Here is a 121,896-nt window from a genome sequence, read left to right on the forward strand (position 1 = left end):
ATATTAGTCGATCAGGCCTGAGTGGATTTCCTCAAGTTCTCATCAACGGTATCCCCATGGACAAGAAGTTCCTCACACAAGAAGCTTTTGAGGAGGGTGTCGTCATGGAAATCCTGAAGCAGACGCCAATCATCCAGAAAGCTGTCTACAATGTAAGTGTGCTAGTTTTCTTGTTGCTAGGGAGGCATTTTTTTCTGATCACTGTATGTTCTTATGGTATAGACATTTTCAGTGTGCACGCAGTCATGAATGCTGAAGAGTGAAAAGGAATGTATGAATGAGAAAGGTTCTATATTGCTGATGTTTCTCTCAAAAGAGATGTTGTGAATAGCAGAGGTATTTTCGTCAAATTATTGTTTCATGATCACTGTGCTTTGATTGAGAAAGGGTCCACATCTCTATGGTATTCTGAACAGCAGAGATTTGTCAGCCACAGCATTATTTCATGATCATTATGCATTGTAGGGAGAAGTGACAGACAGAGAAAGTGTGATAGACTGGCTGATGGAGCAGGACAGCGTCATGCCACGACTCAACTCCAGAGTTCTCTCCCCTGCTTCTGCCCACCTTGACCTCACAGATAATATGGGTCAGTATGAAGGTCCTGTGTGTCGACAGAGTGGTCAACTGATGGATTTTTGTCTTCTTTTTCATTGTTCTTATGTCATTTTGTGTGTATGGATACACTGTTTAGAGTAGAACTTGTGATGTAAGCAGAGAAAATGCATGGTGAATCCTGACTGACAGGCTTACCCTTACCCGGTTGCTTTCTTTGGCCTGGCAACGGTTGCAGTTAGCACCCAGCTACCAATAAGAATATCTTTGAACCTGCATGCACGCAAGCATGCACATTCACACTTAGTTACACGCACACACACACACACACACACACACACACACACACACACTGACACACACAAACACATACACGCACACACTTGCACACATTTGAGTGTGTTTAATTGAGTTCTTCTAGAATGACTCTCTCTCTGCTTTTTGTGTTTATCTCGTCTTGGTATTGGTTTAATCAGCATGATCTGGGTGTACATTTATACAAAACACTGACATTTGTGTGGGTTTCATTTGCTTCAGATGGCAGCTCAGTGGATGAACCAGAGACATTCACTCTTCTGAGCTCTTCCGAGATGTCAGCAGCTGTGGCAGACAGAATGAAATACATCACCAAGAGAGGTTTGTATTTCATGTAAAACTAATGATGAAATACATCACTAAGAACCAAACACACCTAATGCACACATGCACACATCCAGACATGAACATACTTGCACACACACACACACACACACACACACACACACACACACACACACACATACACATACACATGCGGACATGCACACACGTTCACATGTACACACTCACACATGCAGACATGCACACACATTAAATTACATATCTTATCCCAATTCACATATAGCAATTTACTTCAGTTTAGTGCTAGAACGCTGAAACTACGCTCCACCCTGGTAGGGGGGGAAGTAACCCTAAAAATAGAACGGCCTTGAACAGTCACATGACCATCTCTGACCAATGGTTACCTCCTACATGCATTGCGCATGCGTACTCTCGCCGCCATGTTATTCATTCTACTCTTCAGCGATAGCGTCTAAGGACGTGTTTGGATTACGCTCGGGCTATTTTGTTAGCCCTCTGCTTTTTTGGCAGACTACACCCTGGTTTCGTTTGTATCTTAGCTTTCTAGCTGAGATTGGGTGAGATTTTTCCATTTTCTTTCGTTGTATTTGCTTTCGTTTGCCACGAGTTAGTCTTTGTTTACTTTCGTCTGCAAGACTAACGCCAGTATGGCGGACAGTGGGAAGAAGAAACCCAGCTCTAGACAGGTAGCCAATGCAGAGTCTCCGTCTAAGAAAGCGGCTAAGAAGCCCAAGGGTTCTGAACCCACAGTTACGGTGTTCGAGCCAGTTTCTCAGACAATCCTAAGAGTCCGGTAATGCCGTCGCTGAAGCAAGAATGCAAGACGGCGCCGGTTAAGGCTAGCATAGCATCAGAGAAGGAAGATTTGTCAGCAATGTTTGCAACGTTTAGCGATCAAATGAGGTGCATGTTTTCATCAGAACTGCGCTCGGCGAGCAAACATTTGCTCTCTCTTCAGGCAAGAACGGTAGACGATCGCTCTCGGTCGAGGGTTAAGGCAGCACCGTCAGCCACTGTTACGTCGGCTGACGTTCACGCTGAACAACGTTCCGGTGAAGACGGAAAGAGTTTCCCTCACCATGCCTCCACTTCTGGATTCAGCAGTTACATTAAAGGTACTGTGACTGTCCCACAGGGAGATACGCACGGGCGTTCCCTACTTCCGCCCGGCGCCGGGCAGGAAGCCGTGATAAGACAGGAGACTTGCTCGCAGCATGACTTGCAGGCGCCTGTACTTAGATCGGAGGACACGCAAGTACCAGTTTGCTATACGGATACAACATCGGTACAGTGGTCCAAACTTCCACCACGGGAGTGCGAAGTTGTTAAGAGACAGGGGACTTGTTCGCATCACGACTTGCAATCGTCTGTACTCTTAACGGAAGACACGCGAATGCCGGTTTGCTTAGCATCCCTAGCACAGCGTTCTTCCCTTCCGCCCAGGGGGCAGGAAGTTGTTGTAAGGCAGGAGACTTGCGCGCATCACGACTTGCAGGGGCCTGTACTTACAACAGGAGACACGCAAGTGCCGGTTTGCTCAACGAAAGCATCCCTAGCACAGCTCTCCACACTTCCGCCCAGGGGGCAGGAAGTTCTCTCCAGAGAGGATACGAGTAGGGGACATACCTCATGCGGTACCTCTCTTCCGGATGACACTGCCTATGACTATGACAGTCAATATGGCGGCGAATTTCCGGCAGGCACTTCCGTGACGGAAGGAGAAGCGGAATACGGGGCTTCCTTTTCTGAGGAAGATCCTAATTTCCGGCTACCAGACAAGCTTCCCCATGCATTAGCTTTGGCAGCACAGGTAGCTTCAAGATACTTTGAGGAAGGAGTGGTGGCAACAACAAGCCTGTCTGCACCACCACCTTCTGCTGTCAGAGATTTTCGCTCAACACAGGGAGAAAAACAAACTTTTAGGTTTCGTGAATCTCCCTCAGTGGCCTATGAGATGTCTAAGATTCTGGCTACGAATTCCCGGTCGGAATATGTGCCTTTGGACACAGTGCCTCTGTTATCAGCGCACAGTCCGGCACCAGAGTTAGCACAGCCGTGGCTAGCCTCCGCACAGCCAACCCCTTATGTCGGGCAAGCTGCTGCCCGGAAGTTCTTTTTGAACTCTAAGCCACTCAATCTCTTAGACACTTTTTCTCTACCACGTGCTCCACTTCCGGTTACACCGGAGTTAGCGACACTCAGGGAGGATGGCTACAATAGGGACAGAGCTGTTCCTTATAGTTATACAGAGTCAGCTCTCGTAGCATTGGAGGAAATGGGGAGATACAACCTAGAGTTAGCTTCTCTTTCGGAAACGCTACTCAGGCCCCTCTCCCGTTCAATCACTACGTCCTTGGAACCGTTTGAGTTTCGACAGGACGCGAGTGAAAAGGATGTGACGACACTGCTCGCTACTTTGGCCAAAGTTTCAGCCGAACAAATGCGTCTTTCTGCGCAGCTTTATGCTCATGCCGTGCACACGCGCAGGTCAGCGTTTCTCTCGGGTTCCAGGATCCAAGATAAAGCCACGCTTGAGGCTCTCAAATTATCCCCTTTTACGGAGGGTGCCTTGTTGGGACAGCCGTCGCTCGACGTGCTCCACAAACAAACCCGCGACGATCGGGATTTGGCTATAGCCAAGATAGCGCAACACGGCTTTCCTAAGCATCAGAGCAAGAGCTACGGACCGCCTAAACCTTCCGCCTCTTCGGCGAATAGGGGCAGGTCAGCACAAGCCAGCTCTTCTTCACGAGGACGGGGAAGAGGCGCGCCTTACCCTAAGAAGAAGCCGTCTTTCGGCAATTCAAGGGGTCGGGACGCAAAGCACACCCCCAATGATGCGTCCCCGAACCACTAGCCCATGCATCCATCACGCCTTTGGTGGCAGGCGGCCTGTCAAGGGCCCTCCCACTTTGGTTGCTAAAAGTAAACAGTCAGTGGATAGTGGGTATAGTGCGTTCGGGGTTCAGGCTACTCTGGAAGGAGGGAAAAGCTCCCTTAACCAGAGTCCCACCGTTGTTCAAGTTTCCCGTCAAGCTGGAAGCAAAGACAGCGATACAAGCAGAAGTCTTGTCTCTGATACAGAAGGAGGCGATAGACGAAGTAACGGACTACAACTCCCCAGGTTTTTATGGGAGAATTTTCGTGGTACCGAAGGCTTCAGGGGGCTGGCGCCCGGTTTTAGACTTGTCTCCCCTGAACAGATTTCTGAGACAAATCAAGTTCACAATGGAGACACCAGCGTCAGTCAGAGACGCACTCAGGCCGGGAGACTGGGTGACGTCGATCGACCTAACAGACGCATACTTTCACATCCTCATTCACCCATCAGATCGGAAATGGCTGAGATTTCAGTGGGGAGAGAAAATGTACCAATTCAGGGCTCTTCCCTTCGGTCTATCTCTTACTCCTTGGATCTTCCCGATGGTGGTACGCCAGCTGTGCTCCCTAGTCAGGCAGCAAGGCGTACGACTCAGAGCTTACCTCGACGACTGGCTCATTCTTCATCAGGATCGAGAAGCGTGCAGCGCCCATACTCGGCTTGTTCTGTCTCAAGCCTACGAGTTGGGTTTCTCGGTAAACCAAACCAAGTCAGAACTCACACCATCCCAGACCTTTGTGTATATGGGAATGAGGTTCGATACGGTAGATTGGTCAGTTTGCCCCTCACAGAGGAGGATCGACAAACTGCAAAATTTGGTGAAATCTTTAGCGTCGCAGAAGCAAGCTCCGGCCAAGGCGCTGGCTTCAGTGCTCGGTCAAATGGAATCCATGGCCACGCTTGTCCCTTTGGGCAGAGTGTACAAGAGACCTTTTCAGGCAGCTTTGAATTCGATTTGGAACCCCTCCTCCCAGGGATGGCAGGTCTCGGTTCAATTAGAAAGCTGATTTCAGCAGACCACAGAGCAGTGGCTAAAACCATGGATCTCACAGGGAGTCCTCATCACTCCCCCTCCCCCAGAGGAGGATTTGTTCACAGACGCTTCTCTATCAGGCTGGGGGGCTCATCTTTCTCACCACACAGCCTCAGGCATGTGGATAACAGGTCAAGCCCTCTCACACATCAATGTGCTCGAGCTGGAGGCTGTAGCCCACGGTCTCCAGAGATTTCTATCGCTGGTGGCAGGCAAGCATGTTCGTCTTCATACAGACAATACAACAGTTGCAGCCTACTTAAACAGGCAGGGCGGTTCCCGCTCTCACACGCTTTCTCTCAAAGCATGCCAAATTCTGAAGACGGTCACCAGCATCAGATCAGCAAAACATCTGCCGGGGAAACTGAATGTTTTGGCAGACTCGCTCAGTCGATCCTCGAAAGTGCTTCACACAGAGTGGACGATCACCCACCACGCTCTCCATAGTCGATCTCTTCGCGACCCGGTTCTCAAGGAGGCTACCAGTATTCATAACCCCCTTTCCGGACCCGGAAGCTTGGAAAGTGAATGCACTGGAAGTCGATTGGACAGGACTCACGGCTTACGCTTTCCCACCATTCCAACTTCTTGGAAAAGTGCTGAGGAAGGCAGAGTTGGAACGACCATCCCTGATTCTAGTCGCTCCAATGTGGTCGAGTCAGCATTGGTTTCCGGATCTCCTCCGCTTAGCAGAAGGTCCTCCCATTCCTCTAAACCTGGAAAAGGGAGAATTACTGCAACCCCGCACCGGCATTCAGCACGAGAGCCCACAGTCCCTGCTCCTTCACGCATGGAGACTGTGAGAAGATCCCTGCGTCTGTCAGGTGCTTCAGATAGGACACTGGAATTGGTTCAAAAAGCGCACAGGAAGTCTACGAGCTCAGTGTACGCTTCACATTGGACAGCTTGGGTTAAATGGTGCGCCGAGAATCAGGTCAGTTCTGTCTCTCCGCGTTCTATGCAGGTAGCTAATCACTTGTCATGGTTAGCAACTCAGGGCAGCTCCCCATCGTCTCTTCGAGTTAGGCGTTCTGCTATATCGGCTACGCTGAGGCAGTTAGGTCATAACATTCACCTCAGCGGTGTTATCGCTAGTGTCCTAAAAGGTGCGTCGATAGGTTTTGCTAGAATTAGAGCCCCAGTTCCTGCTTGGGATCTCTTCCTTATTCTAGAATTCTTAAGATCGCAAGATTTTGAACCGTTGCAATCAGCAAGTCTGGTTAATCTTACTCGTAAGACACTTTTGCTTGTTCTTTTGGCCACTGCAAGAAGAGGCAGTGAAATTCATGCTATCTCAGGCTTAGCTAGAGATATATTTAGCTTTTGAAAACGATGGTTACGTTTTAGGCCAGATTTTCTAGCCAAAACCAGAAGCCTGATCAAGTTTCCCCCATAATCAGAATTCTTCCTCTTAGCAAAATTCTGGCACCAGGAGACCCTGATTTGTCTAACTGCCCAGTTTGAGCTCTTAATCAACTGTTACCTGCGCGACATTTCCAGTGTGCGGCAGGACAGTACCAAGGTGCTACCAGCGATGGTAGCAGCAGGGCAATTGTTTGCCTAGTTCATAGGTGAGCACCCCACCACCTTAATTAGCAATCTGCTATATGTGAATTGGGATAAGATATGTAATTTAATCACAAATTTTAAGAATAAATTTTCATTTGATTAATATACTTACCAATTCACATACTAAAGTCCCTCCCGCCTACCCCGCTTTAGATCCCCTAAAAATAAAAGATGCGCTTCGAGCGAATGAATAACATGGCGGCGAGAGTACGCATGCGCAAAGCATGTAGGAGGTAACCATTGGTCAGAGATGGTCATGTGACTGTTCAAGGCCGTTCTATTTTTAGGGTTACTTCCCCCCCTACCAGGGTGGAGCGTAGTTTCAGCGATCTAGCACTAAACTGAAGTAAATTGCTATATGTGAATTGGGTAAGTATATTAATCAAATGAAAATTTATTCTTAAAATTTTTGATTCACACGCACACACACTTTCACACAAACACACACACACACAAACATGCAGACATAAACACACATATGCACCGCATTCACACACACACACACACACACACACACACACACACACAATCACACACACACACACACACACACACACACACACACACACACACACACACACACACACACACACAATCACACAGTATCATTTACCCCCCAATATTTTTTTCAGATGAAGATTCAGTGCGACCTGTGTCCATTTGGGTGGTGTGTGACCTTGAAACAGCTGAAGGTCGTGACCTGATGTACAGTGCCATCAAACAGACAGTGAGTATGGTTCTCATATCAGTAATCGGTGCTAGAATTATCTGCACATTATCTCATCCGTCATTTGTCTTTGTGCACACATTTTTTTATTTTTTATAGACGTGCTAACTTCTGGTAATTTTCAGATTACAAGGCATTGCGAGTTATAGCGAGCACCCCCGCTCATTGTCAGAGCAAAAATAATTTCCAATGAGGTATAGGGCACACCTCCTCATTCTGAGAACAAAAATGATTTTTTTTTCCAATAAGTTATAGGGCACACCTCATTCTGAGAACAAAAATGATTTTGTCCGATAAGTTTAAAGGGCACACCTCCTTATTCTGTAGACAAAAATGATTTTGTCCAATAAGTTTAAAGGGCACACCTCCTCGTTCTGAGTTCAAAAATGATTTTGTTCACACAAAAGCGTGCAGCAAATGTAAGATGTGCCACAAAGTATAGTGGAAGTGATGCGAGTTTGAATAGGAAACAGATGAACATGTCAGTGTGTACCGTATTTGACGGATTACAAGACGCACCGTTTTATAAGCCGCACCCCCGACTTTAAAAAAAAAAATTGGGACGAGCCACGTATAGGCCGCGTCACTATATTAGCCGCCGTCAAAAAAAATATAATCAGATCGTGTCAATCAATCAAAACAACCAGGCAAACGAAAGTACGGTATTTGACGAAATCGGCTCCGAGAATAAACAAATGAAACAAAGAAGAAAAGTGAATAAGTTTGAAGAAAAATATCCCACACACAATTTGTAACCAACACACACATGTAGTCCCGCCCGGAATAAGCTTTTTTGGGATGATTTACGACTTTTGCGCACATTTCGAGCAGACGAAAACACAACATGGCGGCTCTCGCTCCTCCAACTATCGCGAAACACAAAAAAACGAGATACATCCGGTGTTTCTCTGTACGCTATCTTGTCACGACGACTTGTTGACAAACGAAGATTCGCGAAAGAAAGAGAAAAGCGCCGAGTCTTGAGTAGAGAGCTAATAAAGTACCGGTAATCGCTAATCGAGCGAAATGAAAATCCGCGGCTACTTCCATTAGGTGAATGCTATTCTAGTTTAGGTAACGTTTTAGCCGCATCTTTTTATAAGCCGCAATGTGATTTTTTAAAAAAAAATTTTTTATTTATTTTTTTTTTAAAGTCGCGGCTTGTAGTCCGTCAAATACGGTAGTGCATTTCTATCTTCATCCAGCCTGATTGAGGGAACAGGGATTGCACTAGGTGTTTTGTAAAGTGGCATCTCAGAAAACCACAAAAAGGATGCATCCTACAAAAACAAGTGACTTGGTCCCGAGTGTTGTTCAAAAGTTAGTGTAGTAACGCAGAAATAGTTGTAGTCTCAAAATCTAATGCAATCAGAAACCCATAACTGAATGGTTGATAATTTATTTTCTGGTACTTTCACATAAAAATCAGTCAAGCATCCGACCATTTTGGTTATTGCAAACACCAAGAGAAGCAAGTTAACTAGTCATGAATAAGACTGGGTTGAATATAGCGCTGGCTTGTCAGGATTGAGGACAAAACTATTGACTTGTTGTCGAAAACATTCTTTGATTTCATGTTGAATCTTCTCTGAGTGTTGTTAATAAATTGGTTTTCCATGTCATTTCAGTCATTTGCACATTCCGAATCATCTGTCGTAAGTTGTGTTCATTTTGTTTTGTACAGGTCATTTTCTTTTTGATTCCCTGCGGTTTAGTTTTTTACGTTGATTGGTTGACCAGTTAACTGTTCATTTGGTTGTTAGTCTGAAAAGGGGACTTACAGGTGATTTAGTAGCCTAGTCTGATGTTCATTTCAGATTTCCTAGGCTTCTGCGATAATGCTTGTCAAGACAGCTTCTTGATTTTGGATTTGTAGAGAATTAGATCCAAGCTTCAATTAAAGAAAATATAAGCACTTCTGTTCATCCCATAGATACTCCATAAACATCTTATTCAGTGAAAATGTAAACCTATGCTGTTCCGAGCAAAACACATAGTTCAGCTGGAATCAAATGGATCCTGATTAAAACGGATCCAGCATTTTTGAGAGGAATTTGTGGGTTCAAAAATAATATCAGCTTTTTGTAAATGGCAGGAAATTGTGATTTTTGAGGGAAAGCTGTCCAGTTCTTAAGCCATGCATAATAAGGAGACCAACAGCATTGTCTTTGAATACCAGGTCAAGACGAGATACAGCTTAGGTCAGGTCTGAGAATCTGTGCTGTACATACACCAGGCAAGTGCCTTGACTTGTAACTCTTCACAACTGTTAAACAGATACCATGCTTTCAGGCTTCATACAATTTCATGATCTAATCCTTCATTGCGATGGAGGCTTCTGCAAAGGCTTTCTGTAGGAAAATCATCAAAAACTGCCTTATTTGCCACTTGTTCCAACCTTTGTCATTTTCTCCATCAGGGATTTCCCAGCATCCTTGACCTCTGCTTTCTGTTTTGGCCTTCACCCTTGGCTCCCTTGTCCACCCGAATACCTGCCATTGCCACACTTTCTACCCTCATTACCACCCTGCTGTGTGTAACTTGGGTGTGTGTGTGTGTGTGTGTGTGTGTGTGTGTGTGTGTGTGTGTGTGTGTGTGTGTGTGTGTGTGTTAAATCTGCAAGAAAATGCACTTGAAACTCGTCTAGATTTTAAGTGTGTGTGTTTGTGTGTGTGTGTTTGTGAGAGAGACAAAGAGGGAGAAAGCGAGAGCACATTTGTACATTCATTTTCTTTAGTTTAACTCTTACCAGTTCGGGGGTTTTAGGGCATATTTTACAGTGCTGTTGGTGCCTACTTGCCGAGTGGCTATCTGGGGTCATATTCTAAATGAAATATAGAAAGTAATATATCAAATGAAAGGAAAATGAATAAGCTTTTCATATTTGCAAAGGTAAAAAAGGTTATGGGGGTGACAACATGATTTTTGTTGAAATTTGTACGCCCATTTTTTGGAACACGTGACAAACACAAAGAAGAAATTTTTTTTGTGTTCAGTTTATTTTAGATATGCTGCTAACTAGTCTGTTTTGGCATTCATTTTACATAACATAGCAAAGTTTTATTGAGTTTTGCTGACAAACAAAAAAGTTATTGTCACCTGAATACCCCCACCCAAATTTCAAGGTTGGACGTTTCATGACATACGCATACCTAAGGCAAAACAAAAAATAGTCTGTTTACGGTATCCCAACCAACCCTATTTTTTCGCGCGACCCTAGACTTTTATTTGGCATTTGGGGGGGAAAAAAAAAGTCTTTGTTTTTTTTGGCAAAATAACTTAAAAATAATTAATATGGGGTTTTTTTTGGGGAAAAAAAAAAGTCCCGACCTACCGACCCTATTTTTTGGGCCTATGTTACCGTTAACAGACTATTTATTTTTTTGGGCCTAATAATGCATTCCTATAACTAACTTATAACAAAAACCCAGCTTGTTTCTGTCATAAAGTGTGTCTAACATATGAGTTTATCCACTGTCCGACCCATCCAATGTAAAATAACCAATTTTTTTTCTCGATAATTAGATAATTGGTCAGTGGAAAACTACAGGGGGCGGGGCATCGTAAGCTTGCTTACGATGGGTAAGGGAGCGAACTGGTAAGAGTTAAGCAACATGTATTCAATCATCATTGCGATGCAATACAGCAACAGGCATGCAATTAACAGCAATGCAAGCAGTTGAAGCTTTTGCTGAAGCTAATTCACTGTATTTTCGTTTGATGTACATTGTACATAATCCATTTGTATTTGTTTCTTCTCAATATTCATTCACACATGATTTTTTTCACACCATTGAACTGTAAAAAACCCACCTTTTTTCATGTCAAATGAACAAAGAAACTTTCTTGTTTTTTGTGTCTTAGTTTGCTTGTTTTGAACGGAAGTCGTGCACATGCATCATTTTACAGCATTTAGACTAACAATCAGGAATCTGTGTCACCGACACCCTGGTGCAGTACTGCAGTGATTACCACACTGGGCTGTGTCAGCACTGAATAAGATTTGGGACAGCAACAAAAAAACAAAAAAAAAGGAATGTGTATCAAGACCAGGCTTGCATTTTTCTTTTTGTTCTTTTTGTTACATTTAGTCAAGTTTTGACTAAATGTTTTAACATAGAGGGGGGAATCGAGACGAGGGTCGTGGTGTATGTGTGTGTATGTGTGTGTGTGTCTGTGTGTGTGTCACTGTAGAGCGATTCAGACTAAACTACTGGGCCGATCTTTATGAAATTTGACAAGGAAGTTCCTGGTAATGATATCCCCGGACGTTTTTTTCTTTTTTTCGATAAATATCTTTGATGACGTCATATCCGGCTTTTTGTAAAAGTTGAGGCGGCACTGTCACACCCTCATTTTTCAATTAAATTGATTGAAATTTTGGCAAATCAATCTTCGACGAAGGTCGGGGTTTGGTATTGCATTTCAGCTTGGTGGCTTAAAAACTAATGAGTGAGTTTGGTCATTAAAAATCGGAAACTTGTAATTAAAATTATTTTTTTATTAAACGATCCAAAAACAATTTCATCTTATTCTTCGTCATTTTCTGATTCCAAAAACATATACATTATGTTATATTTGGATTAAAAACAAGCTCTGAAAATTAAAAATATAAAAATTATGATCAAAATTAAATTTCCAAAATCGATTCAAAAACTATTTCATCTTATTTCTTGTCGGTTCCTGATTCCAAAAACATATAGATATGATATGTTTGGATTAAAAACACGCTCAGAAAGTTAAAACAAAGAGATGTACAGTAAAGCGTGCTATGAAGCACAGCGCAACCTTCCGCTAAAGCGCCAAACAGGCTCGTCACTTTCACTGCCTTTTGCACTAGCGGCGGACTACGTTCAGTTTCATTCTGTGAGTTCCACAGCTTGACTAAATTTAGTAATTTCGCCTTTTGCGACTTGTTTCTTCTTCTTTTTGTTGTTGTTGCAAGTGTATGTTCTTTTATGTCACTAAAGTACATGCTAAACAAAAAAATCTCTTAGATATTTGAATTTAAAAACTACCTTGAAGTTAACATGTACCTCCTTCACAATTAATCTAGTTATACATAAATTATTTTCAAAATTACATATATATGTTTGTATTTCAGAAAGCTTCAAACGACCTTCGCCTTGGCATTGTGTTCAACTCGGCATCGCCAAGCAGCAAGGATCTGGTGAGCCGAGCAGTGCAGGTGGCCTTGAAGACGCTGTCCAACAACCTTGCCAAAAGCTACGTCACCAAACTGGTGAAGGAAGAGAACTATGCTGACCTTGTTGCCGGCACTAAGACTCTCAGAGACCTGGAAGTTAATGTAAGTGGTAGGAGTTTGAATGACCTGATGCTAGAAGGCAGTTAGATCTTTGTTTTTTTTAATCCCAATTCTGCTTAGATGCTTATCCCTGTCAAGCATCTGTGTGATACATTTGAGTGTGTGTGTGTGTGTGTGTGTGTGTGTGTGTGTGTGTCTGTGTGTGTGTGTGTGTGTCTGTGTGTGTGTGTGTGTGCGTGCCCCTTGTGGACCGAAAAATGCGGTAAGTGTTGTTTTATATGTGAACCTTGACTGACTATTAGGGTTTAACGTCCTCTTAGACCAACTGGTCTATATTGGGACAGGTATTGGTAATACGCTGAAGATATGGTGTGATACTTTGATTCGAACAAGCCCGCTGTGGCTATCTTCTTCGACACACCAGCAATGGGTTTGTCTCGTCAAAGTATCGAAATACGATCATGATAATCAGAGACGAGAGATGATGCATGCGTGTCTTCGTGTTTTCCAAGCCCTGAGACTTTCACTGTGAACGTGGGATCTTTTTCGTGCGCATGTGTGCACACGGGGGTGTTCGGACACCGAAGAGAGTCTGCACAAAGTTGACTCCGAGAAATAAATCTCTCACCGAACGTGGGGATCGAACCCACGCTGATAGCGACCAGCTGGCTACAAAGCCAGCGTGCTACCAACTGAGCTACGTCCCCGCCCCATGGGAACCTTCATTGTCATCTTGCGAAAGGTATCTGAGTCTCTTTCACAAAGCTGATCTCTTCACAGGGAATGGACATGGACAGCTATCTGCGTGATGTGGAAAAGGAAAAAGGAGCGTTCGTGCAGTCTCACACCATCTTTGTCTCCCGTGTCCTGGGCTTCACTGACACCCAGCGTGGCATTGTAGTCAATGGCAAGGTTAGTGAAAGTGAAACACGATTGCAGTGGTCCAACCCCCACTCCCCCCGTCCCACTCCCCCCCCCCCCCCCCCCCTCTTTCAAATATCTGAGAAAGCTGGGTCTATACAAATTAAAGGTGTTAAAAGATGAAAAGAGAGGTACATTTATCAATGCAATAAGAAAAAAATTTGAGGAAGCAGTACCCTGAGTCTTGAATTTTGAGTCTGGGGTTTCTTAGGTCAGAGGGGCACGTGTGGGTCTTTAAATTGTGGGTTTCACTGGCAACACAGTTTGTTCAAAATGAGTTGAAGCTCGCAGTGAGGGCAACCTTGCAAACAAAATGGCAACCTGACTATTTACCGTTTTTGTTTCCACTATTTTCTGATTCCAACCAGTAAAAAAATAAAAATTACCAGTTAAAACAATCCTTGGTTTTACTCTTTCGAAGAGTTCTTTGTGCTCACATTAATGTACATGTGTATTTGAATGACTGTTAATTACTTTTTAAAAAACCAAATAAAATGACCTGTGCCTTCTTACTTAAGTGTGCACATGATAACATCAGTGTACCAATTCATCTAGCTATGGAACTGATATGTATAACCCTTTTCTTTTTTCATACCAGGTGTTTGGCCCACTGGATGTAGGAGAGACGTTCACGCCTGATGATTTCAGCCTGCTTGAAAAACTGGTGTCAAAGCAGTCAGGCACGAAATTGAAGGAACAGGTGGAAGGCATCGGTATCACAGGCGACAAGTGAGTGACAGCTCAAATTCATTAATTGCCATCCTTATTTTTTCGGCTCACACTTTTACTTGTCTAGTCACTTTCTGGCTCCAACAGCCTTTCACACACCTATAAGGCTGACAGAGTCACTAGTCCAAGCGTTCACCGTTTCAACTACATCTTTTTTTTGTGTGGGCTTGTACGATATCAATAAAGCAAAAACAAGACCAAAATGAGTCATGGGATGCATTTTTAGCCATTTTCTATATTGTTATTTCTTTAGCAGTATGAATCCTTTGTCTCTCAAAAAGTGGTCAGCCATTCATGCAATGCGGTCAAAACGAGTTGAAGCTGGCAGTGAGGGCAACCTTGCAAACAAAATGGCAACCTGACTATTTACCGATTTTGTTTCCACTATTTTCTGATTCCAGTAAAAAAATAAAATTTTCAATTAAAACAATCCTTGGTTTTACTCTTTAGAAGAGTTCTTTGTGCTCACATTAATGTACATGCGTATTTGAATGCTGATGTTTCCCTGAATGTGTACATTTCATGGTATTTGTGTTTCAGGGGCAGTGACATGGTGATGAAAGTATCGGCCCTTTTGTCCACTCTTTCCACATCTGAGTCTCGCAACAAGGTCGTCTTCAAGGGCGATGAACACAGGTGAGTGTAAAATCTTGTGCTTTTCAGGATGCTGTGCGTTGAGAGGTTAAGCTGATGTGAGCCTCTGTTGATTTTGTGTAAGTTGGTGAAGCTTTTATCAGAAGATTAGGCAGACAGGTGTTCCTAAGTTGTTTGTTTTGTAACTCTTGTCCTGCATTTATACTGTGTTATACATATTTTGTGTGTGTTTTGCATGTGGACTAATTGCAGTGCATCTGCAACCACGAAAAAAGGCTTCTTAATCTGTACATAACTTAAGCTTCTCCTCAGTGAAAATGATTGTCGCTTCCAGTCTAATAAAGAATTTTCTTTCCCCTACCAAGCAGAGAAACTTTACCTCACTGAACTTGTTTTTGGTTTCTAGCGTGATCAAGATCCCGGCATCAGAAGACTCGCCAGCGTTCACGGTGGAGGCGATCGTGGACCCGGTGTCACGCGAGGCCCAGAAGATGGCCCCCATCCTGCAGATCCTGAAGGCCGTGGCCAACGTGGACATCCGTGTCTACATGAACTGCAGGGACCAGCTGTCTGAGATGCCTGTCACCAGGTCAGTGGTACAGAGAGCAGGTCTGGTCTGCTTGTCTTTCTGAAGCATTAAGTGTCAGATATGCACAGCGTTAACTTTAACTAACAAATATATATATCTTATTTTATTTTATATTATTTATAATTATTATCCCAATGCTAGGAGATTCGGGTCGCTTCCTCCAGTGGAGAGCTAGCAGCAACAAGAGTCGCGCTACCCAGGTGTCTGCGTGTTTAGGTGTCATCAGCCACCAGTGACCTGCACTTATGGCAGAATGACCGAAATCTTTTACGTGCCACTGTGGTGACACGGGGGAGGGACTGTGATTACTGTCTCTGAGTCTGCACATAAACTTGACCCATGTCCGTCCCTGCTGGGATTCGAACCTGTGACCATAGGATCACAAGTCCAGTGCTCTACCTGGCCCCCTGAATTCCTAGCCTTATGCTGCACCAAGTAGATGATGCACCTGTGTTTCCCAAACTCACGTGACCTCAAGTGAAACTCACAGGACCTCAAACAAAATACACATGACCTCAGGCAAAACACGTTGTCAACGATCACTGCCCGCCAGCGATCATTGCCGCAACAAAAACGTCCATTGAGATGTTACTAACAGGCTGAGAGAATGCTGGAGCCCAGTTGCAGCTGGTGATATGGATACACACTAACACAACACTTGCAAGTCTGGTTGCCATCATGGTGTGTGTGTGTGTCTGTGTGTGTGTGCGCGTGCGTGCATGCAAACGTGTGTGTGTGTGTGTGTGTGTGTGTGCGTCTGTGGGAGAGAGCGGTGAGGGCCAGTGGCACCTGGTGATATGAATACACACCGTCACAACATTTGCACATCCCTCTTAGACATACGTAAGCAGACACCAAAGTGATGAACGCAGACAGAAAGCCACGGAGCCCCAAACTCTTTTCTTTCCAATCAAAACCTTCTATCCTTTAGGTTCCTGTCTATCATCTTCTTGGCTTGTTTTCTTCTTTTTCTCATGCCATTCATTCTTTTTTTTGTAGCTGACTAATAGGGTTGAGTCGAAATCAACCCATACCATTGCACTAATTTGTTGGCCTACTTCTTTTTCTTCTTCTTCTGCGTTCGTGGGCTGAAACTCCCGCGTACACTCGTGTTTTTTGCACGAGTGGAATTTTACGTGTATGACCGTTTTTTACCCCGCCATTTAGGCAGCCATACGCCGTTTTCGGAGGAAGCATGCTGGGTATTTTCGTGTTTCTATAACCCACCAAACTCTGACATGGATTACAGGATCTTTTTCGTGCGCACTTGGTCTTGTGCTTGCGTGTACACACGGGGGTGTTCGGACACCGAGGAGAGTCTGCACAGAAAGTTGACTCTGAGAAATAAATCTCTCGCCGAACGTGGGGACGAACTCACGCTGACAGCGGCCAACTGGATACAAATCCAGCGCGCTACCGACTGAGCTACATCCCCGCCCTGTTGGCCTACATTCTAGTCAGTTTATCTTCATCACAGCTTGATTCTTTTCTGTCCAGGTTTTACCGGTATGTTCTGGACCCTGAGATCACGTTCCGCAGTGACGGCAGCATGACGGACGGTCCGTCGGCTCGATTCCTGGACCTGCCCCACAAGTCTCTGCTGACCCTGGCAATGGAGCCCCCTGAGTCCTGGCTCGTGGAGTCGGTGTCCTCCGTCTATGACCTTGACAACATCCTGCTGGAAGAGGTCATTTTTGTTTGTTTGCACTTTGTGTGTAGGGTCGTTCATGATGATGAGGGGGAGGGGGAGAGAGGGGATGATTGTGGTGGGGGTGCAGGTGATGCTTATTACGATTATCTCGAGGAAGGGCTAATGATGATGATGAGGATGATTTGATATAGTCTAGTCTAGTATAGTCTAATCGAGGGTGATCTGGTCTGGTGTAACCTAATCTAATTCTATTTGATTAACATAAGATAATCAAATTTCGCAAAATTATTACAATGCTTATGATCTGTTACAGGTTGACAAGGCTGTCAATGCTGGGTTTGAGCTGGAACATCTGCTATTGGAAGGTCAGTGCATGCTTCTTCTTCTTCTTTTCTTTCTTCTATATCTACAGTGGAGTCCGGTGTAGCAGCCTATTTTGAAGCAGCCCAGTTTGACCGGGAGGTCATTCTGGGCTAGCCCGGAATGACCTCCCGGTCATTCTAGGCTAGCCTATTTTGACCGGGAGGTCATTCTGGGCTAGTCAGTTTTGACCCCCCTCTAGTCAATTTTGACCCCCCCTGCAAACTTAAGGAATGAGTACATTAAGACGATTAGAAACAATATTTATGCATATATGTATATAACTACATATATCTAAGGTTTGAGGGGGGGGGTCATTCTGGGCTAGCCCAGAATGACCTCCCGGTCAAAATCAGCTAGCCCAGAATGACCCCCCCGGTCAAAACTGACTAGGCCAGTCAGTTTTGACCCTCCCCTTCAAACTTCAAGAATAAGTACTTTAAGACTTTTTAAACCGAAATGAATGTAAATGTGGACAATATTTGTTAGAAAAATGATATTACAACAAACAAAACAAAAACCCTCAACTTTTTTTCAACAACAACAAAAAAAAGTTTCGACGCTTCCCTTCAAACTTCAAGAATAAGTACACTAGGACCTCTTAAAACAAAACATACGCATGTATGTATGCATCTATGCATCTCCCCAGGTTGGGGGGGGGGGGGGTCAAAATCAGCTAGCCCAGAATGACCCCCCCCCCCCCCCGGTCAAAACTGACTAGGCCAGTCAGTCTTGACCTCCCTCTCAAACTTCAAGAATAAGTACTTTAGGACCTTTTAAAACGAAATATATGTAAATGTGCACGGTATATGTTGGAAAAATGATTTTTAACAAAATCGAAAAAAATCCAAAGAAATTACTTTAAAAAAATAAAAATAAATGATACAAAGTTTCAACACTTCCCTTCAAACTTCAAGAATAAATACACTAGGACCTTTTAAAACGAAATGTACACATATATGTATGCATCTATGCATCCCCACAATTTTTTTTTTTTTTGGGGGGGGGGGGGGTCAAAATCAGCTAGCCCAGAATGACCCCCCGGTCAAAACTGACTAGGCCAGTCAATGACTGCCCCCCCCCCCCCCCAAAAAAAAAAAAACCACTTGTGGGGATGCATAGATGCATACATATATGTGTACATTTCGTTTTAAAAGGTCCTAGTGTATTTATTCTTGGAGTTTGAAGGGAAGTGTCGAAACTTTTTATAATTTATTTTTATTTTTTTTTTCTCGATTTTATACTGTGCACATTTACATATATTTCGTTTTAAAAGGTCGTAAAGTACTTATTCTTGAAGTTTGAAGGGGAGGTCAAAAGTGACTGGCCTAGTATACCCCCCTCCCTAAACTTGTGGAGATGCATAGATGCATTTATTTATTTGTACATTTCGTTTTAAAAGGTCCTAGTGTACATATTCTTGAAGTTTAAAGGGAAGCGTCGACACTTTTCTATTTTTTTAATTTTTTTAAAGTAAGTATTTTTCGATTTGTTTTTTTCGATTTAAAAAAAATCATTTTTCCAACAAATACTGTGCACATATACATATATTTCATTTTAAAAGGTCCTAAAGTACTTATTCTTGAAGTTTGAAGGGGAGGTCAAAACTGACTGGCCTAGTCAGTTTTGACCGGGGGGTCATTCTGGGCTAGCTGATTTTGACCGGGAGGTCATTCTGGGCTAGCCCAGAATGACTGCCCCCCCAAAACAAACTTGTGGGGATGCATAGATGCATACCTATATGTGTACATTTCGTTTTAAAAGGTCCTAGTGTATTTATTCTTAAAGTTTGAAGGTAAGCGTCGAAACATTTTTTTTTGTTGTTGTTGAAAAAAAGTACGTTTTGCTCGATTTTTGTTGTTGATTTTTTTAAAAATCATTTTTCCAACAAATACTGTGCTCATATACATATATTTCGTTTTAAAAGGTCCTAAAGTACTTATTCTTAAAGGTTAAAGGGGAGGTCAAAACTGACTGGCCTAGTCAGTTTTGACCGGGGGGTCATTCTGGGCTAGCTGATTTTGACCCCCCCCCCCCCCAAACCTGGGGAGATGCATAGATGCATACATACATGCGTATGTTTTGTTTTAAGAGGTCCTAGTGTACTTATTCTTGAAGTTTGAAGGGAAGCGTCGAAACTTTTTTATTTATTTTTTTTTTATAATTAAGGGTTTTTGTTTTGTTTGTTGTAATATCAATTTTTTAACAAATATTGTCCACATTTACATTCATTTCGGTTTAAAAAGTCTTAAAGTACTTATTCTTGAAGTTTGAAGGGGGGGTCAAAACTGACTGGCCTAGTCAGTTTTGACCGGGGGGTCATTCTGGGCTAGCTGATTTTGACCGGGAGGTCATTCTGGGCTAGCCCAGAATGACTGCCCCCCCAAAAAAACTTGTGGGGATGCATAGATGCATACCTATATGTGTACATTTCGTTTTAAAAGGTCCAAGTGTACTTATTTTTGAAGTTTCAAAGGAAGCGTCGAAACTTTTTTTTTTTTTTTTTTTAAAGTACGTTTTGTTTGATTTTTGTTGTTGATTTTTTAAAAAATTATTTTTCCAACAAATACTGTGCTCATATACATATATTTCGTTTTAAAAGGTACTAAAGTACTTATTCTTAACGGTTGAAGGGGAGGTCAAAACTGACTGGCCTAGTCAGTTTTGACCGGGGGGTCATTCTGGGCTAGCTGATTTTGACCCCCCCCCCCCCCCGCCCAAACCTGGGGAGATGCATAGATGCATACATACATGCGTATGTTTTGTTTTAAGAGGTCCTAGTGTACTTATTCTTGAAGTTTGAAGGGAAGCGTCGAAACTTTTTATTTTTTATATTTATTTTAGAGTTAAGGGTTTTTGTTTTGTTTGTTGTAATATCAATTTTTTAACAAATATTGTCCACATTTACATTCATTTCGGTTTAAAAAGTCTTAAAGTACTTATTCTTGAAGTTTGAAGGGGGGGGTAAAAACTGACTGGCCTAGTCAGTTTTGACCGGGGGGTCATTCTGGGCTAGCTGATTTTGACCGGGAGGTCATTCTGGGCTAGCCCAGAATGACCCCCCCCCCCCAAACTTGTGGAGATGCATAGATGCATTCATTTATGCGTACATTTCGTTTTAAAAGGTCCTAAAGTACTTTTTTTTGAAGTTTCATTGGAAGCGTCAAAACTTTTTTTTAATTTTTTTTTAGAATTTTTTTTTTATTTTTTTATTTTTTAGATCATTTTTTCAACAGATTTTGTGCACACATACATATATTTCGTTTCAAATGGTCCTAACGTACTTATTCTTAACGTTTGAAGGGGGGGGGGGGTCAAAACTGACTGGGGGGGGTCAAAATTGGCTAGCCCAGAATGACCTCCCGGTCAAAATCAGCTAGCCCAGAATGACCTCCCGGTCAAAACTGACTATGTGTGAAAATGGCCTGTTACACCGGGTACAACGAATCTCAAGGGAGATACATTTTAGTTTGTTATACATGTTTCAGCAATTCGCTGTAGAGTTTTCAACCCTAAATGGCCTTGAGACAAGTTTTCCCACTCACCTTCAAATGATCGTCACATCGATCTTTCCTTGGAGAGTACAATCTCTGTATGTTTTCAACAGCTGCATAATATAATCCATAGAGAGAGGCATAGTTCTAATGTTTACTGTCACAATTTTGGAAGTAAAATTTAAAAAGTCGTGTAAAAGCTTGTACATACATACATTCTGATCAATCTCCGTGTCCGTCAAAAAAGACACTGCACACACTGACACTGCCGCGACACACGTACTAAGCTGTTTTGAAAAAGTCCAGAATGTTTGTCTGACGCTGCTCAGAACTGGCACACTTCTCCACTGTATACTCCAATTTGGAGATCATATCCAAGTCACAGACATCGCTGTACTTTGCCTGCAAGTAGCGACGTAGGGTATTGGCAGCAACACGCGCTTCTGTGGCAGTTGGTGTTGGGAGCGGTTCTGGGTCTGATTGGAATAGTGAAAACACAGCGGCGGTGGCTGTTCCGTGCACCTCCCGCTGTTTGTTCAGAGTTCGCTCATCACGCGATGTGCACTTGTGTTTGTGTATTTTTCTTCTTCTTCTTCTTCTGCGTTCGTGGGCTGAAACTTCCATGTACACTCGTGTTTTTTGCACGAGTGGAATTTTACGTGTATGACCGTTTTTTACCCCGCCATTTAGGCAGCCATACACCGTTTTCGGAGGAAGCATGCTGGGTAGTTTCGTGTTTCTATAACCCACCGAACTCTGACATGGATTACAGGATCTTTTTCATGCGCATTTGGTCTTGTGCTTGCGTGTACACACGAGGCTGTTCGGACACCGAGGAGAGTCTTCACACAAAGTTGATTCTGAGAAAAAAATCTCTCGCCGAACGTGGGGACGAACTCACGCTGACAGCGGCCAACTGGATACAAATCCAGCATGCTACCGACTGAGATACATCCCCGCCCTAGTGTATTTTTGTCTTTGGAGACAATTATTGACATCAGTTCGTTGTAGCCTTATGACTTTTAGAGACAAAACGGTTCTGGGGCGATGAAAACGTGTTTGTTAAAAGAGGGGTTCGTTATGCAAATGAGTTCAAAAGGTTCGATGTAGCCGGAAAGTAACAAGTAAGAAATAGAAGGCTGTCTGCCGGGAAATCAATGGTAGTTTGTTAAAAGAGGGATTTCTTTATAGCCAGGTTTGTTATAGCTGGATTCCACTGTACATCCCCCTTACTCATCAGTGAGTAAGATACAGAGACTTGATGGAATTTGTTGTCAGCAAATGATAGCTTTACACCTTTGTACTATATGTACACACATGCCAAAAGCCTTGATGGAGATTGAAATGGATGCAAAGGATGTACATTTATAATAATAATAATAATAATAACGGGCATTTATAAAGCGCCTTATCAGAAGTTCAAAGCGCGTGACAACAATACATGTATACAAAAATCATACAATCACTGTCAGATTCAAACAACACATCATGCACATCTCACATCCCCAGACTCTATACTAAGGAACTATCCGTAGTGTTGTTGGAACAAGTGAGTTTTCAAATTGGACTTAAAAGATGAAATGGATGGAGAGTGACGTAATTGAAAGGGGAGTGATTTAAAGATGAACACTGTTTCCTTTTGTTGGGTTCTCTTTGCTTGCTCTTTGATTGATGATTGGTCTGGGTGAGTGAGTGAATGAAGAAGTCAGTGAGTAAATCAGTGAGTGAGTGGGTATCTGTACATCTCTAACCTCAATTTCTTGTTTGCAAGTACAGTGGAACCTCCTTTTTAACACACACACACACACACACACACACACACACACACACACACACACACACACACACACACACACACACACACACGCTGGCACGCACACGCCTATTTGAGAGTCCCTCCCTTTGAAAACCTTGTTTTCTCAGATATTCTGTGTATAACCTCTATAAATGTACCACAATTTGAAACTTCCCTCATTTTTAAGGCCCATTTTAGCAGATTGTTTGAGGTCCTAAAAAAGGTGTTCCACGGTACTGTTCTTGTAAAGAAACTCTGATGGTATGATGTCCACCACAGGTCACTGCTACGACTCCAACACAATGCAGCCACCCAGAGGTCTGCAGTTTATCCTGGGAACAAAGGCACAGCCTGCTGTGGTGGACACCATTGTTATGGCTAACCTGGTTGGTATTTACCCCTTAGTTTATAACCTTGTATTCAGGTTTTACTGCTTGAATAAAAAGGCCAGCATCTGCTTTTCAAACTTGTTATGCCAAGCCTGGTTGGTATTTACCCTTTCCTGTTAGTTGTATTCAGCTGGGTGTAATTGACAAATACAATGTGTATGCATTTTTATGGAAGTTAAGTTGTTTGACTTTTCTTATCAGATATAATTGCCACTTTCATTGTGATTAATACTTTGCTTTGACCCGACAGCCAGTCTTTGTCTGTGTCAGTCTGTCTTTCTTTTTTCTTCTACATCACATCAGTTGTTTTTTTTCTTCTTTTTTTAAACAATAAACACACAGGCTTGTTGTTCTTTGTTAACCAAAGTCGATGTTTTCTGTGACAGGGTTACTTCCAGCTGAAGGCAAACCCAGGACTGTGGCAACTAAGACTGCGAGACGGACGCTCAGAAGAAATATACGACATTCAGAGGTCAGTGTTTTCATTGTTTTGGTCGCTTTTGTTGAGCATTAGGCAATGTTAAAAGGTGAAGTATTATCATGATTTCATTGACCAACCTTATTGCAAAGAAGAGAGAGATAGAAGTTGATTGTCACAGCTATGGACATTTTTTAAAAACTACAAAAAATCATGTCTTTTGTTTTGTGGGTCAGTGGATATCCCATTTCCTTGTATGTTTTAACCACAGTGCATCATTGTGGCTTTTTTCCCCCTTTAGTGACAGACAGACAGACACAGGTATACAACAAATAGTGAAATGAACAAATTTAAAATTTAAACATAGACAAAATAAAGTTGGACACAAAACTCAAAACAGCCAAACAGAGTAGAGTAAAATTAAATACAAATATATAACTGATATTTGGACAATATTTGTTGTTGTTGAGCATAGCTGTGCTTCACACTCTTAGGACCAACAGGTACAGAGAAGGACACTCTGTCATATCCAGATGGGAAGATTACAAATACAGTCGAACTTGCCTTGGCGACCACCTTTCCATTACAATCACCTGCCCACCTGACCATTCCGAGGGATCCGCGACAAGTTTTTTTTCTTGTATGATTTCCCTTTCAACAACTACCATGCACCTGTCTCATTATAGACAGGTTTGACTTTACCACCGCTTTCAGTCCCCCCTGTCAAATAGGCAGCCATACTCCGTCTTTGAAGGAGTTGAAGTATTTCTGAGTCTTTGTGTGAAATGTGTTTATGGTTTGTGTTGCAGCCATGAACACACAGACACTCCGGTCAACTCGAGTGAAGTGATTGTGGCCATGACCAGCTTCAAGAGCAAGATCGTCCGAGTTAAGGTCTGTACGCTGCTACTGACACGCTAACTCAACACACACATGTGCGCCCCAGCATATTCTCTGCACACAGAGATATTTTGTGTTCAGCGATTTTCACTGAAACTTTCAGCTTGTTGCCTTTTAAGCTTATATCATAGAACATTCCATTAAAATGTTAATGCATTACACCTTGATGTGACAGAAAAGCTGATCTGAAAGTAATGTGCATAAAAAAAGACTCAGGCTGTAGCTTTGTTGAAAAATTGTTGAGAATATGAAGGTGAACAAATGCTCTGCTGTAGAATTGGTGTCTTCTTTCACTAATTTTATTTCATTTTTCTGTAATTTTTTGTCTTCAATTTGTTGAGTTGTATGTGATGTTTGTTGTCTTTGTTGTTTGGTAGGTGGCTAAAAAGCCAGGTAAACAACAGGAGAACCTGCTGCAGGATGATGATGATGAGTCACATGGACTGTGGGACTCTATTTCTAAGTAAGTTTTGTTTGTTGGTCGTTCTGTTGGTCTGTCTGTCTGTCTGTCTGTCTGTCTGTCTGTCTGTCTCTGTCTGTCTGTCTGTCTCTGTCTGTCTCTGTCTGTCTGTCTGTCTGAATGCAATGGTAGCTTATTTTTGTATAACCTTGTGTGATATGGGGCAGTCGGTTTGTGTTTGTATGTGTCTCTGTCTGTTTGTTTTTCAGTTTGCTCCTGTGTGAATGTGCATACATGCTTGTGTTTGTGTTAGGTGTATGTGTGTCTGTGTCTGTGTCTGTCTGCCTCTCTGTCAGTCATTCTATTCTGCCTGTATCTGTGTGCTTGCTCATGCAAGCTTGTGTTTGTGTTAGGTGTATGTGTGTCTGTGCCTGTGTCTGTGTCTGTGTCTGTCTGCCTCTCTGTCAGTCATTCTCTTCTGCCTGTATCTGTGTGCTTGCTCATGCAAGCTTGTGTTTGTGTTAGGTTGGAGGCTTGTATGAGTGTTTATGTGTATTTTGAAATTACTTATGTTACTCATTTATAGATACATGCATTTAATGACTGTACAACATCTTTATATTGGAGGGCTGTTGGGATAAAACTACCAGTAATATCCAGATTTAGCCTCGATTTAGTCAGCTTCGTCGTCAATCTGAATGCATTAAATATCTTCTTCCAGTATGTGACGTCACATCCACAAGGTATATGGAGTATGCTAAACTACCTCATCCGCAAAGCATGTAGACATGATTGTCATGATGTTATTTATGCTGTTACAGCTCCTTATGTATAGACATGATTGTCATGATGTTATTTATGCTGTTACAGCTCCTTATGTATAGACATGATTGTCATGATGTTATTTATGCTGTTACAGCTCCTTCTCTGGCACGAAGGGGGAGGAGGATGCAGAGGACACAATCAACATTTTCTCTGTGGCTTCCGGACATCTGTATGAGAGATTCCTGAGGTAAAAAGGGATTATCATTAGCTTGTTATTTTCAGATTTAAAAAAAAGTAGTGTTATAGCCATAAGTGGTTTTCAAAAATATCATTATATATACATATGCCATATCCTATTACCATCAGCGTCTGAGATTAGAGATAGTGAGTTTGTGTGTGTGGTTGAATGTGTGTGTGCATGCGTGTGCATGATCACTTTTGTTCTTTTCTTTCTAAAAACCTGTTGCTTCAATTTTGCTCTTTGACGACTACGGTGTAATCCCTGAGCTAAAGTTATTTTAGCTGTAAAGCTTGGGTCCCTTTCTGTTATTTCCAACTGACAACATTTATTATGTTTGCGTTATTTTGTGTTTGCTATTGTGAGCAATGCACCTTATGAACAGAGTGATATATTTTCAGGATTATGATGTTGAGTGTGTTGAAGCACACACAGTCCAAAGTCAAGTTCTGGTTCCTGAAAAACTACCTTTCCCCTTCATTTAAGGTAGACTTTTTCAACTTAAATCTCTCTCTCTTCCTCTCTCTTTTTTTTATGTCTCTGTGCACCAAAAAAAAGTGGGTTTTATTTAGAGGAAATGTTGTAGCATAGTTAACAACTCTGACGTATTTTTTTCTACTGCAAGTATAGATCTGAAATTCTTCTTCGTGTCTTGTAATTCATATCCTTTTCTACTTACAGGATTTTATACCACACATGGCCAAGCACTATGGCTTTGAGTATGAACTGGTTCAGTACAAATGGCCGCGCTGGCTCAACCAACAGAAGGAGAAGCAGCGAATTATTTGGGGGTAGGTGGTGTTTCTCTGCTCATTTTGACAAGGATGTGTTTTGGATATAGTAAAGTGGGGTGTGTTTGTTTATGTGTACATGTGTTTGTGTATGTGTGTGCGTGTGCGTGTGTGTGCGTGTGTGTGTGTGTTGTGTTGTGTTGTGTTGTGTTGTGTTGTGTTGTGTGTGTGTGTGTGTGTATGTGCGTGTGGTGTGTGTGTGTGTGTGTGTGTGTGTGTGCGTGCGTGCATGCGTGCGTGCGCGTGTGTGTGTGTGCATGCGTGCATGCGTGCGTGCGTGTGCGTGTGTGTGTGTGTTGTGTGTGTGTGTGTGTGTGTGTGCATGCGTGCGTGTGGTGTGTGAGTGTTTGCATGTGTGTGGCTCTAAGTCTAAGCCAAGACATTTGTTTGGATGTGTTGCATATGTTGCATTAAGGCACTATATCTTGTCTCTTTTGTTCAGTTTGTTTCAATGGAATGTTTGTGTACGAGAACTGATCAGTGTTTGTTGCCTGCTGATGGTTTCAAGTGACGTTGTTTTTACATTTAGTCAAGTTTTGACTAAATGTTTTAACATAGAGGGGGAATCGAGACGAGGGGGTGTGTGTGTGTGTGTGACTGTGTCTGTGTCTGTGTCTGTGTCTGTGTAGAGCGATTCAGAGTAAACTACTGGACCGATCTTTATGACATTTTTCATGAGAGTTCCTGGGTATGATATCCCCAGACGTTTTTTTCATTTTTTCGATAAATGTCTTTGATGACGTCATATCCGGCATTTTGTAAAAGTTGAGGCGGCACTGTCACACCCTCATTTTTCAATCAAATTGATTGCAATTTTGGCCAAGCAATCTTCGACGAAGGCCGGACTTTGGTATTGCATTTCAGCTTGGAGGCTTAAAAATTAATTAATGACTTTGGTCATTAAAAATCTGAAAATTGTAATTAAAATAATGTTTTTATAAAACGATCCAAAATTACGTTTATCGTATTCTTCATCATTTTCTGATTCCAAAACCATATAAATATGTTATATTTGGATTAAAAACAAGCTCTAAAAATCAAAAAATATAAAAATTATGATTAAAATTAAATTTCCGAAATCGATTTAAAAACAATTTCATCGTATTCCTTGTCCGTTCCTGATTCCAAAAACATATAGATATGATATGTTTGGATTAAAAACACGTTCAGAAAGTTAAAAAGAATAGAGATATAGAAAAGCGTGCTATCCTCCTCAGCGCAACCGCTACCGCGCTTTTCTGGATTGTTAATTTCACTGCCTTTGCCACGAGCGGTGGACAGACGATGCTACGAGTGTACGGTCTTGCGGAAAAAATGCAATGCGTTCAGTTTCATTCTGTGAGTTCGACTGAGCTTGACTAAATGTTGTATTTTCGCCTTACGCGACTTGTTTAGTTGTTCATTTTTGACTCACATGCGAAGCAAAAGTGAGTCTATGTACTCACCCAAGTCGTCCGTCCGTCCGGAAAACTTTAACGTTGGATATTTCTTGGACACTATTCAGTCTATCAGTACCAAATTTGGCAAGATGGTGTATGATGACAAGGCCCCAAAAAACATACATAGCATCTTGACCTTGCTTCAAGGTCAAGGTCGCAGGGGCCATACATGTTGTCTAAAAAACAGCTATTTTTCACATTTTTCCCATTTTCTCTGAAGTTTTTGAGATTGAATACCTCACCTACATATGATATATAGGGCAAAGTAAGCCCCATCTTTTAATACCAGTTTGGTTTACCTTGCTTCAAGGTCAAGGTCACAGGAGCTCTTCAAAGTTGGATTGTATACATATTTTGAAGTGACCTTGACCCTGAACTATGGAAGATAACTGTTTCAAACTTAAAAATTATGTGGGGCACATGTTATGCTTTCATCATGAGACACATTTGGTCACATATGATCAAGGTCAAGGTCACTTTGACCCTTATGAAATGTGACCAAAATAAGGTAGTGAACCACTAAAAGTGACCATATCTCATGGTAGAAAGAGCCAATAAGCACCATTGTACTTCCTATGTCTTGAATTAACAGCTTTGTGTTGCATGACCTTGGATGACCTTGACCGTGGGTCAAGGTCACATGTATTTTGGTAGGAAAAATGTGTAAAGCAGTTCTTAGTGTATGATGTCATTGCTAGGTTTAGTTACCCTAAAGGTCGAGGTCAAGCATGTGAGTCGTATGGGCTTTGCCCTTCTTGTGTTTGTATGTAAATGAGTATGTAAAGAGTCTTGAGTTACAAACAATCCAAAATGTATGAGGCACACATGACAAAGTGTACTCATTCTCATTTTTGTTTTTAATGGCTTCAGCCCGTTTCATGTAATCCTATGTGCACAGTGTATAGTACTTGTAGTTTTTCTTCACTGACGCTTTCATTTTTTTTTCATCAGGTACAAGATTCTTTTCCTGGACGTTCTGTTTCCTCTTGATGTCAAGAAATTCATTTTTGTGGACGCTGATCAGGTATTTTCAACTGTTTTGTTTTTGTTTTCATGTAATTCACCAATGAAATTCTGTGATGCTGGTGTTTTTTCTCTCCATATGTTGTGCAGTTATTATTCTGTAGATTGTAAAAGACAGTGTGAAATGTTGAGAGTAAAAAGATAGTTTGTTTACTGCAACATATATGTGTTCAGCTTTGTGTCTTTATTACATTTTCAGACAGAATTTCAGTGGATTAGATGTATAGCCTTCACAATCACATGCAGGATTTTTTTTTATGTACATCCACACATTGTCAAACACTCACTCACTCACTTACTCACTCACTTACACTCACTCACTTACACTCACTCACTCACTCACTCACTCACTCACTCACTTACACTCACTTACACACTCACTCTCACTCGCTCACTTACTTACACTCACTCACTTACACTCACTTACACTCACTCACTCACACTCAGTCACTCACTTGCTCACTTACACTCACTCACTTACACTCATTCACTTACACTCACTCGCTCACTTATTTACACTCACTTACACTCACTTACACTCACTCACACACACTAACACTCACTCTCACTCACTCTCACTCACTCTCTCTCACTCACTCACTCACTTACTCACTCACTTACACTCACTCACACTCACTCACACTCACTCACTCACTTACACACACTCACTCACTTACACTCACACACTTACACTCACTCACTTACACTCACTCACACTCACTCACTCACTCTCACTCACTCACTAACACTCACTCACTTACTCACACTCACTCACTCACTTACACTCACTCACTTACACTCACTCACTTACACTCACTCTCTTACACTCACTCTTTGACACTCACTCACTTACACTCACTCACACTCTGGTGACTCACTTACACTCACTCACACTCACTCACTCACTCACTCACTTACACTCATTCACTAACTCACTCGCTTGTGCACTTTTTCGTTTTCACTTCCGTATAGGTGTTAAGATTAACAACCTCCTTAATTCAATGTTTTTATCTGTTTTCAGATAGTACGAACAGACATGAAGGAACTGAACGACCTTGACCTTGGCGGAGCACCATATGGCTACACTCCGTTCTGTGACAGCAGGAAAGAAATGGACGGGTTCAGGTCAGTTGCTCGGCAGTATTGAAAATGGAAAGTTTGATTGCACATAACAGTATTGTGTCTCACTGTGTCTCTCTACACTCCCTCTCGCACCCTTCGTTCTTCTGATGATGCTCGACTTCTCTGTCAAGGTCGCTTTAAACGCAAGGCTCATGGCTTCCGCACGTTTTCGTATTATGGACCTCAGTTATGGAATTCACTCCCCTTTCAATTACGTCACTCTCCATCCATTTCATCTTTTAAGTCCAATTTGAAAACTCACTTGTTCCAACAACACTACGGATAGTTCCTTAGTATAGAGTCTGGGGATGTGAGATGTGCATGATGTGCTGTTTGAATCTGACAGTGATTGTATGATTTTTGTATACATGTATTGTTGTCACGCGCTTTGAACTTCTGATAAGGCGCTTTATAAATGCCCGTTATTATTATTATTGCATGTCCTAGCGCACTTCCATCCCGTGACAACCATCAATACAAAAAGAATTAAGAAGGATTTTTGTATCTGGACGACGTTGAATAACGCACTAATCTGGTATGGGAGAAAAGATGATTGTATAATATTTGTTTGATGTGATAGCTATGACATGATATACTTTATCTGTCATTCTGATGAGATGGGATATTTTTTGGTGGTTACTTTGCTGGTTTTTTCAGTGTTTTCAGTACTCGATCCCAATTCTTACTGTGGAAATATCTAAATTTTATTTGGAGTTTTACGTTCCTCGGCCAACAGTGGCACACGTATGCAATACATGTTGCAAAAGGAGTACTTCATAAGATGTGGACACGATGTGAACGCGGTACAAAGTAGAGTGTGTTTGTGTGTGTGTGTGGGTGGGTGGGTGCGTGCGTGCGTGCGTCCGTGAATGCTTGTGGGTGTGTGAGTGTGTGTACGCAGTTCGGTGAGCACTCTGTCTGGTTGTTGTGTTAGACTGTATCACTGTATGAATTGAATGTACGCGAGCCAAGAAATATTCCTGTGTACTGCACATGGTTGCAATAAAATCCTATGTCTTATGTACAGCAGGAGAGAAGTTTCACATTGTCATTGTTTTCATGTGTCAAATATCAAAGAGAACAGCTGCCAATAATGTAGATGAAGAAGTTTTTTTTTTATGGCTTTGGAACTAGTTGTGGTATCTGACACAGCTGGTCGAAACAGTTTTGGGATGAAGACAAAAGTATGTAAGATACAGGTGTCCTATAGTGGTACTTGGACGATGGTGACAAGGGTTGTATTCATGTTTGAGTGGCCTGTATGAGTTTGAATTTGTTTCTAGATTCTGGAAGTCTGGATACTGGAACAGTCATCTCGCTGGAAGAAAATATCACATCAGGTTAGTGTGCTTTTAGTCTCGGTATGGGTCGCAAAATGTGCCAGAGGTTGTTTTAAAAACAAAAAAAACAAAAAAAAATTGGGGCGGGGATGTAGCTCAGTCGGTAGCGCGCTGGATTTGTATCCAGTTGGCCGCTGTCAGCGTGAGTTCATCCCCACGTTCGGCGAGAGATTTATTTCTCAGAGTCAACTTTGTGTGCAGACTTTCCTCGGTGTCCGCGATCACACCCCCCCCCCCCCCCCCCCCCCCCCCCCCCCCGTGTGTACACGCAAGCACAAGACCAAGTGCGCGCAAAAAAGATCCTGTAATCCATGTCAGAGTTCGGTGGGTTATAGAAACACGAAAATACCCAGCATGCTTCCTCCGAAAACGGCGTATGGCTGCCTAAATGGCGGGGTAAAAAACGGTCATACACGTAAAATTCCACTCGTGCAAAAAACACGAGTGTACGTGGGAGTTTCAGCCCACAAACGCAGAAAAAGAAAAAAAAAAGAAGAAAAATTTGGAGAAATGAAAAAAAAGTTTTAGGGTCAGAGGGAAAAATAGGGTCGGTCGATTGTTTTGTAGAAAATATACCCTAAACCAACATGTATTTTTGTTTGGCCTAACTAAAAACAGTTAATTTTGCTACATAATTTTCCTCACTAATTTTCCATAACTACACATTCTCCACAGTTTCTCATCACCTTAAAAAATATTTCCACAGTTTTCCATAAGCTTAAGATCTGTCCTGCCCTAACCTTTCACTTCGTTCCCACCAGCGCCTTGTACGTGGTGGACCTGAAGAAGTTCCGACGCATCGCAGCGGGCGACCGACTGCGCGGTCAGTACCAGGGCTTGTCACAGGACCCCAACTCTCTGGCCAACCTGGACCAGGACCTGCCCAACAACATGATCCACCAGGTGGCCATCAAGTCCCTGCCCCAGGAGTGGCTCTACTGCGAGACTTGGTGCAGTACCGAGGAGAAAGCCAAGGCCAAAACCATCGATCTGGTCAGTTGGGGGAGAGTGTGAGAGCGTGGGTTGTGGCTGGCTGGCTGCGTATCAGAGATTGGTGGATAGTGATTTGTTTGGAGTTGTGGGTATAGGGGGGTGGGTGGGTAGGGGTTATGTGGTATTGCTATATGTGAGACTGGTGCAGCGAGGAGGAGAAAGCCAAGGCCAAAACCATTGATCTGGTCTTGTTTGGAGTTGTGGGTATAGGGGGGGTGGGGGGGTAGGGGTTATGTGGTATTGCTATATGTGAGACTGGTGCAGCGAGGAGGAGAAAGCCAAGGCCAAAACCATTGATCTGGTCAGTTGGGGGACAGAGTGAGAGAGTCATTTATTGGTGGCTGGCTGGGTAGGGGGAGTTTGGGGGAGAATGATTTGAGTGTAGAGCGATTTTGTGGGAGTTTTTGTTTGTTTGGGGGGTAAGGGTTATAGGGTATGGTAAGTGTACATCTGCTAGACAGGTGCAGTGAGGAAGAGAGAGAGAAGTCTACAGCCATTTATCTGGTCACTTGAAGGGAGGGGCGGTTCAGGAGAGACTGAAGGATTGTTTTGTAGAAAATATAACCTTATCATGGAGAGGACTTGCTAAGTCATACTGGTTTCAGGCCATTAGAACACTTTTTTTTCTTTCTGAAACTATCAAAATGTAAGCAGGCAGTTGGTGTGAATAGATAACTTTTTTCTTGTTTTCAGTGCAACAATCCACTGACAAAAGAGCCCAAGCTGAGTGCAGCCATGCGCATCGTACCAGAGTGGAAAAACTACGATTACGAGGTCAAGGTCCTATGGGACAAGATTTACGGCACCAATACCAAAGAGCAGATTGAATATGATCCTCCCGATCTTTCTAAGCCAGGTGAGAGAACTGTTAAATCATGCACACTTTCACGCATGCACGCACGCAAGCAAGCACACACACGCACATACACATGCACGCATAGCCACTCGCACACACGCACACCAAAGGAGATAGGTTACACCTTGAAAACAACTACTGGGTCATGAATTGTTACAATTGTTGAAGACGGGCGCAGTGGCGTGGTGGAAAGACGTCGGCCTCCTAATCGGGAGGTCGTGAGTTCGAATCCCGGTCGCTGCCGCCTGGTGGGTTAAGAGTTGAGATTTTTCCTATCTCCCAGGTCAACTTATGTACAGACCTGCTAGTGACTTAACCCCCTTCGTGTGTACACGAAAGCACAAGACCAAATGCGCACGGAAAAGATCCTGTAATCCATGTCAGAGTTTGGTGGGTTATAGAAACACGAAAATACCCAGCATACCTCCACGGAAATCGGCATATGCTGCCTGAATGGCAGGTTAAAAACGGTCATACACGTACAAATCCACTCGTGCTAAAAACATGAGTGAACGTGGGAGTCAAAGCCCATGAACAAAGAAGAAGATGGAGTTACAATTGTTGAGAACTGGTGGGGACTTTATGCCCAGACCATAATGATGAGCATGGTAGTTTTTGTTTGTTTGTTTGTTTGTTTGTTTTCTCTTCCACAATTCCGAGAGGAATGGGTCACATGAGAGCGAACGCGAGAATACGTCACTGAACCAATGGATTCTGTCCTGTGAAGACATACTTGTTGCAGTGTCCTCACTCTGCTTGCTTCTCTTGTTAACCTTTCTCTCTTACAACGTGTGCTTGTAGGTTTTGTTTGTTCTTCACCTTTAGTGGTCATAGACGTCCTCAAACATGTGCTGGCAGCATAATAAGTAATGGTACACAGAAACTTAAGAATGCATTTCAATAATGTCATTATTGAGCTTCAATTTGATTTGTTCACACACACACACAAACACAAATGCAGGTATGTACGTATGGAGGCACACACACACACACACACACATGCACACACTCATGCAAGGACATACATGCAAACAGACACACAGACACACACACCCACACATGCACACATACACAAATCCACACACACAAACCCACACACACACACACACACACACACACACACACACACACACACACATACACACACTTCAAACCTAAATGAGTTTGACCTATTTCCAGTGCCTTTTCCCGCAAATTTCACACTTGACACAACCCAATTACTTAAAATCAAAGTATTATCCAGTTACCTCAAGTAACAATTTGCTATTCTTTTGTTTCAGGAGTGAGGGTGAAGGAAGAGTTATGATTGCAGTGCGAGATTAGATTGGAACTGCTCAGTGTGAGGGTGCATGTTGACAATTCTCTCCGTCTTGGGGTGTAGTGTGAACGTTTGGATGACAGTACACTGATAGCATGAACGACGTGATGAATATTTCACACATTTCAGTTTATGTGATGGATGGATGGAAGTGTGTTTTGGAACAGAATACCGTCTTGCCTTGACTGTGTATGGGAGTGCAAGTAAAATGTTGGATGGGTGTGCGTGATTGTCCTAGGAAATGAAAAAAACGATTGTTTGATTGTTTAAAGCAATACCAGCTGTTTGAGTTTCATTCCATCTCATTTTGTAAACTTTCTTTTGTTTGTGTGTCAGTGGTTGGTGCTTTTGTGATGCAACATATATGGTTGACTCAATGTTTTGTTGTATGTCACAGAAGAACTTGCCAACAAAACCAAAAAGACATTTCCCAAAAAGAAAAAAAAGAGAAAAACACACAATTTGCATTTTGAAAAAGTCTGGAATGTAATATGTATACAGGGTGATTCATTTACAAGTTTTCATTGCTGACAATGTTTATTTAAAGATGTGATTCCCTCAATGTTTTCACACTTCCTGTATTAGATACTTTCTACAATGCCATAATCCATTTATCATTTGAAACAAAAAGAGGGGTGTGGAAGCTTGAATACCAACGTATCTTTCTTTCTTTATTTGGTGTTTAACGTCGTTTTCAACCATTCAAGGTTATATCGCGACGGGATACATACGTATGCTCCTACTGGTGAAACTGAAAGAGATTTGTCCCCTATCTTGTGCATTGTAGAACTATAAACATTATTTTGTCTGTACATCGACTATAAGAACAATTTCGTCTGAACTATAAGAATTACTTTGCCTCCGCCAGCACATGAGCCATAGAAATTACTTTGTCTGAAAATGAAATATACCAATTACTTTGTAGATGGCCATGGACTACAATTCCCGCAGTGGGGCACTGCGGTTATGAAATTAAAGGCCCCTCCTGTTTTTGGAACCGCAGGAGCTTTCTAGTTTGCTGTTAGGTAGATTTTTGGTTCCTCTTTCCTGTCATTCTCTCTTTTTCTTCATGAATTCTTTTCTTTTTTCTGCCTTCTTGCTCATTCACCTGTATTTTTTCCAAAAATCTCTTCTCTTGCCGCTTGTCTCGCGATTCATGTATAGTTTAATCTGTTAGTGTTCTGATGTAAGTCCAGCAGTAGATAGGTTAAGCCTATTTTAACATACTGGAAACTGGTAATCTTCCAGTAGGTATTAATTTAGTTTTACTAAAGCCTGCTGGGACACAAGTAATGGGTTAGTGCATTTGTAAACAGGAATCGCTTGACAAGTGGCCCCCTTCATCCCCCCCTTCCTCGTCCTGATATGGCTCTGCGTAGTCGGCTGGACGTTAAGCAACAAATAAACAAACAAACAAACAAACAAATGGACTACAATAATTACTTCACTCCTGCATTGTAAACTGAGGTCGCTCATTGCAGCAAACTTAATTTTCTGAATGTAACAGCTGATAAGCCCCTTCTTTAGGTCCTGCTGTTGTTAGAAATGTCTTCCAGTGCACTTACAGTTATCTGCAAAGGACTTTTTTCTTTAATGTTTTCTTGAAAATTAACATTTTCTTTGCTTTTATTTGTTGTTGTTAGTGAATTGTAATATTGTGAGTTTGGGAAACATTTAGTCCCATGCAGGGAGCTTGATTAGGGAGAGGATTAAAATGTGCCGGTCAGTTTGTGATAGAGTGCTATGTTTATTGCTTGCCGGTTTTGTCTGCCTGGCATAAAGTCTGCGTTTCTGTTGTTCATCTCAATTTAAATCTCATCAAGTGTTCTGTTGAGATTTGTCAATCATTTTGATGGAAGATGTATTGTACTTTTATGTATGTGTATGAGCGTCTGTGTGTATGTTGTTTCACATCATTGTTGCTGATTAAGTAAGTTCATCATCTGTATCTCGCTAGTGAATGTTGTTATCTTTCAAATTGTTATGTGAAACAGATTTATTAGAGTTAAGTATTTAGCATACAAGTTATTTGCTGAGTCGGGCGGGGATGTAGCTCAGTCGGTAGCGCGCTGGATTTGTATCTAGTTGGCCGCTGTCAGCGTGAGTTCGTCCCCACGTTCGGCGAGAGATTTATTTCTCAGAGTCAACTTTGTGTGCAGACTCTCCCCGGTGTCCGCGAACACCCCCGTGTGTACACGCAAGCACAAGACCAAGTGCGCACGAAAAAGATCCTGTAATCCATATCAGAGTTCGGTGGGTTATAGAAACATGAAAATACCCAGCATGCTTCCTTCGAAAGCGGCATATGGCTGCCTAAATGGCGGGTCATACACGAAAAGGCCGTGGGAGTTTCAGCCCATGAACGAACAAACAACAAACAAACAAACAATTTGCTGAGTCAAGTGTTGTGTAATAGTTCTTGGTCATTACTCACATGTTAGTGTTTATTAAATAAGTTGGGTCATTCACTGTAGATGTGTAGGAATTATAGGCCTCTGCTCAGCGATTGACATACAAATGTTTGTGTTTCGAACTTGATGTGTTGATGCTGCAGTTGACATGTTTTATTGAATACAGTTAGTCATGACAATATCCATTACGTAGCATTGGATGCCAGTGAGGGGTAGAATACGTACGTTGAGAGCATGTGTCAGTGTTACAGACCGCCTAGCTTTGTTTCAGGAAAGAGTTGCTTGGGGAGAATGAGGCAGAAAACATTTTGATTTGCTTATTTTGCGTGTTCCAGTGTTCATATAGTAACTTTTGTTTGATCTACCTGATTAAATTGCACATTGGTAAAGGTGTTTTGAACGTTTCTAGCAACGAGAATTCTCTTGTATAATGCGCCAAAATAGTTGGCGTTTTTGCTTCTGTTTGATGCAAGGATCCAAGATAGTAGATGTGGACATATGATGCATTGCTTTTTTGCTTTTTTTCAAAGATATTATACCAACATGGTTCAAAATCATACATTGACTTTTACCCGAGGCAGTTCAATGCCTTTCTAAAAATCATGTGATGTAAAAACACTCAGGTGAAGCATGAAAACGCTCCAACAAAAACGCTTGATGGGTCACAAATTGTGAGTATCATTTGTAGTGATCACATTGACGTCCATTATTCGACCAACTAAAATCACAACATACTAAAAGCAGTTTGTCAGCTGGTCAGACCTACTGGTTTATATTCAATTTGATAGTTTTTTTTGCTTTGGATATCGATAGATAACATAAATACTGCATTTTTTTTTGACTGGTGGCCATGACCGAATTATTGGTATGTGTGATCGTTGGCAAATTCTGGTCTGCAAAATGCATAAGGTGATCAGGGGTATGAAGCCAATTAGCACATTCTCTTGCAAATTTGAGCGGTATTTTTCGCAATCGCAACCTCCAAAAAACCTCACTGTCAGTTTCTTGAATCCTGCCTTTTGGTCTCATGCAGGTGGAAGAATCATGATTGTTCAAACAGGTTTTCTCTGTCAATCAGAATCACAGATCTGACATGACTGTGGTAACTTTTATTCGCATCAAAGAATTAAGTCCAGGTCCGTATATCTGAAGAGTTCTATCCAAACAAGAAGCATGGTCCAATGTGTTGTTCATTGTTAAGTATGAGAAGTCCAGTGGACGGGTAAATGGAAGAATGATGAAATGGAATTACCGGTAGGCTTGTCTGTGTTACTTGTGGTGTGACTCATTCTAACATGTTTCATGGAAAATGAAGTGCAAGGATTTTTGTGTGTTTCATCTTTTCATTTTGGACGAGTCATGACTACAAATAACAGTAAATAATAAAGATGATTGATGATTGTATGAGCAGTGCATTTTGTTACAATTTTAGCACGATTGAAAAAGAACTCTATTTTGAGAAGTTATTTTTTTCAACTCAAAACACACACATCTGTCACACACACACACAAACATGAACAGACACAGTAAGAAATACTTTGTAAAATGGAACAGAATTCCAGAAAACAACTGAAATTAAAGTTGAGTTTTTAAAATTCAATGTCCTCACACACATATACTCCCAAAGACACATGAACACACATACACACACATGAAAAGAAAAAGTCTTGCAAACATAGTTGAAGTTACTAGTTTATTAAATACAAGCATACAGGTGCAAATGAAATATGTGCAGTTGAGTAGCAAAAATAGATTCAAACATTTTCATACTATCTGAATCATGACAAAATATGTTCAAACATGTGAAAGTCCTCGGTGAACAATAATTTCCCATTAAAAAGGCATTATTTACTTTCTTTATATAAACAGATACACGTACAATAAAGATGATAGTTTAGCAACAGCACACAGAAGCAGAAAGCCCTTGGAAATCAGTCTCTGAAGGTTGAAATTCAACACTGAGGTAATTGGTACATAACATCTTTAGAAGATTTCAGTCAAAAAGGCAAGAAAACATGGAAGCACGAAAGCTGAGGGACCAAAGCCAAGTTGTACAAAGCAAGCCGATTATCACTTCAGTTGTCTTGATCACTATGATATGTCGCAAGCTGGGTATGAACAGTCATCACAGAAACGGCTATAAGTATAGTATCAACACTTCATTCCCTGCAAATAACCACAAGCAATCCTCTGTCCGTTTTTTGTTTATTCGTGAACCTCTTCAGAAGAAGTTTGATGCTGTGACCTCTCAAGGTCAGGCCCTCATCAAGTCCGCTCCACATCTGTTGTTCTTTCTTTTCTTTCGTCTGTCCTCGTCCGTATGATTGACTTATGTAGGTTGTAAATTTAATTGTTCTATTCTGTATATGTTTTTTGTGGTAAAGGGACTAGAGCCATAGGTTAGGCACTTAAAAATGTCCAGTTATTATCATTATTATTATCCGCTCTGTTTGGTGTTCCTGAGGAAGAACCTAGGGTCAAAACGTTGAACATTGTGATTTGTATCGTCTTTGTTAAACATGGTTACATGCGAGTACAAAATTAAAGGGGTCTTTATATTACAAGCAAGCGAATACATATTCCAAGGATACAAAGCAAACATTCCTTTTTAAGATAACTACAAACTCTACATTTACAATCAATGTGAAGTTCTGATTTGTTTTATTGTGTGCAAACGTCACACACATTTTTTTTTAAACTTTTAGCCTCTAGCCACTAATCAGTCAAATATGGGTGCTCATCTATGGTGTTTAGGACAAGGTGGGAGCCTCATAACACGAAAAACCAAGGTCCCTTCGTGTACACTACATTGGGGTGTGCACGTTAAAGATCCCAAAATTGACAAAAGGGTCTTTCCTGGCAAAATTGTATAGGCATAGATAAAAATGTCCACCAAAATACCCGTGTGACTTGGAATAATAGGCCGTGAAAAGTAGGATATGCGCCGAAATGGCTGCGATCTGCTGGCATATGTGAATGCGTGATGTATTGTGTAAAAAAATTCCATCTCACACGGCATAAATAAATCCCTGCGCCTTGAATATGTGCTCGATATAAATTGCATAAAATATAAAATAAAATAAAAAAATAAAAATCCCTGCGCGAACTGTACCCACGGAATACGCGCGATATAATTAGCCTCATATTGATTGATTGATTGAATCACAGTGGGAACCCCCCAAATTTAAGACTTCCTCCCTTTATGACCTTAGTTATTTGGATTTCCTATTCATATCCCCTGTAAATGTACCCCCATTTTAAAACCCCCTCCTTTTTTAGACCTGATTTTCTTAGATTTTTGGAGGTCATAAAAGGGGGGTAACTCCACGGTATCATTGTAAACTGTTGCTCTGTTTGAGGCTCTCTTTCTTAAAGTACAGCAAACTAATTGCAGCTACAGTGGAACGCCGTTTTTACGACCTCCAAAAATCTGAGAAAATCATGTCTTAAAAAGAAGGTAAATTTACAGAGGTTATGAACAAAAAATCTGAAAAAAGAAAGTCTTAAGGGGAGGAAGTTTTATATTGAGGAGGGGGGGTCTTTCAAGGGCGTTCCACTATACCAGCAACACTGTGCAATGGTGTCTGATCAGTTCAGCAATACAGTGGAACCCCCCTTTTAAGACCTCAAAAAATCTGAGAAATTCAGGTCTTAAAATGGGGGTAAATTTACAGAAGTTCTGAACAGAAAGTCTGAAAAAACAAGGTCTTAAAAGGGGCGTTCCACTGTATGCCCTTTAAGTCTTTAACACTTTTGATTTTTGGTTTCCAAGCAGTTCAGTAAAATGCCCCTTGATTATTAAAATGCCCTTATAGTTTTGATGAACATTTTTAATTCGTGGCTTATGAACTGTTCAGTAAAATGCCCCATTAGTTTTTATGAACATTTTTAATTTTTGTTTTTCTAACAGTTCAGTTGCTGTTTAAGTTTCTAATTAACAGGTTTTCATGTCCCACAGCGGAGTTCCAGTGTTGTAGGCTAGGTGTGCACATGTGAAAAGCACTCTAATTCCTAATGTATAAATGTTACACACATGACATCAAGACACAGATGCAATCAACCTTAGGCTCCAAATGCATGGATACAGTTCAAGAAATAAACATAAGTACACTAGTCATGATTAGCAACTGTTTGTTTGTTTATTTGTTGCTTAACGTCCAGCCGACTACGCAGAGCCATATCAGGACGAGGAAGGGGGGGATGAAGGGGGCCACTTGTCAAGCGATTCCTGTTTACAAATGCACTAACCCATTACTTGTGTCCCAGCAGGCTTTAGTAAAACTAAATTAATACCTACTGGAAGATTACCAGTTTCCAGTATGTTAAAATAGGCTTAACCTATCTACTGCTGGACTTACATCAGAACACTAACAGATTAAACTATACATGAATCGCGAGACAAGCGGCAAGAGAAGAGATTTTTGGAAAAAATACAGGTGAATGAGCAAGAAGGCAGAAAAAAGAAAAGAATTCATGAAGAAAAAGAGAGCATGACAGGAAAGAGGAACCAAAAATCTACCTAACAGCAAACTAGAAAGCTCCTGCGGTTCCAAAAACAGGAGGGGCTTTTAATTTCATAACCGCAGTGCCCCACTGCGGGAATTAGCAACTGTAAGAGTAAAATTGCGCAAGTACATGTCAAAATTACCAATCAAAATGGCATTAAAAAGCAGGTAAAGTATTGAGTTATTGTACGTATCAACACAAGTTCCATACACAGAAATCAAACGCACACCAATTTCTAGCAATTGTAAGAGTAAAATTGCGCAAGAACATGTAAAAATGTACAATCAAAACCGCATTAAAAAGCAGGTAGAGAATTCAGTTATTGCATAAACACATGCTTTAAACAAAAATTTAACACACCCTATACCAACACGCTGAATAAAATAAAACCAATAATACTCAAAACAAAGAAAAGAAGCAGCAAAAGAAAGCAGAAAAATGAGCTTCAAAATACTTCTGGTATTATATAAAATTCCAGCGAAGAAACCAATCAACCAGTGAATACTTTTCTTGGTCAAATTGAAATGGTAAGGCTCTAAAAATGGCAGGCCCTCTAGACCTAAAGTACAGTAAAACCTTTTGAGACCCCACCCCCCACCCCCTCCATTTACTGTGCAAGCTGACAAAACAAGTACAACATTCAATTTACATCAAGCCAATTTTCTGAGTTTTGTTGTTGTGGTTGTTGTAAGAATGGCTAGTATCAAAAGCGGCTTTTTGGTGACAATGCCCGGGAGATGACAAGGTAGATATTTACTAAAAACGACAAATTGCAACTTATTTGCTACAAAGAGCAAAGAATTTTACACATTTATGTAAAATGGCAAAATTCAGAGCAAAATACTATCATATTTAATCAAGATGCAAAGGTATTATACAATAATTAAGAATAATGTAAACAACAATCAAACAAACATTCAAACAAACAAAACATAACAGAACAAAACATTAAGCAAAAGGAAATAAACAGACGCTGCTAATCGGAATGGAAGAGAAACAACAAAGGAAAGCATCCTAACTGGAAAATAAATCATCAAATTGGCTGACAAGACCAAACTTTCACTCCGATTCATTCACGGCGGGGATGTAGCTCAGTCGGTAGCGCGCTGGATTCAAGTTGTATCCAGTTGGCCGCTGTCAGAGTGAGTTCATCCCCACGTTCGGCGAGAGATTTATTTCTCAGAGTCAACTTTGTGTGCAGACTCTCCTCGGTGTCCGAACACCCCCGTGTGTACACGCAAGCACAAGACCAAGTGCGCACGAAAAAGATCCTGTAATCCATGTCAGAGTTCGGTGGGTTATAGAAACACGAAAATACCCAGCATGCTTCCTCCGAAAGCGGCGTATGGCTGCCTAAATGGCGGGGTAAAAACGGTCATACACGTAAAATTCCACTCGTGCAAAAAAACAACAACACATGAGTGTACGTGGGAGTTTCAGCCCACGAACAAAGAAGAAGAAGAAGAAGAAATCAAATCCAAATCAAATCCAATCAATGATGATTAGTAAAACATACTGAAATCCATGCACAAAGGAGAAAAGTATCTTTAGTCTATCAGGTAGTTAATACATTGGGAAAAAAATATAATGTATAATAAATGAAGCCAAACTGATGTCAAAGTTCACTTCAAAAAGAAAAGAAAAGTGAAACCACTGTACTTCAGTGTAGCACACTATACAATTAAAGCCTTATTTTAATGGAGCAAGCTCACTATAAATTTGGTAATAAGCTGATATGAACTTTATCACGATCACAATTTTTCAATTGCCTGGACACCGGTTAGTGTTGGATATTCTTAGCATGGTGGGACGAGTAAGGATATTTTATTGTTGCAACTATGGCAACAATTTGGAAAGTTTTTTAAGGTGCAAACGTTCAAGTAAAACATGTGTGTAATAGTAAGTACACATTGGCCAGAATACTTTTTAATGCTTTATAAACAAATACACCCAATCTTCCCAATCCCTTTCACACACACACACACACACACACACACACACACACACACACACACACACACACACACACACACGCACTCACACACACACACACACACTCACACACACACACACACACACGCACTCCCACACACACACACTCAATCTCTTCAACCCACTGTCAACTTACAGTTGGCAGAGCTTATGACGGCTTACTTGTGCCAAAACCTAGGGTTATCGTTTTCACGTGAAAATTAGTAATTAACAGTGTTAATTACTAATTTTCATTTTTGCCTCGTTTTCGGTCACAGTAGTCGGATTTTAAGAGTCCGCACTGAGAGGCTTCAACGTCCGGCGAACATCACTCTCACACTATTTCTAAAATATCTTTTAACAGAAGGTTTTATCGAGCAAGTTATTCGACGGGAAGATGCATGTCACTGTTTTCTACAATAGCGCTATCCTAAACGTTGTTTTGGGTATCTTAGAAAAGAATAATCGACCCCGAAAACTTTCGAATCGAAGCTGTTCGTAGCAGACGGACTTTTGATCGGCTGTGGTCTCACACTTTCACAGATATCTTTCAATATAATTCCTTATTCGACAAGTTGTCAGGCAGACAGCTGTACTTCATATTTGTTTCCACTACCACACTCATACATTTGCTTAAAAGTGTATTAGGGAAGGACAATCGATCCGAAAATGTTCGAACCGAGAGAGGAAAAATGGCGGCCGGTCGGACATGTGCAAAAGGTCCGACGACTAGCAGACGGATCTCTTCATCGAGACTCACACACTTTCACAAATATCTTTCGATAGAATTCGTTATTCAACAAGTTTTCGGACAGACAGTTGTATGTCGCGGTTATCTACACATGCGCTCAGCTCTTAGTGTTAATTTACATCTAATTAAAGAACTATGGACCAGAAAAGTTTCGAATCGAAGGATGTTTTGCTCTGGCAGGTGAAACAGTCGCGCATGCGCATTGAGCCCCCACAGTCACGAGGTACAAGAAAATTAGTAATTAACGCGTGAAAATTACTAATTTTTAGTTTTGGCACTAGTAAGCCGTCAGGAAGCGAGCCAAAACTGAAAATTAGACATTAACACTTGAAAATTAGTTATTAACACTAGAAAATTAGTAATTAACACGTTTTCTCGTGAAAATTAGTAACTTTCACGGGTTAATTACTAATTTTTAGTTTTGGCGCTAGTAAGCCGTCATAAGAGCTCACCATCATTTTCTTTGAACTGTATGAATTTGTTGCTAGAAAATTGTGATTTGTTTGAGCAAATGAATTTAAAACTTCTGAGTATTATCACGGTTTGCATTGAAGCAATCATCTGACAAAACCTAATCCAAGATCTCATGAACAAAATTTCAATCACACAATATGATTTGCAAATTAAAAAAAAAAATAAAAATTTGGTGCATAATATTGCAAATATCCCAAAAATGTGATAACGACATGTGAAATAGATGATATCCCTGATGTTCAACAACGATTACTTGCCAACAAGATAAAAAATGCTACAGTAAGCAAGAAAACCACAACAAGTATAAGTGAGGATTACCTCAACATCAACACAACAAGCATCTCTCAGCCTTTAATTACATATGAACTTAATATTCATACCAAACCAGATGTCTCGATATGAAGCTATTCTTCATTATTATGATTAATCATGTTCAACAGTCATCTAGCCTAAAAAAAAACCCTGTACAGCCAAAAAGTCATGATGACCTTGACCTTTCAGGAATACTTTTTTTTCTTTCTTGACCTCAGTTGCATGCAGGCTGCTTCAATCCTTTCTTTAACTGTTTCCTTCTCTCTTTTTACATTTAGTCAAGTTTTGACTAAATGTTTTAACATAGAGGGGGAATCGAGACGAGGGTCGTGGTGTATGTGTGTGTGTGAGTCTGTCTGTCTGTGTGTGTGTGTAGAGCGATTCAGACTAAACTACTGGACCGATCTTTATGAAATTTGACATGAGAGTTCCTGGGAATGATATCCCCGGACGTTTTTTTCTTTTTTTCGATAAATGTCTTTGATGACGTCATATCCGGCTTTTTGTAAAAGTTGAGGCGGCACTGTCACACCCTCATTTTTCAATCAAATTGATTGAAATTTTGGCCAAGCAATCTTCGACAAAGGCCGGACTTCGGTATTGCATTTCAGCATGGTGGCTTAAAAATTAATTGATGACTTTGGTCATTAAAAATCTGAAAATTGTTAAAAAAATTAATTTTTTATAAAACGATCCAAAATTACTTTTATTTTATTCTTCATTATGTTCTGATTCCAAAAACATATAAATATGTTATATTCGGATTAAAAACAAGCTCTGAAAATTAAAAATATACAAATTATGATTAAAATTAAATTTCCGAAATCGTTTTAAAAACTATTTCATCTTATTCCTTGTCGGTTCCTGATTCCAAAAACAAAAGGGTCTTTCCTGGCAAAATTGTATAGGCATAGATAAAAATGTCCATCAAATACCCGTGTGACTTGGAATAAAGGCCGTGAAAGGTGAATTCTCGCCTAATAGGCTTGAGGTTTGCTGGTCGATGTGAATGCGTGATATATTGTGTAAAAAATTCCATCTCACACGGCATTAATAGGTAACAAGCGCCTTGAGTCGCCTTGTGTGGTGAGATATGTGCGCGATATAAATACTCGTAAATAAATAAATAAATAAAATAAATAAATAAATAGATATGATTTGTTTGGATTAAAAACACGCTCAGAAAGTTAAAACGAAGAGAGGTACAGTAAAGTGTGTTGTGAAGCACAGCGCAACCGCTACAGCGCCAAACTCCATATCTTAATCAACTTCTTAATTTTCTGAACTTTTAATACCCAATTCTGTTCAACATTTATTGCTCTATCATTATTTAAAAAACAAATACCTAAAATCTTAATGTTATCTGTGCACTCAAAGGACAACTTTTGCTGACCACAATGCTGTCCAATTTTCATTATTTTGGTTTTATTAACATTCAGGGTCAGTCCTGAAAACTGTGCAAACTGTATTATATCTTTAACTTTAAAAACATCACCACTCTTCTGTAAAAATAATGTTGTATCATCTGCTGATACTGTTTAATTTTCAAGGCACTCTCCTCTTCCACCTTTAAGGGTAATTCAACACCCGTTATATCACTTTTCCTAATTTTAATGGCAAGTATTTCCACAACAAATATAAAGGCCAGGGGTGAAAATGGACAACCTTGTCTTATACCACACTTCATAGGAAACGGTTCTGAAATCCACCCTCCGTGATTAATACTACTAAAAGTATCCGTCATTAAAAGCTTAACCCATTTTTGAAAATCTTCACCAAAACCATATGATCGAAATGCTTTTATCATAAATTCCTCATAAATAAATGGAATCAAACACTTTACGATAGTCAAGGGCCAATATAAAACCAGACTTATTCGTTTGATTTAAATACTCTATTATGTCATCTATTGTACGAATCACTGTTCCACTCTACCTGCAACACTGTGCAATGGTGTCTGAACAGTTCAGTAATATGCCCTTTAAGTTTGTGTCAATACTTTTGATTTTTGGTTTATAAGCAGTTCAGTAAAATGCCCCTTGATTATTAAAATGCCCTTATTGTTTTGATGAACACTTTTAATTTGTGGCTTATGAACTGTTCAGTAAAATGCCCTATTAGTTTTTATAAACACTTTTTATTTTTGTTTTTCTAACAGTTCAGTTGCCGTTTAAGTTTCTTATTAACACTTTTCATTTTTGGTTCCTGAACAGTTGACTAAAATGCCCTTCAACTTTCAAGTGTTTATTAACACTTTTAGGTTTTCATGTCCCACAGCGGAGTTCCAGTGTTGTAGGTGTGTTCATGTGAAAAGCACTCTAACTTCTTATGTATAAATGTTACACACATGACATCAAGATACACAGATGCAATTAACCTTATCCTCCAAATGCATGGATAATAATGATAATAATAATAATAATAATAATAATAATAACTGGACATTTTTAAGTGCCTAACCTATGGCTCTAGGCCCTTTACAAAAGAACATATACAAAATAGAACAATTAAATGTACAACCTACATAAAACAATTAATCATACAGACAAAAATCACCACATGTACTGTTCACACAATATTCATATATGCAATACACACTATATATACACGAATACCCAGCGGATGCAGTTCAAGAAATAAACATAAGTACACTAGTCATGATTAGCAGATGTAAGAGTAAAATTGCGCAAGTACATGTCAAAATTAAAATCAAAATGGCATTAAAAAGCAGGTAGAGTCTTCAGTTATTGTATCAACACAATTTCCATTCACAGAAAATCTCAACATGTCATGATGACCTTGACCATCCAGGAATACCTGTATTTATCGCTTTTACATTTCACATCAAATGTCAAATTCGGAGTGCAAACTTGACACCTATTCCAACAGAGAGATCATACAAACAAATCAACATGACCTTGACCTTCATGTACAAATTAGATGACATTGACTTTCATGTATAAATGTATCACTTATCTCAAATTTAGGATCCATCGCTTCAGAGTGCAAACTTAACACCTATTCCGACAGAGATCATACAAACAAGCCAACTTGACCTTGACCTTTATGTAAAATGACATGACCTAGACCTTCATGTATAAACCTATCACTTAGGCTTTAGTTTACACAACTTCATCCGGCCCAGAAGGTTTGATGTCATCCTGCCTCTGGAGACGGTGACGACTGGACTTTGACCCTTGCCCGCGGGCGATTCCGGATCCAGTCTCCGAGGGAACAGCTCCAGTAGGGGGCGGGTCCACGTCACTCATCAGCGGTCGACTTTCATCTGACCCAGTTTGACCTTCATCGTGACCTTCAACTTCCTCTTCTTTGCCTGGTGTAGCCTTCCCTTTTTTGGACTGCTCTGGTTTTTGGTTGGTGGTGGAAGCGTCTTCATTTTCTTCGAACACGGAGTCCAAGGGACTGCCGGGGCTGCCGGGAGAGGTCGGTTTGGGCATCAGAGGTCTGTGTGAACAGCAAGAAAGACTGATTGAGGCTCACACAATGAGTGAAGCTTAAATATCAATCACCCAAATGAACACATAAATGCACACACACACAATTTACAAAATAGGGAGGGGGGTGTGTGGGAACAGATGGATGGAGGGGGGGGGGGACAATATTTAAGCAATATCCTGTACGGATGCAGCTTATGTACATTTCTTTCTTTCTTTATTTGGTGTTTAACGTCGTATTCAACCACGAAGGTTATATCGCGACGGGGAAAGGGGGGAGATGGGATAGAGCCACTTGTCAATTGTTTCTTGTTCACAAAAGCACTAATCAAAAATGTGCTCCAGGGGCTTGCAACGTAGTAATGTATTACCTTACTGGGAATGTACATTTCTTTATTGCTGCACATCCACCTGATTCATACCAACGTACCCCACCCCCTTCCCCCCATACATACGAACCCTCATACTACCACTCACTTATACTGAAAATTAAAGCATTTCAATGAGAACTGGTGCTAAAGATTTCCACAATTCTTGCTACCATTACCATGCGAAAACGATAAATAACAAAGCATTGCATGGGTACTGAGGTACTTTCATAATTTTACAATTACCATGAAATGAAAGGGTACTCAAGGGTACCCAGTACCATTTGAATGCTGACATAATTTTTGCTTGATTGCAGCTATCGTTACCGATGAAAATTCTATTTTCATCTACCAACAAAAAAAAAATAATAATACATTTCAAGGATACTGAGGTTGAATGCTTCCATAATTATTGCTACCTTTACCACGAAGCGCAATGAAGAAAGAAGTTTCTCCCACAATAATATAATATATTAAATGGCTTTGCTACATTAGAAATTACCCAAAAGCATTAGTCTTTTCTGGATACATCAGGCTCCATGTTACAATCTTGATTACCACAGTTAAGAAAAATATGGCTGAAGACGCAAATGTCAAAAAGATACATCTGCGTGCAAACCACGGTCTCCAGCTGTTGGTATGGAAACCAATGTAGATAAAAAAAATAAAATTCTCTGTCCATCAATATAATATGTCCACTGCACTTTTCACCAGTACCAGGGAAACCACTGCAGACAGGCTGGGTGACATCATCCACTGTTACCAAGGAAACCACTGTAGACAGGCTTATTGTTTTCATGCACTCTTACTGGAAAAAAACACTGCAGAGAAACCAATGCACATAGGTTGGGTAACTATCATCATCCACTGTTACTAAGGAAAAGGTTACACACTAGCAGAATAGTATGATCCATTGTAACCAAGAATAACCATTGCAAAACAGGCAGGGAGTGACATCATCCACTGTTACCAAGAAAACCGTTGCAGACAGGCTGAGTGACATCATCCACTGTTACCAAGGAAACCGTTGCAGACAGGCTGAGTGACAACATCCACTGTTACCAAGGAAACCATCGCAGACAGGCTGGGTGACATCATCCACTGTTACCAAGAAACCATTGCAGACAGGCTGGGTGACATCATCCACTGTTACCAAGGAAACCGTTGCAGACAGGCTGAGTGACAACATCCACTGTTACCAAGGAAACCATTGCAGACAGGCTGGGTGACATCATCCACTGTTACCAAGGAAACCATTGCAGACAGGCTGGGTGACATCATCCACTGTTACCAAGGAAACCATAATGCCAGACATCATCCACTGTTACCAAGGAAACCACTGCAGACAGGCTGGGTGACATCATCCACTGTTACCAAGGAAACCACTGCAGACAGGCTGGGTGACATCATCCACTGTTACCAAGGAAACCACTGCAGACAGGCTGGGTGACATCATCCACTGTTACCAAGGAAACCATTGCAGACAGGCTGGGTGACATCATCCACTGTTACCAAGGAAACTAATGCAGTCAGGCTGGGTGACATCATCCACTGTTACCAAGGAAACCATCGCAGACAGGATGGGTGACATCATCCACTGTTACCAAGGAAACAAATGCAGGCAGGCTGGGTGACATCATCCACTGTTAAAAAGGAAATCGTTGCAGGCATGCTGGGTGACATCATCCACTGTTACAAAGGAAACCTTGCAGGCAGGCTGGGTGACATCATCCACTGTTACCAGGAGTAACTGTTGCAGAGAAGGAAGCCATTGTAGACAGACTTGGTGAAAACATCCACTGTTGCCATGGAAATGAATGCAGACAAGATGTGTGACACCATCCACTGTTACCATGGAAATAATTGCAGGCAGGTTGGGTCATCGTCCGTTGTTACCAATCAAAGTGCTGCATGAAGACTGATGGAAGTGTTTCACTGGTCATTTGGTGTGTGAATCATCACCTTTCTTAGTTGAAACCAAAAATCACCCAAATCAGGAGAACCTCCACGATCCCTTGGTGCATACATCATTCAATTTCCTCCCACCACAGCCATTTAGTTCTGGAAAAATGTGCCAGAGACAGAAAGATCTCCTTCATACATAGGTCTGTACAGCACCAACCTTCTATCATCCCTTGAAAAATTGTCACAGAACAATATCACGTCTATATATCATCTAATACACCCTTGGTTGAGCCTCAATGCAGGCGAGTTTTCACAAAATCGACGGAAAAAGTGGAACTGCTGAATCGAGATGCACCTCTGTTGGCGTGCAGTAGCACGTATGCTGCTAGGATTCATTTTCTTCTGCAAATTTGCCGAATTGGCCGTGAACATTTCAGAATGTTGTAAAAGTTTATAGCAGTCCTTTCGGTGTCATCTTTCCCCCAGCGTGTAAAATAAGTTAAGCAGATCTGCCAAAACCACAGCAAAGCGTTTGATGATTGGAAAGAAGTTGTGTGCCAATGAAAATCAAAATCCATGCAGTAGTCCATCCATTCTTCAGACTTCTTCAATAGCTCTACCTCTGACGAGCCTGAAAAGTAGAAGCATCTTCTTGCCAAATGGGGTTGTTCATCATTATCATTATTGTTCTGCCAGTACCAAATCAAATTGTTCATGTCAAAGAGGAGCAAATATCGAACAAGAGGCGAAGCCTTCAAGGCTCACGTAAGAAATAGACAAACAGTAACACAAACTCAATCACTCCGTCACACATACACACCCACACACACAGTAAGCTTAGGTGACACTGTGCAAGAAAGAGAGACACTAGATCTAGATCTGTCTGTCTGCATGTTAGTTATGTAGCCTACTTACAGGGACACGACTGCCAACTAGTCTCGGCCCGCTCAAAATAACAATGACCGAGACCACACACACCACGCGAGAGAGAAAGACTACAGGGAGGCATGCCGTCATGATGCATTAATTGACGTCAAACACTTTTGACCGTGACGTAATCTTATGCGAGCTTTATCCATAGTCTTGGATAACCACTCACACATAGACTCGGAAATGTTAAAGTTTCTACCACAGACATACACATGCACAAACACACACACGCACACACACACGCACAAACGCACAGACAGACAAAGTTACGATCGCATAGGCTACACTTCGTGAGCCAAAAACGAAGAGAACTTTCTTTCTTTATTTGGTGTTTAACGTCGTTTTCAACCACGAAGGTTATATCGCGACGGGGGAAGGGGGGGAGAACGAAGAGAACAAGAAGAAGATTGCTGGAACAGAAGTTAGAAGGAAGAGAAGAGGAAGATTGCTGGTACATGTAAGAGAGATCCTCACGCTCACTATAGAAGTCATTGAAAGCAGAGAATACACCATAGCTAGCGCAACACTGATCCTGACGCGGTAAAATGAAATGAGAGCGGGCACTTTGGCAATCAGATGCTTTGCACTGCATGTATTTTTTTGCCACAACATAATATTATGCCGATCTTTCTGAAAAAGTCACACATTTGACACGAGAGAAACGAAGGAAGAAAGATGAGTAAAGAAGACACAAGAAACAAGAGAAAAGGAAACAAAACACTGACAATGTTCTGAGAACAATACAATGTACAATGTTGACAAGAGAAATAGGAATAACGTGAGACAATAAGAGAAGAGAAAGAAAAGAACAAAAAAATACAGCAAAACAAGAAGATAACAAGTTGCGTAAGGCGAAATTACTACATTTAGTCAAGCTGTGGAACTCACAGAATGAAACTGAACGCACTGCATTTTTTCACAATGACCGTAGTCCGCCGCTAGTGCAAAAGGCAGTGAAAGTTACGAGCCTGTTTAGCGCGGTAGCGGTTGCGCTGGGCTGCATAGCACGCTTTACTGTACCTCTCTTCGTTTTAACTTTCTGAGCGTGTTTTTAATCCAAACATATCATATCTATATGTTTTTGGAATCAGGAACCGACAAGGAATAAGATGAAATTGTTTTTAAAACGATTTCGAAAATTTAATTTTAATCATAATTTTTATATTTTTAATTTTCAGAGCTTGTTTTTAATACGAATATAACATATTTATATGTTTTTGGAATCAGAACATGATGAAGAATGAAATAAAAGTAATTTTGGATCGTTTTATAAAAAATTAATTTTAATTACAATTTTCAGATTTTTAATGACCAAAGTCATTAATTAATTTCCTGGGACAGTAGGGGCGACCACCCCCAACCAGGCGCGTTCACAGGTGGCGGATAGTGTGATGGCCTTCAGATATGGAGGTTAGCTGCGAAATAAGCCAGGCTTGCCAGGACGAATAAGCAGTCGCGGACCAACTGGCGGTGCTTCCAACAGGATGGGGCGAGGTAACAGGTGGCACTGTTACACTCAAGAAACACCCCAGGTGTCCAATGACGGGAGCATCATGCGAACAAGAGCCGCATTTTAAGTTCTAGCCCTGGGGAAGGTCACCTCAGATAAACAAACCAGCCAGCTATGGCCAAATAGCCGGGTAGACTGGACTCGACAGCCCTGTAAAGCCACCAGTCTAGGAGAAGGATCACTCCGATATAAAAACACGCTGAAGCCGGATGAGCTGGGCCATGTATGGCGCATAACGACAGCTCAACGCGTCAACGCTCGCTCATTAATTAATTTTTAAGCCTCAATGTTGAAATGCAATACTGAAGTCCGGCCTTGGTCGAAGATTGCTTGGCCAAAATTTCAATCAATTTGATTGAAAAATGAAGGTGTGACAGTGCCGCCTCAACTTTTACAAAAAGCCGGATATGACGTCATCAAAGACATTTATCAAAAAATTGAAAAAAACGTCTGGGGATATCATACCCAGGAAATCTCATGTAAAATTTCATAAAGATCGGTCCAGTAGTTTACTCTGAATCGCTCTACACACGCACAGACACACACACATACACCACGACCCTCGTCTCGATTCCCCCTCTATGTTAAAACATTTAGTCAAAACTTGATTAAATGTAAAAAGAAAGCTTATAAGAAGAAAAAATTATTAAAAACATCAGAAAATGACGTTAACGGCATGACACCATGATTCACACACATCAGCATTACCATTCATACAGCAGAAGACATTGAAAAGGCCAGCAAACACAGATTCAAATACGCATGATTAGAAAATCTGAAGATTAAACATTGTTACAAACTGACGTCAGAGCACAACTGTATAATGCATACAGGTTGTGTACAAATGACCACAAACAGACACTCACAACAATCATCATTATATTGAAGCATATTCGACATTTTACACACATGTATTGATTATCTAAAAAACACTGGAAAAACTTTTTTTTTAAAAGGAAAATCCTACTAATATCACATATCATGATATGACACAAATGGAAAATGCAAACATTTAAAAATGGCAACAGTTAGTATCAGTATTCAAGCCTGAAGAAGATCACCTTAAGCTGTCGATGAAAGCACTGCAAAAAAATGAAGTGATTTGTATGTTTCAGAACCACAAACGTTTTTTCTCCAACGCACACTTTTTCTCATTTCCTTTCTTTCTTCGTTCATGGGCTTAGACTCCCACGTTCACTCATGTTTTTAGCACGAGTGGATTTTTACGTGTATGACCGTTTTTACCCCGCCATTTAGGCAGCATACGCCGATTTCGGGGGAACTTTTTCTCATCTTTCTTGCCATCTGCGAGGGATTGTGTACACAGTGGAACCCCCCTTTTCTTCTTCTTCTTCTGCGTTCGTGGGCTGAAACTCCCACGTACACTCGTGTTTTTTGCACGAGTGGAATTTTACGTGTATGACCGTTTTTTACCCCGCCATTTAGGCAGCCATACGCTGTTTTCGGAGGAAGCATGCTGGGTATTTTCGTGTTTCTATAACCCATCGAACTCTGACATGGATTACAGGATCTTTTTCGTGCGCACTTGGTCTTGTGCTTGCGTTTACACACGGGGGTGTTTGGACACCGAGGAGAGTCTGCACACAAAGTTGACTCTGAGAAATAAATCTCTCGCCGAACGTGGGGACGAACTCACGTTGACAGTGGCCAACTGGATACAAATCCAGTGCGCTACCGACTGAGCTACATCCCCGCCCATAACCCCCCTTTTAAGACTCATCAATTTAAGTCTCCCTCCCTTTTAACACCCTGTTTTTTTTCAGACTTTTTGTTCATGCTCTGTAAATTTACCACAATATTAAGACTCCATCCCTGTTAAGACCTTTGTTTGTTTGTTTGTTTGCTTAACGCCCAGCCGACCACGAAGGGCCATATCAGGGCGGTGCTGCTTCGACATATAACGTGCGCCACACACAAGACAGAAGTCGCAGCACAGGCTTCATGTCTCACCCAGTCACATTATTCTGACACCGGACCAACCAGTCCTAGCACTAACCCCATAATGCCAGACGCCAGGCGGAGCAGCCACTAGATTGCCAATTTTAAAGTCTTAGGTATGACCCGGCCGGGGTTCGAACCCACGACCTCCCGATCACGGGGCGGACGCCTTACCACTAGGCCAACCGTGCCGGTATTTTAAGACCTGATTTCCTCAGATGTTGGAGGTCTTAAAAAGAAGGTTCCACTGTACCACATGTTCAGGAGCATCTGTGCAACGGGCAATCAGCCTACCACCACATGTCAGGAGCATCCGTGCAACGGGCAATCAGCCTCCCACCACATGTCAGGAGCATCCGTGCAACGGGCAATCAGCCTACCACCACATGTCAGGAGCATCCGTGCAACGGGCAATCAGCCTCCCACCACATGTCAGGAGCATCCGTGCAACGGGCAATCAGCCTACCACCACATGTCAGGAGCATCCGTGCAACGGGCAATCAGCCTCCCACCACATGTCAGGAGCATCCGTGCAACGGGCAATCAGCCTCCCACCACATGTCAGGAGCATCCGTGCAACGGGCAATCAGCCTCCCACCACATGTCAGGAGCATCCGTGCAACGGGCAATCAGCCTCCCACCACATGTCAGGAGCATCCGTGCAACGGGCAATCAGCCTCCCACCACATGTCAGGAGCATCCGTGCAACGGGCAATCAGCCTCCCACCACATGTTCAGGAGCATCCGTGCAACGGGCAATCAGCCTCCCACCACATGTCAGGAGGAGAGTTTTTGACACGTGCAACCATCTTGGTGCAGTGGTACCCTTTGCACTGGAAGACTGAACAGGCAGTTATCTTCTTCTTGTCGTTCGCTGTTAGATCGTCAGGCCGGACTGCAGGGCGAAACGTGCTGTCCTCTCACAGGCAGTTATGAATCAGCAAATGTCAAATTGTTTTAGAGAATCTTTGTAGATTTGTCATGTGCCCTGCCAAGGGTCAAATCCAGGAGCGGAGACAGTTCAGAGCATTATGCTAACCACTGGGTTACTGTTAACCCCTGTCTCTTACTCTCAAAATCTGCTTTCCTTAACCACAATCCCACCTTCCAACATCCATCTTCCCCTTCCCTACCCTCCAGAAACCTTGCCATACTTTTTCCCTTGTCCTTCCTTCCCATCCCAACCTTTACACCGCTCACCCCCCCTCCTCCCCCCAACACATAAAGTATACGACTAAGGCGCTATGTAGGGCTTATATTGAGAATTATTAATCCTATCTCATCCCCTTCACCCCCACCCCCCCCCCCCCCTCACTCCTGCCCTCCCCAACACAAACCATCTGTAACCTCCACTTCACTTTACCACTTGTTTTTTTTTTTGTTTACTCCCCATAATATTTAACCATTTTAAAACAGAGGGTACCACAGTACTACTAACCTGTAGGACACAGAAGTGGCCCCGAGATCCACAGATACCGCCCGCTTGCCAGACCTCTTATCAGGAACATCAGCGCCCCGATCGCGTGCGACCGCCGAATCTTTCTCCTTCCACGACAAGCTGCGTTCCAGTGGCGGGTGAATGGTGGACATGAGATGCTCCAGCCGGCGATTCCTCTCAGATCGCTTGATGATCTCGGATTGCAGGTTATGGGTGTCGTCAAACTTTATGTTGCGATCGAAGTTGTGGAGATTCTGTGAAGAGAAATGTTTGGTTATGTATGGGACATGTGCTGGCTGAAAAGACCAGGTGTGGTTATCAACCGTGCCATGTAACTGAGTATGATAACTATGGTGCACGCACACACACATGCACGCACACATGTACAGATACACATGCAGTTACATACGCACACACACACACACGCACAGATACACACACACACAGATACACACACACACACAGAAAAGCTCACATACAAGTAAGCCATAAATTCACATTCACACACATACACACTAAGTAAAATAAGTAACATATGGACACACTGACATATGGACACATTCACTAATGTTATGGGGGAGACGTATGCAGCAAATAACATGAAGAGTCACACGTACGAAACGAGAGGCTCGTGGTGATATCAGCAAACCGCGCAAAGTTTTCAAGTCAGCAATGCCAATGGTAGGGGAAGATGGGGTGGACGTATTACGTCGTCTTCGCACCACTGGACTTTCTTTGTCTGCAAAAAAAACCCAAAGGCACATGCTTGACTCAATATACACAAACATTGACATGGAGAAAAAAAGGAACAGGAATTTTGAAAGAAAGAAAGACAGAAAGAAAAAAAGAATGAAAAAAAGAAAGAAAGACAGACAGACAGAAATAAAGACAGACAGACAGAAAGAATGAATGAAAGACAGAAAGAGAAAAAGAAAAGAAAGAAAGAACAATATAAAAAAATGCAACCGGGGGGGAGGGGGGGGGAGCTTCTTCTTCATTATCTTTAAAACTAAGGTATAGTTAGGAGACACTTCCTGGACAGCTTATACACACAGGCAGTCTGATCTAGGGTTCGAATCCAGGCAGAAACGGACACGGGTCAACTTTATGTGCAGACTCAAAGACGGTATCCATGTCCCATCCCCGTGACACCACAGTGGCACGTAAAAGACCTTGGTCATTCTTCCATAAGTGCAGGAGGCTGATTTGACCAAAACACGCACCCATCTGGGTAGCGCGACTCATGTTGCTGCAAGCTTTCCCCTGGGAGGAAGCAAACCCAATTTCCCAAATGAAATGAACCTATAACATGAACAAGACGATCCCATGTCAAAGCTGCATGTATCATAAGCAAGCATGTAACAGCAACCCTCCACATCCAAACCAGGCAATAATTTAACATTTTTAATTTTAACCAATCACTACTCACCTTGGTCTTTGTCCTCAATCTCCATTGATTTCTGAGCTGCGAGAGTGGCCTCCCTGTTGATAGCCAAAGAATTGAGGTACGTGTCTGTGTCGATTCGAGGTCTGAAAGCACAATACAAGAGAATTTGAGTTTGCACCAAGAAAAAAGAAAAGAAAAGCAAGTCATAATTACGTCATTGGTCCTCTCTAAAATAAATACACATGAAGTCACTGGTATTCAAATCATGCACACACACACGCACACACACACACACACACACACACACACACACACACACACACACACACACAAACACACATTCAAATAAACATACAAACAGATACAAACTCCAAAACACGTACATTACCCCTTCATTATCAGATCTTTTGTCAAATTAATTACCAATACTTCTAATCACTCTTTATTTTAATATTCCCTCAATTTAAGCATCTTTATTCTCTGCCACCTCTCGAGAATCGACAGTGAAATGAATACAAATGGTGTGTGTGCTTCCTGACGAAAACAAATACGATCAGAAAATAGTTAGGGGCCCCGAAGCTCATTGGAGCATTGGACTTGTGATCTGCAGGTAACAGGTTAAAATCTGGGCAGGGACGGACACGGGTCAACTTTATGAGCAAACTCAAAGATGGAATTCATGTTCCACCCCCGTGTCACCACTGTGGCACGTTAAAGACCTTGGTCATTCTGCCATAAGCGCAGGTGGCTAAATACACCTAAACACGCACACACCTGGGTAGTGCGACTCTGTTACTGCTAGCTTTCCACGGGGAGGAAGGGACCGGAATTTCCCAGTAATGGGACAATAAAGTTGTTAAGGAAAAGATTAATACACACATGTTTGCATTCTCTGGCACATTGACGGCTCCACACAGCTGCAAGTTTTTGTAGTGCTCCCTGGAATCAAAGTCAGAATAAAAGTTAACATGGGTCTTTGTAACTCATACACAAAACATTTATTTTCCAAGCAGAAAGCGAACATTATAAGAATGTTTGGTGGCTTGTTGACAGACCAGCTTTTTTGTTGGTCCAAGGGGACCATATCGTCTTTTGTTTCATCTTTATCGACCAAAGCCGAAGGCCGCGGTTGATAAATATGAGACAAAAGGCGATATGCTCCCCGAGGACCAACAACAAAATGCTGGTCTGACAACAAGCCACCAAACATCGTTTTTGTCATCATTTTGGTTGTGCAACAAAATGCACAATAACCCACAGGGAGACGAATTTTTAGAATCCAACTCCGGGCCACAAAGCATCGTCACAGTAGCTCGAGATAACACGTCAACCTTGTATGTGACGTCAAACGTAGCTTGTTGACGCTTTTCTTCCAGTCTGAAAATGTACAGAGCTGCGATCATACGTGTGAGTTCAGTAAGTGTTGAGCATATTTCTTTTCTTTTTAAGTGTTTATGACTTTTCGTTGTGGATTTTGCGATTACAGAGATAAGTTGCAAATTGACCATGAGTCGCCGCGGTAATTATCAACATTGATTGGGTCTTTCAGAGTGAATGCTTACAATCGTTGTCCTCGGAAACACAAATCCAAAGCCGCGATGGTTCCACACATCAAACAATCAGCCTGATTGGCTTTTACTTTGACAATCCACGTTTCACCTGAAAGCTCAAACCCATTCACCACCTCGAGTTATTGCATGGGGAACATGAGATTTATTTCCCAGGTGTTTGTGAATGAAAACTCGTGAAAATGATGACAATATAAGATGTTTGATGGGTTGTTGACAGACCAGCTTTTTTGTCTGTCCGAGGGGGAGCATATTATAAGATGTTTGATGGGTTGTTGACAGACCAGCTTTTTTGTCGGTCCGAGGGGGAGCATATCGTCTTTTGTTCATATTTATTGACCAAAGCCGAAGGCCGCGGTCAATAAATATAAAACAAAAGTCGATATGCCCCCCGAGGACCAACAAAAAAGCTGGTCTGACAACAAACCACCAAACATCGTTTTTGTCATCATTTTGGTAATGAGAAAATAAGTGCCAAATCAACACAGGGAGCCATGCTTTGAAACACGAGTTCCGTTTTGATGATACATGGTTTGGGGCCCCAGCACGTTGTTGCAATCAAAGCTGGCATGTGAAAGCAACTTTTTCATTGGACCTGTCATTCTGCTTGCTCGGCTTTGTTAGATGTTTGCATATCTTGTTGCTATGTTCTTTGCTTTTATTATCATTTCTTATTTGCGCTTCGTTTATCGATACAACGTCTTGTGCACGGGTCAAAATTTGCGTGTCAGGGGTCAATTGGTTTGACTTGAACTTGACGTTCCTGTTTCTCCGAACGTCTGTGTATCAAAACACAAATACACGCACTGCATGACTTTGTAAGAAGACAAAACATATCGCTAGGTTTCATTTGTTTGTGATGAATTTATGACCTTTCATGAAGTAGTTTTGTTTTTTGTTTGCCAGTTCGTTTTTGGAACTTTGCAAAGCAGTCTGTCTAGGTCTGGGGAAACGCCAATGAAAAGAGCCGAAGAATCCCCAAGCGTTTCTATTGGGTTTGCTTTTGATTATTCATGTATAACCTGCTTCCTGCAACTATGGTAACCAGGGATTTATTGCATGGGGAACATGAGATTTATTTCCCAGGTGTTTGTGAATGAAATCTCGTGAAAATGATGACAAGAAATTTTGTCAAGACAAGAAAAAACAAACAAAAAAACAACAACAACACCCCACTGGTGCTTGAAGTAGTAGTGACCTTTCCCCCAATATAGTGTGTGTGTGCATGCGTGCGTGCATGTGTGCGTGCATGTGTGTGTGTGTGTGTGTGTCTGTGTGTGTGTGTGTCTGTCTGTGTGTGAGTCTGTGTGGTATTGCATGTATGTCCTTCAACACTCAATTGCCTGTCCCAACTGTTTTTTGTATCTAGATGCCCTACATCCAACACACAACCAGAAGCATTACATTTTCAACTCTCAGATTCTTTAAAAAAAAAAATGATAAAGTTGGTTAATGAATTGAAAAAAAGGATACAAAAAATACAGAGGTTGTGCTGCATCTTCAAACTGAATATTCCTGAATAAGCAGTTGAAAAGAGTCAAAAAGGAGTTTGAAAGAAATTTAAAAGGAAAGTAAGCTGAGGTTCTCACTTGATGACAATTTTGTTGTAGAAATCTTCAAGATTGGCGTCAACCACGTCTGGTTCATTCATCAGCCATTTCTTTATGTGTTCCGCATCAAACTGCTCCAGCTTTTCCTGCAACCAAACGTTACATGTGTAACCGATAGGCCAAAGCACAACAACCAACTTTGGAGGCAAAGCCATTCAAACAGGTTTTTGATTTTAATGCTAATTTCTTAGCCCTACAAAAACTGCTATGGGTACGCAAAGGTTCCCAACATACAAGGAGACAGCAGCAGTCGGACTTACATCACAAACAGAACTATACATTTAACAGGTGTCTAACCAGCGAATGACATACAAGAAACGTCGAGCTTCTATAAATAGCACACGCTCATGCCGGCAGACAACTCTGCAGAGTCTGCTGTGAAGGGTGAAGTCTCCCTGTCACACATGCTACACAAGTTACACTTTGCTCATCAGCCTTGTCTTCATGTGTTCTGCATCAATAGTCTTGGTATAGTATGATCCAAGTCCTTGCATTGGGTGATTTGAAACCAGTACATTCAAACTGGCAAGATAAAAAGATCCAACAAAAAGCCGGTGATTCTTCAAGGTAACAAGTCAAACTAAGAAGATTCAGCATATCAATAACTTTGTTTAGATAGAGTTAAACCCCCCTTTTAAGGCCCCCCCCCAATTTAAGACTTCATCCCTTTAAAGATTCTGTTTTCTCGAACTTTTTGTTCATAACCTCTGTAAATTTACCCCCATTTTAAGACTCCTTCCTTTTTACGACCTGATTTTCTCAGATTTTTGGCTGTCAAATGCAATCAATACTGGTATGAATGACTGCATTTTTATGTGTTGTAAACTGCCCAAAATGTCCACTGAGCGCAACCCAGTGTGATGTAAATCAGTGTGCTCAGTTTTAGCCATTACATCAAATCAAATGTGTTCAGGGCTGAGTTGCACAAAGCGAAAGGGGGTGAAACCTAAATGAGTGAGAACAAACCACGGAGTCCGATTTGTTGAAATCACAACAAACAATTTTAACCAATCTAACATCGCAGCTGACTCCCAACTTTCTCGTGCATCTCGGCCCTGGTTAAATTTGTTTGTATCATCATCCCCCACATGCAAATCCATCCCTTTCGGAAAGCAAACAGAAGTAAAATGTGAAAAACATACCCTGATATGATTCCTGCCATGAAAGCCGACCACACCTTCAATACCAGCCATCAGATGATCTGAAACCTGGAATGCAAAAGCCAGCAAATTCTGATAAATAGCTAAAAAATAAAAAAAATAAAATGACAAAACTTCTGATTAACAAGAAATGACAGAAAAACAACACTCAAGTGCTATGTTGCACGTGCTTTGACCTAAAACGACTTTCACTTTCAGATGCAATCTTTTTGAATTTCTGTTAACACGTTTGATGTCATTTGTTCTCATTCCTTTCACAGACATTCCCAGGTGTGTTTATGCATTCATACTAAACACACATTCACACTAAAATACACATGTACATGAATATGTACTCAAACAAAATGTACAGGCGGCTGATTACACCTAAACACACACACACCCCCGGGTAGCGTGCGACTCGACTCATTGCTGCCAAATTTTTACTGGTTAGAAGTGGCCCAAATTTCCCAGCGATGGCCGGGACAAGAAAGTTATGAACATGAAAAAGAAGAAAATGAAAAGATAAAGAAACTTACGTGATTGCTGAGCTCACAGTACATGCTTTCGTTTTTGTGAGGGGCCAGTGTGATGGAGAGCAGCTTGACCAGTGGCTTGATGGTGATGCCCTGTTGGACACACAGCACAACACCATGACAGCGTCATTTGAACAACAAGTTGAGCTGATATAAAGAAACCACACACTAAAACATTTAGTTATGGGCCTAAAATGCGATCTTTTCTAATTTCTGTCATCACATTTGACGTCATTTGTTCTCATTCAATTCACAGAGATTCTCAAGTGTGCTTATGCATACATACTAAACACACATTTATGATTCATTTCATTTAGTTATGAACATAAAAAACATTCCCTATTACGTCAACCAAACGGCTTTAGTACTGGTCGAACATAAAAATAACAATGAGACCATCAAAAGACCAAGGACGGGCGCAGTGGCGAGGTGGTAAGACGTCGGCCTCCTAATCGGGAGGTCGTGAGTTCGAATCCCGGTCGCTGCCGCCTGGTGGGTTAAGAGTGGAGATTTTTTCCGATCTCCTAGGTCAACTTATGTGCAGACCTGCTAGTGACTTAACCCCCTTCGTGTGTACACGCAAGTACAAGACCAAGTGCACACGAAAAAGATCCTGTAATCCATGTCAGAGTTCGGTGGGTTATGGAAACACAAAAATACCCAGCATGTATACTCAACGAAAGCGGAGTGAAGCTGACTATGCTCTCAAAGTATAGTTTGGGGAACCCAAATGGGCAAACGAGCTCACACGTATCCAAACATATCATATCTGTATGTTTTTGGAATCAGGAACCGACAAGAAATAAGATGAAATTGTTTTTAAAACGATTTCGGAAATTTAGTGCAAAAGGCAGTGAAAGTTACGAGCCTGTTTAGCGCGGTAGCGGTTGCCCTGGGCTGCACAGCACGCTTTACTGTACCTCTCTTCGTTTTAACTTTCTGAGCGTGTTTTTAATCCAAACATATCATATCTATATGTTTTTGGAATCAGGAACTAACAAGGAATAAGATGAAATTGTTTTTAAAACGATTTCGGAAATTTAATTTTAATCATAATTTTTATATTTTTAATTTTCAGAGCTTGTTTTTAATCCTAATATAACATATTTATATGTTTTTGGAATCAGAACATGATGAAGAATAAAATAAAAGTAATTTTGGATCGTTTTATAAAAAAATAATTTTAATTACAATTTTCAGATTTTTAATGACCAAAGTCATTAATTAATTTTTAAGCCTCCATGCTGAAATGCAATACCGAAGTCCGGCCTTCGTCAAAGATTGCTTGGCCAAAATTTCAATCAATTTGATTGAAAAATGAAGGTGTGACAGTGCCGCCTCAACTTTTACAAAAAGCCGGATATGACGTCATAAAAGACATTTATCGAAAAAATGAAAAAAACGTCTGGGGATTTCATACCCAGGAACTCTCATGTAAAATTTCATAAAGATCGGTCCAGTAGTTTAGTCTGAATCGCTCTACACACACACACACGCACAGACACACACACACACATACACCACGACCCTCGTCTCGATTCCCCCTCTATGTTAAAACATTTAGTCAAAACTTGACTAAATGTAAAAAGACCAAGATCTTAACTAGCGCAGTAAAGCATTATCTCACTCTTTGATACCAAGATAACTTTTTCGTTACGACTAATTATAGAACACTATAATTGAGGGTAGGTGTGATCTATGTCCTCTGACAGGACGCTCCAAACCTGCTCAAATCAAATGAAGCAATTTCTAAGCAGAAAAAAAGCAAATCTTCAAATAAACATATAATACTTCTGACCGAAATACCGCTGATTAGCATTGAGACCAAATATTGACAAAATATCATTCACTCCCCTTGGCCAGTGTATCATCATTGAAAAAAGAATTTTGCACATTATATACAGTGGAACTCCTTTTTATATTTAGTCAAGTTTTGACTAAATAATTTAACGTAGAGGGGGGAATCGAGACGAGGGTCGTGGTGTATGTGTGTGTGTGTGTGTGTGTGTGTGTGTGTGTGTGTCTGTGTGTGTGTGTAGAGCGATTCAGACTAAACTACTGGACCGATCTTTATGAAATTTGACATGAGAGTTCCTGGGTATGAAATCCCCATACGTTTTTTTCATTTTTTTGATAAATGTCTTTGATGACGTCATATCCGGCTTTTCGTGAAAGTTGAGGCGGCACTGTCACGCCCTCATTTTTCAACCAAATTGGTTGAAATTTTGGTCAAGTAATCTTCGACGAAGCCCGGGGTTCGGTATTGCATTTCAGCTTGGTGGCTTAAAAATTAATTAATGACTTTGGTCATTAAAAATCTGAAAATTGTAAAAAAAAATAAAAATTTATAAAACGATCCAAATTTACGTTTATCTTATTCTCCATCATTTGCTGATTCCAAAAACATATAAATATGTTATATTCGGATTAAAAACAAGCTCTGAAAATTAAATATATAAAAATTATTATCAAAATTAAATTGTCCAAATCAATTTAAAAACACTTTCATCTTATTCCTTGTCGGTTCCTGATTCCAAAAACATATAGATATGATATGTTTGGATTAAAAACACGCTCAGAAAGTTAAAACAAAGAGAGGTACAGAAAAGCGTGCTATCCTTCTTAGCGCAACTGCTACCCCGCTCTTCTTGTCAATTTCACTGCCTTTGCCATGAGCGGTGGACTGACGATGCTACGAGTATACGGTCTTGCTGAAAAATGGCAGCTACTTGACTAAATATTGTATTTTCGCCTTACGCGACTTGTTTTTTCTTCTTCTTCTTCTTCGTTCATGGGCTGAAACTCCCACGTTTACTTATGTTTTTGCACGAGTGGATTTTTATATGTATGACTGTTTTCACGCCGCCATTCAGGCAGCATACGCCGATTTCGGGGGAGGCATGCTGGGTATTTTTGTGTTTATATAACCCACCGAACTCTGACATGGATTACAGGATCTTTTCCGTGCGCACTTGGTCTTGTGCTTGCGTGTACACACGAAGGGGGTTAAGTCACTAAGCAGGTCTGCACATAAGTTGACCTGGGAGATCGGAAAAATCGCCACTCTTAACCCACCAGGTGGCATCGACCGGGATTCGAACTCACGACCTACCGATTAGGAGGCCGACGTCTTACCACCCCCCAATTTAAAACTCCCTCCCTATTAAGACCTGGTTTTATCAGATTTCTGGAGGTCTTAAAGTGGGGGTTCCACTGTATAACCAATGGACTATGCCTGATTACTCGAAACTTACCTGGAAAAAGACTGTGAAGAGAATCATGACCATGGTGGTGGTGACGAACATGTTTTTCATGGGAAGAGCGTTTTCATCCAGCAGTGCGGCCAATGAGAAGGCGACTGCACCTCGCAAGCCCCCAAAAGCCTGCATGGTAACGATGGAAAAAACGTTGAGATTGACAATACACTAGACATCACGTGCCGTCATTCCTTACGTATTAGGCCCCCCCAAAAAATAGGTCTGTGTACGGTAACATAGGCCCAAAAAATAGGGTCGGTAGGTCGGGATTTTTTTTTTTTCTTTTCCAAAAAACCATATTTTTACGTTATTTTGCCAAAAAAACAAAAGAATTTTTTTTTTTTTCCCAAATGCCAAAAAAAGTCTAGGGTCGCGCGAAAAAAATAGGGTCGGTCGGGTTACCGTAAACAGACCTATTTTTTTTTTTGTGGCCTTACCATTCTGAATAAGTCAGGGACAGGCTGCCAAAAATTTGATTGAGAATTTACCCTAACTGCTTTCTGTTGCGTTTTCTTTTTGTTTGAAAAAAACAAACACGTTTTTCATCCTATGCGAGACTTAAGCTGTACAAAAGCTTTGTAATTTTTTCATATATATTTTTTTTAATCATTTTTCTGATATTTTACATTATATAATTATATATACATGGACATCACATAAAACAACCACATGGTTTACAATTATGGAATACAAATTGGTTTCACCCATGCAAATACACACGCAGACATACCTGTCGGGGTGGGAGGGGATGGTTAAGGAGAGGGCGGGGGTGGGGGGTGGAGCTATTTCTTAACTTTATTATTATCATCATCATCATTATTATACTTGCAGTATCGTTCCTTAAGTTCTGGAAACAAAATAGCCATGCATGCAAGTGCACACATACGCAACATACACAGTGTCGCACCGTAGGAATATTTGGCTACACTGCAGATTGACAAAATCGTCTCTTACAAAGTTAATTCAGACAAAAACACCACACTGCACAGACAGAAGCCAGGGTGTTCATTTTCGCTATGTGTCCAAGTGGAAAAACGCTCCTATCTCATGTAAAAGCCTGAACAGATCTGTGGTGGTTTCGTTGATCATTAACACAGGAAGGACGGTGTCTGTAATTTATCTCTAGAGGCCTGACGCTCTTCCTCATAGTGAAAACAGGGTTGAGACGGCAGGGGTAGAAATGAAAAAGCTTCCTGGGGCAAGCCCCTCCTGAGAAGCCCCTTAAAGCTGATAAATTTCTATTATTTGGAGATAAAAAGAATGGTCAATTTCATGTGATTGAGAATGTGTTAAAAAGCGTATTATGCTGAATGCATCCATGTGAAAAGCTTTTCTACGGCAAACAATGCTTTCTACTACAGTGCATACTGTTAGTGGTGATCTATTTATTACTCACAATCATGAACATTTCCTCATAGCTAATTAGACGCACACGCATGGTGTCAAAGCGATTGACGAGGCAAGCAATTCCAAACGTCACTGCAACGTAATAAAAGAAGCAGTGTGCAAACAGTGCAAATAAATGTACATTACACACTCACACACAAAATCAAACCAGAGACAGTCTGATAAACTCTAATAAAAAAAAAAATAACTACCCTGATTTCTCTGAACAATTTAAAAATTGACTCCGGAAGAATACCACAATAATCCTGACCTTTTTCAGTGAAAAGCGAAAAATGTTGTAACTTGTTACTGCCATACAATTACCTTACACCATAAATAGTCTTCTTTGTTCATGAGTTGAAACTCTCTTGATCTCCCCTGCACATAAGTTGACCTGGGTGATCAGAAAAATCTCCACCCTTAATCCAACATGCAGGCGCTGCCGGGATTCGAACCCCTGACCTTCCGCATGGGAGGCCAGCAATTCTTGCCACTGCGCCCATATCAAATACACAATAATTGTTTTATATCTGGCCAGCTCTTTGGCAAAGAAATACAAGTCATCCCTGCTTCACATTCTGTTTTGGTGGTATTGATAATTTCCATCAAGGCGAGTCAGCCACAGATGTGAAAGTGAAAGAGAAAGAAGAGGGTTTAATGTAATCAAAGTGTATTTGTTCTTAAATACAAAATGGCCATACAAGCTTTGAAGCTTTTCAAGTTTAGGCAATCCTTGATGAAAGGTTAAGCAGTTGTCCCAAAATGATGGCAACGTTTTGGGCGATTTTGGAATAAGTTTAGTGTTCTTGACTGCTCAACGGTAAATCCACATACACAAATGTATGCACAAAAGGGAGCAAAATGTGAAAAAAGAACCTAAAAGTTGTGTTCAGAAGAAGGGTCCATGACACAAATGTTCCCAAAGACTCATCCAAACTGCCATCCTTCGCCTCCAAGCAATTCCCACAAACCTCCTGCACATATCCCCCCCCCCCCCCATAAAAAAAAAAAAAAACCCACCCAAAAAAACCAACAACACAAAAACAAACAACAACAACCCCATCAACACACAAACACATTGGCCAAGAAACATATATATGCCAGTGTATAACCAAAAGACAAAAATGGTAGGTAATTGGAACAAAATAGACAAAATAAAACGTTACATTTACATGTATTATGGCCAGGCATAAGTGTTAATTCCATACATCAATGTGAATGCAAACTTTCACTAAGCACAGATAAGCAAATCATAAACTCACTCACCCAAGAACCGATACGCAGTGCAAAGGACAAGTGTCCACAAGACAAAGCCAGTGTTCCATTCGTGGTCATCACTGACCAGGTCTAGACCAAGAAACAAGAAGATGATGATCTCACTGGCTGACCTGAAAACAGCACAGAATGAATGACATGGCGTCATGCTTCAGTGATGTATTACAATCCATGAAAAGGACAAAGCCCTTGTGATTTGTGTTTGCAGTGTGTGTGTGTGTGTGTGTGTGTGTGTGTGTGCAAGTGCTTGTGTGGTGTGCGTGCGCGTGCGTGGGTGTGTGTGAGTGCCTGCGTGTGTGTGTGTGTGTGTGTGTGTGTGTGTGTGCCTGCGTGCATGCATGCATGCGTGCGTGTGTGTGTGTGCATGCATACATGTGTGTTAATGCTTGCATGCCTGCGTACATGCATTCGTACGTGCATGCAGGGATCGCGCTAGCTTTTTAAAAAACGCGTAAGTCATACGCAACGAAACGAAAAAAACGCGTCACGGACCAATATTTTTGCGTACTACGAAAACACGTACAGACACAAACAAAACACGCACGAAAGACTTAAAGACACTCCTTACCTAAATACGGCGAGTTTTCCTGTCGAAGTCAACGCACGCCTGTCGAATAACACCCCTGCTGTCTCCAACCTTCGGGCCTTGCGAGTTTGTTTCCCGCTCTAATACGACTTGACACACTTTCCGCCTTTTGGAAGCGCGAGATGGGAGAGCAGCTAATGTCTGTTTCATTATCCGACAAGACATTATCTGGTAATACCCTCGTTACGTTCGTTTGCGATACTTCGATGCAAAAAGAAACGGACTTTAGTTTTGACGCGCAGATTTCATGTGTGTCGTCACTTTTCGAGCCCTATAGTCAGTTTCAGGATCGGGTGATTATTAAGTCAGAGCAAAAGCGCTGCGTGAAGACAAGAAAAAGTTACAATATTTTTGCGTATGGCTTACGCGGCGCGGCGAAAAAAACGCGTCAGCGACTTTTAAAATGCGTCAAATACGCAAAAATCGTGCGTAAACGCGATCCCTGGCATGTGTTTTCTTTAACTCATTCGCTGCGCGTCTAAATTTCCCCTGTGTTCCCTGCCAACGCGCGATTTAGAGCCATTTTGAAAAAATTATTAAAAATCAACAACACAAGATAACCTTACATACCTTATGTTTTTGCAAAGTTTGGAACTTACTCTTTTAGAAAATATATGAAACATTTGAAAGTACATACCTGTTGTTGTCTTCATATCCAGGCAAAATATCCAATTTGAAGCAAAACAAAAAAACTTTCTACGTCATGGGTTCATCATACACAATGTCATGATCGACACTTGCATTGCCCGAATCATCACCCAAATGATCGTCCATTGGCACAAAATCGTCACCAGAATCTAAAATATCATCTCCACTATCATCATCACTGAGGTCAAGATCAGAACCGTACTGAATAACACGTTCTAGCACTCTTTTCAAGTTACTACGTCTCAGCAGAACGATCCGCCATCTTGGAAAAGTCAAAACACGTGGGTCGCACACCGTCAACAAAATTTTTATTAATCCCAACAATTTAAGGGAAGGAACTGTTTACAGTGAATGGTACCACTGTAGACAGATAGAAGTTCATTGCAGGGGTTGTTTCCCTTGGTCAGCAGGACCGTTTACACCGTTAAAAATTCGTGATATCCGTCGGAACTCAAGTACCGGCACGCAGCCAACGCTAAACACAGGTGTCGGAATTCCAGTTCCGACACGCAGCGAATGAGTTAAAAATGAAGCGAAGAAACAAAAAGCTGATGATCTGGCTGACCTACTCATTCAATAGGAAGGTTTTCGCCAGTTATCTCTTAGAGATTTTGGGTGTTTACAGAGTACCATGCCCCTTGCGGGGGCATCAAACATCGAGGTCACAAGCAGGGTCAAGGGGAAGGTCGGCTGGGCGGACAGGAGACTACAATAGGAAGGTTTCCGCCAGTTATCTCTCTTTGAGGTTTTGGGTGCTTAGAGAGTACCGTGCCCCTTGCGGGGGCATCAAACATCGAGGTCACAAGCAGGGTCAAGGGGAAGGTCGGCTGGGCGGACAGGAGACTACAATAGGAAGGTTTCCGCCAGTTATCTCTCTTTGAGGTTTTGGGTGCTTAGAGAGTACCGTGCCCCTTGCGGGGGCATCAAACATCGAGGTCACAAGCAGGGTCAAGGGGAAGGTCGGCTGGGCGGACAGGAGACTATTACTTACCTTGTGTTTTCCTGACTTGCGACTAATAACTTGCGCCCAAACCAGGAAAGAAAAAGCCCATCAAATAGGAAAAATGAAAAACTTAGCAAAAGAACTCACGCCAACACCTTAGTGAAATATTTCACTGTGGTTCGCGACTTATATGCTATGTTGGAGAAAGCGTAGTGTCGCTGTACCAGGCCACAGGCTATGATGCTGCACACACAAAACAACAATGTAACATCAGCAATCAGTTCCCTTAACCTTCACCGGATCACGCTTTGGACTACACAGTCTGGATGATTCTTTTTTATTTGGTGTTTAACTTCGTTTTCAACCACGAAGGGTTATATCGCGACGGGGAAAGGGGGGGGGGGGGGGGGGTTGGGATAGAGCCACTTGTTAATTGTTTCTTGTTCACAAAAGCACTAATCAAAAAATTGCTCCAGGGGCTTGCAACGTAGTACAATATATCACCTTACTGTTTCCAGTACAAAGGACTTAACATTTCTTACATACTGCTTGACTAAAATCTTTACAAACATTGACTATATTCTATACAAGAAACACTTAACAAGGGTAAAAGGAGAAACAGAATCCGTTAATCGCCTTTTACGACATGCTGGGGAGCATCGGGTAAATTCTTCCCCCTAACGCGCGGGGGGGTCTGGATGATGTGGGTCGTGTATGACCTATACTTTAGAAGAAGGATTAAGGTAAAAAGTATGGATCGTACACAACTAACGCTGTCCAAATAGGGATAAACTCTTTACCGCCTCTTTGCCGAGTATGGGTCGTATAAGACCCACGTCATCCGAATAGGGATAAAAATAGTAAAATCCTTCTTTAATTCCATATGGGTCGCCCACAACCCGCATCATCCGGACTGTCTAGTTCAATTTATGTCATTCAGTTTATTGGTTTGTTTACAAAGATAACCCTTCAGAGGTTGGTCGATGGGAGCGTCCTATGGTGTCTGAAGATTACATGAAGTTTCAATCAAAAACTACCAATAGTTTCAGAGATACAGACAATTTTGTGAGGCTCTGGGTTGTCCACGACCCAGGAAGCACGATGAAGGTTAACCCTTTCAGCACAATCCAATTTAATGCCGAACTTTTAGCAGACTTTCCTCTTATAACCAGCCCCACGAAATCCTCATTTCTGTCTTCAAATGTTTATATCTTTGGAACCAGTGGACCAAGTCACTTGCTTGTTTCTGTAGATGGACGCTGAAATGTCATTCTTTTATTTGACAGGTATTTCATCAAGTGACGTAAGGGTTAAGATATAAACAGCATACCTGATGATACCAGAGACCTCAAAGAGTTCTGATACCAGGAATCCCAGATACGCCATAGCATAGATAACCAAGGGTTGTACAACTGCAATACAAATTACAATCCATCAAACATTTGTACAGAATTGACGATGCTTGCAATGTTTTTTAGAATCATTGGACACTAGGTCAGAAGGACCAGAACTGAAAATATGTATAGGTCCAAATGTACTGGCTGAAAAAAAAATTATTCGGTCAAAAGACCTTCATGTCAAAACTGTTGGACAGTGAACTAGTTTTGACACAAGGTCTTCGTCGGCAAATAAAAAGAGAATGACAGAAAGAGAAATAACAAAATCAGCCAAGAAGAGGACAGACAGACAGACCCAGACCTAATGTACAACTAAACAAGAACGCTGAGGCGTGATTAACCATTCAGTCAAGTGAATGCACACTAAAATACGCCCGTTTGCCTTTCGCCTTCCGAGAGAGAGAGAGTGAAAGAGCGACGGAGAGAGAGAGAGAGAGAGAGAGAGAGAGAGAGAGAGAGAGAGAGAGAGAGAGAGAGAGAGAGAGAGAGAGAGAGAGAGAGAGAGAGAGAGAGAAAGAGAGAGAGCCAGAGAGAGAGAGAGAGAGAGACAGAGAGAGAGAGAGAGAGAGAGAGAGAGGGGAGAGTACTGAGAAGAAAAATAAGCACCATAGGCAGTACGCACAAGGCAAAATCTTTGCTGTGTTTGGGGGAAAGAATATGCAAGGTGATGTCATAATATCTCGCCATATCTGTCATTTGCATGTTTAAAAGGAGCTAGTGTAAAGTCAATACAGGCTTTATGAAGCATAATTTCCTTTCAAAGATTTATTTTTTGTTTTTATTCAGCACATGATAAGGAATAGAGGAATGATATTTGTTTGTGTTTTCATCTCACATTAAATAAAGTCACTATTTAACGGTTTTCTTCAATTTAATCCAACACAACAAAGCTATTTATTTTTGGATACAGGAGGCAATACGGAATACAATAATGTCACCTTCGTGATTGAAATATTGATTTGTCAGAAATTGAAAAAAATCGGCTAATTTTCAGTGAATTTTTCATAAGTATCGTAAGATACCAAGCTGAAATGCAATCCCATAGTCCGGACCAAGTCAAAGATCAAGTAACGACAATTTCAAACAAATTGATGAAAAACTGTAGCCGTGAGAGTGCTGCCTCAACTTTTGCAAACGGTCAAATATGACGTCATCAAATAGCCCTATCCAAAATCGGCAAAATTTTTTTTTAAGCAAATGCTCTCTTTCTTTCTTTCTTTATTTGGTGTTTAACGTCGTTTTCAACCACGAAGGTTATATCGCGACGGGGAAAGGGGGGAGATGGGATAGAGCCACTTGTCAATTGTTTCATGTTCACAAAAGCACTAATAAAAAATTTGCTCCAGGGGCTTGCAACGTAGTACAATATATTACCTTACTGCAAGTTTCCAGTACAAAGGACTTAACATTTCTTACATACTGCTTGACTAAAATCTTTACAAAAATTGACTATATTCTATACAAGAAACACTTAACAAAGGTAAAAGGAGAACAGAATCCGTTAGTCGCCTCTTACGACATGCTGGGGAGCATCGGGTAAATTCTTCCCCCTAACCCACGGGGGGTAGCAAATGCTCTCAAAAATGTCTGTACCAAGTTTCATCACAATCTGTCCAGTAGTTTTTGAGATATGCTTTTCAAAGACAGACAGACAGACAGACACACATACATCAGGAGACAAACGTCGCTCCCCGCTCTTGTTAAGACATTCAGTCATTATTTAGCGAACGACGAAGAAGAAGAAGTCATTATTTGACTGAATGTAAAAAGAACAGAGTCTAAGGAACAGCGTTTTGGTTACAATGACGCTCACAAACTAAAAAGAATAAGAAGTCAAAAATGCAAACAACAAAAATTGCTTTCTCAAAGCCGTTTTACCTCCCACATGCTGGGTAAACTTTGTAAGGAAAGCAGAGATGACGCCAGCAATGATGCCGAGAAGAAGCCCGCCGAGGACGACGACGACAAACTTGACGATGCCGAGGACAATCTGCTCGACAGTGATGACCTCCATCAGGTTCAGCGCTTGCATGACCTTGTACAGCACCACCGTCACGCCATCTGCACAACGGAATGCAAAATCTGAGCGAACGCAGCAGAAGAAGAACAAAACGCAAAGTGTTCTGCGACACTGCTTGTATAAGGTGCCATATTTTCTGTAACTTTAAAGAGAGATGTCTGCGCTACAAAAGACAATGCGTCGACTATACCACTAGTCTTTTGCTATAGGACTAAAAAATTATTGTTTATAATCACGCTGCCACAAACACACCCACGGTGCACATACACAAATACACACACAAAAGCATGCGCACACACACATACATACATACGCAAGCACATTCATACCAGCTTACCGTTCAAAAGCGATTCTCCGAAGACAATGAAGTACAGGACATCATTCACACCAATCTCGGTAAAAACTGCAAGCACCTGTGATGAACCAAAACACAACATACAATACATCATATTCACCAAGATACAAACGATTTATCTTTGCTCTCACACACTTTATCTCTCTCTTTCTCTCTCACACACACACACGCACACACACAAGCTCACGTGTGCACACACACTCACACAAAACCATCCAGTCCAATATGTATGAAGAAAAGCTCAAACCAAACAGAGGAAACCAAACCTTGCAAATTGCATAAAAAATCAACTGCACAAAACCAGTTACACAGCAAGATAAAAATTGCTCACTAACATGAAAAAAAAGTTCTGACAAACAGTTAAAGATGAAGCCAAAATCAAACTCCAACATTAAGAATAAAAGCATAAAAAAGATACAATTGTGCACATAGAAATCAAGCTTATTTGGGGTTAAAAAAAAATGTAAAAAAATAAAATTTCACTCTCATTTGTAGCACAACACAGTATGCAAGAATACATCGGACACCAACTGTGCTGAGTGGTAATTCTTTGCCAAATTAGTGTGACAGTGACACTGCAGACAGAAGTTGACACATATGTCACCAAATTAATACATGTAGACGAATTTGGAAAATAACTCTGTTGGGTTTGTATGGGTTGTGAAAGAGTGAATGCCCTTGCTTTTACTGACACAAACACGAGCAGATCACAAGCAAGGAAAGTGTCAGGAACACGTCGACAAGGAGCATGGTGCAGATTTATTTGTCCAAATAAAAGCAAGGGTATTCACTCTTTCACAATCCATACCAACCCGACATAGTTATCTCTGAACATCGTCTATTCAGCAAAAATTCCTCCTCTGCACAGAAAACAGCCAGCCTGTAGATTTTTTTAAAATCTCAGTTGAAGCCGAAAGATTCTCTTATGGCACATAAAAGCCTCTACCAATCTGTAGTAATTTACATGTAAGGCAGGCATCTTTAAACAGGGCCCATAACTCACAGCAACTGGATCCACGGCTACAATGAGGGCCGAAAAGACGAGAATTTGAACCAAGTTGATGTCAGGGACTTCTCCCATCGCGCCACTCAACATCAACCCATAAAGCGTCAAACCTGACCAATACAAAAAGGCAAAAACCATAAACACGGTGTCACGATTTCATCTTTCGCCTGTGTACATATTTCCCCCTCGACATATACTCAAGACTGAAATGTTGTTTCCTGGTAAAATTAAGAAGTGAAATTATTTAAGGACGAAAAGCATGTCAGTTTCTTGCATGTGAAGAAAATTGGTGGTAAAATTTAATAGATTTCAACCCCAAAATCGAATTCTTCGAAAACGTGTACTGAGTGGTTTCGTCCCTTGAGTAAGAAGGAAACATTTTAGGATGAATCAAATTTGTAAGTTAAATAAAACAAATTGGTTGGACAAATTTGGCCCCATGAATGTAAGGTACACAAGGTCGCTCATCAGTACTATCGAAGGGTGTTTTTTTGTTCAGTGTAGAGTTTATACTAGATCAACGAGGCCGAGAAGCGAAATATCAACACGGCGAAAGATGAAAACGTCACAACGGCAAGGGTACACATGATTTTCAGATCTGTATACACTCTGACAATGAATGAGTTGTTGCAATTAGTCACTTTTGTTTATCAAGCCCCTACTTAATTAAAACCGAAGTTGACTTCGCGAAACTTCTTGAAGTCTTCATACAAAAAAAACAACTCAGCTACGGCGAAGTGCTGGACGTCCCCTACTTCGCTTCGCAAGTTTTGACATGCAAAGCTCCGCCATAGCCAATCAAAAAGAATGTGACATATTTACTTGCATTATTTTATGTTGCTTCCATCTTGTTGTTAAGTATTGTTGGCAGTTGCTTTGAAGTTGTTAGGGTACGACGGGCGCTGTGGCGGGGTGGTAAGACGTCGGCCTCTTAATCGGAAGGTCGAGGGTTCGAATCGCGGCCGCGGCCGCCTGGTGGGTTAAGTGTGGAGATTTTTCCCATCTCCCAGGTCAACTTATGTGCAGACCTGCTAGTGGCTTATCCCCCTTCGTGTGTACACGCAAGCACAAGACCAAGTGCGCATGCAAAAGATCCTGTAATCCATGTCAGAGCTCGGTGGGTTATAGAAAAACGAAAATATCCAGCATGCTTCCTCCGAAAGCGGCGTATGGCTGTCTAAATGGCAGGGTAAAAACGGTCATAAACGTAAAATTCCACTCGTGCTAAAAACATGAGTGAACGTGGGAGTCTAAGCCCATGAACGAAGAAGAAGAAGAAGAAGTAATGTTAGTACTACAGTCGAACTCGCTTAAGACGAATCACTGGGGATCGGAAAAAAAGTTCGTCTTAACCAAAATTCGTATTAAGAAAATTGATCGATTTTGTTTTTTTTTTTTTTTTTTAAAGTCTTGTACATTTTATGGTGTTTCAATTTGTTTCTTTCGCAACTTTCATGCTGCTTCACGTTTAGACAATAAAGTGACATATTCAGGTACATGTTCATGTGTGTCTCATGTTGAGTGATGATTGTTGAGTTTGAGTGAGAGTGAGCACACAGATGTTTCATCCAGTTGTTACGTTTTTGGTCACACACACGCGCACACACTGACACTGTCCACATTCGCGGTGTTCCTATCATTTGTCCGGAATCACTTACCTTGGCGACGGGTAGCAAACCTTGGCCAATTTAGTTTTTGTTTTGTTTTGTTGCAACATGATGTTCAAATCCAAATCGAAAGCACTGACTGACTGATAAACTATCGCGAACCGGCGAACGCAAACGTTGAGAGTGTGGTTTCCCTTGTCCAAGGGAAACCACTCTGGCATCTATATTTTTTGGAAATGGCTTCCGTTCGATGTTTCGTTTTTGGTATTCGCGAAGGAAATAAACGTCAGTCAGTCATTCATGTTCAGTGTCTGAGCTATCAATCACTTTGATTCTAAATTTGAAATTGTTTTGTGAGTACAGTGTAATCAGTTTAACTTTATTCAGTGATCGGTTGAGCAATGGTTCAAGCAGTCGACGCAAGGGAAGACTTTGACACACGTGTATTCAAACTTCTCAAATTCCCATGATATGTCGATCTCGGGACGAGTTTAAAGATTTCGTCATAAGCGTGAGTAAATTACAGACATTATGCATGCTTGGGAATCCAAAAAGTGCTCGTTATAAGCGTAAATTCGTTATAAAGAATTCGTTTTAAGCATTTTTTTTAAGCATGAAGAAAGAGGTATTCAGTTGGGAACTTAAAACTAATTCGTTATAAGTCAAAATTCGTAACTAGCGTGTTCGTTTTAAGTGGGTTCGACTGTACAGTGGTACCAGTGATGAAAGAACCCCCTTAAGGCCTTGGGGTCAGCCAAATTTGTTTTCTAGATCGCAGGTAGCCTGCCATGACAGGTACATTTTTGTTATAAAAAACTATAGACAAAGGTTGTTGTTGGTTTGTTTGCTTAACGCCCAGCCGACCACGAAGGGCCATATCAGGGCGGTGCTGCTTTGACATATAACGTGCGCCACACACAAGACAGAAGTCGCAGCACAGGCTTCATGTCTCACCCAGTCACATTATTCTGACACCGGACCAACCAGTCCTAGCACTAACCCCATAATGCCAGACGCCAGGCGGAGCAGCCACTAGATTGCCAATTTCAAAGTCTTAGGTATGACCCGGCCGGGGTTCGAACCCACGACCTCCCTATCACGGGGCGGACGCCTTACCACTAGGCCAACCGTGCCGGTATATAGACAAAGGTACTATAGCAGGTACAGTGTCGTTTATTAGAAGGGGCCTTACATTGCAGGGACCACAGTGTTGGGGAAACAAATCTGACCCCCCCCCCCCCCCCCCCCCCACCCCTCTCGACAGGGTTCCTTAGTCACATTTCTTTCTTTCTTTATTTGGTGTTTTACGTCGTTTTCAACCGTTCAAGGTTTAGTCACATTTGACAAATAGCTATAACAGTATAAGAAATAAATGTCAGCTCATATCATATCCTGTAAACCTCACATAAAGCATTGCTCTTTGCATGTACAAGATGCATTAAGACTGCAAAAAAATAAGGATGTTGCAAAATCACACAAAGCATCTCTCTACATGTTATAGAAGCTCACACAATACAAAAAGTGAGAATGTTGCAAATTCACAAATGTTTAAAATCACACAAAGCAATTCTCTTCATTTCCTAGAAGCATAAAAACTGCCAAGGATGGTGCAAATTCTAATTCAAAAACAAAATATCATGAAAATGTATCTTATATTCACCAACAATCAAAAACAGCATTAAAATCACAAAGTTAATGTGCAAACACACAAAAAAGAAAAACCTCAACCAAACCGAACGATGGGGAAGGAAAAAAAAAAGTTATTAATGCTGTAAACAATGTTAAAGGCATATGTACGCGCTCCCGTGTTTACAAAGTGTAGTTTGCCCATAATCGATGTCAAACGCACCATAAGACCATATAATGATGATATGTCACCATGCGCGGACCATAATACATGCATTACAGCTTGTTCTAGCCTCTGAAAAAGTGAGGATGTCAACAAAGCCGCGGTGTTAGCTCCCTTGCATCAACGTTACATATGTTGCCAAATCTATAAATAGGACGATCCAGATCAAAATGAAAATTAACATATCTCAACATTGAAGGGGTCCTAGACCACAATATTTTGCAGGGAACTTAATTTAGCATGTCTCCAGCTGTTGGTAAAGCAATTAGCGTGTATAGTCATCGAGTACATATGCCTTTAATTTAAGCTAGGAACAGTAACACATTACATGTGTAGTGAAAATTTACTGCACTGCAAAACTGGAGGGAAGTTCAAATTTTAAACAAGAGAAACAAAAGGAAAGAAAATAGAAAGAGGAAGGACATGCATTAGATGTGAACAAACTTAACCTCAAGTAACCATAACAATCACTGACATTCCCTTACCTACTAAGAAGAACGACACGATCGTTCCCTGAAACAAAATGACATTTCTTCAATCTTAGATCCAAACATCTAGAAACTGGTTAGTGGCAATCCAAAAAAAGATTATCATCAAATAACATGCTCATTAAAATGTGCACATATGCAAATACGCAATAATTTCTTTGTTATTTTCACCCAAAACCAGTTGAGCAATAAATTTATGAAGAATACACTGCATTTTCCTTTCTATTAGTCAACAGACGTTTTCCGCAAATAACCGTGTCAGGATTTTTAAGCATTTGAACTCATGGTCTCCCAGGCACGGATATATCCGTACCCACTCATATGGCTCTATTTGACCAGGTGCGGATATATCCGCTCAGACTGTTAGCTTCAGTCGCTACCTGTAACGTCCATCTTTAACCTGCCATCGGGACAAACAAGTAACTCTGATGTGTATGTTATGCAGTGTGCAGCCTGATAGTTGTTTTATCTCACTTTGAACAGCTAATTGGCTCAGTAAAGGGAGCTCATACTCTGCCACACTGCATACAAACCCTGACAGATTTATTTCTGAACCTTGTCCATTACAACAAGTTAAAAGAAACAAGTCGCGTAAGGCGAAATTACAACATTTAGTCAAGCTGTCGAACTAACAGAATGAAACTGAACTCACTGCATTTTTACAGCAAGAGCGTATACTCGTAGCATCGTCAGTCCACCGCTCGATGCACAGGCAGTGAAATTGACAAGAAGAGCGGGATAGTAGTTGCGCTGAGAAGGATAGCACGCTTTTCTTTATCTCTCTTCGTTTTAACTTTCTGAGCGTGTTTTTAATCCAAACATATCATATCTATATGTTTTTGGAATCAGGAACCGACAAGGAATAAGATGAAAGTGTTTTTGAATTGATTTCGAAAAAAAAGTTTTGATCATAATTTTTATATATTTTATTTTCAGAGCTTGTTTTTAAACCAAATATAACATATGTATATGTTTTTGGAATCAGCAAATGATGGAGAATAAGATGAACGTAAATTTGGATAGTTTTATAAAAAAAAATTTATTTTTTACAATTTTCAGATTTTTAATGACCAAAGTCATTAATTAGATTTTAAGCCACCAAGCTGAAATGCAATACCGAAGTCCGGGCTTCGTCGAACATTACTTGACCAAAATTTCAACCAATTTGGTTGAAAAATGAGGGCGTGACAGTGCCGCCTCAACTTTCACGAAAAGCCGGATATGACGTCATCAAAGACATTTATCAAAAAAATGAAAAAAACGTATGGGGATATCATACCCAGGAACTCTCATGTCAAATTTCATAAATATCGGTCCAGTAGTTTGGTCTGAATCGCTCTACACACACGCACAGACAGACAGACAGACAGACAGACAGACAGACAGACAGACAGACACACACACACACACACACACCACAACCCTCGTCTCGATTCCCCCCTCTACGTTAAAACATTTAGTCAAAACTTGACTAAATGTAAAAAGATTAATGACATGTTTCAATACAATTGCTTTTAATCTTAAACATAAACTAAATGCTAGAAACTGAGCGTTAGAAAATATTCCACCTACCAATCCAGCAAACAGTAACACTGTCCCCAGGTTGTCAGAAAACGTTCTGTCATACAAACTGTATGCTGATTCCAAAATGATTCTGAAACAGAAATTGAGAAATAAATCACACCATAAACCAAGTATAATTTTACATCATGGAAAACTTAGCAAATTGACTCCTAAATAAAAAATCTTAGCAACATCAGTGTTCAAATCAAAGTTTTTGCTGTATGAAACTTGTAAGCATACTAAGCAGAGGAAACAAAAGATACATGTCTGCAAACACCACCGTCCCAATCCCCCCCCCCCCCCCCCCTCAACTGCTGAAGCAAAACGATGTTCTTGTATACTTACGGTGGCAAAAGGAAGACGAAGAACATGTGAGGGTTGAACAAATCAGGGAAGCCCTCAGATAAAGCAGAGAACCTGCAACAAAAATTGTTCCTGCATTCGTACTGCGTGAATGGGTGTGCACATTTTCTGGAACTGTATAGTGGTACATTGTACATACACTGAACTGCAGGAAAAATGCACACAAAGCTAACATTGATCAATGCTTCTAAAGATATCTTCTTTCCTGTGTAAACAATCACCTGGACACATAACAAATCAACAGCTTAGCTCCTACCTTGACAATTTTCCTTACCGTACTTTCTGGAGTCGTATTCAGGGAAAAATTGAGGAGGCTTCAGCGGCTGGAGCCATTTTAGCAAAAGGGATCTAAATTCCAATTTTAACTGGCATTCATAAGACCATCTTTGAGCACTTTTTTCTAACGAGGTTGTTACCTCGCTTCTTGCTCTGTACACATGCTTCTTGCTCTGTACACATGCTTCTTGCTCTGTACACATGCTTCTTGCTCTGTACACATGCTTCTTGCTCTGTACACATGCTTCTTGCTCTGTACACATGCGCACATACACCCTTATCAAAGGAAATCACGGCCACTCAACGCTTCTTCCTAGCCGAGATAAGCACGGTCAGCCATGCGCCCCATGGCATAAGACCACATGCGGACACAGCCATCCAAACATCAAAAGATTACAGGCGACATCATGCCGTTAGTGACTGTAGCGCCGAGAGGTAGGTCTGGTAAGTTTAAAGCCGTCATGTGACTTTGGCGGATCGAAACAGGGTTTCATGAATGGCACTTAAGGCGACTTACAGCACAAACAGCGCCACCATGCGGTCAAGTGCCGCTCAGGCGGTTTCCTGAATACCGATCCTAGACTATAACTATAAGGCGCAACTGTTTTCCTCAACTTTGACCGCTGCACCCTATTGACAGGTATCGCCTTGTGTATGGCTAAAGAAGAGTGCACATCGCAATACCAACACAAAAAAATAAATAATCCCTCTATAATGATGCAGTATACGTTTTTCTGCTGCTATGGCCTTGGCAAAGTTTCTTCTCAGACATCGAAGGCGTCGGTCTCATGGTTGGAAACTCGTTCATTGGCAACCACATGCATTTGTGTATTCTTACAAGAAAATGAATAAAGGTTACATGTTTGCGAATTTAGATCCACTCACTGAATAATGGCTCCAAAAATAGTCCCCAGGACAATCAGCATGCTGCACAAATAAAGGAAAGAAAAACATCAAGCACAATTGCTACATTACTTATTTACAATGCATTAGCATAATAACATCCAGCAAAATACTAATTACTATTACTTATGTACAATGCATTAGCATAAAAACATCCAGCAAAATACTATTTACTATTACTTATGTACAATGCATTAGCATAAAAACATTCAGCAAAATACTAATTACTATTACTTATGTACAATGCATTAGCATAAAAACATTCAGCAAAATACTAATTACTATTACTTATATACAATGCATTAGCATAAAAACATCCAGCAAAATACTAATTACTATTACTTATGTACTATGTATTGGCATAATAACATCAAGAAAAATGCTTTATATTAACTATGTAAAATGAATTAGCAGTCTATGAATGTTTTGATCTTTTTGTTTGAAAGCATGCACAAAGGAGCGGACTGAAGGATGCACCAATCGCAAACCACATTAGTGAGCGGCAATTGGTCGGCAATCTGCAGTGCAGACAAGGGATCCCATCAGCATTGCATCGATCGTCAGCTACAGTGTGCATGCATACTTTCAAAAGGTGCATAGACGGGCGCAGTGGCGTGGTGGTAAGACGTCGGCCTCCTAATCGGGAGGTCGTGAGTTTGAATCCCGGTCGCTGCCGCCTGGTAGGTTAAGAGTGGAGATTTTTTCGATCTCCCAGGTCAACTTATGTGCAGACCTGCTAGTGACTTAACCCCCTTCATGTGTACACGCAAGCACAAGACCAAGTGCGCACGGAAAAGATCCTGTATTCCATGTCAGAGTTCGGTGGGTTATGGAAACACGAAAATACCCAGCATGCCTACTCAATGAAAGCGGAGTGAAGCTGACTATGCTCTCAGAGTATGGTTTGGGGAACCCAAATGGGCAAAGAAGCTTACACGTAACCAGAAAATTCTGGAACACTGAAGAAGAAAGGTGCATAATATGGAGCGTGCCGTATTTGACGGATTACAAGACGCACCGTTTTATAAACCGCACGCCCGACTTTAAAAAAAAAAAATTGGGACGAGCCACGTATAGGCCGCGTCACTATATTAGCCGCCGTCGAAAAAAATATAATCAGATCGTGTCAATCAATCAAAACAACCAGGCAAACGAAAGTACGGTATTTGGCGAAATCGGCTCCGAGAATAAACAAGTGAAACAAAGAAGAAAAGTGAAAAAGTTTGAAGAAAAATATCACACACACACACAATTTGTAACCAACACACACATGTAGTCCCGCCCGGAATAAGCTTTTTTGGGATGATTTACGACTTTTGCGCACATTTCGAGCAGACGAAAACACAACATGGCGGCTCTCGCTCCTCCAACTATCGCGAAACACAAAAAAACGAAATCTCGCGCGCGCAAAATCCTGATACATCCGGTGTTTCTCTGTACGCTATCTTGTCACGACGACTTGTTGACAAACGAAGATTTGCGAAAGAAAGAGAATAACGCCGAATCTTGAGTAGAGAGCTAATAAAGTACTGGTAATCGCTAATCAAGCGAAATGAAAATCCGCGGCGACTTCCATTAGGTGAATGCTATTCAAGTTCAGGTAACGTTTTAGCCGCATCTTTTTATAAGCCGCAATGCGATTTTGTTTGAAAAAAAGTCGCGGCTTGTAGTCCGTCAAATACGGTACAGTGCAGAAAACAAAGACTGGAGCTACTTGGATAACTTGACTTCACTGTCACATGGGTTTGTTTGCCTCTGTATTTCCAAGGAAAAGCAACTCTTCCACAACCCATAAAATCTTGACAGTTATTTCAAAACATCATCTATTATTGTCATGCAACACTTGTACTCCCAGCCTGCCTGCCTCTCTCCCATTCACACAACACAACACAACACACACATAATTATATGTATACACACACTTAAAAACACAATATGGACACTCACCATGATTCTGGTATCTTTGAGGACAGAAAGTCTGCATGGTGAAAAGCTAAGGACAAAAACAGAAACACCTAATTAGGCAATGTGACCTCTGTTGCATTTCAAGAACACAGACATCAAATAATACATACAGAAAGAATGAAACTTCTTTGCCGCACATACCAACATAGTCATACTCTGACACACAAAGGCACATTGAAAAATACACTCAAAACCCAAAAGGCCATGCCTATTTAGAAGAGACCGGCTGACACACAAAGGCACATTGAGAAATACACTCAAAAACTAAAAGGGCATGCCTATTTTGAAGAGACCGGCTGACACACAAAGGCACATTGAAAAATACACTCAAAACCCAAAAGGCCATGCCTATTTAGAAGAGACCGGCTGACACACAAAGGCACATTGAAAAATACACTCATAAACCAAAAGGCCATGCCTATTTTGAAGAGACCAGCTAACACACACAGCACATTGAAAAATACACTCAAAACCCAAAAGGCCATGCCTATTTAGAAGAGACCAGCTAACACACACAGGCACAATGAGAAATACACTCAAAAACTAAAAGGGCATGCCTATTTTGAAGATGCCGGCTGACACGCAAATGTAAAACTAAAATACATGAATGGAACCACCCTTTTTCAGACCCACAATTTAAGACTCCCTCCCTTTTGTCAAGACCCCCTTTTCTCATTTATTCCCCCCTCTGCTTCTTTACCTCTGTAAACTTGTAGAGCTAGTTATTTTTCGTTATTCCCCCCTCTGCTTCTTTACCTCTGTAAACTTGTAGAGCTAGTTATGTTTCGTTATTCCCCCCTCTGCTTCTTTACCTCTGTAAACTTGTAGAGCTAGTTATGTTTCGTTATTCCCCCCTCTGCTTCTTTACCTCTGTAAACTTGTAGAGCTAGTTATTTTTCGTTATTCCCCCCTCTGCTTCTTTACCTCTGTAAACTTGTAGAGCTAGTTATTTTTCGATAATGACCCAGCAACCAAACAAATAACGAGCCAGCAACAGCCTGAATCCTCGATAGTGCAATGGGTTGAGAAGCTGTTCTGTTTCGGTACTACTTTTGCGACTGAAAAGTTCCGAACGCTCTATACGTACAAAGTATACATCTCTGGAGCAAACAATACAAACATACCGCATTTAAATTAACAACTACAGGCCTAAACACATGAATCTCCATATAAAATCCATGAGTTCGGTTGTTTTCTGAATCTAGATCTGCCGTGCACAAACGTTCATCACAAGCAAATTCCCAAGGCAAGTAACTCATACTTTGTCTGGCGACAAGAGTAGTTCCCCTTCTTTTCACTCAGTTTTTTCGACAACACTGACTGCAATCCGACGGTCAGTTTTCAACAATATTTCATTTTATAAACAGATCACATGCAACCAAATGTACACATCTCATCAATTTAAACAACATAAAGCGGTTTCATACACTATTTTCCCCAGAAAACTGAACTTCATACAGTAATTAACGTCGAAACACGGGTGCAAAAGTTCGCCTGCTAGTCCTATTTGACGAAAGAACATTATCCTAAGCGATACTAAAACATAAACAGAACACACAATATCTGCCTTTACCGCCACAGCAGAATAACAGCATATCTGTGTACTTGATTTTAGTCCAAAACAGGGAAACTGACAAGAAGTGTTAACAGAATGGAATGATTTGCACGGAACTATACAACCGCGCATCAATCGATCGCCTGCGCAGGTTGACTGGTTGAGTGAGTCGGATTTGATGAAACTTTCGCACAAAAACTCCTGTTTTCTTTGAATAACTGAAGAAAGGAGGAACAAAGAGGTTACACACCTCGTCTCAGTGATTATTAAAAATGATGGTCTCAGTTCGCGGTCATGAAAAAGTTCGCTGAAGCTCGCATTTTTCATGATCCGCAAACTTCGACCATTATTTTTAATAATCACTGAGACTCGGCATGTAACCTCTACATATTCTTTTCACAACCTCTGTAAATTGACTCCCATTTTTTGGGGCGGGGATGTAGCTCAGTCGGTAGCGCGCTGGATTTGTATCCAGTTGGCCGCTGTCAGCGTGAGTTCGTCCCCACGTTCGGCGAGAGATTTATTTCTCAGAGTCAACTTTGTGTGCAGACTCTCCTCAGTGTCCGAACACCCCCGTGTGTACACGCAAGCACAAGACCAAGTGCGCACGAAAAAGATCCTGTAATCCATGTCAGAGTTCGGTGGGTTATAGAAACACGGAAATACCCAGCATGCTTCCTCCGAAAAGCGGCGTATGGCTGCCTAAATGGCGGGGTAAAAACGGTCATACACGTAAAAGCTGCGGGAGTTTCAGCCCATGAACGAACAAACAAAAAAACCAAAAAAAGACTCCCATTTTAAGACTCCCTCGTTTTTAAATTTAAGACCTGATTTTCCCACATGTTTGAAGGTCTCTCTTCCACTTGACACCCCCCCCCCCCCAAAAAAAAAAAGAGCAAAAGGCCTTGCCGATTTTGAAGAGACCGGCCAGCAGGATCACTATGGTGAAGATGAGAGGTTCTTTCACATGCTCAAACTCCAGGGCCACCACATGGACCGAGTGCTCTCTGTGATACCCTCCGCTCGTGTTGTGATGGTCGTCTGGGTGGCTGTCATTGTGTCCCGCAGTGCTACCTGTCATTGAAAACAAAAAGAACAAAATGACACTGTCTGCATACATTTAAATTAAAAGAAGACACCCCAGTAACCCGGTTAGATACTTGTTTTGATCAATATTTCGACAGATAAACTGCCTTCGTCAGGATGGTAAGCATACAAGTACAATTCATCTCAAGGTCAGACACTGACAGTGGAACGGATGTTGCTGGGCATTGCCATTGGTAGTCCACCAACAGCAAAACTTCTTTCGCATCACCAAAAACTTTACTGTCATTTTGGCATACCTTTCTTTCATGTACCATTAATCTCCATGACCATGGCTCTTTGCATCACTAATTTAGCTGTGTTCTGCATGTCTGTCATCCTCATGTCCAGCAGGGCAGTTATTGTCATACATATGTACAAAAAAAGGATAAAACCTGACAGAGTTATTTCCTCAGTTTGTCTATGCCTAGCTGGAGTCAGAAGCCGCGTAAATGAGTAAAAGCTGTTTTTGTTCACCTGATTGTCAGAAAACTTTCAGGCATTAACTTGTTTAAGACCAGTGCCTGTCTTACAAAACTGTAAACAATCCTTCTCTGTTAGTGTTCAAACTAAAATCAATCAAATTCCCTACACGCAGATTTGAAATACAACACTGTAAAAATTACCATTAGAACCCCCCCATAAAAAACTGTTTTTAAAAAAAACACCCAAAGGGTAGGCATTGTCTTTTGAGCATGCAATGCAAGTACTGAAGTAGCATCTCTTGGGAAGACTATGAGTTGCCATAATGCTGAGGTATACACCAAGATCCTAGTTTTGTTGTCATATTGTCTTTTGTGCAATTAATCATTTAATGCAAGTAGCATCTTTTGTTAAGAGTTTCCCAAATGCTGAGGTATATGTACTTTTTGTTTTGATGGGGGGGGGGGGGGGGGGGGGGGAGGAGGGTACGGAAGAAAGTCTTGGGTTGGCACTGGCAGCATATAATTTAATTATACATGTAATAAGATGGGACGGGTCACCATTAGGCATTACCAGGAATGTCCGCCTATACGCCTCACCATTAGCACTTGCTCCCAGTCCAGCATCCCCGCTTCCACTGACTGGATCAGGGGAGACAGTGGTGGCCGCAGCGGACAGTTGTGTCACCAGGGCTCCCAGCAGCAGGATACACAGACAGGTCAGGTTCCAGGAATTCCTGACTGTCCTGGTTTGGGCGTATTTTTGCAGTTTAGAATCCATCGTTATCCGGACTTCGATATTCCTGTTGCTCCTGGGACCTGTGGCACTGGTACTGGTAGACAAACATTATAAGATCAGAAAAAAACAGTCATCTATTTGCTAAATAGAGCTTAAACAATGACCACGAGTTGATTACTGAAAAATAAACTTCCGCACACGAGTGAATTACCAAGCGGCTGCAAATACCCACTCGTGGTTTATTTTCCAGTAATCAACGAGTTGTCGTCATTGTTTAAGCTATTTATACAACGAACAACACGGGTCGAACATGCAGTCATGCAGACGACATTTTGTACGCAATTTCATTTCAGCCTAATCACTCAGAGTGTCAAATGCGCGTCATTTAAATAGTCCCTATTCTTTTACTTTATTCTTAGTCTCTGACTCGTCGGCATTATACTTGTCTGGTCTAAATATCGGACCCCATTGCTACGATTAAAAGACAATAGCGTTTATATAGCTATTCTGACATTACATTCTGTGTTAAAATCATGTTTTTGTCAGCAACAAGGACCAGAATGGTCCATGTCGTTGATAGCAGACGATGGTTCCCTTTCCGCATGAAGCCACGGAAATAACCGAACATTGAAAAACCCACGGACATGTATTACGGAGAAAACTCGGGATAACCGGATGTTTAGCATTACGTCAATATGCTAGGAATGATATGACGTCATGACGTATCGTGCTTGCCTACGTAGATTGTATATATGTTTGAAAGTCTGACTTCTGTTGTGAATTCGCGTGGTGAAGACTGCGGTAAATCTGTAGATGATAAGAGAACAAGGATTGTCTCAGAAGAAACGACTAAATGTTTCAGACCGGTAACTTCATTTCAACATTGCACTATATAATGGACGTTCTATGTGACAGGAGAGTTTGCTGATTTTGTGTTAAACATTGGAGAGATCGTCTGCTAGAATCAGAGATAGGTCGCTTCAGATTGCAGCTTCTGGAAATTTGCAAGGTTTGTTGCCTGTTAAAGAACTGGATTTTACACGTACAGTAAGCAACAACAAAAACACACACAAAGCAAATGGCATATCGTCTGTCGACTAGCCACAGAAACAAACCTGGCGAGGTATGCGTGTACTTCATACACGTCAGCCATTGTTGTTACAGTTTTGAGTCAACGTTGTACGTATTCTTCCGCAACAGGGTCCAATCGTCTGGGTTTCAAATGTTCTAAAAATAAATTCTAGTGTTGATTATTTTTTAGCCCTCTTTATTCTTACTTCGAATAATCCATGTGTGATTTTTGGTGTAATCAAAGTAGTTCGTTCTAATTTCTCACTTGTCTAAAAATAATCAACTAGATTTAATCCACCCCTCGGTTGCATTGCAGGAGTTGTATGAAATTAATTAACACCCTGATTTGGTTTTGCAGACCAGTGTCCAATTTGGCTAGAAACCAGGTTTTCAGTTGTTGTTTTTGAAAAAAAAGGACCACCCGTCTAATTCATGAAATTCGACAAGAAACACAAGAAAAATCAACTAAACTGGGTGAAACTCAAATTACGTGTCCCTTAAGCTACTCTTTCTTGTGGAAGTCTGGGTTCGGTCACACCTTAATTACGTAAAAAAGAAAAGAAAAAAATTCTGGCTAATATCGCAGTCCAATAATTATGGGAACCAACCTGTTGCAGTGTGAACTATCGACAAGGATTTCCTGTACTGAGTCTCAAGATGCATCAGCCTCCCATCTCTCCCAGAAACATTTCTTCCACAATCTGAATATTGTCTGACCTTTCTTCACAAAGCGACGCAGTTGTGGAGTAATTATATTCTCAGTTGCACGTGAGGCGTTCCAGCTTTATTGCGCACAAAATAAAGTGAAAACAATCTCGCCTCAAAACATGTTTCAGGAAGTCAATATTGGTTTGAGAGTTAACGCCCTTCGCAATAATGTGTGACTGCCCACCGCCTCCCCCTGATGGGAAGGCGCGATTTACACAAATGAGCACACAAGATCTTGATCTCAAAACCAAACAAGTCGCGTAAGGCGAAAATACAATATTTAGTCAAGTAGCTGTCGAACTCACAGAATGAAACTGAACGCAATGCCATTTTTCAGCAAGACCGTATACTCGTAGCATCGTCAGTCCACCGCTCATGGCAAAGGCAGTGAAATTGACAAGAAGAGCGGGGTAGTAGTTGCGCTAAGAAGGATAGCACGCTTTTCTGTACCTCTCTTTGTTTTACCTTTCTGAGCGTGTTTTTAATCCAAACATATCATATCTATATGTTTTTGGAATCAGGAACCGACAAGGAATAAGATGAAAGTGTTTTTAAATTGATTTGGACAATTTAATTTTGATAATAATTTTTATATATTTAATTTTCAGAGCTTGTTTTTAATCCGAATATAACATATTTATATGTTTTTGGAATCAGCAAATGATGGAGAATAAGATAAACGTAAATTTGGATCGTTTTATAAATTTTTATTTTTTTTTACAATTTTCCGATTTTTAATGACCAAAGTCATTAATTAATTTTTAAGCCACCAAGCTGAAATGCAATACCGAACCCCGGGCTTCGTCGAAGATTACTTGACCAAAATTTGAACCAATTTGGTTGAAAAATGAGGGCGTGACAGTGCCGCCTCAACTTTCACGAAAAGCCGGATATGACGTCATCAAAGACATTTATCAAAAAAATGAAAAAAACGTTCGGGGATTTCATACCCAGGAACTCTCATGTCAAATTTCATAAAGATCGGTCCAGTAGTTTAGTCTGAATCGCTCTACACACACACACAGACACACAGACACACGCACATACACCACGACCCTCGTTTCGATTCCCCCTCGATGTTAAAATATTTAGTCAAAACTTGACTAAATATAAAAAGACACAATGACAGAATGGTTTAAAAGAATGATAATAGATTTAGCTTTTTTACACCCCGCCGAATCGATATCATTTGAATCTATATATTATAATTTTGAGTATTCCCGGCTCATGCATATTATCTCAATCATCCGTTTTCAGGGTCCGATATTTAGACGAGACAAGTACAATGCAGACGAGTCGAAGACGAGTCGCATCATACTTGTTCGAGTCTAAATATCGGACCCTATTGCAACACTGAAAACACAATAGCGTTTATATTGCTATTCTGACATTATATTCTGTGTTAAAATCATGTTTGTCAGCAAGAACTACCAGTCCATGTCGTTGATTGCAGACGACGGTAATAGTGCGCATATCCCTTTGCGCATGTATCCACGGAAATCACCGAACATTTAAAAAAAAACACGGACATGTACACGGAGAAGACTCGAGACAACCGGAGTGTTTGTCAGTACGTCGCCATGATTCATATGACGTCACGTATCGTGCTTGCTTACGTATATTCTACTAGAGGAATACCCGGCTTCGCCGGGGTGAATCATCGCGAGACAGAGACAGACAGCGTGGCGGTTCACCACAATCACCTTTCAAGTGAAGGCGAAGTCCTGTCTAACGGGATTGAGAATTTTAGAGCTTATTTCTTAGCCCTATATTATCTGTTATGGCTTCTCAAATGCCAGAACATACAGACAGACAAAAGCCGCCAGACCCCATCACAAACAGAACTCTACAATCCACAGGTGTTGCATCCACACACACACACACACACACACACACACACACACACACACACACACATAGACACAGACACAGAAGTCGTATATATCTATCTATATATATAAATATGTAGAAATAGATGACAGTGGATTTTTCGATAAATAGATTCGACCTTTGCACTTTTACAGTGAGGACAACTTACGGGTACATGCAAGGAAAGCCCACAACTTCTAAGGCGAACAACTCTGCAGAGTCTGCTGTGAAGGGCGACGGTAGTCTCCCTGTCACACTCGACCCCCTTTCAATGAACTTAGGTCCCTCCCAGGTGGAATGGGAACAGCACGAAAATGATTCAGTGGCCTGAACATTTCATGTCGAGTCCCATCGCTGTCGACGACGCCAAATGTAACCGAGTGCCAAAACTGCACCACAATCACCTTTGAAGGCGAAGTCCACTCAAACGGGATTGAGAATAACTGTTATGGCTTCTCGAAAGAAGGCCTGAACATACTGACACACCAAAGCCGCTAGACCACATCACAAACAGAACTCTACAATCCACAGGTGTTGCCCACACACACACAAACACAAACACACACACACACACTGACACAGAAGCCGTATATATATATATGCATATCTATATCTATAAATACATAGAGATATATGACAGTGTATTTTTCGCGTGGCTATAAATTGATTCGACCTTTTCACTTTTACAGTAAGGACAACTTACGGGTGCAATCGTGACATTCTAAAAATAGTAACGTAGTAACGGGAATATGGATTGACGCCACACGAAGGAAGGGAGATAAACGCTGAAAACACTGGAGAAGATAAGGAAGAGTTACTGGGAATGGATCCAGAGAAATAAGGTTAATGTCTGTCTCTGACTGTCATGCTTTGGGATTCCCGGAGAAACTGTGTTGCTCGTCTCTGCATTGTCTATGGCAATTGATTGTTTTTGTAGAAAGGGATGCCAAATAGCATTTCCATACTCGAGGTGAGATCACCAGGCTTTTATATTGTTTAATTTTTTTAATTAATTCATATAACAAAAGGTCCTTTTCATCAGCCCAGCTAGCATCTGGTTTCGTTTACTGATTATTTTCTCAATAATCAGTCATAAGACTAAGAGTCAAAAGTTAATAGTGTATCAAATGTTTTCCTCAGTGCAATTTTGAATACAGTGACTGAGGCTGCGAGTCGGTTTTGTCGAGTGATATTGTACTTGCAAGACCAATTTTAGACAGTGCCATTAACTTACAATCACGCATGCATTGCTTGGGAAACTAGTTTTCAGACTTTTTGTGCCATGTTTGCAAGAATCACCTCGTCAATCCCATTATTAAGATTATCCAAAAATCCATGTGGCGTTGGCCATTTTGGCTGAACGTTGTTGTTCTTCTTCTTCTTCTCGATCGCTCAGGAACGTTGTTCGACCACTACGTTTCAGCTGCGACCAGAGAGACTAGAGTCGGTCGCTGAAACTTGCTCCAAGCACCACCCTGCAGGTCAAAGGTCATAGTGCTTCAGCAACAACAAGCAAGATGGCGGTGACATGGGGACTCCGTTCTGGTGGCTACAAATTCGGTGTTATTCTCCTGTTTCTTGGCAGCTTATTCTATGTGATAGGATACTTGTCTCCGTATTGGACTCGTGTGGAGAACCGCTTGGTGCGTCACCGCTTTGAGCGTTACCGCTTTGAAGTGTACTTTTCTGGGTTGTGGTTTAGTTGTATGTCTGTGACTGTGAGTGGTTCGTACGCTGGAAGTGGAACCCAATGCTCAGGCAACCTTGATGTCACTGGTATAGGTGAGAATCGCAATAGAATATCACTTGCAGGATACGCTTATTTAGCGAGCCGGTGTTTAGTGGGGAGAAGTTTGTAACGTCACGACAGCGATGGTTATATCTGTCGTAGTTTTATAACAGCTTAAAGGCACAGTAAGCCTCCCGTAAACCATCACAGATCTATACGGTCAGGCTTTTATATATGTACAGTACACACAAATTTCATTTAAACACTCACCGATTGAGAGCATCCTAGGTGCCCTCCGTAAAGAGCGAACAATTTTCAAAGAATTTATTTTTGCGTGGTTTATCTTACCCCTGAGCCATCGTGAACCCGTGTAATCCAGTTTCCCCTTTTCACAATGTAGTAGTTAGTCATTTGAATGCGACTCGATGTGAGCTTATCTACAATAGCATGTTTTTATGCACGAAACAAACGGCTGTCGTTCACAAGAACTCTAGCGATGGCTTTTGAGTTTGACTGTTGAAAGGAACGGCGATATATATGGCCTTAAGTCTGAAATGGTGTCCACAGCTGAAATAGCTGTGCAACCTTGGCTCTAACCTGATTTGTACATCAAAGAAAAATAAAATCCTTGTAAAGATTAATGAGACTTGTAAAAAAAAGTATGAAGTACACACCTAGAGAAACATTGTGTGCTCAGTTGTTGTTTTTAATGAAAATGTCGCCATTATCTGAAGTCAGCAGCACTACATTTTGGCCATTTTTTGTGACATGACCTTACAGCATATTGAAACATGGTCTACTCTGTCATATTTATGGGACAGAATGTCATGAATGACTTTTCACTGAGCCAGTAAAACTCAAATGTACCTTTGACAAAGCAAAGTTTTTGAATTTTGTCAGTGAGCCTGCAGAAAATGGGGAGACAAAATTTCACAGAAAGTTCATAACTATTTCCGTAAGACTTCATTTTTGTTCACTGATCAGCTCTAAATAATAATTAAAGATTGAAACCTGATATATTTTTGTAAAAAAGTATTTTACAGTATGTTTTGCAGAGGTATAAAACATAAAAAGGGTTGTTTGACTTGTTTTTGCATGTTCAAAAGTAGTTTGAAGTTTACGTGCAGATTTTCTTGTGAAAAAAGAGTTATGAACTTTCCAACCTTTTGCCTTATAAAAAGAGTAAATTGACTGGTTGGGGAACACCTAGCTTTGTAATGCATTTGGATCCACTAGCAGCAGTCACACTGAAAGTTTGCATCAAGTTCATTCCTTGGTGTTTGAGTAATTGAGAAATAAAAAATTCTTGTGAGAAAGTTATGAACTTTCCTACTATCTCCACTGAGAGTGTTTTTTGTCCTTAAATGCTAGCCATGAAAGTTAAGGTTGTAGTGGAACAGCAATTTTGCATATAAAAGTACATTAGATTTAGATACTAAGCAATTTTTGTCACTAAAGTCAAGCAGTATGCTTTAGTTAGCCATTTTCTCTGTGTCTTGCGCACTATTTTTATGTGAGAGTTACTAACTCATGTCAAAACCCAAAATATATGTAAAATGACTATTTTCAGTTTCCAAATTACACTGTACCATGATTTTCATCACAAAAAGAATCTACTGGCTGCTGACTGTTTCTTTCTGAAGTACTTAGCCGTTTTGTCATGAAGTTCATAACTTCACATAACTCAAGCTCATTTTTCAAGGGCGTGTTTAAAATAATGCCTTGTTAATAGCAAAAGAGTACATTTGACTTTATCTGGACATTTTGTAAGAAGTTTTCTGAATATCAACCCTCAAAATTACATTTTGATAATTCCAGCATGAATCTGGGTTGACTGCACGGTGTACATAACTTCACATCAACTGACCCTCAGCCCCACAGTGTGAAGTTATGAACACATGCCATGAGTATGATTTATACACAATAATTAATTTACTACACTAAATCACTACCTCAAATGATGTGCTGCTCTTCTCCAGAGTAGGCTGTTACAGTTTGATGTCATTTTTATTTTAATTTACCAGCAGATTTTAGTACGTAGCTTTTCAGTTAAATAAATGATGTGAAGTTATGAACACACAGTCAGCTGACATAAACACTAACTAAATAATGATTTCGGTAACAGTTTTCATGACTGAGTTTGGTTAAGTAAATCATTAAGTAACAAAACCTTGTTTAGAATTATTTGCAAGAGACTTTAGTTAGTTATTTTAGTATAAATGTGTGATTGATGTGAAGTTATGAACTTTCACAAGTTTCAAACAATTTGTTTTATTTTGGCAATTAAAATCTGATTTTGTAATATAAGTGCAGCTTTAGCCTATACTATAACTCTGTGTTCTCAGTTTGTCATTGTTTTGCAAATATATTATACAGTAACTGCACTAGAGACCAACATAACAAAAATTCTTGTGAAGTTATGCGCACGCTCACATTTTATGATTTTTGTTATCGTTTGTTTTCACAAATGTTTTACTTTTATTACTTAGTTGTATGTTGATTACAAAGAGTAGCTGGAGAGAAAATAAGATGACATATGCACTTTCTTACTTTGGTTTGAATTAGCCATAGTTTGTGATGTCACGGTGTGAAGTTATGAACTCCTAGGACATTCTAAAAAAACTTTCAGTTTCTGCCAACTCTTTGAGTCAGACAAACATTTTGGTGTATTGAAATCCTTTTGATGGTACTTTTCAAGCACATTTTGCACAAAAACAGCAAAATTGTAGATTTAATGATAACTTATGCCAATATTTGCTGTGAAAAAATTGTGACAATATTAATTTCTATAAATAATACAGATAACCAAAAAATCTTCTCCACACTTCATCTTCAAAAATTACCTTCATGTTCCAGCTCACCTTTTTCAGATTAAAAAACAAAACAAATTGTTTCCTGCCTGTATAAATTAAATTTATTATACCAATAAAAGTAAATTATGTGAAGTTATGAACTTCCCATTAATGGAGTTCACATCTGCATCATGCGTGGCCAAAACAAGTTTAACTTGCTTGAAATGCAAAGTAATTTGCTGTAGCAATTTGCTCAGATGTCTAAAACAGACCCAATACATGTAGCAACAATGATTTAACAAGTCTAAATTTTGTGACGGTGTGAAGTTATGAACTCCTGCAAACTTTTAAACCTGAATCTGTGAAGTGATCAAACATGAGTTTTCTTAAATCATAGCTGTTCCTTGCGTATTTATGCTCTAAAATACATCTCTATTTTCAAAACAAAGAAAATGTTCATTTTTAAAATTGATTTTGTATGTCACAAAAATGGACACCTATTCTGACTTTGGGCCATATATGCATAAACCGTCGTCTGCTACGACCCTTGCGTGACCCTGCTTCCGGGCTTTTCTTTTTTCAAACTTTCACAACTTCGAATTGTACTGATCTTGTCTTGATGAAAAAAGAATTCTTTCATGATTTAAGAATGTTTTTGTAACAAGCTGTCAATTTATTATTTAGATTTTAAAAGTTAGGTCTAGCGCCAAAACGCACCAGGTCCGATTGTCTCTGACACTCTCTCTGCAAAATTAATTCTTTGAAAATTGCTCGCTCTTTACGTAGGGCACCTAGGATGTTCCCGTTTGGTGAGCGTTTAAATGGAAGGGTGTTTGTACTGTGTGTAAAAGCCTGACAGTATCTGTGATGGTTTACGGGAGGCGCACTGTGCCTTTAATAAACAAAGGGAAACGAAGTCGTCTGCTAAAAAGATTTGATCAGGTAAACCAAAGTAAGACGTAAGTTTAATTATCGTTTTCAGGAAATATCTCTGTTGGGATTTGAAAGCGGTATGGCAGAGTGAGCTCCTTTTACTAATGTAAGCATTTCTAAGCAAGGCGAAGCAACTATAGCGCACTGGTGGCCGGCTTCAATCTGCCATTGCGACAAACATTAACTCTAATGTGTATGCTATGCAGTGTGTGCTCAATATGATATTGTCCGTTTGCGATACACCTGTCGCACAAACACCGAAACTATCCAAGGGTTTGCACACCTGAATTGGTAAAGATGTTGTCCGAGGTGAAAAAGATTATTGTGAATGTGCAGAAGAACCTGAAAAGGGGAGCCTGTATATCACTGGAATAACGTTGCAAAAAGAACTTGCCACGCACTTGGAAGTTCAAGAACCACATGATTTAAAGCAGTAACCGATAACAACAAAAGAAATGGATTTCCGTCGAACAAGGAGCAATAACAAACAAGCAAACACACACACACACACACACATGTATACACTCTCTCTCTCTCTCTCTCTTTTTCTCTCTGTCTCACGCTGGAACAAAATATCTATGACGTAGGAATGCTTCCAGCTTTAAAGACATCCCCTTCAACGACAATTGTTCGCTTGAAAAACCCCGACACAGTCCAACTTGGATGACACAAACGTTACGCTATGAAATGCATGAGTTTGACCTCCATTTTGCAAAACTGGTCCAGGGGCCCGGACAAGGGCCTACATTTTATTATTTGGTACAGGAAATTAGGAAGACAGAATTAATACCAATCTGCCTATATCTCTAAGAACGTACAAATCCTATTAGGTATACTTCAAGGGAACATATTCTAGTTCTAATATAAAAATGTGTGTAGCTTGCAAGATAAAACCGAAAAACCGAGTCTCGGGCTGATCGCAAACGAGCAATACCCTTTGGCTTTTCTTTTGAAAATATGCACATCATAGTCTTGAAGCACAGCCAATTGCTTGCATGTGTATTTTTCTAAACTCACGTGACCTCAAGCAAAACCATGTGACCTCAGTCAAACCCCTGGAGCAATTTTTTGATTAGTGCTTTTGTGAACAAGAAGCAATTAACAAGTGGCTCTATCTCATCTCCCCCTCTTTCCTCGTCGCGATATAACCTTCGTGGTTGAGAACGACGTTAAACACCAAATAAAGAAAGACCTCAGTCAAAAGACGAATTGTCAGCAATTCCTGCGTATACCTGTCATGCAGCGATCATTGACATTGCCGCAACTTGAACTCCAATGAGTAGATTTTGGAAAGTCATATAAAGCGCACACTGCATAACATCAGAGTTAGTTGTAAGTCATGATGTCGGGTTAAAGCCAGTCACCAGCTTACTAGTACTATTACTAGTTGCAATTTTCCACGCTTTGAAAAGCTTGCATAATTGTAAAACTTCTAAAAGGGGCTTTAATTTACTCTGCCACACCGCTTGAAAATCCTAACAGAGTTATATATCCAAACATCATCTATAATTAAGGCATAATAAAACTAATTAATTTGAGGTATGGTAACATGTATAGCAAAGACTTTGTATTGTTTAGTATGTGCAGTAACATAAGTTAGATCCAATGAAACCGGTGCGACTGGTTGCATGGTGATTTTTCTTCCAGTACACTTATCATTTACCAAAAAAATTAAAAAACAAGAGGCGAAGCCTTCAAGGCTCCCGTAAGAAATCGACAAACAGTAACAGAAACTCAATCACTCCGTCACACACACACACACACACACACACACACACACACACACACACACACACACACACACACACACACACACACAGAGTTAAAACTAACGCATCATATCTACTCCATGTATAATTTTCAAAAGAAGGCAAAGAGATAAAATAACTGTGTATTTGTTGTTGGTGTGCAGTTGTCCCTGAAGGAGATCTTGTGCAATCCTCTCTCTCACACACGCACACTCGGACACACTATTAAACTGCATCAGCATAATTCTCATGGCAAAGCTTATCTACCATTAACCTACCCCAGAGCTTGCGTATCAAGATAATATATTCTTGGAATTGTCATACGACTGAGAGTTAAAGATATGGGCGTCACGATGGTCACATTCAGACAGGTTCACATGAGGCTATTTTCCCTGGTCCTCACACTCCGAAGTCTATGATATTGTCCAGTGACACGTTGTCCTGCTTGGGCATGAACGGTCACAAGGAAGACCATTATCTCTCATATATATTCTGGCTGTGTGAAAGCTATTAAGGTCAATAACAGAAAAACCGTGTACTTCCTCACTGCAGCCCTGGGAAGCTTTTTAATCCTGTCCCACTCAATAATCGGGATGTTCCTGTGGTAGCACAATCTCTTGTTTAGAGTACACTATATGCACTATGTCTTTGTATCAGAGAGTTGTAATGTTAATTTATAAGGACGTCCTTTCCTGAAACAAATGAAAAGTTGGATAACAACGCTGCAGTGTTCTCTGCCCTGGATTGTAGCTTGCCCATATGGTAAATCAGCAGTAGAGTATGAGGGTACTGTGTTCAATTGGAAATCTACCATCACCTTATCTGTCTTTTGCACTGCAGACACTAAGCAATAGGTACCTGCCATGTGGCCACTTTTTCCACTGCTGTCCTCAGTCTTATACTTTTCATCAAGACTTGTCACCATGCCGAGTGGATCTAAATTCGGAAGTCGTCATGTGGCTGAGGCATATCTGACATACTCTCACCGTCGATCTTGTTGTAGCTTATCCTTCTTTCTGAAACAAAAGGCAAAATTCGATTTGTTGTGATGACTACAACCTACACAAATATAAACAGTGTTTTGAGACTGAATGGTTGGGTTATACAAGCCACTTTACCTATGCAGCATAGGAACCCTACAATATGCGAAACATATCAACTGACTGCAGCAGCCTGGTTCTTAAAATAATTCTGACGGTCAACACAGTCAACACACTATTCACAGTCCATTTGTTTGGACGACTGTCGTTGTCTCAAAACTCGCATTCTATCTGCTGTCCAAAAGAAGCTAATCTTACGTTGTGCTGCCTTGAAAGAAAATGCCAACAAAGACAAGGAAGCTGTTGCAATGTAAGTTTACCAAACGTTAGCGAATCATGATAGTGCGTTAAAACAGCAAACAGTACAATCAAAGAATGAAACGCGATACAGATCTATAGATCTAGCATTCAAAAACTGTCTTTCAAATTTAAGGAAGTTGTTGCAAGGTACCAAATTTTACAGACAGAACCTTGACAGAGCATGTTTTGAAGCTGAGGCAAAATCGTAATAATTTTGACTTTGAGAACAGATTCATTCCGTTTCCTTATATAGATCTGCATGTTCAAATAAATGGTGGACAGTTTTAAACGGACAGAGTAAACTTGAGACTCAACTGCAAGTTTTGAAATTCACATAAATCGAACCAAGAACAACTTAGACATCCAAACATTACAGGCACTGTGTTTGATATCCGTGTCTGCTGAAATAAAAAGAAATTAAACAAAACGGATTATCAGTAAGCTTAGGTGACACGTTGTAAGAGTGGGAGACACTAGATCTGTCTGTACTTACCGGGGACACGACTGCCAGATCGACACTGCGCTTTCGACAGCTCTTCCTCGCGCAGACACTGGAAAAACGCTGTGCAGATCAAACTGTAGGAAATCTCCTTTGGTATCTTCTTTATCTATTTTTCTGGAGCTAAGAAACCGAACAATGTGGATATCGTCTTCCCCGAATCGGCGAATGCAGAAGTGAGAACTGAAAAGTGAATCTATACCACAACCCTTCACGCGACCTGACCTCATCTTGACCCCTGACCTGGTCTACATACCACACATGACACAAACCAGTCGCCTGCTTTTACCCCCCAAACGCCCCCCCCCCCCCCCCCCCCCCCATCCACCCGTTTTCTTTGAATATACACTTTAACTACACACATGCCGACGAAATGTTGATCATTGCTTCAATACTCTGAAGATGTTGCTTGGATAATAACCAGGTGAAATTAGTATTTCGGTGTTCCGTCAAATGTTAAAGTTTCTATCACATACACACGCCACGCACGCACAGACAGACAAAGTTTACCATCCTATTATTACTATGGTAAAAGACTGGAAGAGATTCACCACTGCAGAATGCGCCTAAACATGAGTAATTTGAATTCTGACCTGTGTAAACGCCACCTACAGGGAAACCCACAGTGCGCTTGCGGCTACCTGAACGAAACAGCTGACCATTATTTGACACATTGTCCTTTGTACGTAGATGCTCGCCTGTCTACAATAAACGCACTTCCTGTTAATTACAGACATGTTGAAATATTGTTAAATGGTTGCGAAAACCTTTCTCTTTGCACTAACAAGCTTGTTTTTGAAAGTGTCCAATCGTTTATCCATGAATCTGGTCGTTCTGTTGATTTGACTCAGTACCCATATTCAAGCCAACAAACCTTATTTTATAATTATGCATTTTTCAAATGTATATTTAGCGAGCTACTGCTTACTTGCCACAGGACTACGGTTTGTAATGTACTATGTATATTCTTATTTGTATGCGCTGCCAACTTCATCTTTTATATGTACCTACCGTTTTCTCCTCCCTCCTCCACCTTCCCCCCTCTTCCTCCTGCTAGCTTTTTCTTATTCTTTCTGATTTACTTTAACTATGCTCTTCTTGTAGATAGTTCAACAATTGATAAGTATTGCTTGTCCGACATCATATTTGCGTTATTTTCCTACTACGTAGGGCGCGTAATATAAGCGTTTGCTTGAGTTCGTGTCCCTATTGTTTATCGTTGTATTTTTGTATCATGTTTGATTTAATAAAACATTGTTTAAACCAAAGTTTACCATCGCATAGGCTACACTTACGTGAGCCAAAAAGAGGTACACTAGTACACCATAATGACCACCCAAGGGAACAATCAAAAGTGGTCCTTATGAAGACGGGTGGTCGTTATGGAAAGTTGAATTATATAGGAAAGCACCTCATCTGGGATCCTTTAAAGTGGCCGTAATGGGCACGTGCTTGTTATCAAGAGGGTGTTGCCAGTGCATGTTTGACTCATTATGACTGTATCAGAAATTTTTCGTTAACACAGCTACAGCAGGGTCTCTCAATCTCATTGAGCATGGAATAGGAAGGAGGTACTTGAATTTGACATCATAAGCTATGCACTGCCGTACTTTGTGTATATAGAAGTGTTGTAATTTTTGTGTCACAAATATAGTAACTGTTCCAAGTAGTAGTGGTGAAATAGCTCAGTCGGTAGCGGCGCTGGCTTCAAACACCAGTTGTCTTTAATGGCAAGGGATTTATTTTCCAGAGTCAACTTTGTGCAGACTCTCCTCGGTGTCCAAACACCCCAGTGTGCACACATGCGCACAGTAAAGAACCCAATAAAGTTCACAGTAAAAATCTCAGGGCTTGAAAACACTAATATACTCATGTAGGAAGAAGAAAGAAAAAAAGGTAGCACGTACCGTACTGTATGGCAGCTCGCTTACCCCAGTGAAGAAACAGCCCAAATTTTCCATGAGGGTAATTACCTCACAGGACTATGCGCATAAAATCTTATCCTGATCCTTATCTAGCGTTTGTGTAGAACTTCTTTTATTTTTGTGTGGCAGGATGGTTCAAAGCAGTGCAGGCTCTACAGTCCATTGGGTTGATCGGCGTGGTTGTCAGCTGCATCTACAGCATAGTTACCAACTGCTGCCAGTCTAGGCCGAGTTACACACGATTCCTGGAGATGTTTGCAGGTGGCAGTGGTACGTATTTGTCCGTTATTTAAATTTTAATTAATTAAAATTTTATTTATTTACTTTTTAAAACAATTTTTAAGACGTTTATGTGCTCAAAATCAGGCTATCATTCAAGATTAAACTGCATGTCACCTTTCAAGTTCCAGGAAGTCTGCCTATACTGGATAAGTGTCCCAGTTTCTGTCTTCTGTATAAGTGCCAAACCCCTCCCCCACACCCATCCCCACCCAAGCCCCCCCCCGTGAATATTTGCACCTTGTGCTAATCTATGTCCCTCGCACCCTATGTTAACATTAAAAGATTAAGAGTTTCCGGCTCCCTAGCTGACTCTGGTGTTTTTCTCCCTACACTGGAATATTGTTTTGACCTTTAACTTTAAGAAAAAGAACAAAAAAGAAACACAGTTTGCAGACATCAGGAGACTAGCTTCCTTTCTCTAACATAACTCGCACAAGTTCCTTCCAATGAAAAGCCATATACACCAAAGTGAAAAAATGACAAGTGCTAAAGAATAATTAAAAAATACAATATTACCCACCAACTTTTCCCAGTGTTTTTGGCCTTGTCACATTCTTCTTTTTTTTTATGTCGGCCCTTGTTTGTGTCTGTTGATATGTGGAATTCATGCAAAAGTTACATATAGTTTAATGACTTTACAATGTAAATAATGATAATTGATATGGTGTCTTCTACACGGGCACAAACATGCACTTTTGCATCAGTTTTGCCCTTGTCGAGGAAGAAGAGTTAGTTTGAAGATAACGCCTATTTCTGTCTGAATTTCAGGTGTGGTTGGTTTTGTTTCTGTCATGATCTACATTGGAAAGACAGCAAAATTATACAGTGATTACTACTCGTGGGCGTTCGGCCTTGACCTTGCGGGTTGCATTATTGTCATCATTGCGGCCCTTATCTTTGCATGCAACAATAACCGTGACAGCAACGCCAGCACTGCCCCACCTGTGTACTACCCTGGGGAACCAGTACAGGGAGGCAACACAATGCCAATGGTGGTGCAGAGTTACGGCCCTGGGCCCTACCAGCCACCAGGGGGAGTGGCAGGCTACCCCCCGGCCTACGCCATGCCTCCCCAGTACCCTGCTGGCATGCCCCCTCAGTATCCTGCCGGCATGCCCCCTCAGGACCCCGCTGGCATGCCCCCTCAGTACTCCTCGGCCCCTCCCCAGGGGTACGGCTGGGGTGCTCCCCCACCCCCGGTTGGGTCCGGTGCGCAGTTCCAAGGATACAGCGGCTACGACTACCCCCATGGGTACAGTGGAGCTCCCGGATATCCCCAGGCTCCACCACTGGAGTCAAAATCGCCGCAGTAGATGCTGAAACCTTGGTTTGCGTACTGTGCTAAATGGTCACCGGGAGTTTCCTTACAAAGGAGGAGGAAGAGACTTTTCTTGGTATACAGTGGAACCATCATTTTTAGCCCCCCCCAAAAAAAAACAAAAAAAAACAAACCAAAAACCCACCTCCTTTTGCATGGATGGCTAAATCTTCAAGAGAGTCACCAGCCTGGCAGATACCACGTCAGTTGATCTACAGTGTTTATATGGCTTGAAAGCTCGATATTAAAACCAAAAGTGTTGCATTTGACCATAATTTTGTATTGGCCAGCCGGGCGAGTTGCCAGGCTGTTTCTACTAGCCCGGCATGTTTTTTTACTTGCCCCTGGCGGACGATTTGGCCATCCCTGTTTAAAGACCCTGGTTTGACAGATTTTCTGTACATTGAACGTAACATCTGTAAATTGGACTCCCTTTTAAGAACCTATTCTCTGAATTCTTCCCCCTTTCCCCGTCGCGATATAACCCTTCGTGGTTGAAAACGACGTTAAACACCAAATAAATAAAGAAAGAAAGAATTCTCTGAATTTCGCACATTTTGTTGAGGTCTTCAAAGGGAGTTTCTGCTGTGTTTGGTAAAAAGCAAAATATAATGAAACTGAAATGAGCATATAATTTTGTGCAGACTCATCGGGGATCATAGAAATAAGCAGCTGAAGTTTTTTGGGGGATGTTTTTTCCCAGTTACCTGAAGAATATTAGCTGCCTGCAAATTTCTAAAATCTAGTTGAAATGAATGTGATTATGTTTGTTGTCTCAGATGCTACCATTCTCAGCTGCATGTGATCAAATTTCATGAAGCACCATGCACTGACACCTTAGGCTTAACAAAACGTTTTCTAGCTAATAACATGTAATTGGCTTAAATCTGAGAAACAAATGGCAAAGTTTGGCACAATTAAGGGAGAATCCATTCAGTAATTGGCTTAGATTATATGAGAAACAAATGGCAAAGTTTGGCACATAAGGGAGAATCTATTCAGTAATTGGCTTAGATATATATGAAAAACAAATAAAGAAAGTTTATCAAAATTAAAAGGGAGAATCCATTCAGTAATTGGCTTAGATATGAGAAACAAATGGCAAAGTTTGGCGCAATCAAGGGTGAATCCATGTGCTCAAGAACTGATACTGCTTGATTTTAAAGGTGGTGCTTAAAGTTAGTAGATCGGAGGGAGGATTGCATTTTGATATATTCTTTGTTGTTATTTGGACTTGGATGTTAAAAGTTGTAACTTGTATCTATTTCTTGTGTTTGAATATTTGTTATACAGCTGCACTTGCATGTAAAAGCAGGCCTGAAAGTGATGAGTATTTTACTCGCCATGGCGAGTAGAAACATGTAACTGGCGAGTAGAAATATTTGTCAATTCGCCAAATGCGAGTAAAGTTGCTGAAACAAATTGTTGGTTTGGCTATAGTAAGGTTTGCTCTCTGGCTAGTACATTTTCAGAATCACTAGCCAAAGGCGAGTACACCATTTGTTGGACTTTCAGGGGGGAAAAGAGATACACTTGAAAGTGTGCCTGTTTTTGTTAATATCCAATGTTACTTTCTTAGACGGTCTTTCTTGTTAATTATGTTTTCACTGGAAGTGTGCCTGTTGATACTTTCCTGCTTCTATGGCGTCATTCAATTTTTCAGCTCTTAGAAGTTTACAATTCTTGGAAAGGACATTTTTGTTATGAACATTCTCTGGTTTACCCAGACAGGAAAGATATTTCGCTGCTAAAGGACAAGTTGAAAAAAATTCCACTCCAGAAGACGAGAGGTATTTATATCACTCATGAAAAGTCTGGGTTATTTTCATATATATCTCCTAAATAAGATGGGCATACCCTGGAATGCTACATAATTTAAAAGGGGGTTTTGAAGTAGAATTTGATATGGTATGGAAGAATGCACATTCCAATTAGTAGTTGGTTTTATAGTCTTTAACTAAGACTTTCACTAATTGGTAATCTAGAAAACAATTACCAAAGAATATAACATACACTGGGGGTCAGTCTTATTGAGTGTTTTCCAGGATGATACCTCTGTAGATGTTCAAACATGTTTTGACATTCATAAGATCTGCTGGTTTGCGTGAAGGTTGATGTGCTACATACGCTTTCAACTGTCTTTTCTGTCTTTTGGGGGGTACAATATTACTGGGATTCAATACAAGTACCAGTAAACGTATTTTGTATTGTTCTGGTCACCAAAGAACGGTTACCTGTATCAGTGTATGATTGGTAGTACAAAATCATGCTTATTTGAAATTGCTGTGGTTTTACTTAGAGCTCAGAGGATCAGTTTTACTTCAGTTTTCTTGTGCAGTATACTAGTATTTTGAACCAGTGCCAAAATGTAAGCATGAGAGTTTTGCCAGTTACATTTACATTGATGGAATGATACGCCATACAAAATGATACAAAGCATAAGACTGCTTAGTGCGTGATAATTCATGTTTTTCTTGAGAAGAAAGAGGCGGTCTACACATTCTGGATTCAGTGAAACTCTATGATCTGTTAAAATATCCCCAGGAGTGAAAAAATCCATCTCAGATGGCACACTTGTTGCCATGATTATATTTGGATGTTTCCAATAATCACAACGGAAATGCACGAAGATATCAGTGTAAACTGGTATGGAGAATGTGAAAAGTTTTTGAGGTATACAACTGCAAATCCTGTTTGAATACAATGTACATGTATTGGTACATTGTATCTTTATTACTCTTGTTGTTAGCAAACTGTTGCTGTATAAAATCATGCATCCTGTCTTGCCATTGTTATGCTGGTTTTTCATTTTTGTTTTATTGGGAGTAGTTCTTCTATTGGCAAATATACTTTTTGTCTGTTTATAGCAAATATTACCAACAATTGTTAAATTTCTGAGGACAAGTTAATCAGTTTGAGTGGTAATTTGTGAAAGCACAGCTCGATCAACCTTTTTGGTATTGTTGTTTGTAATTAAGAGAATTAACTTTTTCGTCACCCCCCGCGGGTTAGGGGAAAGAATTTACCCGATGCTCCCCAGCATGTCGTAAGAGGCGACTAACGGATTCTGTTTCTCCTTTTACCCTTGTTAAGTGTTTCTTGTATAGAATATAGTCAATGTTTGTAAAGATTTTAGTCAAGCAGTATGTAAGAAATGTTAAGTCCTTTGTACTGGAAACTTGCATTCTCCCAGCAAGGTAATATATTGTACTACGTTGCAAGCCCCTGGAGCAATTTTTTTATTAGTGCTTTTGTGAACAAGAAACAATTGACAAGTGGCTCTATCCCATCTCCCCCCCTTTCCCCGTCACGATATAACCTCCGTGGTTGAAAACGACGTTAAACACCAAATAAAGAAAGAAAGAACTTTTTCGTCTCACAATTGTTTAAAGCGTGAGTTTTTGAAGTGGGATTTCAATTTTGTACGTATGCAGCTTATTGATCTTACCAGGCTTTGTAACTTGTTTCAACCTATAAAATAGGAATAATTCCCGGCAGCGGCCGCCTGGTGGGTTAAAGGTGGACATTTTTCCAATCCCCAGGGTCAACTTATGTGCAGATCTGCTAGTGCCTTAACCCACTTCGTGTGTACACGCAAGCACAAGACCAAGTGCGCACGCAAAAGATCCTGTAATCCATGTCAGAGTTCGGACAGTATAGAAACACAAAAATACCCAGCATGCTTCCCCCGAAATCGGCGTATGCTGTCTGAATGGCGGGGTACACGTAAAAATCCACTCATGCAAAAACATGATTGAACGTGGGAGTTTCAGCCTTTGAACGAAGAAGAAGAAGAAGAACCTATAAAATTCAAACTCGTTTAAAGGGTTCTTTTTCAAGTGGTATTATTGTTGGCAATTTTGTCTGTACTTATGCTGTATATAATAATGAAATTATTATAGCAGAGGCGACTAACGGATTCTGTTTCTCTTTTTACCCTTGTTAAGTGTTTCTTGTATAGAAAATAGTCAATTTTTGTAAAGATTTTAGTCAAGCTGTATATAAGAAATGTTAAGTCCTTTGTACTGGAAACTTGCATTCTGCCAGTACGGTAATACATTGTACTACGTTGCAAGCCCCTAGAGGAAATTTTTGATTAGTGCTTTTGTGAACAAGAAACAATAGGGGATATACCGAAATAACTCTGCAAGACGCGATGAGAGTTACGTCCCTTGAAACACGAAACAAACTTGGGAAGCCATTAGTGATGCCAGTGAAACGTTGCTCGTGGGGAAAATGTAATTCAGACGCCAGATACCCTGAAAAACTACATGGTGTGGTATTTATACCATTTGTGAAACCAGGGAAACACAATTATCATTTAGATCGCTGTCTGAGATGGATTAAAGCGTGCGGACGTCCCCACACACAACTCTCTGTCGACAAGTTAAAACCATGGACATACGTCTGCAGCAAGGTAATAGATCTATACATTTTATACGAATGTGATCGTTTGTTACTACAGGGGAAGTTAAAGTCAACTTGAGGAAATGTTCATTGTGTGTATATTTTGGGCGTACAGAACTTTCATTTTAGCAAGTGCTCTGTCGAGTCAGTGTGCGAGGAAGTTAAAAAGATACTTGTACTGTTGCACTTTGTGTTGGTTTTGGCGGCATTCAATGATTCATCCAATCATTGTACTTTGTGGTGGGGTTGGGGGTCTTTGAGTCCTGTTGTACTTTTAGTTTTACTTATTTCCATTGGCATTATGATGATTATGGCACAACCACTATTTCATTCTTTTTTTTTTAATCAAATCTAGTCTTTCAACTTGTACACTTGGATTCACAGTTTCATACGGTGGATTTAAATAATTTTATGCATGTTTACATTTCTTTCCAAATTAGATATACAGGCATGTCGCACAATCAAAAATATTGGGGTGGGGGGGGGGGGGAATGTGTAAAATGAAAATGCTAGGGGGGGTCCCGAAAGAAGCAAAATGCTGCTCTATCTGTGCTTAGAAGTTGCCAAAAAATCATTGTTTTAGATTTGACAATTTATACTTGCTGCAGTACTCCCAGTCTGAGTAGTATCCCCCAGACTTGCGACGAAAAACAAATTACAAAGTAAGTGATGGTTGTCTCCTATGTTTCAGCACTTTGTTGATGGGAAACCAACGGAAGAAAATCCTGATCCCCTACCTGCTGCTGATGGAAGTCACCCCAAAACAAGGAAACTACTAGGCAGGCATGATTTACCAAACTCTCTAACAGCACCAAAGAGGAGAAACTGTTCCAAGGGTTACACTGATCAGGCTTCTGTTGTGAACCAGGTAAAAGGAGTGCATTGTAGATTTGCATACAAGGAAAACTTAAAACCTATCATGATAACTTCCAAGCGCAGGGGCGGATCAGTTGCTTTGTAAGGGGGGTGCACTTTGAATCGAAAGTGAATGTGATGGGCGCGAAGTGCCCGAATTTGCTCGGGGGGTGTCCGGGGGCATTGCCCCCCCCCTGGAAAAAATGTTTGGCCCAAAGAAGCAAAATGGTGCCATCTGGTGCCATTTGATCTTAGAAATGGTCATAGAATCAGCATTCCAATTTTTTTATATTTTTTTTGCTGGAGGGGGGGGTGCACCTGCACCTTGTGCACCCCCCCCCCCCCCCCTCGTTCGCCCCTGAAGCGCACAACAAATTGAGTTACTGTGAGTGTGTGTGTGTGACTGTGATGTAATATTTGGCTTCATTGACCGAAATCACAGAAAACGCAACATGATCTGCGAAATTGCTGAAAACTAACATACCTGGTGAAAGTTAAAAAGAGTACCTTTTGTCAAAGGTAAAATTGACTAATTTTCTTTGTGTGTGCTGCAGCTGGCTCAACTTGGAGACGGGGAGACTGGGAGACCACCTATTGCTCATCCTGGAGACGGGGAGACTGGGAGACCACCTATTGCTCAACCTGGAGACGGGGAGACTGGGAGACCACCTATTGCTCAACCTGGAGACGGGGAGACTGGGAGACCACCTATTGCTCAACCTGGAGACGGGGAGACTGGGAGACCACCTATTGCTCAACCTGGAGACGGGGAGACTGGGAGACCACCTATTGCTCAACCTGGAGACGGGGAGACTGGGAGACCACCTATTGCTCAACCTGGAGACGGGGAGACTGGGAGACCACCTATTGCTCAACCTGGAGACGGGGAGACTGGGAGACCACCTATTGCTCAACCTGGAGACGGGGAGACTGGGAGACCACCTATTGCTCAACCTGGAGACGGGGAGACTGGGAGACCACCTATTGCTCAACCTGGAGACGGGGAAACTGGGAGACCACCTATTGCTCATCCTGGAGACGGGGAGACTGGGAGACCACCTATCAAGTGTGGAAATTGTGGCCATGTTGTACAATTAAGCCCAGAAGAGGAGCAGATGGTGGTATCTCGGGCTTTTGTGAGTCAAATGTTGCGTTCAGACAAGTCGTGTTTCCATTACACTGGTGTCCCTTCTGTTGAGCTTCTGAAATTTATTTTCAATTGGGTGAAAGAGGCGGGCGACACAGTGAAAAACTGGGGTGGAAAACACAAATTGTTTGCAGGCAGAGTTAATGGAAAGGGGCGTCATGGATATAAAATGACCAAATTTGAATGCATGATCTTAACACTTGTGCGAATCAGGAAAGGTTTCGACATGGAACATCTCTCGTTCCTTTATGGAATTTCACAAGCCCAGGTCAGCCGCATATTCACAACATGGGTGAATGTCCTCAACCAGTGCTTTGCGCCCCTCTTGTTGTGGCCAAGGAAGGAACTTTGCAAAAAGAACTTGCCAGAAGCCTTTGAAAATTATCCAACAACAAGGTGTGTCATCGATTGTACAGAGTTGAGAATTGAAAAGCCTTTTCGCCCCAGGGCGCAGCGACTGACCTGGAGCAACTACAAACACGGCAACACAAGTAAATTGCTTGTTGCAGTGTTGCCATCTGGAGCAATCATCTTCAAATCAAAGTTGTATGTTGGATCAATTTCGGACAAAGAAATAGTGAAGAGGTGTGGATTTCTGGAAAAACTTGAGCAAGGGGATGATGTGATGGCCGACCGAGGCTTTAATATCAGAGAGTTGCTCTTGCAAAAGAAAGCAACATTGAACATACCATCCTTCAGCAAGGGTCGTCCGCTGTCGAGCAAGGCTGTCCAGCGCTCTCGCAAAATAGCTTCTGTGAGGATACATGTTGAACGAGCAATAGGCAGAATGAAAACATTCAAGCAAATCTCTGGTATTATCCCCATGAAAATAAGATTTCTTCTCAATCAAATTGTCACCATCGTGTCAGTTTTGTGCAATTTGCAGGCGAGATTATGCTGATCTGTTCAGACTGTTGACATTTTGATTCTGGGATAGTTGTCAATGTACGAGATAATTATGAAGATTGTGGATGCAAAGTGTGCACATATATATGTAATCTCAAATCAAATCGCTGCTTCACACTCAACATTGTATCTCGAGATTGATATTCCATGTTAATTACAGCTGTGTGTGGAGGGAGAGAGAGAGAGAGAGAGAGAGAGAGAGAGAGAGAGAGAGAGAGAGAGAGAGAGAGAGAGAGAGAGAGAGAGAGAGAGAGAGAGAGAGAGAGAGAGAGAGAGAGAGAGAGAGAGAGAGAGAGAGAGAGAGAGAGAGAGAGAGAGAGAGAGAGAGAGAGAGAGAGAGAGAGAGTGAGAGAGAGTTTCATATGTATATATATATTGAAAAACAAAATGAAGTTCTGTTTATTTTTTATTCACTGCTTAGTTGTGCTTACAATGAATAGTAATTTTAGTATATTTTTACAAATTTAGTGACATGGACCTAGAGGCATTGCATGCCTAGTCACGACTAAGGAAAGGCACAGCAATGCTGATCAGATTTATCATTTTGTGACCAATCGGCTCTGCTATGTGTTCCTTTGTCTGGACTGGTACCGTAGCGACACCCAAGCCAATGCAACTCTGTCCATTTTGTTTTTTTTGTTTCAAGATTTGTTCAGTTGACGTAATATGCTGATGAACATGCAGACCACAACAATAAAGTTTCACATTATACATATTTTCGTTTTGTTTTACTTTTAGTCTAATGTACAACTACCATTCACATAATGCTGACCTGTGTTCATCAATTGTCAACAATAACATTTTCTTTCGGGTTGCCATACCCGGCGCTTGAATGGGCTTTCTTTAATACTTTTTTTTTCGTAGCTGCTCGCCATTAGTAAACCCAGAATGTACAACTTGGTTAAGGCGGACAATTACGAAAGAAGATGAAGAAAGAACGCGCTTTCAAAGGCTAAACACGGCACAACAAAAAGCTGGCTACATTTACCAAAGTCTCTAAAACGCAACATATAATATATAAAGTATAATGTGCATGGGGAAAATAAATCTTAATCCTTTGTCTTAGCCCTGCGCCACAATTCTCAGCATAAAGGGATGTCCACACTGAATCGAGTGAACATGTTGAAAATTGACAATTTTGTAGAGGTCAAGGTCAGAGTTCAAGGGGTGAGGTGACCACCCAAAACAGTTTCCCTGTAAACTCAAAATTGAAGTTTTGATAAATATCGCAGGTAGCATGTCGCATAAAAACACGAGGAAAGTTGTAGTGTAAGAAAAAGCGGACAGGTAACAGTTAAAAGCTGGAATTGGAAATATCTGGAATATGTACAAGATGAATTTCAACACTTCAACAAAATTAAAAATAATAACAATAAATCATGCAAGGAATAATGGCGGTAAACTGCTATCAGCCCCAATTAGCATTCCGTGTGCAGGCCATTGCACAGTATAGTACTACTACTAGTAGTATTGGGACAATGAGACCAAAATTCTAGTTTTGATAAAAAAAATATCAATTCAAATTTAATATTAGTTTTCAAATTCATCAAAATGTACAGCTCTCTATAGTCGGCTAGAATTTAAGCAATGAGTAACAAACATCAAACTGCGTCTCTCTCTCGACAAACGGACAAAAATCATTGTTTTTAACCAAAGAACAAACTTGATGATGGCATTGAAGGTCATTGTCTTGGCACTGTGAAAAAATTACAGCAATACATGCACCCAGCTGTGGTAGAAACTGTGACCTAAAGTATTATTGTGCTTAGTGTGAAGCTGGTCTTGTTTCAACTTTTTAAGCAAAAACAAATTGACATTTTTTTACTTTTCAGTTTCTTTGACCTTGTGTGTCTACTGTGTCACTCCAAATAGATGTGGTTCAACCGAGACGTAATGCTCTAAATCAGCAATGTATCCAACATAGAGCATGGTACCAGCAGATGCAGGAGCATGAATCACAATACTTCTTGGCTGAGTAACCACTGTTATTGACAGTCCCAGTACTCGACTTGTGCCCTCCACAGCAAGTGCATCAGCGCTTGTTCCATTTTTACGGAGATCTGTTACATATTGATCAAAAGATTTACCCACAATAAACAATCCAACAACAACTTGCTCGGCATGGCTCATGTTATCTAAATAGTCACAAACCAGCTTTCTAATGGAGCCTGCAGAGGAATTTCCCTGTCCAGTCCTAGTGAGCTGATTGCTTATTGCATGAAAAAAGCAATTTCCATCACTTGGTGTCTCCCCACGTAGTCTGAAATTCTGTGACTGAAGAAATGTAGCAAACTGTTGCATAGACGATTGAACATGGTCAATATGTTTTTGATGCGAAGCAATACTGGCAGAAATTGTCATGTCTATCACATTCACAGGGTTACAAAATGCCGAGTTGTCCATCACATTCACTCGGTCAGAGATTGTTGTGGAAGAAGATACTATTCTGTCAGACATTACATCCATTGGGACAGCGTCTACTGTGTCAGAAGAGACCATCTTTGTCCCAGTGGATGTGGTGTCTGACCTAGTTGTCTCTTCCGACTCAACAGTTTCAGTCTCAGTGGATGTGGTGTCTGTCTCTTCTGACTCAACAGTCTCTGTTCCAGTGGATGTCGTGTCTAATATAACGTGAGAAGACACAATTGTGTTGGACACTACATCCATTGCGACAGAGACTGGTGTGCGAGACAAAACATGTGCTTTCCATGTGTGGAAAAAAGTTGGGTAGAACTGCTTGAGTTTCATCCTTGATGCTTCCCACCATTCCTCATCAAAGTCGATGGGCACAACCTCAACACCTTTCCTTGTGTACACCACCAGCACACCTGACTTCAGTCCAGTTACAGCCATTTGACATTGAAGTTGACAGAAGTATGCATGGTCCCTTTTCACTCTATACTTGTCATTATCGAGAACACAAAAGTCAGACAATTTCATTGCCAGACGTGGGTGCATGTTCTGTTTTGAATACAGGCATTTAATTTCAACAACAAACTTCCCACAATGACTGCAATCAACGACTGCATCAGGGCTACCGGCTAAGAATGAATCCGTTTCGGACACAACTAACCCAGGAACACGAACAGAGCATTTTCTGTGTTTGTACCGATGAAGCTTAGTAAAGAGGGTCAGAGCTCTGTGCTCTTGCGTTCGCCCAAATTTCACTGCTGCTGGCAAATTGCCGTTGTCCAGACTAGATGGACTAACAAGTCGTTCTGCTGTATTTGCGTAGTTAGTTGAACTGAGAACTTTCTTTATAACAGATGCTGTAATGAGCCCACTTCTCATTGTAAACCAGTTCTCATTTTGGTGTTGGCCTGTTGTGTCTTCCTCTATTTGTTGTCTTTCGCAAGAGGAGTACAACAGACTGTCAAGAAATTTGGTACTGCAGTCACAGTCAGCACACTCACAGTGATGGTCTCTCAAGAATGTAGCCAGGCGAACCGATGGTGAGTCAGTTCTGAGAGGGGGTGGTGCTGGGGCAGATGGCGTCTGACGCGGCTCCCAAACATCCAAAAAGCATGAGGAGGGATGGAGCTCTTTCAGGCCTTCGAAAAAAGTAGACACCTGTGGTAGCTGTACTGTGCTAGGAATAGGCTTGTAGTTTTCCTCTGATGGCCGAAGCTCCTTTGGCCTGAAATAAACAAGACAGAAAACCAACCTTGTTGTGAATCTATGAAGACCACGTCGCTGAACCTCCATGTTTCAGAGTTATTTTGATCACACAAAGTGAACACACAGACACAAACATGCACAGTTTCCTCAAAATCTGTGAACAATTGGAATATAAAGTTTGGTTTTCTTCTTGAAAAGTATGTAATTAAATTCAATAGAGGCCTATCCCTGTTATGCAATTTCGTATGCATTAAAATTAGTCAATGTTTAGTAACTTCAGATTGAGGAATGAAAACCACATTCAATGCAATACTGTAATGGGTCTTTCTGTTCAATCATGCGTTCATCATTTCATGGTCAATTTCACTGTCACGTCACTGGAAGGACAAACACAGGGGAAGATAAGTCATGCATAAAATGTGTTTGTGTATAAATTATTCAGCACTTAGCATGTAAGAGTGAACTCAACATTTTTATGTCACGATTATCAATGTTGACATGAATATTTACCGATTCCATGAAAGGAAAAATTCTGCCCAAGTAAGCCTTTAAAGGGAGGGCAACTCTTTGCCGACTGCGAATTCCATTCGCAAACTATGGTCGCACTCGCAGCTCAGTTTGATACTAGCTTAACGGTGTATGCAAAATCAAAAAGAAAAGTTTGAGAATGAAAATGTTTAATATTTTGGTTGTTACTTTACTCCATGAGGCATAATTGTGTAGATTTTACAGATATATTTTAAGAGGTCAAAATCAGGTTACACGCCTTTACTTTCTTTAGAGGACCAAGCCCACATGCTTTAGTCATTGCTAATAAACGTAGTCAACTAAAAACTACAAAGCAAATAATCTTCAGACTTATCTATTTGTGGCTGAAAAATAGCTCAGTCAACATAGCAATTTTTGTACCCAAATTATATAAAATGAATTTAGGAAATAATATTCTGACTTACTGAGCATCCTGTCCTATTGTCGCTTGGTTCTGGCATGTCTCCACATCAGTGATGAGCATGGCATTGTCGTCTATGTTGGAGCGACGAACCCATTGACAAGCTCCCGATGTCACGCTGACTTGTTTATCCTCCACAAAGTTGATGACTTCATATAGTGATGCCAAAATGTGACGACAGCATCCATCCATGCTGTCAACAAAACACACAGAAAAGCAACTTAAACAAAAATTACTCACAAAGAAAGATCAGGACCACACACTTTTTTTGTGCACATTTCATATCAGTGAGACATAAGCTTTCAAATGATACCAAAAAAGAAAACAAATTTGCCTAATGGTGAATTCACATTCCCAGGGGCTAATGATCATTTATATCCCTGATCTTCCACAATGGATGGCCAGTGGGTCAACATCCCCTGCTCATCACCCCCCCCCCCCCCCCCCATCATCTGGATCTACCAATTAATGTTTTGTTATACCCTGGCCTTGCCATTCGAGCTTATTCATTATTACATTCAAGTATCAATAAATCATAGTCACACTTACCCTCCTTTACATGAACAAAAAGCCGAGAAAATTCTGCTTCTGTTGTCGGTCCCTACATCAGTGATGATAGCCCAGGTATAATAAAACGCCTTTCCACTCACTGGGTCTTTATCACGTGTTCTGGGCTTGACTGCTGCTTTGAGAGCGAAATATCCCTGAACGTTCGGTATCTGAACAGTTTCCACACGTGTCACGTAGCCGTCTTGCATGAGTGAAAATGCTTCTGAGCGGCGGTAGTCCCTAATAGAGGTCAGAGGTACGTTCTTTGACAGTAAGTATGAACAAATGTCAAACACAGAAAAAGCAGGCAGGATACTCAGGTTATCGCTTCCATCTATCAGTCCGGGGTTTGTCAGAGTTACGCTTCCATCAACAAGCTTTGATCCAATCACTTCTTCGCGGTCTTCGATGTAGCCATCTGGATCAGTTTGAAGTCCAACTTCCTTTGCTAGCCTACACAATTCTTCTAACTCATGTTTCTTGCTGGTTCCGAAACAAACACCCCTGTCTCTCAGGTACTTTTGAAGGTCGCTAACCAAAGGCTTGCCACACTTAGAAGACAAATCCGCCATTTTTCATGGAAGTTTGTTGCAGGTTTCAAGGGAAGTCACTCTGCCAGACCTTCTGCAAGGAAGAGTTGTCGGACTTGTCCTTTTTAGGAATGAAGCCTATTGACAAGTGGCTCTATCCCATCTCCCCCCTTTCCCCGTCGCGATATAACCTTCGTGGTTGAAAATGACGTTAAACACCAAAAGAAAGAAATATTATATCCTTTTACAATTTGACACAGTTCAACAAAGACGTGTTCTTACTTTTTACAAGTTTGTTGTATGATCTGAATGCTGTACTGGAAATGTTGTCATATAAGCTAATATTATACATTTCCTTTCTATTTTGCATTGTACTTCTCTACAAAACTGGTGCTTTTCATCTCATTAAAGTACATGTATTATTTTGTATTGAAACTTTTGTTTCACTAACTGAACGGATCATAAATTGTTAATCGCAGTTCATGCATGTTTCCTTTGTTTTTCAGTATTCAACACCTGTAATTTTGCATGATCAATTAGTGTTATTTATGATTTTTTGTTGTTGTATGACACCTATTTTATAACACACCTCCCGCAGGTTAGGGGGAAGAATTTACCCGATGCTCCCCAGCATGTCGTAAGAGGCGACTAACGGATTCTGTTTCTCCCTTTACCCTTGTTAAGATTTTAGTCAAGCAGTATGTAAGAAATGTTAAGTCCTTTGTACTGGAAACTTGCATTCTCCCAGTAAGGTCATATATTGTACTACGTTGCAAGCCCCTGGAGCAAATTTTTGATTAGTGCTTTTGTGAACAAGAAACAATTGACAAGTGGCTCTATCCCATCTCCCCCCTTCCCCCGTCGCGATGTAACCTTCGTGGTTGAAAACGACGTTAAACACCAAATAAAGAAAGACATTTTATAACACTTTACAGATGTGTTATATTTTTCAGCTTTTGCATTTTTTAGTGGTTTTAGGGGCATTCCCACTATATTGTATTGCATGTAAATGCAAACTTAAGTGCCAGTACACCTCTTTATCTTTTGTTTTTTTACACAATATATACTACAATGTACTACTACTACTAGCTGCTACTACACACAAACACACACACGCAGTAATGCACACACACACACACACACACACACACACACACACACACACACACACACACACACACATAAAATATTCCCATTCTTCGATCTTGTCCTCTCCCCACTCCTTCCCTCTCCCCCCCCCCCCCCCCCCCCCCCCCTCTCAAGTGTTGCCTCTCTTTATTGACTGGAAGAACCATGCTCACTATGATGCATTTTTAACAGACATGCATTTTATACCTTCTCCTTTTTACATTTAGTCAAGTTTTGACTAAATGTTTATTTAGTCAAGTTTTGACTAAATGTTTTAACATAGAGGGGGAATCGAGACGAGGGTCGTGGTGTATGTGTGTGTGTGTGTGTGTGTAGAGCGATTCAGAGTAAACTACTGGACCGATCTTTATGAAATTTTTCATGAGAGTTCCTGGGTATGATATCCCCAGACGTTTTTTTCATTTTTTCGATAAAAGTCTTTGATTACGTCATATCCGGCATTTTGTAAAAGTTGAGGCGGCACTGTCACACCATCATTTTGTAATTAAATTGATTGAAATTTTGGCCAAGCAATCTTCGACGAAGGCCGGACTTTGGTATTGCATTTCAGCTTGGAGGCTTAAAAATTAATTAATGACTTTGGTCATTAAAAATCTGAAAATTGTAATTAAAAGTATTTTTTATAAAACGATCCAAAATTACGTTTATCGTATTCTTCATCATTTTCTGATTCCAAAAACATATAAATATGTTATATTCGGATTAAAAACAAGCTCTGAAAATTAAAAATATAAAAATTATGATTAAAATTCAATTTCCGAAATCGATTTAAAAACAATTTCATCTTATTCCTTGTCCGTTCCTGATTCCAAAAACATATAGATAACAATAACAATAACAATAACAATAACAATAACAGCACTTTATTGTCCATTAAAATATTACATAAAAATGGAAATTTTTCTTCGGCACACCCTGCCTGCCTGTAAACGATTATAACAACAATTGTATAGGACGACACACATAAAACATAAAACATAAAAGGGATACAATCAAATATGATATTGCACTATGTAAATTTACCCTCTCATATCTCTCACAAGATATGATATGTTTGGATTGAAAACACGTTCAGAGAGAATAGAGATATAGAAAAGCGTGCTATCCTCCTCGGCGCAACCGCTACCGCGCTTTTCTTTTCGAGCGGTGGACAGACGATGCTACGAGTGTACGGTTTTTCAGAAAAAATGCAATGCGTTCAGTTTCATTCTGTAAGTTCAACTGAGCTTGACTAAATGTTGTATTTTCGCCTTACGCGACTTGTTTCTCCTTTCCGTGATTGTGTTTTATAATTGTTGTACGTTGTTACCTTGGTAATGTGAGGCCCCTCAGATTAGAGGACATCTCCCAGTAACGCATTAGATGGGAGGACACCTCCGAATAAAGGTCACCTGCAGTCCTTGTTTTTATTGGCTTAATGAAAATATACCTGTCTTGACAGGCCTCGATCCTGCCTTGTACATACACTTTTGGCTGGTCCAAAAGGTGTCGTTTTACCGCAGGTTCCACTGTATTTTCTCACACACCTTTGGTGGTGACATCTCATTTAATAGTGAGCATAATGGCTCGAATCAGTTTGGTGATGGGCGCAGTGGTCGAGTGGATAAGACCCCTGCCTACCAAGCGGAAGGTCGTGGGTTCGAATCCCGGCCGCACCTGGTGGGGTAAGGATGGATATTTTTCCGATCTCCCAGGTCAACGTAGGTGCCGACCTGCTATAATGCTTTATCCCCCTTCGTTTGTACACACAAGCATAGGACCAAGTGCACACGGAGAAAAAATCCAAAAAACAACTAAGCATGCATCCCCAAAAATCGGAGTATGGCTGCGTGTGTTCATCTTGTCTCACCTTGAAGGACTATACATGTACCGCTCTACCCCCCGCGGATAAGGGGGAAGAATTTACCCGATGCTCCCCAGCATGTCGTAAGAGGCGACTAACGGATTCTGTTTCTCCCTTTACCCTTGTTAAGTGTTTCTTGTATAGAATATAGTCAATGTTTGTAAAGATTTTGTTCAAGCAGTATGTAAGAAATGTTAAGTCCTTTGTACTGGAAACTTGCATTCTCCCAGTAAGGTCATATATTGTACTACGTTGCAAGCCCCTGGAGCAATTTTTTGATTAGTGCTTTTGTGAACAAGAAACAATTAACAAGTGGCTCTATCCCATCCCCCCCCCCCCCCCCCCTCCCTTTCCCCGTCGCGATATAACCTTGAACGGTTGAAAACGAGTACCAAATAAAGAAAGAAAGCATGTTTTCCTGTTATATTCTGTGATGCCTTTTGTTACTCTTGTTAAAGAGGTGAGATAGATGCAAAATCTATTAAAATACTTCATCACTATTCAAACACCAGTTACTTCAGAGTATGAATGCTTGTGACAAAATCGGCTTTGTTGATCTTTTCTCTGTGTATGCCTTTGTCTTTCTGGATTTTCTGTTTGTTTCCTTCATTTTGTTCTGTGTGTGTGTGTGTGTGTGTGTGTGTGTGTGTGTGTGTGTGTGTGAGAGAGAGGGAGAGAGAGAGTTGCTTTAAATGGTGTGTGTATGTGTCAGCTCAAAATACGGATACAATAAAGAAAGAACGAACGCCTGTGACTAAGCCCCTTTTTACATTTAGTCAAGTTTTGACTAAATGTTTTAACATAGAGGGGGAATCGAGACGAGGGTCGTGGTGTATGTGTGTGTGTGTGTGTGTGTCTGTCTGTCTGTGCGTGTGTGTGTAGAGCGATTCAGACTAAACTACTGGACCGATCTTTATGACATTTTACATGAGAGTTCCTGGGAATGATATCCCCGGACATTTTTTTTCATTTTTTCGATATATGTCTTTGATGACGTCATATCCGGCTTTTTGTAAAAGTTGAGGCGGCACTGTCA

At 41.0% G+C, this 121,896-nt stretch overlaps 5 protein-coding genes and 2 long non-coding RNA genes across 11 annotated transcripts in view; 4 read left to right on the forward strand and 3 right to left on the reverse strand.

Moving 5' to 3' along the window:
- The window catches only part of LOC138945596 (uncharacterized), a 290,703-nt gene extending 279,159 nt beyond the window's left edge, over positions 1-11,544 (reverse strand). Inside the window, exon 1 of the long non-coding RNA XR_011449046.1 lies at positions 11,472-11,544. This is a non-coding gene — a long non-coding RNA (uncharacterized lncRNA). The remainder of the gene's footprint in view (positions 1-11,471) is intronic.
- The window catches only part of LOC138945575 (UDP-glucose:glycoprotein glucosyltransferase 1-like), a 78,247-nt gene extending 42,533 nt beyond the window's left edge, over positions 1-35,714 (forward strand). For 2 of the 4 annotated variants that reach the window (XM_070317015.1, XM_070317016.1), the window contains 25 exons: positions 1-152; positions 466-589; positions 1,093-1,191; positions 7,292-7,386; positions 9,015-9,041; positions 12,491-12,694; positions 13,433-13,564; positions 14,172-14,302; positions 14,843-14,938; positions 15,303-15,485; positions 16,983-17,172; positions 17,450-17,501; positions 23,065-23,171; positions 23,561-23,646; positions 24,402-24,486; positions 24,870-24,955; positions 25,812-25,904; positions 26,297-26,381; positions 26,577-26,686; positions 29,077-29,149; positions 30,170-30,273; positions 31,554-31,610; positions 32,372-32,603; positions 33,297-33,459; positions 34,740-35,714. The exon at positions 1-152 is cut by the window's left edge and continues 13 nt beyond it. In XM_070317015.1, the coding sequence (XP_070173116.1) occupies positions 1-152; positions 466-589; positions 1,093-1,191; positions 7,292-7,386; positions 9,015-9,041; positions 12,491-12,694; positions 13,433-13,564; positions 14,172-14,302; positions 14,843-14,938; positions 15,303-15,485; positions 16,983-17,172; positions 17,450-17,501; positions 23,065-23,171; positions 23,561-23,646; positions 24,402-24,486; positions 24,870-24,955; positions 25,812-25,904; positions 26,297-26,381; positions 26,577-26,686; positions 29,077-29,149; positions 30,170-30,273; positions 31,554-31,610; positions 32,372-32,603; positions 33,297-33,459; positions 34,740-34,765 (2,792 nt within the window). In that variant the 3' untranslated portion in view covers positions 34,766-35,714. The remainder of the gene's footprint in view (positions 153-465; positions 590-1,092; positions 1,192-7,291; positions 7,387-9,014; positions 9,042-12,490; positions 12,695-13,432; positions 13,565-14,171; positions 14,303-14,842; positions 14,939-15,302; positions 15,486-16,982; positions 17,173-17,449; positions 17,502-23,064; positions 23,172-23,560; positions 23,647-24,401; positions 24,487-24,869; positions 24,956-25,811; positions 25,905-26,296; positions 26,382-26,576; positions 26,687-29,076; positions 29,150-30,169; positions 30,274-31,553; positions 31,611-32,371; positions 32,604-33,296; positions 33,460-34,739) is intronic. The other 2 variants (XM_070317017.1, XM_070317018.1) reach the window with 1 other exon arrangement.
- Positions 35,715-41,313: 5,599 nt separating this feature from the next.
- LOC138945590 (Na(+)/H(+) exchanger beta-like) lies at positions 41,314-90,594 on the reverse strand. The gene is made up of 24 exons (XM_070317040.1): positions 90,373-90,594; positions 88,555-88,787; positions 87,359-87,523; positions 84,877-84,922; positions 82,912-82,953; positions 81,733-81,804; positions 81,397-81,478; positions 79,822-79,849; positions 75,878-75,990; positions 74,857-74,932; positions 74,378-74,560; positions 72,433-72,514; positions 71,250-71,345; positions 68,917-69,038; positions 67,661-67,743; positions 66,262-66,390; positions 63,011-63,100; positions 62,475-62,540; positions 61,312-61,418; positions 59,034-59,093; positions 58,197-58,297; positions 57,385-57,506; positions 56,768-57,021; positions 41,314-48,667 (listed from the first exon to the last, which is right to left on the reverse strand). Exons 2-24 carry the CDS (start codon positions 88,733-88,735, stop codon positions 48,325-48,327), a joined length of 2,643 nt encoding a protein of 880 aa, XP_070173141.1. The 5' UTR covers positions 88,736-88,787; positions 90,373-90,594; the 3' UTR covers positions 41,314-48,324.
- A 3,251-nt stretch (positions 90,595-93,845) lies between these two features.
- Positions 93,846-106,679, forward strand: LOC138945586 (uncharacterized). 2 transcript variants are annotated; one of them, XM_070317036.1, is made up of 3 exons: positions 93,846-94,123; positions 103,437-103,577; positions 104,358-106,679. In XM_070317036.1, exons 1-3 carry the CDS (start codon positions 93,859-93,861, stop codon positions 104,900-104,902), a joined length of 951 nt encoding a protein of 316 aa, XP_070173137.1. In that variant the 5' UTR covers positions 93,846-93,858; the 3' UTR covers positions 104,903-106,679. The 2 variants fall into 2 exon arrangements, with proteins under 2 accessions (XP_070173137.1, XP_070173138.1); XM_070317037.1 differs by having other exon boundaries at positions 93,860-93,984.
- A 2,343-nt stretch (positions 106,680-109,022) lies between these two features.
- LOC138945581 (uncharacterized) lies at positions 109,023-112,935 on the forward strand. Its single transcript, XM_070317024.1, has 3 exons — positions 109,023-109,324; positions 110,006-110,182; positions 110,724-112,935. Exons 1-3 carry the CDS (start codon positions 109,064-109,066, stop codon positions 112,215-112,217), a joined length of 1,932 nt encoding a protein of 643 aa, XP_070173125.1. The 5' UTR covers positions 109,023-109,063; the 3' UTR covers positions 112,218-112,935.
- On the reverse strand, positions 112,611-118,010 carry LOC138945579 (uncharacterized). Its single transcript, XM_070317020.1, has 3 exons — positions 117,339-118,010; positions 116,794-116,982; positions 112,611-115,859 (listed from the first exon to the last, which is right to left on the reverse strand). Exons 1-3 carry the CDS (start codon positions 117,908-117,910, stop codon positions 114,074-114,076), a joined length of 2,547 nt encoding a protein of 848 aa, XP_070173121.1. The 5' UTR covers positions 117,911-118,010; the 3' UTR covers positions 112,611-114,073.
- LOC138945593 (uncharacterized) lies at positions 118,010-121,366 on the forward strand. The gene is made up of 2 exons (XR_011449043.1): positions 118,010-118,512; positions 120,951-121,366. It is a non-coding gene; the product is annotated as an uncharacterized lncRNA (long non-coding RNA).
- The last annotated feature ends 530 nt before the right edge of the window (positions 121,367-121,896 follow it).

The sequence above is a fragment of the Littorina saxatilis genome, linkage group LG13, assembly GCF_037325665.1.
Source record: "Littorina saxatilis isolate snail1 linkage group LG13, US_GU_Lsax_2.0, whole genome shotgun sequence".
Classification (NCBI taxonomy): domain Eukaryota; kingdom Metazoa; phylum Mollusca; class Gastropoda; order Littorinimorpha; family Littorinidae; genus Littorina; species Littorina saxatilis.

Excerpts from the sequence above, each read along its gene's own strand:
- LOC138945590 (XM_070317040.1), bottom strand. The coding sequence starts at position 88,735 with ATGGATTCTAAACTGCAAAAATACGCCCAAACCAGGACAGTCAGGAAT. Across the intron at positions 81,479-81,732 it reads TTCGTCTTCCTTTTGCCACC|AATCATTTTGGAATCAGCAT; the intron begins GTAAGTATACAA and ends TTTCTGTTTCAG. Across the intron at positions 59,094-61,311 it reads TACAACAAAATTGTCATCAA|GGAGCACTACAAAAACTTGC; the intron begins GTGAGAACCTCA and ends CTTTGATTCCAG.
- LOC138945586 (XM_070317036.1), top strand. The coding sequence starts at position 93,859 with ATGGCGGTGACATGGGGACTCCGTTCTGGTGGCTACAAATTCGGTGTT. Across the intron at positions 94,124-103,436 it reads CCTTGATGTCACTGGTATAG|GATGGTTCAAAGCAGTGCAG; the intron begins GTGAGAATCGCA and ends TTTGTGTGGCAG. Across the intron at positions 103,578-104,357 it reads GATGTTTGCAGGTGGCAGTG|GTGTGGTTGGTTTTGTTTCT; the intron begins GTACGTATTTGT and ends TCTGAATTTCAG.
- LOC138945581 (XM_070317024.1), top strand. The coding sequence starts at position 109,064 with ATGAGAGTTACGTCCCTTGAAACACGAAACAAACTTGGGAAGCCATTA. Across the intron at positions 109,325-110,005 it reads GGACATACGTCTGCAGCAAG|CACTTTGTTGATGGGAAACC; the intron begins GTAATAGATCTA and ends CCTATGTTTCAG. Across the intron at positions 110,183-110,723 it reads AGGCTTCTGTTGTGAACCAG|CTGGCTCAACTTGGAGACGG; the intron begins GTAAAAGGAGTG and ends TGTGTGCTGCAG.
- LOC138945579 (XM_070317020.1), bottom strand. The coding sequence starts at position 117,910 with ATGGCGGATTTGTCTTCTAAGTGTGGCAAGCCTTTGGTTAGCGACCTT. Across the intron at positions 116,983-117,338 it reads TTTTGTTCATGTAAAGGAGG|CATGGATGGATGCTGTCGTC; the intron begins GTAAGTGTGACT and ends TTTTGTTGACAG. Across the intron at positions 115,860-116,793 it reads ACAATAGGACAGGATGCTCA|GCCAAAGGAGCTTCGGCCAT; the intron begins GTAAGTCAGAAT and ends TGTTTATTTCAG.